This window comes from Carettochelys insculpta, chromosome 4, assembly GCF_033958435.1.
Source record: "Carettochelys insculpta isolate YL-2023 chromosome 4, ASM3395843v1, whole genome shotgun sequence".
Classification (NCBI taxonomy): Eukaryota; Metazoa; Chordata; order Testudines; family Carettochelyidae; genus Carettochelys; species Carettochelys insculpta.
The window spans coordinates 126,597,886-126,719,781 of record NC_134140.1 but is presented as its reverse complement, the minus strand read 5'-3'; the positions used below and the strand labels follow the sequence as shown (position 1 = coordinate 126,719,781).

Sequence of the window (121,896 nt, the reverse complement as noted above, 5' to 3'; positions counted from 1 at the left end):
CTGCAATATCAAGTATTGCGGAAATTACTGAAGTAGTCAAGCTTTACTTTTGTGACTGAACTTGCATAGACGTACTAAGCATATTTGGCGATACTTCAATTCATTCTATTACCCTCTCACTCCCATGGCTACTACACTCATACGGCAACATGAAAAATTTACACAGAACATAACATTATCCTTAACTGAAGGACATTAATGTCCTTGGACCTGTGTGTTACAGAGAAAAAGACCAGCAGATCCTCAGCAGCTGTAAAATTGTCATAGTCACAGGGACTTCATCTTGAAGGTTAAGTATTGAAATCAACAGAGCTATGACAGCTTACACTGAATGAGGCTCCTGCATCTGTGGTGTTTATATTTCAAATTAGAGCAGGAATCTCAAACACTTTCCACGAATAGACTGGACAGCAATTTTCTTAAGAATGCCTCACTTCTGTTCGTGATCATGAAAATCACCTTCACTCCCATTCCTAACTATGCAGACCACTCACCTGCCATTCCTTCTCTGAACCGTGGCAAACAGCAACCAGTGACCTAAAAGTATAATAGAAAAATATTCAATGTATTTCAGTTTTCTTGTAAAGGAATTTCATGGGTGGAAGTAAAGGGAGTTAGCATTTTATGTCCAGTCAGCTTTACAACTACAGCTTTACTTTACTTTACAGCTACAACTATTTGGGCATATTTGCAGAATGAACGATGAACAAAAAGCAAGACCCTGGTATATGGCATGATGGACAGCACGAATAGGAGAGGCAGACCCCACAGAGAATGGATAGACGTTATAGTAGACTGGTGCGGAGCTACTCTATGGAAACTAAGCCACTCTGCACTGGACAGGGGAAGATGGAAGGAAATAGTGAGAGAGGCATCAGACACCAATGGGCACTGAGCCCATGGCTGATGATGATGAGCTTTACAGAGACCACCAGAAGGTATTCCACACACCATGGACCACAGTTTGATGAGGGCAAGCATTATAGTTCACTGTTTTGCTAATTGAAAATGTACAGTTTCAAAAGATTATAGATTTGCTTTTGTTTTTATTAGGCTGTTTGGCTTGATGCATTTGCTTTGAAAGACTCCATCGAAGAAGAGTGTTTTAAGGACATAATCAAGATTGTGTTATGTACCTTTTAAGAAGACATTTTTTTGTACGAAAAAAATCCTTCCTGTTAGGATGAGGTTATTGGAGAGAATGCGGTGATTAAATCAGGTAGTGTGTGGGGGCCAGGACTGAGCATAATAATTACGGTCAAGGCTGAAAAACCTGGAATCCAAAGGGAGGAGAATATGAAATCAAAAGTTCAACTGAGGAACTAGAAAATATGTAATTAATGTACATAAATCCTGAGTAACTGAATGAAGAAAATGTCTGTGTTTTATTATGTATGTCAACAGAATTCCTGATTTTTAATTGCACGTGATGTTTCACCAGAACTGAGAACTCTCAGAAGGTGAGAAACATTTGGTCCCTTGTAACCAAATAAGTGTGAACTAGTATCACAATCACTTCTGACAGATATATCAGAGGTTTTTTTTTGTTTAACATTTACAATTGAAACAAACTATCACATGCACCTAAACTAGACATTTTAAACTTCTGCCTGTTATAAGTGAATAGTTCTTGGAATCCTAGTCTAGTCCAGTAGTTTTCAAAGTAGGATCATGACCTAGTAGTGGGTCACAGCATGTCAGAAACTGGGTCACCTTGCTGTAGCGTAACCAGATGTCTGGGAGGGTGCAGAGGCAGACCTGATGCCTGTCTTGGCACCACAGACTGTACTGTGCCCCAGAAGTGGCCAACAGCAGGTCTGGCTCCTAGGCAGAGGGGAGAAAAAGGGTAGCGCTGCCTGCAGGCGAGAGTAGCACATGAACCTGCTCATGTGCCTCTGCCTATAAGCCAGAGCTGCTGCTTGCTGCTTCAGGGATGCAATGAAGTTTGAGGCCAAGCAGGAAGCCTGCCTTAGCATCACTGCTGCACTGCTGACTGGGAGCCACTGGAGGGAAATCAGTGCCCCAACCCTGCCCCACCCCTGAGCCCTTTCTGCACCCCAGAGGATGTTGGGTTGCAGGCAAAACATTTTTTTCAAGTAGTTTGTGAGAAGTTTGAAAACCACTATTCTAGTCTAAATTTAATCACATATAACATGATCACTACAGTGGTGTTTTAAAATGAGTAAAAATACCAATATTTTGCATTTCTGTAGTGTCGTTTTAGTATCTCAAAGAATTGGGGGTCTGACTGCCCTCCCTTGTCTGAGTAATGGTTCTGCAAGTGGCTTCACTTTTTTTTTTTTTTTTTTAAATCCCCTAACTTACTTGCCCAAGAACATAGACGAGGCCTGTGCCAGAGTCAGGAATAAAACATGTCGTCTTATTTCTGCCTTAACATTTACAGTACAGTTAGAGTACTACAATATTGTGGTATGCTTTATTCTGAAACCTCAGCAAACACACAATCACTTTGTGCCTGAGCCATTTATCAACATAGCATTTGACATTAACTGAATATTTGCATATCTGAAAAAGCTAGATTAAACTGAGGAAGTAAAAAGAAGTGTGTGCATTCCATTTCACTAGCACAGGAAATAAAGTTGAGGGGTGATTTTATAAGATTATTTATCACACTTCCTCACACTGTCCAACTCTAGATGTGGGTTTGATCACTCTATCCTCCAACCAGCCATACAATTAAGCAAATGCTTAACTGTCAGCAAGGTCGGGGAAGGGACAGGCATAACACACTTGTGCTTAGGGCCCCAGCTCCTGGATTCATGTGGTCAAAGCTCACCTTGCCAACCCTGCCTCTCCTAGTGGTCAGTGAAGGAAGAAACCCTATGGCCACTTTTGAGGTTACAAGAGGTTCTGTGCGTCTGATCCTGCATTGCTGCAAGAGGAGGGACAGGGAGCACGGGTGGGGCAATAGGGGCAGAGAAACAACTTCTTAGGGTCTCAGATTCCCTTAATAATGGGGCCTGGACTTTCAGCGTGTGGATAGTGCTACTGAGGTGAAACTTACAGTTAAAACATAAGTGTTTTCCTAGATTTAGTTCAAAGTGCTTGAAGCCATGTAGGATCCTCCCATATAGCTTCAAACAGAAAACTGATACTCAGTTCTATGCTTGATCTTGCTTATTTAATTTTCAAATGTCCAGCTTTCCCAATAGAACTATAAAAGGATTTGGGATGGCATGCAGGGTTCCAGTTCTGCAAACTACTCCAGCTAGGTCACAGGCTCTGCCCATGTGAAACAGCTTGCAGATTCAGCACCAAAGTAGTTCTTAGCCCACATCCTCCATCATGTTTCTTATTTCACTGCAAAGAGAAGCATGAATCAGCATTCATGTCACATTCCCTATCAGCGCTGTAGGTCACGGAAGCTAATGATCCAACCAGCAAGTGAAATTTGGTGATGAATCCTGCTCACATGCCACCTGAGGCAAATAACACAGACTAAGAAGATTCTTGCAAAAATATTATCCGTGGTTATTGTTGCTATGGCTCTACAACCACATCAATTTCCCTGCTTTCCCTTTTTGTCCTTACCTGGGGTAGGCCTGTCATCTCCATAAGAAATTTTACTCACATATGAATAAGCAGATCTCTCTCTGAAGTCAATGGTTCCTGACTTCAGTCAATCAAACTTGCACCTGACTACATCAAGGCTGAATTCAGCCATTTATGCCTTCAAGGTCCATTTTCTAGATTTTCTACATCCTACTATTAAGAATCAGTAATGTAACAATTTCCTTTTGTCTCACTTTATTTCATGTTTAGAACAGATGACCAACTGACAGGAGTTGAAATTCACCTGTTTGTAAGGCTAGCATGAGACTTATACACAACTGAAACTATCAAAAAAGTGTTCAGGAGATTTGGAAGGTTTAGATTTTTGTTGGTAAATGTCACTAAATATTGATTTCATGATACACAAACCAACGAAAAAATATTTCCACTGATAACATGTGATGTCGACAATTTTTGTTGTAATGATTCTAAAGATTTAACGTTTTCATTTGTCTACTGTCAAATAAATACTGTCTGACAGCCCCATAATTTTCTACAAAAATGCTTAAAAATAAACTGACATTTGTCCAAACTATATATATATATATATAAAAAAATCAAACTCCGCCAAGTCTAGTATTCAGTAAGACTTTATGGAGTTCAAAAGGCATGAATTTCATCTACACTGTCTTTTTCAAAGTAGCCTCTCATATAAGAGAATTCACTTTTTTGTATCCATTTAAAAATAGGAAAAACAAAATAATTTTCCTTTTAGCTACTGAGTGTTGAAATTGATGTTTTTACCTGATATTAGAAAACCCCACTTGTCTTTTGGGTTTTTCCTCACTTCCTTCATCAGGAAATATTTGGACTGGAGTTAATATTGTATCTTATACAGACTAAATCAAGGTCAGCAGTAAAGAAGTGAAAAACAGTAATTAGTAGGGTGGGGAACTTGTGTAGCTGCTGCTTTGGGTACATGATGGTTCCCAAGGTTCACACGAGGCTAGAAAAAGGAAAGATAAAACAAATAAAAATAGAAAAGTGGAAATAATAGTTATGATGAGACTTTTCTCTTCAAACTTTCTTGTCCAGGCTGCCCAAACTATTAAAAGATGAATAACTTTCAGTTACTATAAATGAACAGTCATCATAGTACACAGATATTGCTGCTTTGGCCTTCAGGCACCAACTATACTACGAAAGGCAAATCCTATATTCTGAGTAAGAGATGAGGTATAAGTTAAGAACTAGCTTTCACAAAGAGAGAGATTTAGTAAAGTTAAAAACAGATTTCTTAAGAGGCATTTTCTTTTCATTTTTTTCCAATAAGCAGACTGGAAATTTAGTATGAGGGAAAGATTGTCCAGGAAGAAGACAGCAGCAGGCAGACATTCTTAAGAACTAATATCAACACAAAGAACAGTTTACAGGACTACCTCTGAGCATTCTTGTTTTATTTTCCTTCAAGAGTATTAAAACAGTTGTGGGTAAAAGTTTGGTGTTTTGGGGCCTGAGTTTAAACGATTTTATGAACCATATGAGGGAAAGAATTTACCATTGGGAGAGAAAGCTGCTTAGAAAACAGAAAAACAAAACTGAGGAGGTTTGGAATGTTCAACAATACGCAGAGATGACATCAGCATTTTCATAACTCTAAGCCTGACATCTGCATATGGAAAACATCTGACATTACAGCAGCTTTCAGATGTTCTTGCATGGTAAAACAATATCAATCCCTAGACCCTACCTAGTGTTTTTTATCAGTAGAACCGAGAGCACTTTAAAAAAAAGGAGTTACTATCATCTGTATTTTGCAGAGAGGAAATAAGGTACAAAGAGATGAAGTAATTTGCCCCAACTCACCCAGCAGGAAAGTGGAACAGCCAGTTTCCAGTATCCTAGTCCAGTGCTCTTATCAATTGCATTGCTGGTACATTCCCCAGTATAATCCATATAAATTATTAGGAAATCATGAATCTAAAATCACAGCTTCTGCGGAATACCCTTTAAAAATTAGAGATTTGTATTGGCAGATCCAACTGTAGCAGAGGTTTCCAAATCTACATAATTATGAAGTAAGGACATAAAGGGAAGTAACTCACATTCAGTATGTGTCTTCAGTTCACATTCTTGTTAAAAAAAAAAGACAATTTTCTGCAGTTCAGGGTATTGCTGAGCTCAACCTTTAAAAAAATCATGAATCAAAACCTCATGACTCTGGGAGCAGCTTGGAAATCATAAGATTTAAAAATGGTTAAACTTGCATTCTTTTTATTTGTTTTTAAGTTTCTAAGCCTTCGGGGTATACATTTTCAAGAATTATCTTGCAAATCTGAAGGCTAGAAATGTTACTTTTAAATGGTCATCACAAAAAACAAGCAGTACTGTACCAGCTTAAAAAGACTAATAAATTTATTGGGTTTACCTTCTTCAGATTTGATTTTAAAGGAAACCTTCACTTTTCCCACCATCCCATGATTTCAGAAGTTGGAGCTTAAGAAAACACAAATACTGCAAACTCCGGATAAAATGTTTACAGTTGGCAGCACTGCTTTGATCCATTCTTCTGCTCTGTTCCCCGACCTATTTCCTTTACATCTGGTCACTCATCCAGTCTCTCTTTTATAGTCCATCCTCCCCATCATCTTATTTTGCTCTTTCCAGTTGCTGGGTTATTCTTCAGCCCACTTGTTCATCTATATTGCTCATCCTACCCATCATCACATCCTCTTTGTGATGTGCCTCATTTTGCTCTGTCCCCTGCACTGGCTCCTCTTCTTTCCCAGTGGGCAACAGAAATCTAAGGAAGACTCAGGGTGCTTCTCTGCTATTTATCAGAACATTGAGAAGAAAGACCTTCTAAAAGATATCAAGCTTCTGGTCTCTCAAAAGATTCTTTAGCCACCTGGCCACTAATATTGCTGTCCTATCTAGCCAAGCATCAAGGGCTACATGCTACAATCCGATTCACACCAGAGTTCCAAAATGTGGATGTATTAAAGTGCCCTGACGGTGGCTCCCACAACATTTTTTTGGGTACACCATCCTCTAAAAAAAGCAACTGCAAATTACAGGAATTCCCAGAGAAACCTGTCTGCTGACTTATCACCTGGTGGCAGGAGCATGTAAACTCCTCAGCCTAAGCATGAGGCTGACTCAGTACAGGGATCATCTAGCTACTGCAGGAAATGCTGGAGATACAAAGTAGGTAAGCATCGCCATACTGAGTCACATCAACTGTTCATCCAGCCACATCCTTTCACAGTTGCTAGCACCAGAAATTCAGAGTTTAGGATTGCACAAAGCATAAGGTTGCATGCCTGATCAGCTTGGCTAATAGCCATTGATAGACCTATGTTCCATAAACTTATTCACGTCTTTTATGAAGCTGGTATACTTTTGGCCCTTACAACATTTCCTGGCACTGAGGTCTACAGGCTAGATTATATATTGTGCAAAAAAAACTTCCTCACTTTAGATTTATATCAGTTGCCTATTAATTTCACTGGGTGAATGCTCTGGGTTTCTGCATTTTGTGAAAGGGTCAACAACATTTTCTTGTTTGCACCATTCAAAATTTTATAGACCTCTAGCTGTGATGGCATTTTCCTTTGACTCAGCCAATTCTAGTCTAGCTAGGTTCTTACATTACCTTCACTGTAGCAGGTAAGCTTTTCCCCACCTTAGCTAATTTTTTCCTTCCATTTCATTTCAGGTTGAAAATTTCACAACTTCTTCTTCCCCTTCCTGCAAACAATTATGAAAAACTCATCCAAGTTGGGACCCGATCCACCAAGGAGTCAAAGAAAGATGGCTCACAGAGTCCACCTCAGGCAGCTGGATGTGTCAGCTATGGAGATTCTTACCATGGAAGATAACTGCCTGCAGAACCTGCCCTGGGCTTTGGCTGAGACCGTGCTTAATTTGTGCTAGGGATGATCCCTGGCACTTCTTCTGGTCTTGGGTTTAAGATTGCACAAAGCACAGGGCTGCAACGCCTCCTTAGTTCTGGCACCTCTGGACCTGCTGCGCGAATGTAGAGAAGAAAGGCCCCAGCCCAGGCACCCTATTAGATAACAAATGAAGCACTGGCTGGAGAAGAGCCGAGCCGCGCCCCCTTTTTGTAGATGACCCTAGCTGACCTGCGGGGCTGCTGCCCCGCGCCAGCTTCCCTCGGAGTTCGACCCCGTAAGCACCCAACGTTCGAAACAGCCGTTGCTCTCTAACTGCAACCCAGGTCCAGCGCCAACGTTCGAAGGGCGGCGCCAGCGACTCCTCTTTCCCTCCCCGCCCCGCTCGCGCCCCCCACGTGCTGCCAAGCCCTGGCGATCTCACTTCCGGCCGCGGGGCGGGGCGGAAGAGTGCGCACGCGCCGCCTACCGCACAGACAGCAGTCCAGGCGAGGCGGCTGGTTCGTAGCAAAGCCCTGGGCGCTCGGGTGCGCAAAGTGCGCGCCGCCCCGGAAGCGGCAGGCGCAGAGTGGAGCAGCAGGGGCCGGCGCTGCTGCGTTGCGTTGCGGGGCGGGGGCAGCAGCGGGAGGAGCCCAGCGGGGGCAGCTCCCCGCGGGCGGAATGTGAGGCTCGCAGCCCGGCTCCTGGCAGCGGCGAGTGGGTCCCCGAGCAGCGGCCCTGCCCGCGCTTCTCCGCCTCTGGCCGCAACCCGCCCCTCACCATGAAGAAGTTCTCTCGCATGCCCAAGTCCGAAGGCTGCGGCGGCGGTGGCGGCGGCGGGACAACGTGCCCTGGCCCCGGCGGCGCGGGCGGAGGGGGCGGCGGCTCCGCCGTGGGCCGGGTGCTGGTCGTGGGAAGGTACCAGGTCACCCTGGAGGAGCTGCTGGCGGAAGGTAAGGGGCGCAGGCCCCGGGCGGTCGGGGTAGTGCCAGGGCCAGGCCCCGCCATTGGTGCGGCCGGTGGAGATGCTCCGGGGTGAGACGCTGTCCGGACACTGTCCGAGGATCGGTGGGGCAGGAGGGCTCAGCTTCCACACCCGTTCCCTGGGCCGTAAATGCCAGCCCGGAGCCCAGCTGGAGGGCAGGAGACCTGCAGCAGAGCCCACGAAGGGGTTAAGAAGTGAGGGCAGAGTGAGACCCCTCTGCCTTTGCGTCCCCAGCCTGGGCCAGAAGGCTGAGACTTCTGCATCGCCCTTTTTCTGCTCCTGGCGCTCTGTCCCCGACTCTAAATAGCTGCTTACACGTTATAAGCCGGTTAGTGGATTTTTTTAAAGCTCTTGGCTGGTGGATTGGCCTCATTATGGGGTTTACATAGTTTCTTGGCATATTGTAACCAGTAAACCAGGGTAAAATAGCATAACGTGTGGCATGTTCTCGTTGGATTTGATGATTCATTGGATCAAATCAAATGCTGTGGTAGTGTGTAGTAACCAGTGCCAGAGACTGGGTTTGTGTAAGTATTGCTTGAATAAGAGTTGTGTCCTGCTTGCTAAGTAACTTTAGTGGAGCTGATATTAAGACTGAACTTCTGGATCGGCAAGAAGTTTGTGGTGGTCACAGCTTTGTGAGCAGTAGGACTTCTGTCTTTCCTCTTGCAATGATACTTGATTAATTGTTGCACCATCAGCATTGGCATTGCAGTGAAGTGGTGTTGGCATTGCAGTAAAGTTATATTAGACAACAGAAGCTCTAACTGGGCAGTATTTTGTCATTTATTATATGAATTTTAGTAAATAACAAGTAATCTTCATTGGTATCAGATTTGGGTCCTTATTCGGAGAGTTGCCATTATAGTACGTACTTCTTTGCTAAATGTTTGCATACACTATGAAGAACACTGCATAATCCCCTTCTGAGGTGGTTGGGCACAAGGCTAGGTTTTTATTTATAATACACCTTTCCTATGTGGTATTGTTGCACAATTTTAAAACAGTAATGTGAGTACAATAATGCTGAAGTTCCTTTTTTGCAAAGTAGATTTATGTGCATGTTCTGGCACATTTTCATGGTTGATATACATGTAACTTGACAAAAGTTTTGTGTGCAGTTGTGTAGTTTGGCATGCTCTCTGTCATTTGCATATATTTATTAAAATTGCTGTTAATGCCACACAAAGTATATTTATAGGCTCTAAATTGATTTCTTCTTTCCAAGTGACAGACTTGGTGAGTGAAGTGGAGGACACTTCTAGATGACACATGCTCCACACAGAGGACAAGGGTGAAGAAGAAGTAGTAGTAGTACACTATTGCAGATACATAGATCTGAGTATTCTATGTTCTGTGTTCTATGTTCAGTTCATATTATTGAAAAATATTATTGCAATGACAGTGTTATTGTACAGCTTTCATTTTTTCAAAAATATGGGGGGAGGGTTTCTGGCAATCATCTTTACAGCTTAGGTTTCATATTTTTCAATAGACCTTTCAAAGCAGCAAGAACTTGCTTACCCAGATTTTAGTGCCCTCTGAAAGGGACATTGTCACTGTGAGACTTTTTTTTGATTATCAAAATAGAAATGAATGGCAGGTTACTGCATCTGTCTTTAGGTATTTTACAAACTTTTTGCAATCCTTTCCTGATACAAATATTTGAATTGCAAACCTTTTATAAATATCCACACAAAGGAATATTGACATCTAGTGCTGTAAAGTGCAAAAAGTCTAATGTATTTTTCCCTGAATCTTTCAATTAATAATTTAACCTATTGCAATAGATTAAAAATCCTTTCACACGGAAGTATTTTGCAAGTTGATAGTAACTGTTAGTTAAATTATTGTTCCATATTCAGAAGATTTTTTGCATTACTTATGCATTAGTCTTTGGCCACCAATTCCACATCTAAGGCTAGGTCTACACTAGAGCATCCAGATTCCAAAGGTGTTCTGTCAACAGTAAATTGACAGAATACAGCACTTTTGCTGGCAGTCATATCCCGCTCCCCATGAGGGATAATGCCTCTTTAAGCAGAGATCTGGTGACAGGAAGCTGGTCTGGGAATTCTGGGGGGGGGCCCTCTTTCAATATACAGGGCTTCCGGGATGCTGGGCACCCCATCTGCTGTGCTTCCAGTTGGCTGTTTTGTTGAGAGAGCATCAGGGCAATCCAGCCACGCTCTTGTCGATAGAGCAGGTCACTCTTGCAATCTGCTTGGCAATTTGGCCGTGATCTGTAAACAGAAGTTTTGTCAGAAGATATCTTCCAACAAAAACTTCTGTCAATGAATAGCTGAAATCTAGACATAGCCTAGGTATGTAGGTAGACCTTTTTATGGAGCCTTATCAAAGTCAGTGTGGCTTAATACAGGGACTTGGCTTGTTGCAGGGTGCAGTCATCTTGAAATTGTGCAGAGGTATACTGAAGACCTGACTTAAAATAGGCCTATGGTAGAAAAGAGGGAAGTTGTATAGTGCTTTGCTTGGGCTTACATGCTTAAGAGGACTCTCGTGATCTCATTTGTAAATTCAGTGAAGAAAAGTATCTAACATCATCGACCTTAAATACATCAGCCCAAAGGCTGCAGAAGAGTAGTATATGTAACTTGCCCCTTTTGTTGTCTATGTGAGCAAGTAGCTTTGCTTTAGCCATAAAATATAATGTTTATAACTTCATCTTCTAATGTGTTTGCTTTTGTTCTGTGATTATATTGGAACACATTCAAGTCTAACTTACAGTCCAAGTTAATAGATCATATTGAATGTTGATAGTCAGCTCTGGTAGTTAATAGAATTCTGAAGACACCTGTGTCTGTAATCCTTATATTTTTTTACATGAAAGCCAAAAGAAATGACAGTGAAAATGTGGAAAGACACAGATGAGTTAACATTGGTAGGGCTCAAACAATCTACTTGTGCAAGAGCCTGTAGGAAACATCTGTGGTGTTTATGTACTGCTGCAAACTGTTTTGTTTATCCTGTTTTGTGTGAAAAAAGCAAGTTTCTAGCCCTTGTGGTTGCGAAGAAAACCCTGCACCATCCCATCCCCGCCACTCTTCTTGTCAGTTTTTGGTGTAATGTAAATGCTGATGAAACAGATAAATATTGGACTGATTTAAATTGAGTGCTTCATTGGAAGTTGTGAAGCACTGGACCTGTCAACAGGAAAGATTCAAGAGAGATTTGAGGAGCTCTAAAGTAGTAGAACATAAAGAAGCCCTAAGGCCTCTGTAATATCAGAGTTGAGGGAACACTAAGAAACAGCCAGATGAGAGGAACAGCAGGCAGAGGAGCTTTTGAAGTGCAGAGTATTACACTGATCAGACTGGTACTGATTGGCGGCAGATATGAAAGGTGGAGGCCCTGGAGATGGTTCAAGATAGCAAATATGTGGGACTCCGTATAGCTTCATTTTTATCAGTAGCTGGAGGTGGGTGCTGGCTCAGCTGCGTGTTACTTTTTGACAGTAGCAAAGCTAGCCCTGTTTGTGGCCTCATTGTATTATGAGGCTGTACCTAGACTTAAGAACTGCTATCTGTTTGATTAATACGGCAAATATTTTTTTAAATTCAGCTATGTCTACAGCTGATCAAATACTGTTCAGCAAACATTATTTGTGTTAGGGGTTCAAGTCAGGATAGGAGGGCGTCATTGTGTTGGATCATCTATAAAACCACAAGAAAATATATGGCCCATATATGGCTTTTAAGACCTATAAGTCAAGAACAACTGTAATAAAATAAATAGAAATAGAAATTTAATTAAAATAACTTATTACAATTTGAATACACAACTATGAGGTCTTCAGATTGAAATAGTGTGGAATGGCAGTATTTAGTTGCTGACCTGGCAGGTGTAGTTGGTGGATAAGCAGGTGATGGATGAACTTCTCAGACTCTGAAAATTAGTATTTCAGGTTGAGTGTTTGAAGGCTCTTACAAAGGCAGTCCCTTGGCTAAAGTTAGGCTCCATGTGAATGGAACGTTGGTGCCCTGGAGATGGGAGACTCGCTGTATTTTAGAAGTTTACTTAATACAGAAATTGTTAGCATACAAAAACTAATCTTCACTTGATTTGTGGCTATAATATACACATCCTCGTGATGAGGTCCAATGCCAAGGAGAGCACTGCAGTCTATCAGTGACTTTAAATGGTTAGACTTCATAGCATTGCAAGTTATATGTAGAGTTATATGAATAAGTATTACAGCTTTCAGAAGAACAAGCCTACGATGATTAAAACCAATGGTGTTTAGGTTGTATTAGCTTGTGAGTACACTTTTCTGAAGAATGATCAAAACTATTTTTTATCTTAAAGGAAAAGTCTGTAATGTGTATATATAGTTTCTGATACTTTTTTAATCTCAACTAAATCCTTCTTTACTTCTAGGTTAGAAGAACCAAGTGTCAATATTAAGACCTGTTGGACTGAAGTGTTTTTTTTTTTTTCTTTTAAAAAAGCTGGTTACAAAACCGAAGACAACTCAGGATTTCCATTAAATTATTTGAATGGATACCTCAGTAGCATGAATTTGTACAGGTTTGTAAAAAGTGAGACATTTGGTGAAGAATTCTTTCAAACATCGAAACATCAGGGATATATTTGTAACCATTATGTATGGGCATTTTGAAAATTACTGACAAGGTACTGAAATACGTATTCAGCGCCTCATTAACATGCCACTGGCCGCAGCACTTCGAAATTGCCGCTATTCGCTACTGTGCCCTTCATCCGGATAGGGCTCCTTTTCGAAAGGACCCTGGGAATTTTGAAATCCCCCTATTCCTGTCTGCTGATTAACATGGCCATTTTGCAGGTTTGGGCTAGTGTAGACATAGCCTAAATCTAGAAAACGTGACCTATGAGGGACTATTGAAAGAACTGGGTTTGTTTAGTCTGGAAAAGAGAAGACTGAGAGGAGACACAGCAGTTTTCAAATATCTAAAAGGTTGTTAGGAGGAGGAGGGAAAATATTCTTTTTAACTCCTGCTGATAAGACAAGAAGCAATGAGCTTAAATTTCAGCAAGGGAGGTTTAGGTTGGACATTAGGAAAAACTTGCTAACTTTCAGGGTGTTTAAGCACAGGAATAAAGTGCCTTGGGAGGCTGTGGAATCTCTATCATTGGAGATTTATAAGAACAGTTTAGAGAAACATTTACCAGTCACATTCATCAGCAATGAGCAGCCAGGGCTACTGGATGTCCGTCCAGCTCAGTGGGCCTCAGGATGAGACTGGACATATGCCTTAACCAAGAACCCAGGAATAAGATTAGACGTTTCACTTGACTCTCCTTTGTATCATGTCTTTTCAATGTAAACGGATCCATTACTAGAGGCAAATTATTTTCCAGCAAAAGTAACATGAAAGAAGCAGAGGGAGCACATGGCTCCCAATTTAGTGTGCGGTTAGCATGTATTTCACACATGCTCTTGCTTTAAATGTATGTCACTTCTCATTTTGTCAGTGGCTGCTCAGCCCCACCCACTGCTTCAGGCCTTGCCCCCATTCCACCAGTTCCCTCAACCCCTCTTCAGCCTTTTCCCCCCAAGTGTGTTCTATCCCTTCTCCTCCTGTTCCCTCCTAGCATTTCTGGAATGCCACAAATTGGCTAATTTGTGCCCCATCCCTGCTCCTTCCCCTCCCTCCCAGAGCTTGAATGCTGTGAAATAGCTGATTCCTGGCATTCACGCTCTGGGAGGGAGGGGAAGGAATAGTAAGTGCAGACCCACAGTGTGTGAGAAGTGTGGGGGGGGAGGGGTGTACAAGCTTCACATAGAACCCAGATGGGCTGCTGATTGCCCGCCACTGGTCTAGGTAAGTGCTTGGTCCTGCCATGAGTGCATGGGTCTGGACTTCAAACCTCAAGAGATCATTCAGTTCTGTTGTTTTATTTTCTTGTAGACGTTTAAAGCTACCTGTAGTATTTTTGGTGACTTTGAGCTTTTTTTCTAAAAATAAGTTTAATAAGTCATGCTTAATTGCCTTTTGTTGTGGAAGAGCTAGTGCTGTGCAGTTGTAGTGATGTGGGGGAAAGTTAGAGTAATTTTTGTAGTCAAGTGTTTTGTAGGTTTATAGTCTGTCTACTGTTGGAAGGTCAGCCCTCTTGATTCATTCCTTTAGTTAAGCACTTCTGTGAGTCTACATTACAAGTTTTCAAATTAAACTACTGTTTTTATGGATCATGGAATATTATTAGCTTGTAAAGTTCTCTTCTTTTTTTTTTTTTCTAAATTCTGACAGTAGATAGCTGCTTCATCATGCAAAGGTGCTTGAATTCACTACAGTGGGGTGAATCAGCTTGCTTCTAGTTTGAGGGAGCATCTGACCTCTTTCTCCCTGGCTGTAGAGGTGTGCTTTGCCTCTTGTAGTTCCCTCTGGGTTATCTGTCTCCACTACAGCAAGCAGGTTCAGTCAGACTTCTCATCAGAAAGACAACAGGTCTTGGATGGGTAGCTGTGTTAGTCTGTTTCAGCAACAAGGGGTCTGGTGGCACTTTAAAGAGTAACAGATGTGTTAGGGCAGGAGTCTGCAAACTGCAGCTCTTTAGGGACACCTTTATGACTCCTGGCACTATAATTGCAAGTTTAAAAAAAAAAAAACAAAAAACCTCCTGATTATTTCCAATAAACTGTGAAGTCTAAAAGCCCCCAGATGAACATCTTGTATCTAAATAGCAAACAATATGTGATCTTGAAACAGTGGATAACTTCCCTCAGCGTCCTCCAGTGAGAGAGAAGGTTTAGAAGTGAAAGTCAAGAAGATACTGGTACAAACAAAGTGTGAGGAAATAGAATATGTAAAAAGTTTGTGAACATCCTGCAGTAAACATGTATCACATTATAAATCATTGTTTGTGGTGTTCTTAAAATAGGGGTTACAAAAAGTATGGTTTTACATGATTTATTAAGGACCCATCTCGTATATTCACATGCACTGCAGCTCTTGAACTATTGATTTTTTTTTTTTTTTTTAAAACCAAATTGGAAAAAATGAATAGTCTTGCTATTTTGGTTGCTGACCTCTGAATTAGGGTTTTGAGGCATATGCTTTTGTGAGATACAACTTGATTCCTCAGATGCTGAAGAAAAAATGGATAAAGAGATAAGAAAAATGCTGCTGATGTCAGGGTGTGGTCAGGAACCTTTGGGGTAGACTCCCTCTTGACAAATCTCTCAGGAGTTCCCTACTAACTGCTAATATTTAGGGTTCTAGGGAGAACATGGTCATGTGATGCCCATATGGTAAAAAGGGGTTGTTTTTTCTTGTGTGTGTCCTGGACACAGGCTGTTACCTTCGTTTAGAGACCCGTGTAGCAGACAGAAGAAAATAAATTTGTTAAAGTGCAGAGGGAATATTAAATAGTTTTGGGGCAAGTATCTGCACTCAGTTTTACTCTTCCCTTTGAAGTGAGATCACAGGGACAAACTCATAAGGGGGAAATAAATAAAATTGGTTTCTGATGCTCACCCTCCTGGAGTGCATCATGACAGATAATTCTCTGTACCGAATTCCCCTGTGCAGTTTCAGGAAGTGCAGTGCGGCACATCAGGCTAAAGACACACTGATTTCTCTGGGTCTATATGCATGCACTCTCGCAAAGGGAATTCTTCCTTGATGAGAGAGGGAGGCCAACTGTTTGAATCAGACATTAGATAATGTTTAACCTTTTAGCCGTTCATATGCGTTAAATCCGACAAAACAATACCTCCTTAGCCAAAGTACTATGAATGATTAAGAGGTCTTCAGGTGCTCTGGGCACACTATAGCTGTATATCCATCTTTTTGCTCCCTGTGAAGATGTAATAGAGGAATGGGTATTTTCTGCGAGGTCTAGACCACTGGACAAGTATCAGGCTGTCGTCACTAGCTGCACATGTGAGTCACTGTGCCCTAGCTATTGGGCTGTTCCCCCAGCTGCTGCTGTGGATCACCGTGCCCGTGTTATTCATGTTATTGTTCCCAACTTCTGATGCAGGCTGCCTTGCCTCATCGCTCCTTCAACTTCTTCCCTGCATCAGCTGGCCACAGAATGATGAACTGGGCAGAAATCAAGTAGTGGAACCCTAAACAGACAGCAAGGGATATATTGGCCCACCATTTATTTCATTTTAGACCTCATGGCCACCTTTTCAGGGGGGACAGAATGTTCCTTATTGTCTGCCAGTTCAAATTCAGTTGTGGCACCTGACTGAAGGTAAACACAGCAAGCTTCCATAGTTGTCTGGGATTCAGTGTGTCTAAATGGGGGAGATTTTTACTTGAAAGAGTGGCCTCCTCAGTGGACAGGCCTTTCATAGGCAGGCATCATCTCATCACCCCTTTTGGGCCAGAAAACTGACGAGGCACCAGACAATTTAAAAAAAAAATGGTATTTGGCATCCTGAGTGCTGCCTCATGTTATTGTTGGTAGCTTTTTCTTTCTTTGGTCATATCATTTGATCTAATGGCTTTGAGGGCCTCCTGCAGGATCATAGTATTATTGATAATGGTTTTATTTAAGGAAGACAGATATTTATTTTTTGAACACAGGACAGGGCTGTATTGACAGAGACACCTGCAACACACACAGGTGTGCCATTTCTGAAGTATTTTTGACTTCATGAGCAGTGGAAATTAGATGCCAGGTCATTAATTGTAGGCCTACAGTGAGGAAACATATTACCAGCTTCAGGGTTTCACCTAAGAAAAATGTTGAGAAGATGATGATAAAAAATAGCCCCACAAAAAATAAATGTGGTATCACAGAAACAAACCCAGTTCTCAGTGGAGCCTGTTGGATTTGCTGACTTCAGCCACAAAGGTGATTCATTAAATTTGACTTAATGAATTAATTCCTATCACTGATGTGCATTTCAGCTTATCACATCTGTTGGTGGAGATCAAGGTCTGCTTGTATATTATCTGGTCTGGTCTACTGGTAAATGCAGAGAATTGGTTTGGTCAGTGAAGTGCGTTGGTCCTTGTGTCAGATAACAGATGGGGATAATGGAGGTGGGTTCATTAAGTTCACGTAATGGGTACTGGGAAAAGAAAACCGCTTCCATTTGCTGGAACGCAATGGTTCTTGAGGTCCAAAAGTACTGTTCCTTCCAGGGAAGTAGTGGTCCTGTCACTTCATGTTTTGGTGTGGTTTTCATATATAAACTAGCAAGAATATGATCATCTTCGTGCCGGAGGGAGAAAGAAACATCTCTCCTGGGTGGAGCAGAATATATTTCCATGCACACCGCCTACTGAGTAGAGATGGAATTCTGGGACATACATGGTAAAAATAGGTTTAAGCGGATGGGAACCTGCATTTGGAAATACCTTCATAAATCAACGTGGTGGGCTGTATGTGGCTTTTTGTTTATATATATATATAATAAAGTGCTCTGTGATTGTCTCCATCTATCTGGACCCAGGATATGTGGTGGTGAATGACTTCTCAAAGTGCTGGACGGTATCTGTGATTCATGCTTTCCCACTGCTCTCCAGGGCCATGTAAATGATGTGAGAGAGCAGCAGTGATGCTGGGTTTTTTTGTTTTGTTGTGTTTTTGCTGACAAGGCTATGACTGTGAAGACCAATTAACTTAGTGCTCCTCCAGTGCCTGCTCCGTAGAGGGGAGGTCTTTTATTGTAAAAACAATCCTCTAGGACTAGACACTACAAAATACAAAACTTTAGGGGATCATTTCTCTCACGAATGCCAAAAAGAAGTCAACAGATAACTTATTCAACAGGGCAGTGCACAGTCCATAGTTTAATTACTGTGTTAAAGAGCAAAATCATCTTTTGTTTCTTCCAGGAGGACTGTAATGTGGTTGTATATGAGTCCAACCAAAAGGTCAGATCTCTCAAGTATAATGTTACTGCTTAAGAAAGAGAAGTTTTACACAAACACCAATGTTAAATGTTTCCTGTGGTGGTCAGTCTTTTTTTTTTTTTTCCAGCTGCCAGCGTTATGAAGCACTACCTTAAAACCTCAGTCTGCTTCTTTTAGCAGTACCCAGGTCAAACTGCTGCAAAAGGTATCATTATCCACTTTCCCACTAAAATGGAGCTACCTCCTTTCAGACAGATGTTTGAAGTTGTGAGCTTCCTGTGATGAGACCTAGTCATTTTAAAATTCAACAAGTAGTCCTTACAGTGGACATAGCATTCTTTCTCCAAGTAAGTTCCAGAAATATTCTTTGGTAGGTATCAAAGCTTAATCCTTAAAGGTGCTGAAAATCTCATTGGCAAGAGCCTGAAACTGAATTGAGCTCTTCGGGGCAATCACTTAACTTCAGTACGTAAATGCAATGTGTTCCAGATATTGGCCATCCAAACTTTATTCAGTGCCTTTTTTCAGATTTTCACTCTGCCTTAGTCCACAGGGGAAGGTGGAAGGGGATTATGGTAGAGCGGCAACTCTTTTGGAGTTAAGGATGGGAGTCGTTTCCTGTTCTAAGAGCTCTAAAAGTTATGTGCTGATTTGTATGCAGTGTCTCATGGGGGTGCAAGGGTAGGCTTAGGTGTCTGAAATCTAATTCTTTAACAGGTGGCCTAGTAGTGATTCATCTGTGCTCAAATCTGTGAAACCAGTAACGGAAGTTAAGGCACACTGGACAACCTTAATTCTGAGTTAACCAAGTTTTGACAGAGTTAATGTATAACATATCTGGTTTTGAATGTCTGCCTTTAAAAGATAATCTTGCCTCCCGCTCTGGAGGCATACTACTGTGAAAATCCCATTGTAATCAGTCTGTGGACTATAGCATGCTGAAGAATAGGAAAAGTTACCAGTTCTTTCCTGTTTTCTTTTCCCCCTTTCATTGTAATAAATTGTTTCAGAAAGCAGAGCTGAATTAATCTGAGCAAGGAAATTCTCAATTAGAGGGTGTGACAGGTTCCTCCTGGAGTGCCACCTGAATCTGAGCACTCTGAATTACCAGCCAGCCTGGGCTCCCTATCACAATGTTGCTAATCTTATGTCGCTACCATGATTTTTGCAGGCAGAGACACACCCAGCTTCAATAACATGCAGGCTTTGACATGCCAATGAATGAATCAACAATAAAAAGTCTACAGCCAAGATAACTCCTGATTTACTCTTCCCTCCCCCCACTAGAGTATAAATCCAAAATTATACTATCTTTGCTGCACGGGGAATTGTACAGCCAAGGCTCATAGAGTTCACCCATCCCTCAATGTGGAGAGGACTTGTAATAGATCTTGTCCCTTGAGCTGAGATTCCTAAGCACTTCACTCGAAACTTACTGGTTTATGTTAAAACATAACATAAGTTTAATTTAAAAAAAGTTTCAGGTGGTTATAACTGGTGGCAAAGAGATCCAAACAGATTGCGTTTTTGTTTATTTGCCATGTAAACTAAGTCTGCAACACTAAAAGGTAAGAGATGAATTAGTGAATTCTCATCCTGGCTGGTAATACAATCAGGCTTGCAGATTTTTAAGGGACAAGCTACCTTTGATTTTCAGCTTAGGATCCCCATTCCAAATCCTTTTCCTTAGGAGCTTCTCTTAAGTGCCTTCATTGGAAATACTCAATTTTGGGAGCACTAATATTGATATTAGCGTAGTGGACAGGGAGCTGCTGACAGGGGAGTTTAAGAGGCAGGACAGCAAGTGAGCCTGCCGCTGAAGAAGCTACCAGGTGACAGTGCTGATCTCTGAGTGAGTGAGCGTGTGCTTTAACTGCTGGCAATTGAACTGCCATTTTGATTCCAGGTAGAGGGAGTTTCAGTTTCAGTTGGGACTGCCTGCCTGACCTTCCTTTTCCTTGATCAGCCATCCTTCCTGCCTGCCTGACCTTCTGCTTCCTTGATCAGCCTTCCTACCTGCCTGCCTGACCTTTTGCTTCCTTGATCAGCCTTCCTCTGTGTGACTCATTGGGGGAGGGCCTGAGAGAGACCAGCAGGCTTTAAAAGCCAGAGGCAGGAGCAACCAGGGAGCATAGCAGACAGGGGAGTTTGAGAGAGGGAGTTTGGCAGAAGGGAGGCCTACGATGGTCAGGAAGACCCGCAACACCTGTGCCGCCACTACTGCTGTCTCCTCCACCTGTGCCTGTAGCCAGACAGACTGCCTGACCATGGATGCCTCTACCCAGACGCTGGTGTGGCCTCGCAAGGACTGTGCCTTGCAAGTTCCAGTTACAGATATCCAGGCTGGGGGGACCGTTCAGTGTGATAGGTGCCTGCTGGTGGAATCTCTCAGGCAGCAGGTGGGAGAGTTACAGGAGAAGGTGTCCAGGTTGAGGAGTATCCGAATCCATGAGCAGTTCCTAGATAGTATTCATCTGGAGTCTGCTGAGGTGACTGTCCCAGTGTACAGGAAGGCTGATAAACCACTGGTGGAGAAAGAGGTAGACCAGGGTGGGCACTGGCAGCTGGTTACTTCTGGCAGCAGGCAGTGTTCCACCCCTGCACAGAACCCTCCCACTGTGGTACTGGAAAACCGTTATGCTGTACTTGCTACAGGAGATGAGTCGCCCAGTACAGAAGAGAAGCCTCGTACCCCCGAGGCTGAGAAGTCTCCTGCCGCCACTGCAAGAAGGAAACGCAGAGTAGTGGTGGTTGGAGACTCTCTTTTGAGGGGGACGGAGGCACCCATCTGTTGCCCTGACATTTCGTCTCGGGAGGTATGCTGCCTGCCTGGGGCCCGTATCCGAGATGTTACAGAGGCATTGTCGAGGATTGTCCGGCCCTCAGACTACTATCCCATGCTTCTCATCCATGTGGGCACTAATGATACTGTGAGGTGTAATGCTGAGCAGGTCAAGAGTGACTACAGGGCTCTGGGGGCACGGGTGAAGGGGTTTGGGGCGCAGGTGGTATTCTCTTCAATCCTTCCTGTTGCGGGTAGGGGCCCAGGCAGAGACAGGTGCATCCTAGGGGTGAATGCCTGGCTGCGTGGATGGTGTTGCCGGGAGGGCTTCGCTTTCTTCGACCACGGGATGCTATTTCAGGAAGGACTGCTAGGCAGAGATGGCGTTCACCTTTCGAGGAGGGGAAGGACCATATTCGGACACAGACTTGCTAACCTGGTGAGGAGGGCTTTAAACTAGGTTTGCCAGGGACAGGGGAGCAAAGCCCGCAGGTAAGTGGAGAACATGGAAACCTGGGAGATGGGTCGGAAGTAGGAGGGAGCATGGGCAACAATGTCAGCGTAAAAAGAGGGCCAGGAAAAAACTGTGGGGAAAAGTTCAAATCAATATCTAAGATGCCTATATACCAATGCAAGAAGTATGGGTGATAAGCAGGAAGAACTGGAAGTGCTAATAAATAAATACAACTATGATATCATTGGCATCACAGAAACTTGGTGGGATAATACACATGATTGGAATGTTGGTATTGAAGGCTACAGCCTGGTTAGGAAAGATAGACAGGGGAAAAAAGGGGGGAGGTGTTGCCTTATATATAAAAAATGTACACACTTGGACTGAGGTGGAGATGGACATAGGAGATGAATGTGTTGAGAGTCTGTGGGTTGGTTTAAGAGGGGTAAAAAACAAGGGTGATGTCCTGTTAGGAGTCTACTACAGGCCACCTAACCAGGTGGAAGAGGTGGATGATGCTTTTTTTAAACAACTAACAAAATCATCCAGAGCCCAGGATTTGGTGGTGATGGGGGACTTTAACGATCCAGATATATGCTGGGACACTAATACAGCGGGGCACAGACTATCCAATAAGTTCTTAGACTGCATTGGAGACAATTTTTTATTCCAAAAAGTTGAAAAAGCCACCAGGGGAGAAACTGTTCTGGATTTGATTTTAACAAATAAGGAGGACTTGGTCGAGAATTTGAATGTGGGAGGCTGCTTGGGTGAAAGTGATCATGAAATCATAGAATTCACAATTCTAAGGACTGGTAGGAGGGAAAATAGCAAACTAGAGATGATGGATTTCAGGAAGGCAGATTTTGGTAAACTCAGAGAGCTGGTAGGTAAGATCCCATGGGAGGAAAAACTGAGGGGAAAAACAACTGAGGAGAGTTGGCAGTTTTTCAAAGAGACATTATTAAGGGCCCAAAAACAATCTATTCCCCTATGTAGGAAAGATAGTAAATATGGGCAAAGACTGCCTTGGCTTAACAAGGAGATCCTGCATGACCTCAAACTAAAAAAGGAATCCTATAAAAATGGAAACTAGGACAAATTACAAGGAATGAACATAAGCAAATAACACAGGAATGCAGGAGTAACATTAGAAAGGCTAAGGCACAAAATGAGCTCCAACTAGCTACAGGCATAAAGGGTAACAAGAAGGCCTTTTACAAATATATTAGAAACAAGAGGAAGACCAAGGACAGGGTAGGGCCATTGCTCAGTGAGGATGGAGAAACAGTAACGGGGAACTTGGAAATGGCAGAGATGCTTAATGACTTCTTTGTTTCGGTCTTCACAGAGAAGTCTGAAGGAATGCCTGACATAGTGAATGCTGGTGGAAAAGGGGTAGAGTTAGTTTTTTAAATAAAAAAAGAACAAGTTAAAAACCATTTGGAAAAATTAGATGTCTGCAAGTCACCAGGGCATGATGAAATGCATCCTAGAATCCTCAAGGAGCTGATAGAAGAGGTAGCTGAGCCGTTTGCTCTCATTTTTGGAAAGTCATGGGAGACAGGAGAGATTCCAGAAGACTGGAAGAGGGCAAATATAGTGCCCATCTACAAAAAGGGGAATAAGAACAACCCAGGAAATTACAGGCCAGTCAGCTTAACTTCTGTGCCAGGAAAGGTAATGGAGCAGGTAGTTAAGGAAGTCATCTGCAAGCACTTGGAAGGTAGTAAAGTGATAGGGAACAGCCAGCATGGTTTTGTAAAAAAACAAATCATGTCAAACCAATCTGATAGCTTTTTTTGACACGATAACGAGACTCGTAGATAAGGGAGAAGCAGTGGATGTGGTATACCTAGACTTTAGTAAAGCGTTTGATACGGTCTCGCATAATATTCTTATTGACAAACTAGGCAAGTCCAACTTAAATGGGGCTGCAATAATGTGGGTGCATAACTGGCTGGCTAATCGTACCCAGAGAGTAGTTAATGGTGCTCAATCCTGCTGGAAAAGCATAACAAGTGGGGTTCCGCAGGGGTCTGTTTTGGGACCAGTTCTGTTCAATATCTTCATTAATGATTTGGATATTGGCATAGAAAGTACGCTTATTAAGTTTGCAGATGATACCAAGCTGGGAAGGGTTGCAACTACCTTGGAGGATAGGGTCATAATTCAGAATGATCTAGATAAATTGGAGAAATGGTCTGAAGTAAACAGGATGAAGTTTAATAAAGATAAATGTAAGGTGCTGCACTTAAGAAGGAATAATCTGTTTCACACATACAGAATGGGAAAAGACTGTCTAGGAAGAAGTACAGCAGAAAGGGATCTAGGGGTTCTAGTAGATCACAAGTTAAATATGAGTCAACAGTGTGATGCTGTTGCAAAAAAAGCAAACATGATTCTAGGATGCATTAGCAGGTGTGTTGTGAACAAGACACGAGAAATCATTCTACCGTTCTACTCTGCACTGGTTAGGCCTCAGCTGGAATATTGTGTCCAGTTCTGGGCACCCCAATTCAAGAAAGATGTGGAGAAATTAGAGAAGGTCCAGAGAAGGGCAAGTAGAATGATAAAAGGTCTGGAGAACATGACTTATGAAGAAAGGCTGAAAGAATTGGGCTTGTTTAACTTGGAAGAAAGAAGATTGAGGGGGGACATGATAGCGGTTTTCAGATATCTTAAAGGGTGTCATAAGGAGGAGGGAGAAAACTTGTTCTTCTTGGCCTCTGAGGAGAGAACAAGAGGCAATGGACTTAAGCTGCAGCAAGGGAAGTTTAGGTTGGACATTAGGAAAAAAGTTCCTAACTGTCAGGGTGGTCAAGTACTGGAATAAGTTGCCAAGGGAGGTTGTGGAATCTCCCTCGCTGGAGATATTTAAGAACAGATTAGATAGATGTCTATCAGGGATGGTGTAGATAGTGGTCGGTCCTGCCGTTGGGGCAGGGGACTGGACTCGATGGCCTCTCGAGGCCCCTTCCGGTCCTAGTGTTCTATGATTCTAAGTGTTCAGTTGTGTGGGATGATGCCCTTCCCTGCCTTTTATAGCTTTAGAATATGATGGTAACCCTTTATTTCAATCCCCGTTCCCAGAACTGCTTGTGGTAAAACAGGTACCCCAAAATGGAATCCTGAGTCATGTGACCTTTTCACATGCCCTTGCACACATTTCTGGGTCAGAGCAGCTATTACTTACAGGGTGTCATAAGTATTCTTAGGAAAGGCTTATCAGGTAGGGAATAAGCTTCCCTGTGGCCTGTTGTTTTTCCTAATTGTCTATTACCTTTCATAGGCCCTTCAAAGCCAGCTATCTAGAATGGAAGCATTTTGCCTAGTGAGTGCCACCCATGTGAAATACAGATACATAGTCAGTATTCATAATTTTGGATACAAAATGATACAAATTTTGGATACAAAATGATTCCTAGTAGTAGTAGTAGGCATCCTTCAGTCTGCATAGACTATGGATCGCGCCCTTTATAGTTTCAATTGAGGACTTCATTTACAGCATCTACTGTGACTATGAAGACCCACCTATTCAGCATTCTATCACCCAGCACTCTCAAATAAGCAGCATTTTAACCATAAGTAAATTTTAATTGTTTTCCGTAACAAGTACAGTATAGTGAAAATAAATACAAATAAATACAGCCAATACAGTGTAACTTCACAGTGTACAGTGCTACTGTTGGTGGTAAATAAAGTACTCTGCATGCATTTTTGTTTGCTTTTCTTTACTGTTATGCATTGGTAGGTGTACCTCTCTGTTATGCAAAATATTTGAATATCTGGCAATCTCCCAATCCCTGGGCTGCCAGATATGAAAGAATTTGCTGTACATGCCTGCAGATGGTATAGACGATTTAGCAAATCAAAACTTTTCCGGTGACACACTGCATGACCAGTGTTGTTCAAAATGCATCATAGTTACGCCATAATCATGTTGTAATAATATTACTGTGACAAACATGAGATGTAGTATCACACTGATGAGTAGGTCTGTGCTTGCCTCCAAGCTGCAAGCCTGGTGAAATGTCCATTGTGATGAATCTGTAAGCTTTGTTACCTGAAAAGAAATTTTTAAGTATGATCCAATAAATGTTTGTTTTCTCTAGTTTCCTTTTTGAATCAAAATCTCAGTACCTGACCATCCTTGTTCCTATAAGCTAGCTCAATTTTCCACATTAATTAGGTTACTGTATTGACCAGAAACTAAGGCCTGCTCTATATACCACACAGTTAAGGCAATGTAAGGTGGCTTACATTGACCTAATTATGTCAGTGTGCACTCTGTGGCCTTGTCTAACCAATATAAGTGCCATAATGTGTGGACATAACTCCACCTACACGAGAGTCATAAGGCTTACGTTGGTGTAGTTACGGTAATGCATTACCAGTTTAGACACTATTACTTATCTCAGCTGTTGGCTATCTTGTCAGTTTCATGGCTGCATTTGACAAAACTGGGCGGCTAGTCTGGCTGCCTGTTTCCCCTTTCAGAGAAGCAAGAGGTTCAGGCAACTATTCTCCCCTACCTAAGCTCCTGGTAGAGTGCTGGTTCTCAGCCCCACCCCCTCAATTGCCTTTCTTCTGTTGGTGGAAGCACTCCTGGTGAGGACTTGCACCACTGACAGAAGGCAGGTAGTGTGGATATCAGTCATTGCTGCAATGGCATAAGTCATCCTAACAAAGATCCATTTAAGTTTGTGGTCAGGTACGCCCTTAGTAGCTCTTTGCAAGCATACACTTCATTACACAAGTTTCTTCAGCAGTTAGGTCACAGGTATTATGCTGCTCTTTGTATCTTCAACTAAAAATAGTTAGCGTGTTGGGAATCTAGAAAGTTTCAGGTAGTCAAACACTTACGGTCTATGCTGTTTGCTCAGGAAAAAGTGGTTCAGATAATCAAGAGCTCTTCTAAGTTTACAGACATGTCAGTTTCCCAAAATGCTGGTTTATTTTCTTTAAGTTTCAAAGGGGCTGCCATGGGAGTCTGTACACGTGTGCCCCCCCACCCCCAAACAAAAAAAAAAAGAGGCCTGTGGTATTTTAAAAGACTAATAATAGATTTATTTGGGCATAAGCTTTTGAGGGTAAAACCCACTTCATCAAATGCATTGGTGTGGAAACAGACACACACACGTATATCAAGAGAAGTGTCCTATACTTGATATGTTATCTCTGTTCTTTCAATATGTACTACTATATATCTATTTTATCCAACCTCAGTTGCCTTAGCAATTGAATAAACAGCATAAAAAGTGAAAAGGAAATATATTTATAAACATTACAGACTTAAAGGTGATTATATAAACTTTTCTATACTTTGTCTGAGAACTTCAGGTATTTGATATGATTATTATTTGAAGTCACTGCTTTGGAATAAATATTTCAAATGGAGGACTGAAGAAACTATACAACTTAAATGACATTTCATATTTCTCTTCTTTCCTTTGTGACCGTCCCACATGAACAAACTAAGTTTCTGAATGAAATGTAGTGAGAGTTGTCAGTATTGTTGAGGTCTAGGGAAATGAAGGGTTGAAGGAACTCTTCTCTTGGAGTAATGCAGGAAAATAGGCTGTGTAGTACTAAAAAGTATTCTAGGGTTTTACCTTTGATCAACGCTTCTGGATAGTCTAGTTCTGGTAATAACCATATGAAGTGAGATTAAAATTTTGCATTCTACAGGATGCAGCTGTTGTCAAATGTTCTTTAAAAACAGGAAGTGCCTATGGGTTGATGTGTGTAATTCTTGACTTGCCTTTCCTATATGTGAATGATGTGTAGCTGCAAGTGTATTGAGTAGAGGAATGCTTCATTTTAACTCATAGTGGTACTAGATGCAAAATAAGGAAAAATTGTGGCTCCTCCTTGAGGTTTCATTTTTCACAGAAAGTTTGATTTTGGTGGAGAATAATAGATTTTGTAACTAGTGTAATTTGTTTTATTAGCCCAAATTTAGAATAAGCCTTTAACATGTTTTATCTTAAAATCACACCACAGTACTCTCTCCTTTACAGGGCTATTTTATTCATCTCTTATATTGACAGGAAAATTGAGGAAGAAGATGGAAAAATTCCGTGGGGCTGCACAGGCATGTCTTCCTTAGATCAAGCAGAAAAATGGAGGACACCTGGATTTATAGTCAAGTTCCTCCCTTGCTTGTCACATTATATTAGTGGATAATCATTTCCTAAACACAAGTATTTTCACTTTAGTGTGTACTTCCACTTAATTTTTGCATTTTCTACTTTGTGTATACTCAGTTTGATTTTTAAAAAACCCTAAGTGTATTTTCTCTGTATATGTAGCTGTAGTTGGATACTGCTTTAAGTTAGCAGAAGGAGAAACCCACATACATGATAGTTTAGCTCTGACTGTTTTTTTTGATAAAAGAAGAGCCAAGAATAAGACTGTCATTAACAATTTTTTTCTTTTGGGTATGTTTTACGCCTATTTTGTACATTTTTCATATTTTTTCCTTCAGTCAAATCTTGACAAATTTCATTTGCAAGACACTTTGCTGTGTATCTGTTCATAAATGTTACTTAAGATACTGACAAATTTCAACAGTTATAGCATCTAGGAACTCTAATCAGTGCTAAGGGCTTCTTTGTGCTTGGCCATGCACAAATGTGTAACAAAAAAGACTTTTCTTTTTCTAGAGAACTTAGTTTAGGGATAAAATTTTCAAAAGGTACCTAAGCGCTTGGATCTGTCTTTAAAAATTTACCCTGACAGAAAGCAACAGGTTACAAAATAAACAGAATGGGTTGGGCATGGATGAGAAAATGAGGATCAATTAAAAAGATCAGTTTTGAAAAAACATCTTGTATTGTGGTTAATCACAAACACAACCAGATCAACATTAGAAGGTTTATTTGAATGTGTAAGGTTAAGTTGATAAAGTGTTGTGTATTTGAGTATGCAGATTGGCTAAACTAGAACTCTTTTTTTTCACTCCCATCATACTTATTGCATAAAAATTGGCTAAACAGATTTTTTGCTGCAAATCCCACTGTTGTCCTGTGACTGAGGCCTCTACACCCAAATCCATCTGCATTCATTTCCATTGGGATGGAAAAGCAAGTATTACTAGGCTGAGACTACTACTCCTCAGTTTTCAGGTGTGAACTTTATGCAGTCTAGTTTGAGAAGTTGTCTTGGGAACACTGTCTTGTGTTAGTTGTGAATATAGTGTCGTCTGGGCACTCTGGGCCCTGCTGTGGCTGCCCCATCCATCCTATGGATGGAATGGTCCCCCATATTGAGTTTAATGTCTGAAATATTCTGATAGATCCTGCATAATTTCCTTATGCTTTCATTGTCTGCAGATCTTTGGAAATTTGTTTTTCTTCAAAATTGTTGTATGTTTTGCATAAAAACACTGAGGTAGGATATTATGGGAAGCTTTGGAATTTCACATGCTTCATGCAAACTTACTTTTGCATGCAGGCCACTGTCCAGGTTGTACCTGTATAGACAGGACTTACGTAGTCCAGTAACACCTGTGGTCAGGCTTCCCTGGGGTGCTCCTGAACTGGAACACTCACAGGGAAAAGCCAGCCCCACACTCAGCAACTCCTCCTTCACCCTGTAGAGCTTTCTGAGTGCTGCAAATAAGCTGTTTACATTTATATGGTTACATTAGGAGGAATGTCATTGTCTGAATATTTTATTCATCTCCTTCCTTGCTACACCAATGCACTTCAATCTGCAGTGTCTCCCTTACTTTCAAAAATCTTGATTTAAATATTTATTCAAATAAAATGCAACAGTGCCTTCATTGTGGGTATAAACAGGCTTCATATTGTGACAAACACTGTAACAGTCTAGTTTTGTCAGTCTCATGATATAAATATCATAAAATTTTGTGGCTTAGATTTAGTGTGTAAATGACAAAACAGTGTTTGCACAGCATTTCCTCTAAAAAAGCAAAAAGCAAACTGTTAATGGCTCTCTAAAGAGTCAGTAGCAGCAGTTCCTAACCTTTTCCAGACGGACCCATTTTGACAATTCAGGAAGTCTTGGTGACCCATGACAATTCAAAAGTGGGGAGGGGGTGGGTGAAACCCTAACTAGCTAATTTTGTGCCAGGGAAAGAATATAAAATAACTAAGAATACATAAACATGAGCAACAGCAACAAACATGTTGCTCATGTTTATAAATCCTTACGAGTTATTTCATAGAAAAAGGGAAAGTACATCAGTAACAATAAAATACCACTGCATTTATTACAGTTTATTATTTTATTATTATAGTTGATCTGAGTTGGGGGCGGGGAAGACCCTTATCTCCAAACCACTCCCCTCCCCACTCACCCAGCTTAAACCCCACACTCAGAGGCTGGAGGGGCTGTGGGGAGTCACACTCCGGGCAGGGGAGATTGGGAAGCTGGGAGGCCATGCATGGGCTGGGAGGAGTCTCACACAGGTGTGGGGGGGGCTGAAGGAGTCACACTTGGGGCTGGGGGGCATCACATCAGAGGCTGGGGGCAGACATACTTGGGCTGGAGGCTGGGAGGATCACACTGAGGCTGGAGGGGCTGGGTGAGTAACACTTGGAGACTGGTGGGGAGATACACACACAAACATGAAAACTGACAAATCAGTTATGAAGAACAGAAGGAGGCAAAACGGGGGAAGGGGGCAAACATTACTTAACTGTAAGAGTCTATTAAGTGGCTTGCCTGGGATGGCTATGAATATCAGAGGGGAAGAAGCTTGTCTTTGTAATGCATAATTGTTTCTCTATGGATAGAGAGAGCAGCTGGTGGATGTGGCAGTATTAAGGAGCTGCAAATGACTTCTTTAAGAGCCACATGCTGCTCCAAGCTGCTGGCAACCCTTAACAAATCTAATTGCAACCAATGTTTAGGTCCCGACCCATAGGTTGGGAATCCATGGTCTGTAGTTAAGCTCACCTTGTTCACAGTTTTGTGTGTGTGGCAACTGTTGCAACTTTATAGATCTAGTAAAATACAAGTTAATAAAACCTACTAAAATATTTGATTTCGTTTTCTTGTGGGTGTGTATTTTACTGTCATTGTTGTGCTCGCTCTTGATAGCCAGGTGGGATTTGGTGGTTCTGAGCTCTACATCAGCTAGCTATTAGATTTCAGAACTAACACCATGAAACTAGTAATATACTCATAATACATACAAATCTATTTATGCCCTAAAAATAAGTCTAGAAAAGGAAGGTACTTGCTTTGTCTTTATGCATGCTACCTCAAAACTTCCTACCAGTGGTATTTGTTGGCCTTCCTGTCTTGAAATAGGCTCACTATACATGGTTAGTTTCATTGGGGGTAGATGAGGTGGTTGGATAAGGGGGTTTTACACATCTACAGTGAATAAAACCAACTTTTGACTTTTTAAAATTTCAGTGGAATAGATTCACTGAAACACTGCAGTATATTTGGATTTAGCCAATAGCAGTGAGCTAATTCACTGAAAGTGAAAGACTGGTAAATGTCCTTTCCCTTTTTGGTCATTCTTTTACATGCTTTCTCTTTCTTACCTTGAACAGTGAGAGAACTTGTTGAGCACACATGCTAATCAGCCCATAGCTCTTGTAATGTCTTATCCTAGCTGACGTAGTTGTTGATGCTGTTTATGAAGTATTTCTGATAGCTTATAAAGCAGCAAGGATCCACTGTTGTTACCTAGTCTGGCAGCTGCATAACATGGAACTTCCTTAAAATTCCTGTATCACCTAGTCTTTGGATTTTTAAAGAAAAAAAAGAAGATTTCAAAGTTGCCAGTGTTTGGAGATTTCACCACAGCCCTTAGTAAATTTATTCCAATGGTTAATTACCTGTTAAAATTTGCGTCTGTTTACAGTCTGACTTTTCTCTATCTTCCACCCTTGATATCTTGTTATACCTTTGTTTGCAAAATTGAAGAGCTCATTACAGATACCCACAGGGAAAACAGAAATTTGTTAATTTAAGGCTGAAATCACTCCATAACAATTCTGCTTGTTATGCTTCATAGAATAATCTTAACAATAATCTTATTAAACAAGGAAATATTGTCTGTAGTTGATTGGGGGGCGGGTGGGCGAAGGGAACCCTGTTTTGTAGCCCAGCCTCTCCCATAATTCTTGATGTCTGGGCTGTTCTCCCATTTCTGAAGCATGGGCGTGGATGAAAAGTTTGCAGCCCCATGGTCTAGCCACTTGCTCTCAGCTCCTGCTTGCTTCCCGTTTCTCTGTTTCCATGGCAGTGTACAGATGGGGTTTTTACAGCAACTGAGTTCTCTTGTGCTTAAGGGAAGGGAGGCGTTCTTGTCAAATTTAGGACGGTGATCTCCCAGGCCAGTTTTTAGCTTAGTGCTGGAACATCCCAGATGCCTCAGCTGCAGTGCCTCCCTCCTGGCTCCTGTGCACCCTCTAAAGTATGGGAGAGCCACCTAAAACACACTGAAATCCAGATGGTGCTTTGACTGTCAGACTGCTCTCCCGTACGTTCCAAAGAGGCAATTGTGCCCAACCTGCACTCAGGCTCCTCTCCTTAACAGTCTTCCCCCACCCAAATTCTAATATAAGCACCTTATTCATAACCAGTTTGGCTAGAAGGGCTCTGGAAGCTTTTACCTTGTCCTTTCCCTTGGATGCATCCTAGCAGACACACAGAGATCTAACAAGAGCACTTAAGGCTCTCAGTAGGGATGCTAAGGGTTAACCAATTAACCAGTAAGCCTCACCCTAAATGGATGAGGCTTTCTAGTTATGGTGAACTAGTGGGGGCTGGAACAGCTCCCTGTCCCTCATGGGCATGAAGGTGAACTCTTCTTGCTTCTGAAGAAGTGGTTCAATCTTCTCTCCAAGGCCACAACGTCTCACTGAGAAGTGCCATGTTATAGGCATCAATATGAGAATTGTAGGAGAAGGTCAGAAAAAGAAAAACAATATTTCTCCCCAACTATAGTATTTATTGAAAGGGCAAAATCATTTCCAGCTGTCATCCTGTAGCACTTTCTCCTGCAGAGGCTTCCTTTGGCCAGCACAGGAAGTCTACCTCAGTGCTTGATAGAAGTGGTAGCATTTGACCAGGGAGCTGCCTTACAAATTTCTGCTATGTCATTAGCTCATTTGGTCCACGAGGTCACCAGGGATCATGCATAGTGTGCCCTGCTTGCTTCAGGACCCAGAATTTTCAATATATTGTGTTTGCACAATACATAGTCTAACACACATAACTACTGAGGACTCACCTGAGTCCTGGGCATTTCAGATGGAACAACACTAACCGGTCATCTTAACTCCTTGTGGACTCCTGTTTGAGATAAGTCGAGGGAGAATAATAGGGTTGACTATAATGGAGGGCCCTCTGTAGACACACTCCTGGAATAGGTGTGTGTGTGTTTGAGGCATTCCTCGGAAGAGTTCATCTCTGAGAATCATGCCCACTTCGTTCCTACAATAACTGGAATGGATCAAGTATATCTAGATTAGAGAACCTGGCAATTGAAAGGCTGTGAGAAGCGTAGCTGCTGTGAACTGTACAGGCCATGAGGGGACCTTTTGATTTCCTACTGCATGTTGGGTACCAGACTAGTGGGAAGAGGTTCTATGTTGCCTTCTTCATAGGAGGGGAAGAAAATAGAAGCCCCCTGGAGCTTTTTGGTCTATTCTCAATCAGAAGCCTTGAGACTTTGAGGTGCACATGATACCACAAGGTATGGAGTTTTGAGGCTCCACTTTCTCTGCTTCTGCTTTTGCAAGCAGTCTACAAATTAATACTTGTAGATGCAATTCCTCCTTTTTTTTTTCCCCTAACATACTTTGATCAATACAAAGGTAGTTAATGAAGTAAGCATTTAAATTATTGGGCATCTGAGCTAAATCCCAACAGAAATCAATGTTCAGAGCTGCTACTGCAGGCTGCTTCAAGTTCCCTAAAAGGCTAAATAAATTTTCACCATAGGAGTCTGGTCAGGGCCACTGCTGCCACCAAAATTGTCAAAAGTAAACTGTTAATGCTCATATGTAACATGTGAAGCCCCTAAGAGTCGTTAGGCTCGCAATGAGACCAAGCGTGATTGGTTGATGGTGACCCCACAACTTAGCTGTCCTCAGTCTCTCTTCTCCTGGTTTCAGCATTGAGTGTGTGTCTGAAAAGGTTTCAGATGTATTGGGAGGCACAAGGACTTGTGGGGCTACAGTCTCTTCCTTCTGCTGCCATTTTACTGGTGCGCAACCGCAACCTAAACTTTGATAATGACCTCACTTTCAGAATTAGACCAGTAGTAGTGCTCAGAGATGATTTGCTCAAGAGTCTTACTGAAACATCGAAACTCCTTAACTTGGTACTTCCTGAAGATGCGTCCCTTTGAGCATTAAAGAGCAAATGTCTCGTTTTTCTTCAAAGTAACTTTCTCCCTTTTTCTAAATGTAGGGAGGAGATTCTTTGTTCCACTACCTAAAGAAGGCTTTCTGTTTCATTTTTTTTTTTCATATAGCTGTAAAAGTCTGGGTGGTCTCTAGTTCAGTAAAATGGTGTTGATGGGTTCCTTCCTTTGTTGGAATTTGGTTGAAATGAGGGACAGAATTTTATCTTGCTTTCTAGTTAATATCTAATCAGTATTGTGGAAGTCCACTTCACATATTTAGTGAAAATATTTTAGCTATTTCCTAGTTTTCTTTGCGGGTAATAATTTCCTTGTGCTTTTCATCAGAGCCTCTAAATATGCTTAATATTGGAGGGTATTCTACAGATGGGAGAACCAAGGCATAAGCGTGACTTGTGTAAGGCCATACAGCAACTCAGTGACTAAGTTAAGACTAGAAGTACAGGTTGCACCTCTCTAATCCAGTACCTTTGGGACCCAAGAGGTTTCAAATGAGGGATTTCGCTGGGACAGGGGAGATTAATGCTGCCCAGCCCCTGCTCTTCAGCTTCTACTCCGTGCAGCCAGTTTTCCAGCTTTGGCTTGCTGCCACTGGCAGCTCTCCCATATGGCTGCGGGGGGGTGCTGGTCGGCAGCGCTCTGGCCCTAGCTCCCCTGTGTGGCTGCTGGGGGACACTGGTGACCCAGTACCATGCAGTTGTCTCTCGGGGGGCGCCCAGGATGCTGGCTTTGAGTTGCTCTCCAGTACCAGCTCTCTGATCCAAGCATCCCTGGTCATGCTGGCCCAAGCATGTTGCTGGACCAGAGAGTGCCTGTTTTAGGAGGTGCAACCTGTAACTCTCCTGACTAAGTTCCGTGCATTAAATACTAGATTGTTACTAATCAGTGTCAAAAGGAATAAGTAACTGAATCGTGCTAGTTTACATCTGATCCAGATGGCTAAAATTCATGACTGAAAATTTTTGTTTTATTGAAAATGTTATTTGTGTTGCTAATTCTTGAGAAATTCAAGACAGTATAATCAAATGAACATGAAGTGTTTTTATTCCCTCATAGTAGCATTTCCTTTCAGAGCATTTTTTCCTGCTAAAATGTTGCACTTAAAATACTAAGATGGACTAAAGAAGAAGTCGAAGGCCTCTTTAACGTCTTTTCAGTAAGAACACCACGCACTCAGAAACATCACTGACAAACAAATATCCTATGCAGTTGGCTAATATTTGATCAATATTGTATTAATATTGTACTTCCCCAAGTTAAAGTTGACACATTTAGGTAGACTGTCTATCACATCAGTGCTTGCATTGTAAGTAACATGGACTTGTGCTCTTTAAAGTCACATAAATGCTCTGGAAAAATTCTGCCTTTAGGAGCTGAACCAGTGTGCTGGTTTTGTAGCCTGTGTTAACACCCCCCCACCCCCACCCCAAAAAAAAAACCAAACCAAAAACAACAACAACAACAACAAAAAAACCCACACAGCTTTAGTGTATATAACTTAACAGGAAAAATTTGTTTTGAAATGAAGGATATTATGCCTCTGTATGAAAATTTCTTAATAAAATTTTCAATTCCTATTCTACTCAGTGATTCTGTTTGTGACAAATTACTTCTCTGCCTAAGTACTTGCAGGTTCAAAGCTTAAACTTTTTTTTATTTGTAGCTGTTTTTAAAAATCAAGTAAGATACCCTTAGGCATTTAAAAACCCACTGTGTATTTTATTATAGCACACATTTTTCAAATACATTTTACAAATTCTCAGATGGATTAAAATCACTATTTTAATAAACAAAGCCAAAACACCACACTCAAAAAACTTTAATTTTAAATTGCCTTGGCCTGAATTTGATTTATTTTTTTAAGGCAAAATAGTAAAATCTTCAATGTCACATTATGTACATTTACAATGACCATTTCAGTATCTCAGAATATCTTTTCTTGTTTTTTTTTGGAGGCTGTATTTGTAAGAGAACATCTGAAAACTATTTGCCAGAATGTTTTTAAGGATGTCTTCACATATGATCACATTCTCCCTTTTCCAGTGCAAATTGTCAATGATGAATTATCTTCCAGATTAATTACCATAATTATTCAAATATATGCCTTTGTGAATAAGAGAAGAGGTTCTCGTAATAGTTAAGCACTTCATTTTTTTTAGTTGTGCATTTGAATCCTTGTTTATAACCTTTCATTTTTTTGCAATGCTGAGGGTGAGGAATAGCTCGGTGGTTTGAGCATTGACCTGCTAAACACAGGGTTGTGAGTTCAATCGTAAAGGGGGCCATTTAGGGATCTGGAGCAAAATAGTGACCGGAAAAAAAAAAAAGATGGTGCTTGGTCCTGCTAAGAGGGCAGGGGGTTGGATTCAGCAACCTCCTGAGGTCCCTTCCAGTTCTATGACATGTGTATCTGTAGTTATTGTCAGTGGGGTGGGGTAACTCCATGGCTTGGACATCGGCTTGATAAACCTGGGGTTGTGAGTTCAGTCCTTGAGGGGGCCATTTAGGGATCAGGGCAAATAGATTTAAAAAAAAGAAAAAGAGGGGGGTGGTGCTTGGCCCTGCCAAGAGGACAGGGGACTGGATTCAATGAATTCCCTGGGTCTATGAGATGTGTATGTACATGATGTACTTCCGAGGTGAGTACTCAAACTCATGATTGTATTGCAGTGAGTTACTGAGCATCTTGATTTACATGACTTTTGTTGAGTTGAAATTTGGAAAAGATGTGGACTTTAAGACACTACCAACTTGAAAATTGCACTTTTGAAGATTTTTTTCCTATCGGTGTTATAAATAGTGCTAATGAAGATTAGAGAACCAGAAGAGTTTTTTTGTTGGTTTAGTGCATTTTAAAGCATTTTGGGCATATGCAGTTTGTTTTCCCTACAAAGTTTTCTTTTTCTATTGTTCATGTGGTTCTGATAATAAGGCAAGGAGAAAAACTAAAACCAAAATGCATAAAAGTTGACAGAATGACTTATGGGGTGTGTGTAGTACCTGAAATTGAAATACTATTTCTTATCAATGGGGCTATTTTTAGATAGCAACTGATTTGCCTGCTTGAAGGGAGAGTTTAGTTTCATTCTCAGATATTGTATTGCCAAGAGGATCAAATGAATAAAATCAGATTAAGTTTAAATTGTCACTCCCTTTAGTGAACATTTCTATTAGTAAGTGTCTTATTTATTTATTTTTTGTTAAGTTTGACCTTTTTAAAGGCTTTATCTTTACAGTTCTCCAGTTACTTTGCTTTCCCAGTCTCTTTGAGTGCCAAAAGGCTTTCTTAAACTTGAGTGTATGTTGTGTACTTAATGAAGGATGATGTGAATTTGCCATGTAAAGCTTAAAGATGGTGAATAAGTGTACAGTTAACAATATAAAATAGTTGTTTGTCCTGGATTAAATCTCTCAGAATAGTTTCATTGCTGGCATCTGCAAATAGCAACATTTATGATTTGCAAGAGTTGGCACACTAACATTAATGTAAAATAAACAGTTTTGCAGGCAATATCACTGTATTGTGGGGCCCTTAACCCGTTAACCAACAATTAAGTGCAGTTAGTAGAATTCTAAAGTCAGTCAGTCCTGCTTGATTAAAAAATGTGTCCTAAACGTAATTTTTATAATGGTTTGATACATTTTAAAGAAATAATGGAAGCTCAAGTCTGAATGTTTTGTATCCCCCCCCCCCCCCCCAGGTGGCTTTTCTACTGTTTTCCTGGTGCGAACCCATAGTGGAGTACGCTGCGCTTTGAAGCGAATGTATGTTAATAACATGCCTGATCTCAACATCTGCAAAAGAGAAATAACAATTATGGTAAGAAAAGCAGTTATTTACTGGTATGAAATTGGTATGTATTTGAATGGGAATGTGGCAGTTTTGCTTCTCTAGAGGTGTGAAATTAGGATTGTGGATATTGTCTACTTCTGGAAGATGGAATTTGAATTGTCACATACTCTTGTCAGAGGGCAGAATTGGAGAGAAACCTGTTGAGTGTTTTTTCAAAGATGATTGTTGCATTTGTGTCTGCTGCTGAGATACTGAAAAGATAAATATATAATAAATGCTGAATGAAGGGATAAATATAAGTCTTGATCTCTGATTCAGAATAATATTTGGAGTGACTGATTTGTAATGGTGAAGTGCAGATGCTTTTGATTGTGTTAATGGAACAAGTAAAGTCCATTGTGCAAATAACTTAGAGCCCACCTCTGCAGTATTACAATTCATTTTTTTTAGCAGTCTCAGTATTGCTATCTCTATTTGTACTCAAAATAGTCTATGGTAGCATTCATTGAACATTGCTTCCTGAAAGCTATTGCAAATGTGTTTTTTACTTTTCCATCTTCTGACGCCTAGTTCAAAGGTCTCTGACCATAACTTGCCAATTCACTGCACTTGTCTTATAAGACAAACTCTCTTCCATGTACAAAAGAGAATATACTCACGACCCAAAAAAAGGAATCAAAGGATACTGATAAAGTCTGTGAGGAAGGTTTTTAGTGAAGAGGGCAAAATGTGTTTGGGAATGACTGTTCTAGCTTTTCATTTAATAATTACGTTTGCAGAAAGACATCGTGTTTTAATGCCCAGGAGATAATGTAGAAGCACATTCAGCACTCTGTCATGCAAAGGAGGCAGAAGGCAATTAAACTGAAGTAAGGGATTTGGAGGGTACCGGACTCAATGATCTCTTGAAGTCCCTTCCAGTTCTAGTATTCTGTGATTAATCTGTGATCCTTAATTTTGTTCCCCTTGTGAATTATGTAAAAGAGATCCTCTCAGGGACGTTCACAACTTCAAAATTACAAGTGCCAGTATCAAATAAAGAATTACACGTAACCTTAAAGCTGTTCTGAAGAATGATTCTGTAAAAGTGAAGGTAAAAATGGCATTGGAATTTTCTATAGTTTTGTTTTTAGTTTGTGTCAAATGAGTTTCATTTACAAATTTAAAAAAAAATCTGCCAAACGTGAATTGTAAGGTTTGAAATTAATGTATGTGACAATCAAGAGTTTACTGGCTCAATGATGCTTGTAGCAATCTTGTCTGTGGTATGGTTGTTCACATATAACTAATTGGAACCTGATACACCATTCTGATGTGCAACCCCCTACACCCTCTCCAGCCCCCACCAACCAGGTTTAACTTGCTAGATTTTAAAGCTGTACATGAGAAGAAAGCAGTAAGAACTTTATCTTTGAAACAATATGCAGTGAGTTGATGTCTTAAATAAGGTATACTTTTTATGCCAACCCACTCTCTAGGTATGACAGAAAAATAACCGGAAGGGTGCAGTTGCTGATTTATTTTCCCTCACTTTAGTATCTATGCAATTTATTTCCATTTTATGGACAGCTTTTTAATACAAAAGTTCTGGGTTTTGTATTGCATGTGGAGCTTGTGTAGTGGGTAGGAGTCTTGATTGATATATGTAGAGAGAGTGGAGTCAGTGCCAGAAAAAGATTTAATTGGTCTATGCGTATTTATCTGGGGAACAAATATATAAGATTTGGCTTATGGTTGAATTTAAACTGAAGAAATAAGGAAAATAGATGTGAAGCAAACATGGAGGATGTAGAGGTTCTTTATTTTTCTTAAACACGCAGAAAATTCTTTAGAACCTCTAACAGTCTTGCACTGGGCTACACTAACCTGGGCAGCCTTTCTGCAGTATCAGTAGCATCCTTCAGTCTACGTAGACTATGGAACACGCCCTTCGTAGTTCCGTTTGGCATCCTCATTTGCAGTGTCCGGCTGTGACTGTGAAGACCCACACGAGAGTGACAGTCCTTGCTGCATCTGTTGCATATGTAATGGGTGTCTGGCAGGTCCTTGCTGTGCTTTCTGTGGGCTCGCTTCTCCTTTGCTAGCTGCTTGATCCTGAACTCACCCTTCTGAAGGCCCTTGTATAGTTCCTGCCTCCATCTGCTGCGATTGTCTGCCAGCTCCTCCCAGCTGTCTGGCTTGATGTCTACTTCCCTGAGGTCTCTCTTGCAAACATCTTTGTAGCGCAGCTGGGGGCATCCGAGAGGTCTTTTGCCAGAGGCTAGCTTGCCATACAGGATGTCTTTTGGGATCCTTCCATCATTCATCCTGTGGATGTGGCCAAGCCAGTGGAGCCGCTGCTGCCTGAGGAGGGTGTGCATAATTGGGATTCCAGCTTGCTCAAGGACGGTAGTGTTGGACACTCTGTCCTTCCACGATATTCCAAGGATGCGCCTGAGGCAGCGCAAGTGGAAGACGTTCAGCCTCTTTTCCTGGCGGGCGTACAGGGTCCAAGTCTTGCTGCCGTAAAGGAGGGTGCTGAGGATGCAGGCTCCGTAGACCTGCATTTTGGTGTGAGTGTACAGCTTGTTGTTGTTCCACACTCTCTCGCTGAGTCTGGACAGAGTTGTGGCTGCTTTACTGATCCTCCTATTTAGCTCAGTCTCCAAGGACAGGGTGTCAGTGATGGTGGACCTGAGGTAAACGAACTCGTGGACGACTTCTAACGTACAGTTGTCAGTACTGATTGATGGAGAAACAGCAACGTCCTGAGCAAGTACATTTGTCTTCTTTAGGCTGATGGAGAGCCCAAAGTCCTTGCATGCTTTGGAGAACCGATCCAGCAGCTTCTGAAGCTGGTCTTCTGTGTGTGACACGACAGCAGCATCATCTGCGAACAGCATATCTCTGATGAGGACTTCCCGCACCTTAGATTTAGCTTTCAGCCTTGCAAGAATAAACAGTTTCCCGTCAGATCTTGTGTGCAAAAAGATGCCCTCTGTTGAAGACCCAAAGGCGTGTTTGAGTAGTGCGAAGAAGATCCCGAACAATGTTGGAGCAAGGACGCATCCTTGTTTGATGCTGTTCCTGATGCTGAAAGCATCCGATAAAGTGCCATCATATTGGACGGTTCCTCTCATGTCTTCATGGAAAGGCTGGATCATCTTGAGTAACCGTGGTGGACATCCTATCTCGTGGAGCAGTTTGAACAGTCCATCCCTGCTGACCAAGTCAAAGGCCTTGGTTAGGTCGATGAAGGCAATATAGAGTGGTTTCCTCTGCTCCCTGCATTTCTCCTGCAGCTGCCTCAGAGAGAAGACCATGTCGACGGTAGATCTCTTGGCGCAGAATCCGCACTGATTCAGGATACGCCCTCTCGGCAATCTTCTGGAGTCTGCCGAGGATGACGCGAGCGAACAGTTTACCAGTGATGCTTAGGAGGGAGATTCCACGGTAATTGTTGCAGTGGCTTCTGTCTACTTTGTTCTTATACAAGGTTATGATGTTAGCGTCGCGCATGTCCTGTGGAACCTCTCCCTCTGTCCAGCACAGTGACAGTAGCTCATGTAGGGGTTCCAGGAGAGTGTCTGTGGCGCACTTGATTACCTCTGGTGGTATACCATCCTGGCCCGGGGACTTTCTTATTGCACTGTTGTTGATGGCTTTCTTCAGTTCATCCACAGTTGGTTCCTGGTCCAGTTCGTCCATTACTGGTAGGAGTTCAACGGCATCGAGGGATGAGTCAACCACAATGCTCTCACATGAGTACAGCTTGGAGTAGTGCTTGACCCAGTGCTCCATCTGTTTGGCTTTGTCAGTGATGACTTCACCAGATTTGGATTTCAGCAGTGCCATCTTGTTCTGGGTGGGTCCTAATGTCGTCTTGAAGCTCTCGTACATTTCCCTGAGGTTACCAAAGTCAGCACTGGTCTGGATGCTGCTGCATAGCTTGAGCCAGTAGGCACAGCACCTGGCAGTCTGCTGTACTGTGTTTCTGGCCGCTCTGAGCGCTTGCAGGGTATTCTGGCTCGGCGAACGTTTGTACTCCAGGAGCGCAGTGCGCTTTTTTCGATGGTTGGAATCATCTCATCGGAGTTAACTTCGAACCAGTCATTTGTGTTTCTAGCTCTTTTTCCAAACACTGACAAGGCCATGTTGTACATTGTATCCCTCAGATGCTGCTATCTGGATGTCACATCGGCGCCCCCAGGGTTGCTGCGCAGATTCTCCTTGAGGGTGGCTCTGAACTTTTCAGCTCTCTCTGAGTTAGCCGTCTTTCTGGCATCGATGCGGGGCGTTCCAGTTGGTTTAGAGCGGTGCGGCTTCTTGGGAATCACCTTGAGTTTGGAGCAAACTAACAAGTGATCTGTATCGCAGTCAGCACTATGATAGCTGCGTGTCAGAAGGACGTTTTTGAGGTTATCACGTCTAGCAATGAGCAGGTCTAGTTGATGCCAGTGTTTTGAGCGTGGGTGTCTCCATGACACTCTGTGCTGTGGCTTTGTTTGGAAAAATGTGTTTGTGATGCACAGCTTGTGGTACGTGCAAAGTTCAAGAAGACGCTGACCATTTTCATTCATTTTTGCCACACCAAAGTGGCCTAAGCAGGAAGGCCACGAGTCACGATCAGCTCCAACTCTCGCATTGAAGTCACCCAGAATGTACAGTTGTTCGCGAGCAGGTATTTGCGCTATGGCAACACTAAGCACGTCATAAAACTTGTCTTTTACTTCCAGTGCAGCGTACAGAGTTGGGGCATAAGCGCTGATCAGGTGGGCAGGACCGGCGCGAGTTTGAAGTATGACCTGAAGGAGTCTTTGTGATCCACCCATGACTAATTCCACCATTTGTAGAAGGGTGTTTCTGATGGCGAAGCCAACACCATGCTCCTTGGGTTCTTCTTGGGCTTTACCCTGCCAGAAAAAGGTGAAGTCCTTTTCCTTTAGAGATCCTAAATCTGCGAGACGTGTCTCTTGTAGAGCAGCAATGTCAACTTGGAGACTCTTCAGTTCCTCATCGATGACAGTGGTCTTCTGGGTGTCGCTGATGTCCTGAAGATCTTCAGTCAGACCTGTCAGCGTGGTCCATACATTCCAGCAAGCAAGCTTAAAACTTTGATGGTTTACTTTTCTTGTTGATTTTCTTATTGGTTTGCCTGATGCTCAGCTTTCAGGTCACTTGTCAAGTTTGGGAACCTTAAGCCTCACGCACCCAGTGAGGCAGGTGAACTGTGGTGGGACAGTACCCTATTGGCTGGGGTCTGCCCAGCTTGAGGCGGGCGGTGACTGTCCAGTGAGATGCGATGATCTCTCCCACCGTCGGAGGCAACCCCTGGCGCTCGTTCTCTACGCCAATCGAGCAAGAGCTTATAACCAGTATCTTTTACCTCCTGTGTTGGTTCAACAGTGTTAGTGATGCTGGAGTACCTCTCCAGGCGTGAGCTTGGGCGATTATTGGGACCCTGGGCTGCCCAGACGCCAGTGTTCCCCTCTCAGCTTTACTGATATAGTCCAAAGGAGAGGATAACCTCTACGTCTGGTACCAGCTCAGCTGCAGGAGTTGCCAGGTCAGTGCCAGAAGTTGGCACAGAACCGCCTTAGGACTCCCCTCTGGATTTTCTGTCAGGGTTTACTCTCTTAGCCTTGCTCCTTTCCAGGATCACCCACAAGGCAGTGGGGCATGGAGAACGTGGGTACGGTCCCACTACCTCTTGCATCTCCCTGGCGCCACATGTCCTCCAAAGCTCCCCGTGACGACCTCCTCGCCTCCCTAGGACCCTCCTCCCCACCCCTCTGCCTCTCATCGGCTACCATCACCCCCCAGATCCTCCCTCCCTGTCCCCTTTTCCCCCATCCACTCCCATGTCTCCCGACTGCACCACTCTGCCCCCTATCAGTTCTTGTTGCCCCCAGGTCCCCCTTCCCCTGGCCTCTCCGCACCTGGCCACACGCTGCTGCAGCCCCACGTCCTCCAGGAAGGCGCCGATCTCGCAGCCCAGCCACACACCCTGGGTCCCAGCCAAAGCTACCAACTCTTCATCTGGCTACTGCTGTCCCTGGAGCCCCACAGATCTGGTGCGGCGCGTGCATGCAGGGAGTGCAGGACTGGGCCTGGTAGCCATGCAATCTGGCCCAGCACGCCGCAAGCAGCCTCCATGGGTGCTGTCATCCTCACAGCCGTACCAGACCCCCCAAACCACTTGCCCACCACTGACATCCCTCGATCTTGCCCCCCCTCCCCCGGCTCCTCATGCTGCAGCGGGTCCCTCAGCTCCAGCCAGCAGTTGAGGATGATGCTGCCTCTTACACCTGAAGAAGTAACTAGCTCCCTCTAAGCTCCCCCTCTAGACTCCCCTCTCAAAACTCCCTCCTGTTAGCAACCACCCTGTTGGCATGCTTCCTGGTCGCTTGCCAGCAGGGCTTTAGAGCTCTCGCCTACCTGAGAGAGCCCCTCCTTCTGACTACCGATCAGCCAGTCGGCATGCAGCCTGAGCACATGGCCAGCCTGAGCACGTGGCCTTTCAAACAGACAGACAGCTCAGTACTCCAAACGCCAGACAGACAAACCCAGGCCCAGAACCCCCAAACCTAGGCACCCACACACTCCAGAGAGCCACTTACCCAAAAGTGCTGTAGTTTGCCCCCTCCTTCCCCAGGAGAGCCCCTCTCAAAACTCTCTCCTCTTAGCAACCACTCTGTTGGCATGTTGTTTCTGCAAAGAGGCACAATATCCACGTGTTCTGCCCTTAATATAACTTTATCAAATCCGTTCTGAGCAGCATCTAATACACAAAGCATGATGAATATGACTGCATATCCATGTCTTTTACCTGATGTTTCTTCCTGGTGAGCAAGAGTTCTCTCTCTCTCAAATGTACAGTACAACTCTTTTAAAGATACTTGGCATATTGAAAGTGGTCCTAATAAAGACCCAGTATCTAATGAACTTCTCTTGATTCTCATATTGCTGTCATGTTTTCTGTAAATCTATGGGGAAGAAAGGGTCTTAATTCTTTTATATAGGAAAAACTGTTAAAGAACAGTTTGTTAGTCCAAAAGCCACAATCAAGGAAGAAGGCAGTATCGGTTAGACAGCTGACCTGGTTTAGAGGGGTAGTGAAGGCAACTATAAACAATAATTTTAAAAAATTTAAGAAGAGAGATACTGGTAGCAAGAAATATAAACTAGAAACTAATATTTGTAGAAAACATACCAGGAAGGCAAAGGAAACCCAGGAGACTTCTATGGCCAGCAGAGTTAAGGACAGTAAGAAGTTATTAAAAGTATAGCTATAAAAAGAATCCTGAGATTGGCATTGCTCCGTTATTAGATGCAAATGGTAGAATTATTAATAATGCAAAAAAGGAAAAAGTCTTCAGTAGAGGTTTGTGTTCTGCATTTGAGGAAAAGCATATGATGTAGTCTCATGAAAACACTCTTTCCAGTCTACTGGGATCTTGGGAGCATACTGAGTAATAGCTGTTCGAGTTCTAAATCAGCACGTCCAGATAACTTGCACTAGAGTTTCAATAGCTGACTGAGGAGCTTACTGGAATTAATATTGATTTTTTTCAATAACTCTTGGACCACTGGGGAAGTTCCAGAAGAGTGGAAGGAGACTAATGATATACCAATATTTAAAATAGGTAAATGGGATCAAGTTGCTTGAATTTTGACTTATTTTCCATTGGTTCTTTTTAATACAGGTTGCAATTTTTAAATCTGTTACTCTTCTGTCTGGCAGCATTCATGGTCCAGAATGACTATGGATGTTCCAGGACCAGAGAGTCTAGGGGCTGGGGCTGGGCTGGAGAGGCAGCTGGTAGCCTGGCAGGGCTGGAGACAGAGCCACTGCCTGCTCCACGGGGGCTGGGGACCAGAGATATCCTGCCTACCCTCGAACATCTGGGCAAGAGCCAGAGTCCTGGGGGAACGGGAGGCTGGGCTGCCTGGGGCAGAGGTCCTGGGCCTCCTTAGGCCAGCCAATTCTCTTGTTGAGGACCTGTCAGGTCCTTCCCATGCCAAACCAGAGAGGTGCAACCGGTAGTAACAGTCCATTAATGTATTTTGATTGTAGTTGCTAAATCTTAACATTTTGGAGTATGTCTTAAGAATGTTCTTTATTACTTTCATCATTCTTTTGAAATAAAGCTGGTGTTAGTGAAAGTTGCTAAACTGACAATGAACCTGACTACCTACATGGGTGCAGCATAAATTGTCAGTACAACCATATTCACGTTGTCCTGCCCATGGTGTCTGAGTCATCTTTTGGAGGAATTACTTTTGTACTGTATCTGATTCTTGGTGCCTGTGTGGGTCAAAGATGGAGTTGACTGCTAACATTTCTTTTGTGTGGGCACCTATCCCCAGGTATATAGCTGAGACCTACTCACTTGACACAAATTCCTAAGTAGTTGTTACAATGCGTTATCAAAAGTTAGCTGGGGTGATTCAAGCATGGTGTTGAGATGAAACACTCCATGTTGTAAGAATTCTCCAGTCCTCTATGCAGACTTCATACTTTAGAGCTTACTTTCACATGATTCAAAATGTTTCTCTCTTTGGTTTCAGAAAGAACTGTCTGGGCACAAGAATATTGTGGGCTATTTGGATTGTGCTGTTAATTCTGTTAGTGACAATGTGTGGGAGGTGCTCATTTTAATGGAATATTGTCGAGGTAAGTAAGCTAGACTAGGATTTTTTTTTTTTTTTTTTTTGTGAACATAAAATACAGCATGCTTCAAGCTTGGTAGAATGCCAGAATCTGACCTTTTCACCTCTATGTATGGTTGGAATGCCAGTGATTACTTTTTAAAATCACTAATAGTCCTACTTACAATTGATAGAGTAGCCTTCTTGTGACTCTAGCATTGTTTTTATCAAGGATTAATTTCTTCTGGGATCTGAAATGGTTTTTTGCTCACAATTACACAAAAGTGCCGGCTCCAGCAGGGGCTCCGTGCGCTGGCTGTGCACTCTGGTGGGGGCTTCAGCCGCAACCCCACACCGCAGCAGGAGGCTTGCTCTTCCTCCTTTCCCCCTGCGGCAGGGGCTCCGGCTCTGGCCTTGTCCAGGCTGCTGGCTGCATGGGGTGAGGAGGGGCAGGGCTGAGCTCCCACCCTTTGCCTACCAATGATAATTGGCTCGTATTCCATGTGTTCTGGGGATTTCCAACCCCCACATCATTCATTCTCCTCATCCCTCACTCTGTAGTGTCTCCCTGCCTGCTCCCTCTCTTCCTCTGTCAAACTACCGCAAACGCCCTCTGGCCAGTTCCATTGCTTGCCATGCAGGCTTTTGGAAATACAGTCTCTGAGGCTGTTCTGGGGTACTACAGCAGGAGGAGGATTAATTGGTGGGCCAAACTGTGCAGATAAAATCAGTCAGTGCCCACCGCATATATTATTTGTAGGTACGCTTTGTGCAAGGCAAGTACTCTGGCTCCCAGCAGTGACAGCATGGTAACAGTTCCCACTCTTTCTTGCCATCAACAGCAGTGAGACTCATGGTGCCAAAAATTCACCTACAGAGGTCATGTTTGATTCTTTGGTTTTCCTGGGGAGAATAGGTAGGTAAATCCCTGCCGAGACAACTGAACACCTATAGGTGAGACTTAGGTAATGACACAAGCAAATTGGCATTTCTGAATCCTTCAGAGCTCTCTTCAAACTCAAATTTCTGCCCAGTTTTTGCATTTCCAAAAGCAGCTGTTAAGCCAGTCCCACTGAATAATTCATCTTTCTTGGTTGTCTTTCTAAATAATAGCTGAATGACCAGCCATAGATCTCCCCTCCCCCCCCACCCCCCTTTGAGCCAGTCCTTTATATTCTGCTGGAAGAGAAGGCAATTCTTTCCTATAGGGCCCAGCTAAGGAAAATGCGAAAGCTCAGCAAATGTCTCTAAAACGGCAGTGAAAATAACACTTGAATTGTATTGAATTAAATAAGCATTATATTTTGTCAACTAGGCTCATATTAAGAATGAGCAACTGATAAAATAAGACCATACCTAAATCTCAAGGGAGACACCCTCCGCCCCAAGCCATGGTCACTGGAGGGTCCTGTGCTCTGGTGGGGGCTCTACCCCTCCTTCTTTGGATCAAAATTTATTCTAATAGTTTATCTGAAAAACTGAAGTGTTAGGATCCATTTATGATGAATCCAGAGAAATGCCTGGGCTTTAATTTTTCCGTGTCTTCTCCATGTGAAAACAAAATATTCTATATAAGCCAGTGCATTAGGTGTTTAAAATGTGTCAGGTGCCTTCCCTTTGTGGGTGTTTGGCCTTTGTCTTCATTTCCAGTAGAAGCAGTTAGTGAAAATAAGGTGCTTTTAGTTTTTTGGGGATTGACGGGCTGATTTGAGTTTTGATATGTTGGGGTTGTCAGTACAGTATTTGCAATTTGGTAGTGTGTTTAGGAGTCCAGACAGAAACCAGGATGCCACAAAAGACCTGAATCTGAGTCCTCACCCTGATGTCTCCATATCTTTGCACTTGGATGCTTCTCCCCCATTAACATCTGCACCCTCACACTGGGATCCCTTGCCCATGGCCAGGATAACTGAAAGTGAAATCTATCTTCCCCACCCCACTGACTGCAGAGGCACGTCAGCCTTGGGTGGCTCCTTGGCCAGCATGGTTCGTGTCATGTCAGAGGCAGCCAGCGTGGTTTCCTGGACTGAGTAACACCCTCTTGCAGGCAGGATGGTGGGCACTGTTGAAAATCCATGAAAGATCTTGCAACAGTTGCACATGATGATGTTTTGTGGTTTTTAAAAGATGAAAACCAAGGAAATGACATGGAAAAAATGTTAAGGATATTCAGGTTGCAAAGTCAAGCTCTCTGTGTACGCAAACAGTAGAAATGAGGTCACTAGTTGTGCAAAATGCACCAAGAAAGAGCTGCCCTTTAATTATGTGATTGCATATTTCCCTTTCTCTTGCTCAGGCTCTAGTAGTCTCTGCTTCATTCAGTGCATAAGTAGGGCTTCTGAATGCTTGACTTTGCATTTCTAATTGTGTGGGAATAATGTCTCTTATTGAACCAACTTCAGTTTAGTGAAAGAATCAAACTCCACACAGCTAATTCCACATTTATTTCTCCCATATCCTGGGACAAACACAGCTGCAACACTGTAAACAGTTAATTGTGTCTTTAGACTATATAAAAATATGTTAAAAAGTATAGTGTACTGCTGTTAATCCTAAAAAAGTCAATTTTGATTTATTTTACCAGTTGAGTTCAAAATTTTGAGTAGTATTGTGATTTTTGTGGAGCTTTTCTTGTTAAATGAGAGGAGATGAGAGAATTTGTACAGCACACACTAAACACCACCACTATCCTAACTTCTGTCTGCAGTTATATTACAAGTAAAAGATAACTTGTGAATCACAGTGGAACTCTTCAAGAGCCTCTTTCCCCTGGGTCCAGACGATGAAGATGTCATCATTGTAGCGCAAGTAGAGGAGGGGTACTAAGGGATGAGAGCTGAGGAAGCGTTGTGATGAGACTGAGGCACAAATGATGGCAGAGCTTTGTGACTTTGTCCTCATCCTCAACTACTTCAGATTTGAGGACAATTTATACCTTCAAATCAGTGGCACTGCTATGGACACCCGCAAGGCACCACTGTATACCAACACTTTCATGGCTAGCCTAAAAGAACGCTTCCTCAGCTCTCGTCCCTCAATGCCCCTCCTCTGCTTGTGCTACGCTGATGACAGCTTCTTCATCTGGACCCATGGGAAAGAGGCTCTTGAAGAGTTCCACCGTGATTTCAACAGTTTCCACCTCACTATCAACCTCAGCCTGGACCAGTCCACACTAGAGATCCACTTCCTCGACACTACTCTGCAAATAGGTGATGCTCACATAAATACCACCCTATACCAAAAACCCATGTGCTGCTATGCTTACCTACACACCTCCAGCTTCCATCCAGGCACACTACATGATCCACTGTATACAGCCATGCACTAAGGTACAACCACATCTGCTCCAATCACTCAGACAGACAAACATCTACAAGACCTTTACCAAGCTTTCCTGAAACTACAGTACCCACCTAAGGAAGTGAGGAAACACATTGACAGAGCCAGATGTGTACCCAGAAGCCATGTGCTACAAGACAGGCCCAACAAGGAAAACAAAGAACACCACTGGCCTTTACATACAGCCCCCAGCTAAAGCCTGTCCAGCGCATCAGTGATCTACAACCATGCTAGACAATGCTCCTTCACTCTGACAGACTTTGGGAGGCAGGCCTGTCCTCAGCTACAGACAGCCTGCCAACCTTAAACAAATTCTCACCAGCAACTATAGACCATGCCACAGTAAGTCTAAACCTGGAACCAATCCCTGCAACAACCCTCACTGACAGCTCTGCTCACATATCTATGCCAACGATATCACCACAGGGCCTAACGTTAACCACACCATCAGGGGCTCTTTCACCTATACATCTACTGATATATTATATGCCATCATGTGCCGGCAATGCCCTACTGCAATTTACATTGGCCAAACTGGACAGTCTCTACATAAAAGAATAAATGGACATAAATCAGACATCAGGAATGGTAACAAACAAAAACCTGTAGAAGAACACTTCAGTCTGCCTGGACACTGAATAACAGATTTAAAAGTAGCACTTCTGCAACAAAAAAATTTCAAAAATAAAACGGAGAGAGAAATTTCTGAGCTGTAGTTCATTTGCAAATTTGATTCCATCAACAACAGTTTGAACAGAGACTGGGAATGGTTGGCCCATTACAAAAGCAGTTTCTCTGCTCTTGATGTTCACACCTCCACATTAGCAGCTGACAATGAGCCACATCCCCCCCGACTGAACTGACTTGATTTCTCCTCTCTTGACTTTCACAACTCCACATTAACTGCCGATAATGCGCCACGTCCTCCCTGACAGAATAGACCGTGTAAGCTCTGGCCCTCCCCTTTACTGAGATTCCCTCTTTAAATCCTCCTTTGAAATCCCTCCATTAATGCATCTGGTGAAGCGGGTCTTTGCGCACAAAAGCTTATGCTCCAAAATATCTGTTAGTCTGTAAGGTGCCACAGGACTTCTTGTTTTTGAAATTAGGTGTTTATATCAACAGTTGGTTTACTGGGGTGCTAAAAATAGTTCTCATTTTGATTAACTGCAGTCTTCCCTTTCACCATGCACACATTTCTTCTGAGATTTGAACTTCTAAATTTCAGTATGTAAAATGTAGTAGTACAAAAAAAGGTGGCTTGTCCATTTGTTGGTTTAAAGTGTGGTTTTGAAGCTAGTGGGAGCAAAACTTGCTCAGCCTCTGAAAAGAAGGCTTGTAATCTCTATTTCTATGTATAGTACAACTAAATCCATCCATTTTCAGTTTAATCTGATTTTTTTGCCAAAAGAAGAAAAAACCCAAATTTTACAAGAAGCATTATTTGCAAAATTCAGTACATTGCAGGAGATAGATGTATTAAGATAATACATTAGTCTGTGTATATATGCAAGCTGCCTGTTCAAATAAGGCTATGTATTGGTCTGGAAGATGCACGCAATAAACAGGAATGTATGCAATCTCCTCCTGAAGTGTGTGCAGATTTCAAGCTGTTAAATAACAACTTCTGTTTGTAAATGTACTTTTACCTTGATTGCAGTATAAATGAGGTAAAAAAATAAGTTGCTAATACTGGAGAGTGTTAATGCATTTCTCTTGTTTGATCCACTGCTTTTGAAGCCATAATTCATAGCTTTTGGTTTCTGAATCGAACTAATGGGGGACAGTCTTTTATTTTTGGAACCTCTACCTTCTGAACTAACTTCACCTTCCTTCCAGCACAGGTTGCACCTCTTAAAACTAGCACTCTCTGGTCCAGCAATATTCCTCATCCACCAGCTCTGGGTGGTGTCGTGGAGCTGCATCTGGAGGCAGCGTCCCCCTGCAGGGTCCGGGCTCAGGGCGCCTGCTGTGGTGGCCATCTGCAGCGCCAGGGACCTGCGGCCAGATGGCCAGCGGGTCAGCATTAGCTTCCTCTGGTCCAGCAAAATCCCTTGTTTGGAACCACTGAGGTTCCCGGAGTGCTGGACCCAGAGAGGTGCAATCTGTATGTCTTGGTGACTCGGTCAATATATTCTTTCTGAAGCAGAGGAATTGAATGGATTTCTTCAGATAGCTGTTCTTGGGCATCAAACTGATCTGCTGTCAAGGCTTTTCAGGATAAAGATGTGTATTTAAAAATTGTATTGGAGAGAAAATATATTCCTCTGCATAAGAAATCCCTGAGTTCAAAGGCTGTTGAACAGTTGTCATTGTGACAAGTTTCAGAGGGGTAGCCACTTTATTTTGTTTCAGCAAGGAAGAGGAGGAGTCCTGTGGCACCTTTAAAGATGAACAAATTTATTTGGGAGTAAACTTCTGTGTGCTGGAACTCACTTTGCCAGATGCGTGAAGTGGAAACTTTAGTTTGGCAGGTATATATGCACATGTAGGTATATACATTTGCTCCAGTCCCTCAGACAGAGAGAAACACCTACAGCATCACTATCAAACATTCTTAAAACTACTGTACTCACGTGGGGAAGTGAAGCAACAGATTGACAGAGCCAGCCAGGTAACCAGGAGTCACCTGCTACAAAGTTAACAGAATGCCGCTGGCCATCACTCCCAGCCCAGTGCAACATCAAGATTGTACAACGTATTCCAGAAGATGATCCTTAACTCTGGTAGACCTTGGGAGGCACACAACTCTCCCTTGGGTACCCAGTAACAGACGTGAAAGGTTCAGTAAAACAAATCTTCCAAAATAGACTTCAGTGTGAAATTGCAGAATTGGAATTCATATGCAAACTTGTCACTATTAGACTGGGTCTGAATAGAGACTTATAGTGGCTAGCTCACTACAAAAAGTAACTTTTCCTCTGGTATTCGCACCTTCCCATCAACTGTTGGGAACAGCCCACATCTAATTTCTGCATGCCAAACTGAAGTTCCCACTCCATACGTCTGTTGAAGTAGGTTCCAGCTGGTGAGTTTATGCCCAAATAAATTGATTAGTTTTCATTGTATCTTACTAATCTAATTGTTGACAGTTACTCCCTGTTGCTTTTGTCACTGAGACGTAGACGTTAAGAACAGAAGAAAGCAGCATGATCATCTTGAATGACCTGTACAAAAAAACCAAAAAAATTACACCACAAAATTTTCACGCCTTGTTTCCTACATTCAGCTCCATAACTTTAAGATGAGCTAGAGCATGTCCACCAGCCTATGTCATTGTGATACTCTTTGTACTGGTACTCTCTCTTATTACTTTCCCTATATGGTGCCTGAGTGTTGAGCAATGTTTATTACTTTGAGACAGAAGTCCTAATTCATGCGGCCAGTGAATCTGCTAAAGGAGAAACAAAACAGGTATTTTTACCTGTAATTTTGCCTACCTTATTATGACTTTAATTCTTTGGATGTATTTACCTTATTATTTATTAAGGTTTTTTATTGTTTAGGCAGGCAAAGAAGTGATGTCAACGGACAGATATTGCAGCAATGGCACCTGCATAATGGGGGCTTATTTTCTACACTTCAAAATTGTAATTTTGTTTGTCAGGTTTGCAAGGATTTGGGAAAGGGCAGCAAGTCCGTTAGTGTGGGCGGGTTTCAGATTTCAATTCTAAAAATACCTTTTGTTGCTATTCGGTGGGATTAGGCACTGATTTATCTTCTGTTTAGCGTAGTGGAGTCTTATTAGGAGTTAATAACATTGAGTAACTAACTCTGCCTGTTCTGTAGATGTCTGCAAGGTTTGCATTAGCCCCAAGGGAAAAATGACAAGAGTGGTTGTTTAAAAATGTGTGTTAATTTTTTTTGACACAAGGGTGAAAAATTTTGATTGGCTGCATGCATGTAGGTAATATTTTAAACAGAAACACATGATTTGTTTGATTAAATGCCACATAGTGTTTTAAAAGACAGTTAAAAAATTGTTACTTTTACTAAGTTTTATGTTTCTGTTGTAGCGGGGCAGGTTGTGAATCAGATGAATCAGAGACTTCAGACAGGCTTTACTGAGCCGGAAGTACTGAGGATATTTTGTGATACCTGTGAAGCTGTTGCCAGGTTGCATCACTGCAAAACCCCAATAGTTCACCGGGACCTAAAGGTAAGAGTTCCAATAAAAATTAATGAGCTGAAATCTTTGCCGCTATTAAGCAGCGATCAAAAGATGACATGGCATGTGGAGAATGTCTCAGTGTTCACATGATGCCCTCTTTAATACCAGGAGGGGAGAATCTGCAGACTTTTACCCAGAAGATAAAATGAGAAATATTCGGCATCACATTAAGAACATAAGAACGGCCATACTGGGCCAGACCAAAGGTCCATCCAGCCCAGTATCCTGTCTGCTGACAGTGGCCAGTGCCAGGTGCCCCAGAGTAGGAGAACAGAAGACAACAATCAAGCAATTTTATCTCCTGCCATCCATCTCCTGCCCTTGTACTGAAGGCTGGGGGCACCATACTTTACTCTTGGCTAATAGCCATTTATGGACCTAACCTCCAAACATTTATCAAGCTCTATTTTAAACTCTGTTAGAGTGCTGGCCTTCACAGCGTCCTCCGGCAAGGAGTTCTACAGGTTGACTGTGCGCTGTGTGAAGAAAAATTTTCCTTTTATTAGTTTTGAACCGACTACCCATTAATTTCATTTGGTGTCCTCTAGTTCTTATATTATGGGAACAAGTAAATAACTTTTCAATATTCACTTTCTCCACACCATTCATGATTTTATATACCTCTGTCATATCGCCCCTCAATCTCCTCTTTTCTAGTCTGAAAAGTCCCAGTCTCTCTAGCCTCTCCTCATATGGGACCCTTTCCAAACCCTTAATCCTTTTAATTGCCCTTTTCTGAACTTTTTCTAATGCTAGTATATCTCTCTTTGAGGTGAGGAGACCACATCTGCACGCAGTACTCAAGATGTGGGCGTACCATAGTTTTATATAGGGGAAGTATGATATTCTTCGTCTTTATTTTCTATCCCTTTTTTAATAATTCCTAACATCCTATTTGCTTTACTGACTGCCACTGCACACTGCGTGGATGTTTTCAGAGAACTATCCACTATAATTCCAAGATCCCTTTCCTGATCTGTTGTATCTAAATTTGCCCCCATCACATTGTATGTGTAATTGGGGTTATTTTTCCCAATGTGCATTACCTTACACTTACCCACATTGAATTTCACTTGCCATTTTGCTGCCCAATCACTCAGTTTGCTGAGATCTTTTTGAAGTTTTTCACAATCTACTTTGGTTTTGACTATCCTGAGCAGCTTGGTATCATCTGCAAACTTTGCCACCTCACTGCTTACCCCTTTCTCTAGATCATTGAACAAGTTGAACAGGATTGGTCCCAGGACTGACCCTTGGGGAACACCACTAGTTACCCCCCTCCATTGTGAAAATTTACCATTTATTCCTACCCTTTGTTTCCTGTCTTTTTAACCAGTTTCCAATCCATGAAAGGATCTTTCCTCCTATCCCACGACCACCTAATTTACGTAAAAGCCTTTGGTGAGGGACCTTGTCAAAGGCTTTCTGGAAATCTAAGTATATTATGTCCACTGGATCCCCCCTGTCTGCACGTTTGTTAACCCCTTCAAAGAACTCTAGTAAGACACGACTTCCCTCTGCAGAAACCATGCTGACTTTTGCCCAACAAATCATGTTCTTCTACGTGTCTGACAATTTTATTCTTTACTATTGTTTCTACTAATTTACTAGGTACTGACGTTAAACTTTCCGGTCTGTAATTGCCAAGGTCTCCTCTAGAGCCCTTTTTAAATATTGGTGTTATATTAGCTGTCTTCCAGTCATTGGATACCGAAGCTGATTTAAAGGATAGGTTACAAACCACCATTAATAGCTCTGCAGTTTCGCATTTGAGTTCTTTCAGAACCCTTGGGTGAATGCCATCTGGTCCTGGAGACTTGTTACTGTTTAGTTCATCAATTAGTTCCAAAACCTCTTCTACTGACACTTCAGTCTGGGACAGTTCTTCAGATTTGTCACCTACAAAGGATGGCTCAGATTTGGGAACCTCTGTAATATCCTCAGCCGTGAAGACCGAAGCAAAGAAATCATTTAGTTTCTCTGCAATGACATTATCTTCCTTGATTGCTCCTTTTATATCTCTGTCGTCCAGGGGGCCCACTGCTTTTTTAGCGGGCTTCCTGCTTCTAATGTACTTAGAAAACATTTTACTATTGTTTTTCGAATTTATGGCTAACTGTTCCTCCAATCTTTTTTGGCTTTTCTAATTACATTTTTACACTTAATTTGGCAGTGTTTATGTTCCTTTCTATTTTCCTCACTAGGATTTGACTTCCACTTTTTAAAGGATGCCTTTTTATCTCTCACTGCCTCTTTTACATGGTTGTTAAGCCACGGTAGCTCTTTTTTAGGTCTCTTACTGTGTTTTTTAATTTGGGGTATACATTTAAGTTGGGCTTCTAATATGGTGTCCTTGAAAAGTTTCCATGCAGCCTGCAGGGATTTTACTTTATTTACTCTACCTTTTTAATTTCTGTTTAACTAACCTCCTCATTTTTGTATAATTCCCCTTTTTGAAATTAAATGCCAGAGTGCTAGACTGCTGTGGTGTTCTTCCAACACAGCAATATTAAATATTATTATATTATGGTCACTATTTCCAAGCGGTCCTGTAATAGTTACTACTTGGACCAGATCCTGCATTCCAGTCAGTACTAGATCGAGAATTGACTCTCCCCTTGTGGGTTCCTGTACCAGCTGCTCCAAGAAGCAGTCATTTAAGGCATCGAAATTTAATCTCTGAATCCCGTCCTGAGGAGACATGTACCCAGTCAATATGGGGATAATTGAAATCCCCTATTACTGAATTTTTTATTTTGATAGCCTCTCTAATCTCCCTTAACATCTCAGCATCACTATCACTGTCCTGGTTAGGTGGTCGATAATATATTCCTAGTGCCATAGTCCTATTCAAGGAAGGAATTGCTATCCATAGTGATTCTGTGGAACAATTTGATTCATTTAGGATTTTTACTTCATTTGAGTCTATATTATCTTTCACATATAGTACCACTCCACCACCTGCATGACCTGTTCTGGCTTTCCAATATATTTTATATCCCGGTATGATTGTGTCCCACTGATTTGTCCTCATTCCACCAGGTTTCTGTGATGCCTATTATGTCAATCTCCTCCTTTGATAAGAGTCAAGGAGTGGATACCGGTACTAATGGTGACTGATGTATTGATGGAGTTATTGTTTTATTTTTATGCTACATTTCTTTGGAATTTTCATAATAGGAGTTAGCACATTTGTCATCTGTAAGAAAGTTAGAAGGAAGACTTAGCTCCTTTCTGTGAAATTGGATGCCACACTGCTTTTCACTTCTCAGTTTGTCAATTTACCTGATTGTTTCATTTTTCCTTTTAAGGTAGAGAATATATTGTTGAATGACAGTGGAAACTATGTCCTTTGTGACTTTGGCAGTGCCACTAATAAATTCCTTAATCCTCAGAAAGATGGTGTTAATGTAGTTGAAGAGGAAATTAAAAAGTAAGTTCACTTAAATGGCTATACATAAGCGCTAATTTTTTTTAGCAGCACAGAACTTGTTATATACATTAATGAAAACTTAAGGGCCTAATTAAGAAAAAAATAATATTCATGCTGATAGAAGTTGGGCACTTAAATCAATTAGCAGGAGTGGTTTTTTCCAATTCCTTAGTAATGATTAGGACTGTGCTAATACCTAAAATAGACATAGCAAGGTGCTAGAGATACTTGGTAATGTGATGGTACTTCCGTTAACTTACAGGCAATTCCTGCAAAATTTAAAGTTAATGTGTTAACAGCAGAGTGTCAATGTCAGTTACAAAAAGTTTGAAACCTCCAGGTAGTACATTGTATTTAGAATGTATGCAACTTTGTGTTGCTTTTAGTGTCTCATCTCTTTCTCCCTAATATCTTGCTGTTTTCTAAGCCTTGCTTTGTTCATGTTTAGGTCCCCAACTTGCAATTTACAGCATACAAGTGAACTATTGTACCAGTGTATATTGTTAATTATGGAAGTGCCAGACCTTAAATTCAGAGTTACTTGAAGTGCAAATCTGTTAGCACAGTGAAGTCCTGATCCTGTGTTGGGACAGCTGGGTGCTATTGAAAAAACTACTAATAAGAACAGGCTCCATCAGTCTGCATGATTGCTGGCACTGAAAAAGGGCTTTGTACTGTTTAAGGTCTAGATCTGTCTTAATGATGAATCCAGTAACACACATGCCCTTTTTTCATTTGGTTTAATCAGAGAACTTATGTATTTGTTCAAGTTTAAAATGGTTTATTTTCTTGTCTGCTAAAAATAATTAGTGCTGAAGAGTGTGTGTTATTCAGTTAGTACTTCCATACTTTAAGATGTATATTTATTTTCCATTTATGAAACTACCACTTACGGTAGATACATTTGGGAATACACGTGGTTGTTAATTAGCAAGAATCAGTCCTAAGATGTAATTTCAGCATCTGTGTTTGGCTTTGAATGCAATATTTATCAAGAAAAATTACCAAGAAATAGAAGCAGGCGTTCTGCTTTGAAATCTCTCTCTTGACTTTTCTAGCTCCATCATTCTCTTTCTGTGTGTTGCTTTTCCAGCATTATCTTCATGTTAAGAACTACACCAGGAGACTAATCTGTTAATGTGTAATACCTATAGACTAGTATGAACACAAATGAGAAGTTAAAATTCCACAATCTAAAATGTAATTTTGAATTAGTTTTTCTTGGCTGCTTCTGAAAATAATGTATGACAAGAATAAAATGTTTCTTTCCCTGATCTGGTTAAAACAGGGTGTTACAGCTGATACCATAAACTTTTTTGTGTTCCTAAACTTGGTGTGTTTGATTTGCAATACTTGTGTCTTTGTGTAATTCTTCTAAAATTATAGAAAAGAACAAAAGATTTTTTCCACAAAAGAAAAGTTTCATCTGATTTAGGAGCTGCATGTCTGCTTGTGTGTCCTCATTGGATGGTCAGTGGTTAATCCACATGGTATCATTTGTTGACAGGAGTGCCACAAATGGCTTACATAGTGTGTAAGTAATCTGTAGTGGGCAGTTATCCATATTAAAAAAGATTAGTTTATGAATGATAGGTAGTAGAGGTATACTGCAATTCTAAGAAAATCTTCTATTTAATCTTGGTTATAATTTACTTATTTTCTGGTAGGTATACAACACTGTCATACAGAGCTCCTGAAATGATCAATCTTTATGGAGGAAAGCCAGTTACTACCAAGGCAGATATCTGGGTAAGAAATATAAAAGGTAGTCTGATTCTTGTACAGTTGTTCTGCTTTATTAAGAGGAAAAACTGATAGCTTCTCAGAAAATACAAAGAAAGGCTTTACAGTGAGTTTGAAATGTGGTTTCTTGCAGCATAAGTAGTGTGTGAGAAATGGTGATAAAGAGAAATATCTTTAGAGAATTGTTTCTCCTTTTCTATGGGAAACTATTGGCATATGTGATAAATTGTAAAAGGGGGAATCATCATTGAGATTTTTTTTCTTTAGTCCGCGAGTGCAAAATATAGGTAGCATTAACCCTTGCTCTGACTTCTGTTCAGATGTTGACAATGACTTCAATAGAAACCTCCTTATAGTATGCTGAAATAAGATTGATTAGGCAACCAGCTCTTATGCATTCAGCCGTGCCAGGAATGCTGGGTACAGTGTGGTAGTTAAGATTTCATTATCACTTATGATTGCTATTTAATGAATATTTGAAGAGTGCATTAAAGATGAGAAAAGTGCTATATTTGCTGATTATTACATTATATGTAAGCAGAATGTGAAGTTCAGTAATAACCAGCTAAACATAATTTGAGTGCAAGCAGAAGAGTAACATTGAGAAAATAAGGTATGTAATAGAAACATATTTGTAATGAATGGCTGGTACTATTTGTTAAACATCTTTTAATTGCTAAAGAACCAAAGTGCCTAAAATATTTCCTTAATTATATCAGCCTCTGGTGAAAGAGACAAGCTTTCAAACTATGGAGAGCTCTTAAGTCTGGAAAAGAGATGCAGAGGCCACATCTAGACCAAATCAGATGAGTTGGGCTGAAAGGTTTTAAAATTTGCAGTGTTGATATTTGGGATCAGGCTAAAATCTGGGCCTTGAGACCCTGTGACAGGGATGACTGCAAAAGCATTCATATATAGGTCACTTTTACCTTGAATGATCTTTTACAATATGTGTTATGGTCATGCTAAACAGTCTTTTCCACCTAGCTGTGGTGCTCAGAGTAACTGCTAGGCTGGAAGAAGTGCTGTGTGTAGTTTGAAAGCCTGTCTTTTTCACCAACAGAGGTTGATCGAGTAAAAGAGATTACCTCACCCACCTTTGTGTCTCAAATATCCTGGGACCAGCTGCTACAACAACACTTTTTTTAATTAGGAAAAGCACTAAGGAAATGAAGCAAGGGTAAAACTGATTACTGTATGAAATAAAACACTTTCATTGTCAACCATTGCAATACCTAATGAGGAATTAAGAATTTTTTCAGATTTCTGAAGTGGGAATAAAACTTCATTACTTTTAAATAGTAACAGAGAGAGAAAGCCATGCTAGTCTATATACTATCAAAACAAAAAAGCAGGCAGTCTATATACTATCAAAACAACAAAGCAGTAGAAAATTTTCAGGAAGAAGGGGCTTCCGGAAGAAGGACTTCCTTCCAGAAGACACACACACACACACACCCCCACCGGGGGCAGCGCTTCTACATGCTGTTTTGGAGTCTGGAAGAGTGTCTTCTGGACTCCAAGTCATGTGACCTTATGCTAATGAGGTGCCAGGAATTTACATGTGTGCCTCATTAGCGTATTTCGGGCTGTTTGTGCAGAAAGAGCCCATCAGTTTATGGGAAAGTAACATGAGTTCAAGGATTCTTATTTGTCAGAATGGATGGTGGTTCTATACATCATATTTCTCTGTATAAAGACATTGGATCTATTCTCCTGAATTAAAAAAATTAATTAAAAAACAAATGTAAGTATCCTCTCTGAATTTCTCCGAGTAAGTGGTTTTGTTGCTCTCTGGCATCTTGTTGATGGGACAAAAAAGCACTTGTAGTACTGCTTAATGTCACTTCCTTTTTACATCCTTTCAAGTTGTGTCAATGGAGCATTAGCACAAAATTTTACTATGTTCAGTGTCTGTGCAGGCATCACTAGTGATCAGCATTTATTTAATCTATCTTCTCTTTTCACACTTATTACCATATAGTCTCATGCAATGACTATATATACTTATTTTTTTTTTTTTTTCAAACAGGCCCTTGGCTGCTTGTTGTATAAGCTTTGTTTCTTCACGCTTCCCTTTGGGGAGAGCCAGGTTGCTATTTGTGATGGAAGTTTTACCATTCCAGACAATTCCCGATATACCCATAATGTACATTGTTTGATAAGTAAGTACCTGGCCAGCATTTCAAAATATTTTGTATGTGCTGATGAGAGGTCATTCGTATTAAGATCTAGTTCTAAGATCTATCTGAAACATGCTTTTATAGTTAGCTAGAAGATTTACCCCATGTTGCTCAAGACTTTAACTCAATTATATTTTGTTTGGAAAATAAAATGAAAATGTCCATGCTTCATTTGAATCACTGTTCTGGGATAGGGGTGGGGATGAGAGACTCAACTACCCCAGCCCTCTCCCGCTGCGGCATAGTGGGGCCAGGTAAGAAGCACTTCTCCATGGCTGCTGCAGCTCCGGTGGGCACAGCTGGGTGAGGGGCATAGATCCAGCACCTGTGGCAAGGCCAGATTCACTGTCCTCTGTGTTCCCCAGCCAGAGTGAGAAATATAACAAACTGTGCGCTTTCCCCTTTGCCCCTTGACAAAGTGGAACATCCAGCATTGGGCCTGTATGAATGAGAGTGGGGAGCTTCAGCCCCTCTAACCCTCCCTAAAGGGTGTCTGGAAGGTAGGAGGTTCAGGGATGGGGTCTCGATGCCTAGCCAGCCTCTTTCACCTTCCTGGTGATTCTCTTTTCTGTGTGGTTTTTGTGAGATGCAATCCCATTCCAGGCACATCCCATGTCCTTGGCACAGCCAAACCATAACCTTGCTTTAAGTTTTGATAAGAGGAAGCTGCATGCTGAATTTGGGAGGAACTCTTAAACAGACTCTCAGACAAACTCTCTAAAAATGCATTAGGTTGTATACAATAGTGGACCACAAGCTAAATATGAGTCAACAGTGTGATGCTGTTGCAGAAAAAGCAAACGTGATTCTGGGATGCATTAACAGGTGTGTTGTGAACAAGACACAAGAAGTCATCATTCTCTACTCTGCGCTGGTTAGGCCTCAGCTGGAGTATTGTCTAGTTCTGGGCACCACAGTTAAAGAAAGATGTGGAGAAATTAGAGAGGGTCCGGAAAAGAGCGACAAGAATGATTAAAGGTCTAGAGAATGTGACCTGTGAAAAAAGGCTGAAAGAATTGGGCTTGTTTAGTTTTGGAAAGGAGAAGATTGAAGGGAGACATGATAGCGGTTTTCATGTATCTAAAAGGGCGTCATAAGGCGGGGGGAGAAAACTTGTTCGTCTTGGCCTCTCAGGATAGAACAAGAGGCAATGGACTTAAACTGCAGCAAGGGAGGTTTAGGATGGACATTAGGGAAAACTTCCTAACTGTCAGGGTGGTCAAACAGTGGAATAAATTGCCAAGGGAGGTTGTGGAATCTCCGTCGCTGAAGATATTTAAGAACAGGTTAGATAGATGTATATCAGGGATGGTTTAGACAGTACTTGGTCCTGCCATTGGGGCAGGGGGCTGGACTCGATGGCCTCTCGAGGTCCGTTCCAGTCCTAGTATTCTATGATTTTAATGAGTGAATTTGAAGATTTGGTTGAACACAATCTTACCTTGCCCTGACAGCACTTTTAGGCCTTTGTTATGTTTTCTGCAGAATCCTTATCACCATTGTCTGAGAAATAAAAGTAAATGTGTGGTTTTGCTGAGGAGGAAAGGGGAATCATTGCACTGAGGAAATATTTTGAAAAGGAAAATTGTCTGCTGTGATAAAGAATAAAAATAAGTTTCCTTGTAGTTCTTTGAGTTCTTGCTCATATTTATTACCTTTTTAGGTATGTACATTCATCGCCTGCACTGTTGCCACAAGTCCCGTCCTTCCCCCCTCCCCACAGTGATATCAGCAGGAGCTGGCTTGGGCACCCCCTGGAGCTGCACAAATGTGCTAGTATAAACGCCCTTCCTTCAGTGTCGTCTTACCACGAGTGGCGTGGTGGAATGGTTCTTGCCAATCATTCCTTTAGTATTTGTTGTATATGCTTGTAGACAATAGTAATATAAAATAGTTTTTTTAAAGAAAAGGCATCCCTATCTCATCTTTCACCTACCTCAAGACCTTCTCTACAAGTCTCCTCACTTGTTAATAGCTTTTCCTTTCCTCAACTTATGTTGAGGACCAAAAGAAATAAGATATTTGATAGGATTTTTGACTGTCAGAGAAATAACCAGCTTCCTTCCCTGATGGTCTATCTCTTTTTTTGGAGAGCCACCAGACACCGACAGAGAGACTCGCTTTACTTATGTGCTTTCCTGCCACTGATTCTCACACTGGGTGGCGTCCCCAGAAACCTCTTGTTTGCTGACACTTCAAAAAAAAATCACCCACCTTAATCTGGGACAGTGCCAGTTATATATTCTATGTATCTCATGAACTGGTTAAACAAATACTTGTAACTTCCCATAACCCAAGCTTGCCCCTGGATATACAGTGCCTTCCTTTTTAACTTGGAAACTTACTTGAAACATTAGCTTTAAGTTTTCTCTGTGTAACTCTTTTAGTACTGTTAATTGTGTAAGAATCTAAGGAACGGTTAATTGTGCCCATCTTTTTAAAATAATTTTGTTTTGAGCTACCACTAGTTTTATGAGGAATTGTGAGCTTACTCCTGAGATATTTTAAAAGGAAAAAATGCAGATAGGGTGGAAAAAAAATCTTATGTTTTGAACGGGTACTTATGCAGTAGCTACAAGGATATCTTTGCAGCAAGGAAGGAGTGTCATTTATTAAGTTACAGAACATACTAGCAATACCAAAGTTTTGCAGATGTGCGTAAAATCAGGCTGAAAGAGCAAAGAATTTCTCCTGGACATTTTTTCCCGTGTCCCAATATAGTCCTATATTGTTTGTATTAATTTTGTGAAGAAGCTACAATGGACAGAAAAACAAACAGCAAAATATTAAAATTCTGGAGAGAAATCTTTGTTCAATCATAGACAAAATCTCGGAGTAATGTTTAAGTACTTGTACCTCTGCACACAAACATACTTTCTTTATAGAAGAAAAACAATGCTGCCTTCTTCGTAGGTAAAACAAGAGCTCTTCTAGAAATCATCCATCTAGACCAGTCTCAAATTTCCATTGTTTTGTTTTCTTTTGGGAGAAAATAACACCCTCAGGGGAGAGGGGAGGAGGAGGACAGGAACCAAACTTTCATCAAAATTAACTCCAGAAACATGGGTATGCATACCAGAGAGAAGGGAGATTCTCATGCTTGAAAGTTGCATTTAATTGAATGCAGTCACTCTTTCAAATCAGATCTATTAAATTCTTTATTTTTATGACCTTCCTTGATTCCCAGTCAGTGTTCACATATTGGAGGCCAACAGTGAGCACCTAGTTGTGTCCAACCTTTGGCTTACCTTAGCATCTTACAAATATCACTATATACACATAACTGGGTTATAAATTTGTCTGGTTATTCTTTGATACTTCAATTTACCATTGAAAATGATGATAATTTAAAAATAAAAGATGCAGTGTGTAGGATTTCAGGCATGGCTAGACTTACAAAATTAAATTTAAGAAGCCCCTTACTGTTTAGTATGAGCCATACTTTTAAACATAACTCTTTGGTTTTCAAGCTGCATTTCTTTGTAATGTATAAAAGGTAAGCGTTTGTGCAATTAAGGAAAGGTTTGCTTGCACATGTTTTTCTCATTAAATCAAATAAGTGACTATAAAATATGAAATCTCAAAACACTTAAGTGTATTTTATAATAAAAATACTTCTTGCTCTACGCAAGAACACTTTGTAAGACTGAAATTGAACTTTTAGTTGATGTTTTTCTTGTGTGAATTTTTGCTTGCCTAAAAGTAGCAAGAATGGATGCTTAATTCTCTAGTGCATTAGATATTTGTATATGTATATTTAGCATATATCATTGCTATCTGTAGCGAGCATAACTTCATGGTGGTTTTCTGATTAGATTGAGTGTACTTCTAAATGAATATGAACACTAAGTTTATCCTTTTTAATAATGTTGTTTCTATAACTTTCATGGGTTGGTGCTGGTCTAAAAACTGTTTTTTCCTAATGCATCTAAGTAATTATCTTAACATTTAATATAGAATAATGTACTCATGAAATGACCAGCTGTGACTCAATTCAGAAAATGTTACTTGTGTTCAGAGGTGGAACTTGGTTATGTTTTGAGTGGCGTGTGAGTGGTGTTTTTGCGTGGTTCCTCTAACTCTTTATTTAAAAAAAAAAAAAAAAAAAAAGGGTAGATGATTCCAGATGCAGTGACATTTACCCATCAACCCAGCTATGATGCCTGTAGTTGGCACACTGTTTTACATTACCGTGTCTCAGAAAATACTTTTCAAGAAGGCTGGTATTCTTGAATTGTTTTCGTTGTAATAATGTTTAGAGATTTTGAAGACACAACTCTGATCTAGCTGGCGGAAAGACTGTTTTCCAAAAATATTTTAAATACTTTATGGGTGTAGCACTTTGCAGTTTGTTTTATAGCATTCCTAGTTGTCCTTATAAATTTGCTGTCTAACTGATTCTGGTGAGATTCAGGATTGGTGATGCAAATTTTCTACTTTTCCACACATGGAAAAGAGTGAAAATATACAGTATAAACTGCATATCTTTGGTGATAGAAACTATTCTAACTTAGTGCTTGTCTGAAAGAAATTAAACTACTTTTTGAAGTGAGGTAAATTCTAAATCAACTGGTACTTTCATTTGTAGTATGTCTTGGGCAAAATTTCTTTAATTGCTATTAGAGAAATTTAATCTATTTTACAGGGTACATGCTTGAACCAGATCAAGAACGGAGACCTGATATCTTTCAAGTGTCATATTTTGCCTTTAAACTTGCTAGAAAGGAATGTCCATTGTCCAATATTAATGTAAGTAGTCTTGTATTTTTCACAACTTGATACATTTAGCAATGTCTCATTATAAAGGCTTATCACCTTTATATCAAATCAAGTGAAAACACATCTGTGTTAACTTTTTTCTTTATAAAAATCTGTACAGGTGCTGAAAATTATGCTTGTGGTAAATTTCAAATAGATTCTGTGTTGATCAAATCCTTAGCTTGTTAAACAGAAAGGAAAACTGCCTTAGAACTTTCTGGATAACACTAATAAAAGACGGAATGGAAAATAGGATTGACACATTTTGGTAAACTATATAAAACTATAATGGTCCTTTCTGTGAACTGTACTTTCCACACTTATTTGGCTAGGTCTCTGAGTTAATAAAAAATACATTTTAAACAGTTCCCGCACTGTCAATTTTTCTCACAAAATTCAAATTTGAGAGTTAGTACATGAAGTAATGAGGACAAAAGGGACTTATAATTTTGAATAGTCCTTTCTGATTTAAATTTGTCTTGTTAACTACCTTTACCCATTTAATACACTAATTCCTTGGCAGGATTTTACCTATCTGTAAGTGAAAATGGAATGAAGAACTTTTCTCTTCAGCCTCTTTCACTTTATTTCTGTATTTCTCTAATATTTGAGAGAAGAAAATCTCCAATGTCAAGACACAAAGTACATTTAAGGTGGAGTTACGATTGAGAGGACATAACTAGCAATGTTTTAAGGATGGACTAAACTTATTTTAAAACCAAGTATTCTTCAAGTAGTGTCCATATGGTTGATTTGCTTCAGTTTCCCATATACTTGGTGAGTCTTGATCAGAGATTTTTCCACTAGCTGTGCCTGTTTGGCCTGCATATTTGCCTCTACATCAGTGGTTCCCAAACTTTTCAGCATCAAGCCCCACTTTTGATTTTTGAGAGACCCTCATGCCCCGCCACCTCTTTTTTTTACCACAGGCCAGCCACCCCAGCTGCCTGCCTGAGCCTCTCCCCTCCTGCAAAACCAGGCACCGCCAGCCCCTCATCTAACTCCATCCTCCTCCCCGCCGCCAACCCACACTTGCTCACCTTTGCAGGAGGCAGCTAGCTCCACGTGGGTCTTCACCAGCTGCCCGCTTTTTGTAGCGGCTATGCTGGGTCGCCCATCTGAAATGGCAGGGGCTGAGAGCCAGAAGCAAGGGCCAGTTTTTTCTTTGGGTGTGGGGAATGACTGGGGGTGAGGTGGGACTGGATTGCCTTATGCTCCCCTGGAATTTCTTCATATCCCCCAGTTTGGGAAGCCATTGTCTACATCCTCATGCAAGACACCAGGGCTACAGAGGGCTTGAGTAAATCACCATTATTTCCTTTTCTACTGCCTTGGCTGGAGAGGTATCTCTGGCAGGCCTACCTGGACCATGCCTTGGCTATGTGGTATATTCTTAGAGTTGCTTGTTAAGGTTGGTTAACTAGCCATTAGTGCCTGACTACTCAGGCCTATTCTTAAGAATCTGTGCAGTCTTCAACCCTGATGGCTCTTGCTCTGTTCCAAGAGTTGAATGTTCAGCTAAGTGAGGAAATTCATATTAACCTTCATAAAGAAGATACAGTTTATAGGGGCTTCTTTGAACTCGTTGACTTACTAGATTAGTATAGATAATTCAGGGAAGTCCTTGGACTTCTATAAGGACACATCACAGGTTGCAGTTTTGTGACCAAATACACGTAGCTACATCTGCACTGCTTTTTTAAAGCCTGGCTTAGAATTACTTGTTTTCTAGGCAGACACACCTTGGACAGACAGGTGATTTATTCCTCTGCAACTGAAAAACTTCCTGGATTGGTGGGAAGATCTGCTCAACATCCGGATGGTCATTCTTCTTTGTGTTCCCCACCTCCATCACTAACTTTAACAGATGCTTAACAGTTGGAGTAGGGAGTTCATCTCAATGCTCTCATGACTCTGATTCCCTGAGTTGTCCATCTGCTCATCTCCACATCAATCTGTTGCAGCTCAGCGCTTTCAGGAATTCCTGCCTCCATTTTTTTACTTCATTGGGGCAAATCAGTCAGGTCACGATGGATCGTGTGTCCTACATATTCTGTGTTGACAAGCCATGAAAATGATGCATAGCTCATCAGATCTAAATTTGGGTGGTCTATGTCACAGATATTCAGTACACCATAACCAATATTCTCAGCAGATACTTGGCACAGGACTATGAACAAGCACTAGATGCTCAAGTCCTCCAAAACATAACCCAAACATGTGATCTGCAAAAGCTGGATCTCTTCACCACCTTCAGGAACAAGAAGTGCCCTGTTTTCTGCTCATGAGAGGGGGCCTGAGCCACCATTTTTTGAGGGGACATCTTTCTTGCTTTTTGGAAGAAGGGTGTGCTCTGTACGTTTTCCCTCAACTTCACTACTCTTCAGTGATGAACAGAATCACAGGACAGGACCAAGTCTATGATGATAGTGTGAATTTGGCTCAGACAAACCTGTTACTTTTATCTGCTTTACCTACGTGTCCATTCACTGTTCAAGTTCTCGACTGCTCCTTTTCTCATCTCTCAGGTCTTGTGGGTTTTCTATTTCACTCCAAGCTACGGGTTAACTTCCTCTCGTCTTGCTGCTTGGGATTAGAATCCTTCTGATCTGAAAGTGCAGTAGGTGTTACTAAATAGTAGGAAGACTCAGTCAGTACTTTGTACCTGGAGAAATGGAATAGATACTGGTGTCACTTCTTGCCTAAATGTACACCTCTTAGTAATCCAGGACTTGCAGCTGCATCTGAAGAAAGTGTAATAAGTTAGCTCAGATAAGAACCATTTGACTGCAATATAAACCTTTCATCCCAATGAAGAGGAGGGTTTCCATGTTTTGCTCATCCAGTATCAAAGCTTATTAAGGAATATCAGTCCCTAAACTAGAGACCTTGCCTTGTCCTGGTTCTCAGTTGCCTTATGAAACCTCCATTTAAACCAGTGGCAACTTGTTCTCTGCTCCATATACCTATGAAGATAGGCTTTTTAGTAGCCATCATATAGATTGGTGCCTTGATGTTAGGTTTCCCTTGCATCTCTTTACTGTAAACTTCAATAGCCTTGGTATCCAACACGAAGAGGTATGGGGCAATTTGGGCTGAAGGGTCGCAGCTAGCAGAAAAATTGATCAAATGTGCAAGAGAGATACGTGCACCCAAAGTGGAGCACCAGAAAGTGGAGGCAGTTCAAAGAATGGTAGTTACTGCACAAGATGTGTATAACTTTTTTTCTTAAATCTAGGAAATTCAGTTAGGGTTAAATTTGGAAACTGTCTGAGCAGGTTGCCAGTCTCAGTTGTCTGTGAGATACAGGAATGGCCCCTATGATGGGAATGCCAGGCAGGCTTTTTATCCAGTCTCTCTTCTGCACAGACTTCTTTAGGATTGTGGTGCCACAGGCAGAGGGTTCATCTGGAGGTGATTAGGTGCCCCTTCGCTGGAATGAGACAAAGGGAATTTTTATCAAACATGAGGGAATAAGCATGGTAAACTTAGTAACCATGTTATTTCTACTACATTTATGGTAACTGCTCGCAGGCTTGTGATTAAAGAAATGTGACAAATCTGTTTATAATATATGATTTTAGCATAGATTGTTTCTGAAATTCCTGAGACATACATACAATTGTCTGAGGGGTTTCTTTGCATTTTTTGTTCACATGCAAACCTTTTAAAAACAACAAAAAGCAAGAGAACATTCTGACCTCTCATTTGACGATATGAAGTATCTATCTTAGTTACATTTTTAGGACAAAATTGACTAGTACGCTTTGGCTGCCTTTTGCTGCTCTGTAGCAGCGCAAACCACCCCGCAGCGAGTAATAGCCATGGAAACTGGGTTAATAGCTGTTTTGCATCTCCAGAGCAGAGCAGCTGGTTTCCACACCTTCTATACTTCTCTTTGCCTCCTACACCTTATGATACTGTGTACACTTCCTGGTCCTTCCTGAGCTCCCTGTTGAGTAAGTCTGGAGCAAGGGGGAGTTGTTGAAGAGAGAGTGATTTGGTTTAATATCCATTTTTGCCACTTTTGTCTTAACGTATCAGTAGAGGCTGAGGGGAAAATATTCGGCTGCACAGAGTTCCACAAAGAATTACCCTATTTCAAAATGGCTTTTTCGTGTTCTAATGGTCTTTGAGGCTAAATGTGCATTAAGCACGGAGCCTGGTTTTTAAAATGGCTGTCCCTTCCCTTTGAGGATAACAGGAATTACATTGTGCTGCCCAGAGGAAAGGTGGTGGGCCCCCTGTGCTGTCAGAAGATAGAAGGGAGTACTTTGAGATGGGTGAGAAGATATGATAGCTGCCTTACCAAAGGGTAAACTGGCCTTAAGCACACCGAGAAAAAGAGAGTGGCCATTTTGAAAGTATTCAATAAAAATGGTTACGGACTAAAAATGAAAAACACACAAAGTGTAAACAGTTTGTTAAACTTTTGGGCAGTAAAGTTTTTATGCCAACATCCCTGACTGGAGTCTGAAGGGAACTGCAAAGGAGAAGAACAAAAACAAACAGAAAAAAGGTTTTGGTGTGTTGCTGCTTTATAACATGTAAAGGTTGAAAGATTTTTGAAAGAGTGTTGTTCTTCAGCATGTTTTCTGCAGTGTTGTTCACCCAGCCTCTCCCTGTCCTCACCAGAAGAACTTTTTAGTTATGTAGGAAGTGGACAAGGAGAAGAGAAAAAAGGACACTTAAATTTAACTCCCATGAACCAATTTATTTATTTGTAAATTGTCGCATTCTTTCACTACTCAAGTGATTTTTGGATAGGATATGTCATTTTTCATTTAAAAAAAAAAAGGTTGATTCACTGCTTTAAGTGAGAAATAACTTTATTTATGGAGCTATGTGACTGGTTCCTATATTATGAAGATAGCAGAAAAATAATACATCCCACAGCTGAAATTAATTCAAACTTCTGTGGAGCTATAACCTTCCTCGGCAGTACCCGTCTCTCTGTCTCTCCTGTCTCCATTGCCACTCATATTGTAGCATCTCTGGCCTTGGCTCCAACAATTGCTACATAGCCAAAATCCTAAGATTTTGGAACTGGGCCTGAGAGATTCCTGAAAGCTCTGAGCATACACACACATGTGGGTAGGATGTAAATTAGAGCAGTGGTTCTCAAACTTTTCTTTTCCCATGGATCACTTGAAAATTTCTCTGAATCTCAGTGGATCACTTCCTGCTCTTTCCAAATGTTGTTTGTGCTGTTAGCTCACTGTTGTAAAGCCCCTTGGATGAAAACACTATATAAAAGCCTTAATTAACATTTTATTGTTCTATACATAAAAGCACACAACTCAGATTTTAATATCAGTCTCTCCCTGGCCATAGTAGAGATGAGGCTGAGGAGGGCTCTGTCTCTCTGGCAGCCACAGTCCTGGAGCTGGGGAAAATTCTTTCTTTTGTTGCTGCAGCCCTGCACATCCAAAATCCCCACCATCTCTTCCTATTCCACTGCCCTCCTCATTCCTTCAACTTTTCCTTCCACTCCAAAGTCACCACCTTGCCTTACATGTGCATCTTCTCTGGGGTCCAGGCTCCTACTTGGTGCCATGCTTGCATGGCTCTGCTGATTAGGTGGGTGGCACTTGATTTTCTTTGTGCAGCTGGTCAGGCGCTTACCTTAGCAGGAACTATTGGCAAACCCTCTGAACGGAATTTGTGGACTACCATAGTCCACAGATTGAGTATCTCTGCATTACAGTACAGGTTGAACCTCTCTGTTCCGGCACTCTTGGGACCTGACTGGCGCTGAACGAGACAATTTGCTGAACCACAGGCAGTGAATATTGTCTCACACATCACCAACACCTCCATTGCTTACTGGGCTCTTAGCATTTAAGGAGAGATAACAGTGCAGAACACTGAGAGCTGGTTCAGTGACTGTAAACAAACTTTATGGGACCATGGGAAACTTGGCCACGCCCATGATAAGTGGTCGTCTGGCTAACTAAGATCATGTCAGACCACTGATGTTGCCAGATGGGAGAGGTTCAATCTGTTTTCTTATTTTGAAAACACACATTTATCTAAACACTGCAACTTCTCCTTTGGAAATATATTTTCAACTAGTAGAACAGATGGTCTCCAAACACGGTGTCCGTGCCGGGGAAAACGCCTCTTCCGGCTCTGAAAGTGATTTTTTGTCACTCAGGTTCCTTTATTAGGCACAGACCATTGTAATGCTGAATTGATCAAGCTCTGACAGAGAGAGATGGATGTAGGATATATCAAGCACTTAAGTTACACAGAAACTTTCTCCCTCTACATACATTTACTGTATTGTGCAGATTTTTGGATGCACTTGGTTACTTTGCAGGAACCAGTCCCAGTGCAACATGCTGTTTGCATGAATTGTCCATGCTTCACTTGCTCCTTATCTCCTATCTATATTCCTAGTAAATAGTTCCCTGGTTATTTTCTGTTTCTTCTTAACTGGCTCAGGCATTATCTTTTTGAACCTGATGATCCCTTTACCTTCCTAATTCTATCTTCCAAGTAATGAAGCCTTGCTCCAGGTGCCACATGTCAGATATATCAGGTAGTATTTGTCTCAATGCTGAATGTGTTAAAAACTATCCTTTGGAGTTTTCAAAATCAAATATTCTCTGTACTCTTTGCAACTTGTATATCTCAGCATTGTGCTGGTACATAAGAGACTGAAAGTTAATCCAACTTTGAGATGAGACAGCAAAAAACAGTCTATATAATGGCCAGTTTTTAAATGCTAATTTATGATCTCTTTAACATATGTAAGAAGATGTTTTTAATAAATTTACTCTGACAGTATGCATTTAACCCCGGTACAGCAGCCAAAGCACTATTTGATACTTTATGAATTAAGGGCCACCCGCAGCCCTTGAGGAAGTTGCACTGTTTTTCTTTGTAACAACTTTCAGGATATTACATTTTAATTCATGTGTATTTTTTTTCCTAAGAATTCTCCTATCCCCTCAACTCTTCCTGAGCCCATGACAGCTAGTGAGGCAGCTGCTAGGAAAAGCCAAATAAAAGCGAGGTGAGCAAAATAATGTAGACCTTCATGGATTCTGATGGGGCTCTATTATAGCAATTTTATGTACCTTCAGTTTCTTGTGCTTTGGTTAATATGCTAAAACTCACCTTGCTATCCAGAGCCGTGTCTACATGTGCACGCTACTTCGAAGTAATGGCACTAACTTCGAAATAGCGCCCGTCATGGCTACACGTGTTGGGTGCTATTTCGATGTTAACATCGACGTTAGGCGGCGAGACGTCGAAGCCGCTAACCCCATGAGGGGATGGGAATAGCGCCCTACTTCGAAGTTGAATGTCGAAGTAGGGACCGTGTAGTCGTTGCGCGTCCCGCACCATCGAAATAGCGGGGTCCGCCATGGCGGCCATCAGCTGAGGGGTTGAGAGACGCTCTCTCTCCAGCCCCTGCGGGGCTCTATGGTCACCGTGTGCAGCAGCCCTTAGCCCAGGGCTTCTGGCTGCTGCTGCTGCAGCTGGGGATCCATGCTGCATGCACAGGGTCTGCAACCAGTTGTCGGCTCTGTGGATCTTGTGTTGTTTAGTGCAACTGTGTCTGGGAGGGACCCTTTAAGGGAGCGGCTTGCTGTTGAGTCCGCCCTGTGACCCTGTCTGCAGCTGTGCCTGGCACCCTTATTTCGATGTGTGCTACTTTGGCGTGTAGACGTTCCCTCGCAGCGCCTATTTCGATGTGGTGCTGCACAACGTCTACGTTGCCAGCCCTGGAGGACGTGTAGACGTTATTCATCGAAATAGCCTATTTCGATGTCGCCCCATCGAAATAGGCTACTTCGATGTAGGCTTCACGTGTAGACGTAGCCCAGGACTTTTTAAAAGATTAATGGCTTTAGCAGTCTGGGATGATGATTTTAATAGGTAAGCCCCAAGTAAACTTTTACTGCCAGCTCAGTATTTTATTTTAAATCTGAATTTAGCTAACAATTGTAATTTCAATGGTAACAGTTGCTTCTAATTATGCAATAAATCATTAAAAGACAATTAGCTGATATTTTCTTCATCGGGTAGGATCTCTGGCTTTTGATACATGTGCTCTTGTCTTCATTTACTTGCATTCATTTTTTCTTGATCCAATACCAACGTGAATAAAATATTCAATAAAAATAGTTATTGACTGAAAATGGAAAGCGTATAAGGTGTAAACAATGTTAAAACTTTTGGGCAAGTTTAATTTTTATGCCAACATCCCTGACTTGAGTCTGAAGGGGATTGCGAAGGAGGGGGAAAAACTAAAAACAAGTTAAAAAAAAAAAAAAACAAAAACCAAAAATAAACCTGGTTTCAGTGTCTTGCTGCTTTGTAACAACATGTAAAGGTTGAAAGATTTTGTTTTTATCCCTTAAAACAAGGTCCAATTCTTGCCTTCCCCCCCACCTTCCCCAGAGGCATTCTTAGTGGGATCTTTCTCATTCCTTTAGTTGAAGGGATGGAGATCCAAATCTTTGACAGAGAAATTCTTCCAACAGATTTGAACAGGAACCAAATTAAGAGTTTAATTAAAAATCTTCCTGTCCTAAATTGCTCAGATTCACTTCTTTGGTATTTGTGGTGACGTACCAATCATAAAGGCTGGATTTATACTTGCCCCCAACTTCAAAGGGGGCATGCTAATCAGGGCGATGGGAGATTGCTAATGAAGTGCTGTGGTGCATATGCAGCACTTCATCAGTCTAATTCACCCCTGTGGCAACTTTGAAGTGCCAGCATGCCGTGTGGCCATGGGCACTTAGAAGTGTCCATGCTATTTCAAAGTGCCTTTATTTCTCAAAATTTTGGGGAGCAAAGGCACTTCAAAGTAGCACAGGCATTTCAAAGTAGCTACATGCATACCGGCACTTGGAAGTTGTCACGGGGGAAAATTAGCTTAATAAAGTGCTGCGTATTCACCGCAGCACTTTATTAGTAATCTCCCATCTCCCTGATTAACATGCCGCCTTCAAGTTGGGAGTAAGTGTAGATAGGTCCAAAGTGTCTTTAACAGGGAAGCACGTTAAAGAAGCCCTGAATTTGCAACACCTTTACAAAACACATTTACATCATCAAGAAAGAAAGGTCTCAAAATCAATTGTTTTGTGTAGGTCACCTGTAAGTATGTTGTTGAAGTATTATCTTCTTAAGGTCGCATTTTTCACTTGTCTTCCTGCTTCCAGACTAAAGTTCAATCCTCTCATTAGGGACCAGATTTTGAGAATATTTTGTTATGAATAAATGTCTTTTTAGCTTTGATTTCTCTTGACTAATTAGTGAGAAGGGCACACATTGGTTGGATAACTTTTAAAAGCTCCTGATGGACTTGAGTTCTCCTTCTATGTGCCTGAGAAACTTTTAAAATGAGGTTAAACACTGCTATGTTAGTTTGGCACTTTTGGAAAATTTTACTCATGCTCTAGCAGAATATTGCATTGCTATAGGTGCTTTAATATTCCCTAGCAAAAAAGTAGAACTAGGCATGACTGAAATTCTAGCGTCTGTAGGTTTTTGACTAACATGAAAAGAGAAGACTGGGTTCTTGCTGTTTAAAAAAATCTCTATCATTCATTCTTGCTTCTTCTATAACTGTATTCAGTTTGTGGAATACACTATAATCATCTTGATGCAATCACAGTAATTTTCTCAGACTCTTAAACACTTAATATTCTATCATTAAGCTGTGCTCAAAATGTGATCAAATAAAACACTTGCACGTAGAATGAATATTAATGATGTTTAGTTACCTTCATGTCCTTGGAAGTATTGCGTGGGCCCCCTCTTGTGGTACATATGGACACTTAAGAATTTGTGTGAATTTAGTAGGCAGGGTATTTGTTCTGCAAAAGTAAAATCAGAGGTTTCCAATGTCATCAGTATTTTTAGAAAAATTAAAATATAAAGGTGTGCTAAATGAGGCTAAGATATTACCCTTAAGCCTGTCTTCTGATTGTGTCGTGTCTTGAATAAAACTGAAGAGCAGTTGTACATTAAAATGTCTTCTCTGGACAATTTTTCATTTATAGAATAACAGATGCTGTTGGACCAACGGAAACCTCAATTGTGCCACGACAAAGACCAAAGGCCAATTCAAGCACTGCCACTTCTAATGTGCTGACTATCCAGAGCTCAGCGACACCAGTAAAAGTATCGGTGCCTGGTGAATTCGGGAACTGTGTGCAAAAAGGTAATTCACTTAAGCTGAAGGATTTAAATGTAACCCCCTATCCCAAAATAAATGGGGATGATGGAGAATGTTTGTTCTGTCGTTCCATTGTTTTTAATGTGTGACATCCAGCTCCTGTGATCGCCTCCACCCCCTCTGGAAAATTGTATATGTACATTCTGCTAATAGGACGACTGGATGGAGCAGAATAAGGACGTTCACCCTGCAGTTCTGTGCTCCTCCCCTGGGAGTCTACTAGCAAAAATTGAGGAAATTCTTGATGCTTTTTGGGTAAAGCAGAATGGCCTTTATTTTTCAACATAAAACAGGAGTTTGAGGCCTTCATAAATCAAAGAAGCCAAATTGGACACACACAATGTTGTGGTGTGTTTTTTCAGGCAACTATTAATTTGAAAGAATCACTTGTCTTATCTGATAGCCTGACACAGATTTATTGGTATGTTCTCAATGGTCTAGGAAGAGCCAAATCATGGTTAGTTATTGAGTAACATGCATTTTTGGTTCTGAGTTTTCCTTTGTAAATTAAGACCGAGTATGTTTTGTTTCTGGCTATTTAAACACAAGGCTTTGTTCTGTAATGCTTTTTCTAGAGTTAGCAGTCTCTAGCAGTCTAAGTATGTCATTCTGGATCGCATTGGTAGACACGATTCATGCCCAGGAGATCGAATTTTATTATAAGAGCTGTTCTTGTAAGGGCAGCGTGTACACCCTGGCTACATCTACAGAAGCCCAAATCTTGGAAATGGCCATGCATTACTAATGAGGAGCTGAAATACATCTGCTGATAGGAATAAGAGGATTTTGAAGTTGACGGGGTCCTTTCGAAAAGGACCCCTGTTTGGACGAGCTGAGAGGCAGCAAGATGCAGCAATTTAGAAGAGCTGTGGCTGCTGGCACGCTAATGAGGCCCTGAATATGTATTTCAGTGCCTCATTAGTAATCTTTGATATGGCCATTTGCATGACCATTTTGAAAATTTGGGCTAGTGTAGACATGGCCCCTATGTCCCTCTCTGTTGCTATGTGTGGGCATAAAGGATGGAATGGGTGCAACCCCAATCAGTTCCTTCTTATTGCCTCTGACAGCAATATGAAACCCAGGAAGAGACTGATCCTCTATTCAGAGACTGTAGACAGGTTATTTTCAACGTATCCGAAGCAATCTTATCCCCATTCTGCTTTCATCAGAAGGATGTTTTTAAAAGAGACCTCTCCACATCTTCCCTCCCTTGACCACTCTTATGTACAGGAGCATCAGATTCATCCTGCACACCTCCTTGCCTCGTGCAGAATCCAAACCCTGAGAGATCTGCCTGTCCTAGGATTTAATGAAACAAGAAAGCACTCCTGTAGCAAGATAAAGACTAACAATATAATTTATTAGATGATGAAACTTTTCGTGGGACTGAAAAGACTAACACAGCTACCTCTCTGAGACTAGGATTTAATGATCATCATCAAGGGCAAATGAAAACAAATTATGTCTTTGTAACAGAGACAGAATCACATACTAGACAGGGGATTTGTGTGCAAGTCCTCTGGCAAGACAGCAATTCCAGGAACGCTCATCAACTGAAACTACCTCTGTTTCCATAGTGTTTGAGGGTCACTTTGGACCCAGAGGTAACTTATGATCAGTGTGCTAGAGCTCTGAGCCATCAGACTACCTTTCATGGCTTTCCTACCTCTTCCTCAAAACTCCACAGTACATATCCTGACATACAGCACTTCACCAACATAAATAATAAAGCACATGGAAATGATCAAGCTCTAGAGACATTGGTGACCCAATGTAGGATAACTTGAATGGTAGAAACAACCCAACATATATCCTGAGCAGCCATTTGGTTGCCACATGTCGGTGATTTTTTTTGAGCATAGATCCATTATAGAAATGAGCACTGGGGACAATGGTATAGGCTTGTTTGCCTCTTTATAACATGAAGTGCCAGAACTTGGGTTGTTGAACACAGTCCTTCTGCACTGGTACCAATGTCTTATAATCTTTCTTTCTTGAATCATTCTTTTAGCTCTGTACCATTTTTGAGGTCATTTTGCCCTAAAGATCATTTACAAGTGTCCATTCAGCCTGTGATCCAATTCCCAGATTGCTTGGAGCAATCTGCAGCCTCACAACCAGATACTGCACCCAATGCAGAAGTCGTCATAGTATTCCAAAGACCTCTCTTAGCTGGTTGAGGACCATGGACGGACACTGCTCCCTTCAGGTCCAGGAAATCCTGATACAGAGCAGCAAAGCAGTTACCAGAAAAACACATCAATTTAAATGGAAGACATTCTTCTTATGGGCAAGCCAGCATAGTCTGCACCTCCTCCAGGCCTCTGTAATCAAGGGTCCTCAGCTATTTATTGCATGTAAAACAGTCTGGCCTTTGATCATCTCACATACCAGCAATCCAAGCCTGTCATCTGCCTATATGGTATTCTTAATCTTACCACTCCACAGGGATATCTCACACTCAGTCCCTCTGGTCAGTGAACCTCCCGCTTCCTGGAACTTCAGTTTACTCTTCCTAAGTCTCATGGAGCCTGCATTCAAACCTCTCCTTATACCCACCTTGCTCTGAAAACTGTTTCCCTGATGCCTGTCATTTCAGGAGCTTCTGTCCAACAAACTTTTCCTAAACCAGTTAACTTGCTTGTCATCCATGCCTTACACTGTGAGAAAAGAGGTTGCATGCACCTCATTTATCTGCTTGAGAAGACCAAATCATTCAGGACAGTTGTTTCATCTATTTCTAGCCATTGCCAGGCATTTTAAAGATCAAACCACCTCTTCACAAAATAGGTAACACAGCACATCTTGACATGTTATCAGCTAGCTGTTACACCTCTACTGTTAAACATCAGAGCTCACTCCATCAGTGTACAAGCAACATCTTCCACCTCCCTCAGGAATGAGCCGATATCACAGCAGTGTTGAGTAACCCACTAACCTCTTTCAAACATTATGCCTTGGAGTTAGCAGCAAGGTGAGATGCCAAATTTGGGAGAGTACTATTAAAACCACTAGAGAAGCCCTCCAACCTACCTGTGGGGGCTAAGGTCCATATAATCTGGATGTTTCAGAGTGCTGAGTAAAGTAGTAATATCACAGTAACTGCACAGTATAGACCCAGTCTTAGAAAACTGTTTGCAGTAAGCGTTAAAGAAAAATGTGAAAGTTACTGACAGTTCTGCCGATGGATTTCAGAAGTATATGAATTAATAAAATGATTTTAAAACATTATAGGAGTCGTTAGACCAGGAAACGGACAAGAAATGTTGTCTCAAGGAACCAATCAGCAACCGCCACAACAAAATAGAGTACTGCAGCAACTGCAGCAAGGAGACTGGAGATTACAGCAATTGCACCACTTGCATCACCAGCAGCAACAGCAACAATTACTTCAGGATGCTTACATGCAACAGGTACAGGTTTATTTTACTAAAGGAAAATGCCATGTTTAAATATAAATGTGACTACACCCACTTTTTAAAGTCTGTATTTCAACTGCACATGAAAATCTAAACTTTTCTCCTCCTATGGTGGTTCTGACTTTGCTAGCTGTCATCTTTCCTGGCAGAGGGCAAAGTTGTTGTTTTTTTTTCCTCTTCATCTTACATCTTGCATGACACTCTTTATAATTACATTCTGCATGCTAATCAGCTGCTATTGCCTTTGGCTGCTTGAACTTGGATTCCATTTGGATTTGACTTTGCACTAGTGAGGCACACTTGCTTTCTGACAGTCTAGGAAAACAAGACTGTCTTGTTCTCTCAAGATGACATCAGTCTAGATGTCTCATTATCTGGTTTTGCCTAGTCAGTGTAAAATCACCGTAGCTGTTGAGTTTTTTCTGAATTCAGCAGCAGTGAGAGCAGAAGCTAGAACCTTTCTAGTTGGAACTTCTTGCCAGGTGTAAATACCACCTTGCAAATGTCCCTATTTTGACTATCAGTAAATATGCTCCCATTTTAGAGATTGTGATTTAGTACTGCTCCAGCTCTCTTCTGTGTTCTTTTGAATATGGCTGCCTCTATTCCCTGAGGATCACATCGTTTTACCTGTACTGCGTGATGCCTAAAACATGCTTTAGAGTGTAGTGAAACAATGAATAACCATCTGAGAGGGAATCTAAAAGAGCAACCAGGTTTGACAGATCCTGGGGTCCCTGATACATCAATTGTCTCACCCATCTCCCTCAGGACTCTGGATTTTTTTAAGATAGATCAATGAGTTTGTTTGTTCACTTATAAAATCAGCTAAATATTGTCCCAGTTTTTATATCTTTTAGTAGAATGTGTTTTTACAATGCACCAATTGTTGATAGTGTGTTTACTCTTATTTAACTACAGTTCCTTTATTGAAAATGCTGCTGATGCATATAAATGCATTTTTAAAGCAAACTATTTAAAATCATTACTCATTGAGTTGTTTTGGTTAATTTTTTCAGAAATATCTCTTTCTTTCTAAATGTAGTATCAACAAGCAATGCACCAGCAAATGGTCCAACAGCAACTTTTGATGCAATCTATGTACCAACAGCAGCCTTCCCCATCCCAGTATCCTGCCATGGTATGTTGCCCATGGATACTATTATTCTTTCTTTGTTTAGGTTGTACACTATAAAGGTTAATTGCAACATATTAGCCGTGTCTACACGTGCACGCTACTTCGAAGTAATGGCACTAACTTCAAAATAGCGCCTGTCATGGCTACACATGTTGGGCGCTATTTCGATGTTAACATCGACGTTAGGCGGCGAGACGTCGAAGCCGCTAACCCCATGAGGGGATGGGAATAGCGCCCTACTTCGAAATTGAACGTCGAAGTAGGGACCGTGTAGTCGTTGCGTGTCCCGCACCATCGAAATAGTGGGGTCCGCCATGGTGGCCATCAGCTGAGGGGTTGAGAGACGCGCTCTCTCCAGCCGCTGCGGGGCTCTATGGTCACCGTGTGCAGCAGCCCTTAGCCCAGGGCTTCTGGCTGCTGCTGCTGCAGCTGGGGATCCATGCTGCATGCACCGGGTCTGCAACCAGTTGTCGGCTCTGTGGATCTTGTGGTGTTTAGTGCAACTGTGTCTGGGAGGGACCCTTTAAGGGAGCAGCTTGCTGTTGAGTCCGCCCTGTGACCCTGTCTGCAGCTGTGCCTGGCACCCTTATTTCGATGTGTGCTACTTTGGCGTGTAGACGTTCCCTTGCAGCGCCTATTTCGATGTGGTGCTGCACAACGTCGATGTTGAACATCGACATTGCCAGCCCTGGAGGACGTGTAGATGTTATTCATCGAAATAGCCTATTTCGATGTTGCCACATCGAAATAGGCTACTTCGATGTAGGCTTCACGTGTAGATGTAGCCATTGAGTCTTAATGGATATCTGAGCTGCCGTAGACGTTAAATTTTGCACCTGCCCTGCCTTAAATTTTGGGCAGCAAATGGTTAAATTCGATTCCCAACATGCTACAGCTTTCGGTGCTAACAAACTAGTGCATGCTGACATGTTTTTCTGTTAACTGACTTTATAATGAGCACAATTTACAGAATGTATAGATTTGTTTTAATACTGAATTACAATTAATCCATGGTGCCAGAAACTGAGTATTTATTTATTTATTAGCCTCAGAGATAATTGGTTATTACAAGGATGTTGGCAGAAAATTACAACCCTATCAAATTTAATACTGGAAATAAATTTTTCAGGGCAAGACTCTCAAAAGTGGTTGCTTAAAACAGGTTTTTTAAGTGGCGTGAGTATTTCAAGCACTGAACCTCCAGTAGTCAATTGTGTATACAGCTGTGAAAACAGTACATGTGGCTTCTGCAGTTGCATGCAATCATATTAACTTGAACACTCATTTTGAACACAATTTTGGGAGTCTGGTCCTTAAAGATGAAAACAGAAAACAAAGTCAGCATTTAAAACATTTTGTAATTGAGCTTTGCATAGATACGGAAATATATCATAATTTAATTTTGCTTACTTTTGCTAGTAAATATTTTAGTGGTGACAGTTGTATGCACAAATAATAACCTAATACAGCCTTAACTTTCTCAGAGTAATGCTAACTTGGCTGCTCCATACATACCATTATGTAACATCTCATTATCCTATTTTTATTTTTGAAACTAAATTGTCTCAGTGCTGTAAAATATAGGATGGGTACCATAGGAGAGCCATAGGTTTTTCACTTAATTATGGTAAAGCATTTGGAATCAAGTATATAGTACAATGACTGAAGTTTGTTCATGTGAAATATATTTTAAAAACAGCATTCAAAAATACCAAAAATCTTGGATTAATTTTACTATTTCTCGATATGTTTAAGTTAAAACCTTTTCCTTACTTAACGTTTGTATCATGGTGTTACTAAAGAGTAAATGTTCTTACATAGCACATGTACTGCAGTATGTAAATAAATTTTGGTGGAAACTACTAAGCTCAGAATTTAATTTTTAGACACATCTTTTGTTAGGTGACGTGATCTTGTCTTAACAAGAGGGGATATTTTCCTGTTCTGGCACATGCAATCATTTTGAGTTTAAAGTCATCTCCATAGTTGGGTTTTGTTTCATTAGGCCTACAGTTAAACTAACTTTAAATGTTGTAGCATTTTTATTAACAGAATATTGTCAGTGTACTCCAGCTTTGCAGTGTAATCATTAAAGTAATTAATGAAGCCAATAAATAAATAAAAGTACACTTACGGTCTCTAACATAATCAGAGATTTTACATCCTCATCAACATAAATTTACAACTGTTGGACAACTGTTATTTTTGCAAAGATATTTTATACTAAGATTACTAAAATAAACATAGCATTTCAATCTTTTACAGAATTCATAAAAATAACTTGTTGACAGATGGTAAAGTATAGTATTGTAAGGACTACAATCTTTTGGATGTGTTATTTTAAAAAAAGTATAAATGGAAATATTTAGCCTGATTTTTTTTCTTTTCCTCTTAGCCAACTCATGTTTCAACAAGTGATTTATTAAACCAGCAGTTTTATTAATAGTGTAAATGCTCTAATATTGCTTTCCTGCATTTTCAGCAGGAATATAAAACTTTGAGATTGTCATAGCCTGGAGTCTTCCTCCTCATATATTAATTTCAGCAAAAATCGAGGTGGGCGAAGTAGTACCCTTTATTGGACGAGCTTCTGTTGGTGAAGGATATAAGCTCTGATACTTCAGAGCTCTTCCTTGAGTCTGGCAAAGGCAAAGAATTTGGTGAAGTTCAAAATCTTGTCCCCTCCACAAACAGAAGTTGATTCAGTAAAAGATACTACCTCACCCACCATGTGTGTCATCTTTCCGGACCAAACAGCAACATTGGGCGCTATGACAACAGTCATGTTGCAAGTTCAAATGTTTACCAACATGAACTGGCTGTTGAATAGCCACATGAGTTTTGGTTACTTTATAATGGTGAGTGTCTTCCTCAGTTGCAGCAGTACCAGCAAGCTCTCTTACAACAGCAGATCCTTGCACAGCAACATCAACAGCAGCCTCAACAGCCACAGTCTCCAGAGTATCTTACTTCTCCTCAAGAGTTCTCACCAGCCTTAATCTCCTATTCTACATCACTTCCAGCTCATGTTGGAGCAGTGGTGGAGTCTCCTTATACTGCCAGTAGGCAAGTATGCGTGTTGGTACAGTAGTGCTGGAGGCCCTCATTGGCTCAGTCCCTTGTGATGGGCACTGTACAAATGCTTGGATGGTCTTTTCTCAAAGAGCCTATGCTTCCTTCACCACTCTGACATTTATTTAAAATGTGGCCTGCAATCTGCATTTTTATTAGAAGTAGTGTTGGATATACTTCTCTGGTTACTTTGACTTTTTAAAATCAGTTCTGATTCTGCTATGGAGAGAGCCCACTTGTCATACCTGCTTGCTTCTGAGCTAACCATACGTCTGACCTCTGGTGGTCATGGGCTGAGTTGCTCAGGTATTGAATTCGACGCCCCCTTGCCATTTTACCATTCTGCTACCCCTGAACAAGATAGGTACCTTTTCAAACGCTGCTTCAAGGCGTGAATGTGTCATGATTTTGTAACCAAGTGTTACTTATGCACCTCACAACACAAGCTGTGGCTTAATTTCTGACAGTTTTCAGGCTTCAACATTAGGTTCACGTAGTGTAAACTTTTCTACTTTATTCACTGTGTATTAGAAGAAAAAGATATTTCACAGAATTGCCTTTGTTTGTGAAGTTTATGATGTAAATATGAATGAGTGCAGCTAAAATATTTTCGGCTGACTTCCAAAACTGATTTCGTGTAATTAGTTTCTTGGAACAAAGATCTAGATTAAAGGGTGAGAACCACCGTGGTCATACATGAGTGGGGTTTGTGTTTAAATAAAGCTGAATTTGTACTGTATAGGTTACATGTGTGCAGAGGTTTGATCACACTTGAAGCACAGTAGGTGAAGGCAACATTCAGATGATAGGCAGAATTTTTATTCTCACAAGAGCAGACATCCACAGAGACTGTCTGTCTCAGATAAACAGGCACTGTCTGCGTCCAGGACAGCTAGGGTCTGCGTTAAACCTTAGGAGTCACCATGTCCTGAGGTTGGATGGACTTTTGTAAACCAGATGCTTCACACAAGCCCCAGGGTGATGACTATAAGGTGTCATGGTCCTCCGGGTAAGTCCCAAATCACACAGCCCTAATTATATCACCCGGGCATTGGCTGATGTGCAAAGATGACCTGACAGCCACAGATAGGGTTGAGGGAGCAAAGACACCAGTGAGCATGTGGGTGAACTTAAGAGATATATCAGTATTTAGTTTGTCACCTACAGCTGAAGTCTACATAGTTCTCTGACCTGTCACAAGGTCCCAGTTTCCTAGTGATGCAGTTACCAGTTTGTGCCCTATCCATCCCAACCTCATTACCTCTTTCCTCCCTCCCCCAGGGAACCTCCACCAGTCCCTTCTGGAACAATTTTTCCTCTTGAAACTTCTTCAGCTTTAGTGTTCTTGGGTGCTGCTGTTGGTGCTCTTCCTTCTCTTCTGTAATGTGTTGGATCTTACTGATGTAAACTCTAGCTTACTCCCACTCCAGCAGGCTCTAAAACTAGTTGCTAATTGGAGTCAGCTTCCTGAGTCCTTTTTTTCTCCCCCATGTGAGAGTTTACTTTGTCACAACTTCACAGCCCCTAAACCTCTTCAGCTTACAACACAAAATAAAAGGAAAATACAAGACGACAAAATATGAAAAAATGGACTACAAGCCTTTTAAGTTTGGGGGGGTTTTATAATTGGTATCAACAGTAGTTTGTGGTGCAAGTTAGCAACATTTGAAAGACTTCAAGTGGATTTTCCCTATTGTTTAGTGCGGAGGTCAGCAAAAACGTTTTTGGGAGTAAGAGAACTTTGAAGCGCCCACAGCTACACTGCTTGCCGGCGCTTCGAAGTTAGCAGCTTTGAAATTTACATTGCAAGAATTATGCTAACGAGGTGCTGCATATGCAGTGCAATACTCCTTGCTGTTCACCGATGGGGCTCATTTACATGCCCCTTCAGAGGAGGGGACTAGTGTAGATGAGCCCTATTTGCTTCGTTTTCATTGTCTGACTATATTTAACTTGTATCTGTAAATAAACATCCCCAGGGAAAGGTTTCTCTGTGTATTAATTTCTCTCACTTGTGCATACTTTGTGGCAAGTACCTGCCACAATCCTACTCATGCATAAGAGGGCAAATAGGATGTACTGTAGCTCACCAAGTGGAATAAAACTTTACCCATCCCAGCCCTAATTCCTGTTGGTGGGTGCAGCCCATGAAAGGAGCTGTTGTATTCAATCTAGACCTTCTCCAGTGGACAAGGGATGGGAAGAGTTACTTACCGCCTTCTCTTCCGTTATGGTCAAATAGCAGGCCTTCATGGTGAAATACAGTTTACCACATACTCAGAATTTATGCAGTTTATTGGACACCTGTCAGAAGAGCAGATAAATCCTTTTTCAGGCAGTCTTGGAAGGCTATTTATTCTCAAAAGATTGAGTACAGGTTAGCCTAGATGCCACTGAGAGCTCCAGGTCTGTAGCCATGACTGTGGTTTTGAGAAGATCATCATGGCTCTAGGCCTCAGATCATCTGAGAGAAGCGCAAAACACCCTGGGGAATGACCCTTTAAAGGACCCATACTCTTCAATGAGCATATGGACTCCTCTTTTTCATACTCAAGGATTCCAGGACAGTTTTACAGTCACTGGGGGCTTAGGCTTCTAAATGAGGAAGAGTGTTCAGTAGATCCCAAACTGCTCAAAGATGCAGTTTGTTCTAGTGCCGTCAGTGCACTTTCTCTAAGAAGAATGTGCAGCTCTGTGCAGGCAAGGGCCTGCAGACACAAGCTGTCACTGAATGTGTGAGAGGCTAGGCCAGTGACTAGGATGGAAGCCCAGTGACCAGGAAGCTGTTGGCAGCTGCCCTCCCCTCATCACGGCTCCCGGGGAACTCTGAGAAGCTGGCAGCAGAGGAGCCAATGTCAACCTCCCTTGGGCTTGTAAGCTTCACCCAGGGAGGTCTAACCTGTGTTTATCTCTTTAGACTTGGTCTAACCTGTAAAGTGGTCTGCTTTCAGTGTGTCGCTCGGGGCTTTGAAAAATACCATGCTGTGATGTAGTTAAGGCAACCTAAGCCCCAGTGTAGACACCATCAACATAGCTGTGGGTTTAAGAACCTCTTCCGTTACAGTAATATCTATGCTACACGGCTATGATGTATACTGGTGTGATGTAGATGTATTCCTGTGTAGTGTTTCTAGTGTAGCTATAGCCTCAGATCTTCTTATGCTAATCCATTCTTCATTGTTCCATGAAAGTAATCTTCAAAGGAAAGAATTCATGCCTTTTTTTACTGCTGTGAAAAAATAAAAGCCCCTGAAGAGTTGTAAGAAACCAAATTCATTAGAATTTGACATATTGTATATTCCTCCTTTCTTCTATTTTTAATGAAAAGCAGAAGAACTGATAAGATTGAAATTCCAAGAATGGAAAAAATCTGATTAAGGAGAGAATGATTTTATTTGGTTTAAAGTTCATTTTTTTTCTTAACATCTGTTTAACTTGGTTCCCATATAAACAATTAGGTACCTTTGTTAGTCAGTAGTCCCACCCCTTCAGTTAAGAGACAGCTGCTCCCAAAGTACAGGTATGTTTTATCAAAAAACAAACAACAAAATAGGGAAAAGAGATTTTGACATTCCCGGTATCTTCCCCACTACCCTCTTGGATCACATTTGCATTAGAAAATGTTACCGATTTGACAACACTTTGAATGAATGGAGGAAAAAAACTTCTAAAGTAAAATGCATATTTGATATGAGTTATGTACAGTAACAGATTAAAATGGAACAGAACTCTAAATTATTGTTAAACTGTCTCAGTTGGCAGCTGTCACACTCTGTAAGAACAAGTATTCATAGAGATCTGAAATGATGAAATTCTGATGTTTAATTTTACATTGCTACGCTGTAATGTTTCTTTATCTGTTCCCAAATTTGACTTCATAGGTCAGCCACTCCTGATGCAGAGGCTGTGTCCAGTTACCCAAAGCAGAACATCAGTAACCCACCAGATATGTCAGGCTGGAACCCATTTGGAGAGGACAATTTCTCCAAGCTAACAGAGGAGGAGCTACTGGACAGAGAATTTGACCTTCTGAGATCAAGTAAGGGACGCTTGAAGGCTTATTTCGCTTCACAGTAAATAAGGGCTCTTTAGGTACATGCAACAGTGCCAAAGACTGTCCTGTTTAAGGGCCACACAGTCTGTTGTACAGAACATTCTTTCTGAGCATTTGAGGGCAGAACTAGACCTACCTTGTCACTTTTCTTTCCATTTGGAAAACATTGCTTGCAGTGAAAATTCACAGTCCAGCATTAGCAGCTGTCACTGTTAACTCTTAAATATTCGTCATGTCGTCTTGCTTATCAGGAATTCTAAATATCAGTAGTATGGTGTTCATGTAAATGAGACCATTTAGCTGCTTTTGCATTACTTCATCTGCAGCTTTATTTTCTTTCACAACAAAACAGAAGTTTCTGTGGTCTGAAATGCCCTTTGAAAATGCCTGAAAGAAAAATTGGTCTATTACATTATGTTAATGTTTTGTAATGTCCTTTTGATGAGTGGCTATATGTAAGGGCTGCTTTATTGTTCTGACATGGCAATAGTTGAATAAACTTTTTTCCTCTTCAAGTCAGATATCTCAATGTTTTTACTTGAAATCACTTTTAGTCAACTTGTCTGTGCTCCTCAGGATACAGTTCTCAAATGTAATTCTGTTAAAGATGACTAGATACGCTTTTAAAAAGCCCCATAGCATGTTGCAAAACATAGTGTTGACTTCCACCTTATAGATATGGCCCTCTGGCACTTAGGATCAGATTTCTCACTGGTGAAAATACAACAAAATGGCTATGGGGGAATTAATGGGAAAAGAGTAACTACTTTTCACAGAGCAAACTTACGTTGCATTTCTGGTAGCTTAATTTTTCAGAGATTTTTCTTGTGAGCTTCCTGTGAGAATGTGGAAGGACAAGAAGCATAGTGAACATACATAAAGTAGTTTTTCTGCAAGTTAGGTTAAAGAAGACAGCCCAAAATAAATAGTGCAAAACCGAAAAATTACCCTGACACTGCACAAATGTGGTTTACTTGTACTACTTTGCTAAGAAGCCTAAGGGGCATTGCAAAAGTGAATTATTTCCAGTAAAACAGAAACATTGTTAATGTTTGGGAAATGATGATCGTCCCAGTTGAGAGAATCACTTTTTTTTTTAAAACTGAACTTGAAATTGTTGTCTTTCCAGTAATTGTATTTAAAATCGTAAGTATGCTTCCTTCAAAGGGGAGCCTTGGAAGATTTAGAAATCAAAATAATCCTTTTACAGGAGACTGTTAGTTTAAAAGCGAAAGATCGTCATACTGCTGTCCAGTCTCATAACTCCCAACCACATTGCTGGCCATAATTATCCTAAATGTGCAGAGGATGCCCTGCATCTGGTTTCACTGGGTATTCTTGAGCCACATTTTCCCAACAGATGTAAAGAAAACAAAATACACTGACAAGAAAAATATTTGAAGTGGCTTAATGACTAGTGTACTAACCACCATCCAGCAAATATGCTGACTGTTAATGACTAGCTATACTTAGCAAAATTCTATTAATTTGGCAAAAGAGACATAGAAAAATCGGTCACTTAAACAGATTCTATGAAGGGAACATAAGATAGAGATTAAGATTCTAAAGTTTTTCTTCATATATTGTAATCGTATTCTAAAATTCCAGCAAGATAGAACTCATAAAATAATGCAATTTTTATTCAAAGCTGCTTTCCTGGAAAGTTCCAGGAGATTGATTTCTTCCTGTAAATGCCAGTGAAAACTGTTAAGTTCACTCCTCAGGAAATTTGCTTCCCATTGTCTCAGAGGTCCTGGAAGTTATGTAATGCCTTTATATACATGTGATAGCTTATGACACAATGTAGCATGATGACTGGTGGTATTATCAGTGCAAGATCAAAGAGTATACAAAACAAAATAGTTAGCTTAAGATTACTGTGCAGTATGCAGACTATGGTAAATGTCTACAGTAGCACTTCTGTCGGTATACCGTAGGATGCTCAGGGTGCAAAAAAACACCCTTCTGAATGACCCAAGTTGCACACACAGAAGCGCTGGCATGGAAGGCAATATGTTGATGGGGGGGTGCTTTCCTGTCAGCATATATGCCACCAATGGAGGTATTTCAGGTATGTTGGCAGGAGAGCTCTCTTGTTGGCATAGGGAAACTTCACAACTAATCTTACAGTGGCACAGCTCCGTTGATAGCATTGTGCTGCTATAAGCTTGCTCGTGTAGTCATCATCATCAATTGCTTTATTCCAGCATCCCATTCAACAAGATGGGACTGTAAAGCAAAGACATTAAAAGGAAGAATTATTGTAAACAACGACAAGGCTTGTAACAACTTTTACATGGTTGGTAGCTCCTGTTAGTGTTGAATTCATGATATATAACATTTACCATTGAATTACTGTAGCAGCCTCAGTATGTTACTTCTTGGAATGCAGTCCTTGTAAAAATGGAAGTATTTGAAAGCACACAGTTTTCTCTCCTTTTTTTTTTTCCTTACTGTTAACCCTGGGGAAGAGGGGTAATGTGTAGTAGAGGTTTAGAGCATAGTAGACATTGGACTTCATGTTACCCTGAATGCAGACATTTGTTTTAGTTGTTCCTTATTTTTCAAGTATACTGGGCTTCTCCAAGAGAGAATTATATAAAGAAAATAAACTAATGTCTTGTACTCTGCAATCTCTTGTATGTTCTCTGCTGATTCTCCTTTTAACAGTTACTGGTTACTTCCATTATACAATGCTTGTATTGTATCCTGCCAGTATAACTGACTAACCAAACAGTGAGTGCTGGCATATCTTGCTTTTCTCCTACCCTTGTCTGTAAAATGACTGTTGTTGTACATGAGGCTCATGATATGACCAGTAACTCAGCAGCACTTCACATATATGTAAAATTAAGTACCTCAGCATTGTTCCATTAATAATTCAGTATTGAGTACTAACCTGGAATGTAACACTGTATATTGAAAACACTTTTCAAATATCAACTAACATCACATTACATATCTGAACTAAGTAATAACTCCATTTATAGATGTGGTCAAGTGATTTCTCCTAGGTTATGTAATGAGGTGTTTGAGCCAAGGCTAGAATTCAGTGGGGTTTTTGGTTTTGTTTTTTTTTTGTTTGTTTTTAAACCACAAGGCAGCACTGCATAGGAAAATGTTGAAACATAGCTTGCTGTGTTTTTGCAACTGATACAGTAGGTGGCAGGCTGGCTTAGTATACTGTGGGAGGTGCAATAGTTTCTCGTACCACATATAGCTTAAGTCCACTTTAAAAACCTCAGTGGAATGCCCTGTGATAGATCACAAGTTTCCAGTCTTCACCTGACCATGGTCACTTCCTTAATGAATTTCTCATTGTAATTATTGACTTCCTGTCGCTAAATAGAACCCTGATATTAAGGTAATAGTAGATAGAGTACTTCAGTTAAATTTTAATCTGTGGATTTTGAGTGTTGAGACGGTTAGCAATCTAGTTCTAAATGTATGTTCTGTAATACCTATAGTAATTTTCTAAAATCAGATCACCAGTGTTTACCACTGAAAAGTAAAAGTGGTAAATGCACAGGGTTACACCTCAACAGAAATAACGAAAAACAATTATGTAAATTGTCATTGCACGTGAATGAGGTTATATTTGCTTAAATGTTTTTTTGGCATTGTGCAGATGTATTTAAATATATATATTGGTGGTCATTTCATAAAATGACCAAATTCCTTTCAACAGGCAAGGACATCATTTTCACAAGAAAAGCCACTCTTTATCACAGAATGTGTAAATTTTCTAGGTTTGTTTCTTTGCTTTTTCAGTCTAAGGGAATAAGGATGAAGAATGAGAATCAAGAGAAGAAATTTTTGTTGCTGTACTACTTAGCCCAATAACTGGCACATGTTATAACCTATGAAATAGTATTTTGTAATAAACTTTTCCGTTTGTTTGCAGTTTCGCTGAGTAGCATTTCGCAAAATGTTGATCTTTGTTTTTACTTTCAAAAAACTTTATTTTATGTCGTGTCACAGTTTACACATATACATTAAAAACATTTGAAGTTTTCTTCACCATTATACATGGTTAATTAAACAAGTTTCCTAGGTTCTCTCTCGAATCTCAAAAGTCAAGGTTTTTTGGCTGTATGATTTATCTGCAGCTAGCAGCATCTCCATTTGAACGTGGACACATTCTGCTATATGATCATACAGGGTGGGCAAGGGCCATGCTTTTCTATGGTGGTGTTGGAACGGGTGCAGGATCTGAGGTGGAATTTGGGTGCAGAAAGAAGCTCGGGGTATGAGATTGGGGTCAAAAACTGGTGCAAGGGTTTTGGGCGTGGGTTTTGGGCGTGGGAGTAGGGTTTTGGGCGTGGGAGTAGATTCTGATGGGGAGGGGTGCAGGGTGGGGAACAGGGTCTGGAGAGAGTTATTACTGGGGGCAGAGAGCTGGGGTGCAGAGGGCTTAGGTTGTGACCTGTGGCAGAGAGTTGGGGTCCAGGAGGGAGGTAGAGTGCCAGGTGTAGGCTCTGGCCGGGAGGTGGTTACCTTAGGAATGGCTTCCAGCCAGCCATCCAGTGGGGGCTTCAGGCAGAATCCCTGATCCTGTCCCCCCACATGCTGCTCAAAGCAGCCTGGTGCTGGGAATAGTGTGTGCCTCTGTACAGTGCATGCCCCGGCAGCTCCCACTGGTTGGTTTCTGGCCAATGGGAGCTGCAAGGATTGTGCTGGGGGTGGGGCAGCACATGGAGGACCCCACCCTGCAAGGGTCAGGCACCAGGCAGAGACTTGCACTCTGGTCCCAGCAGCTTGACCGCTTTGTGCAGCATGTGGGGGCATGGGAAACAGGGAGTCTAATGGAACATCCACTGGGCTGCAGAACACTGGTGGCCCAGAGGATCAAGGCAGGACAGAGCTGAATGTTTTTGGGCCAGCTGTATTCTGCCTGCCCATGTCATACATAAACTCGTTACCCTATAACGTACACAGACATAGTGTATGTTCAGAGAATGAAAGTTCTTGATGCTATGATGGTTCCCTGCAGGAGAAATAAAATACCAAGTTTCTTAATATATGCTATGGAAAGATCTTTTAGAGGCAAAGTCAGTTGACAATTAACCAGCAGATGAAGCTGAGTGCAAACTCTTTTTGAGTGGGAACATGTTTTGCAAAATTGGCTCTTGGGGTTCCCCTCCCTCTGCCACATGGGTTTCTTTTTCATGGTCATGGTTTTAAAGATGTCATTTGAAGCTGGGAAGGCCAAACGCGAGTGATTGTCATGGGTTTCTGAAAATTACCGAATTGCATTGTGACTACATGGTGTCTTTACTGACTAAACGCTAAGTTGTAGTATTACATTTTGGAGCCAAAGGAAAGCACTCGTGGAATATGGGTAACAGTGGTAAATGTGTCATCTTGGCTCACAGTGATTTCGTGTTATCCAGGCTCCTGAAGTCTCTGCTGAAGATCATTTGTTCCTAGTGTAAATAAAACCATACTTCCCCAAACTGGAAAATTTCACCACCGCTGAGTTACTGCTTTCTAAGCCCCACTACTCTTAAACTAGAAGCTGTGGGTCAAGAACAGAAAACTACCCATTCTCCTGCATACAATTCCTTTGCAGATCTGCTCTGTATCACTTTCTGAGACCCCCAAAATCACATCAGACCAGTGTGCTTGTAGACCTGTGGTTGCAAGCCTTCTAGAGAATGTGTAGAAGGCCTAAGGGCCCAGCTGACCTCACATTATTTTATTTTCAGCAGTGTTAAAGAACCACCCTGTTCCTCTCATATGCAAATAACCAATTTTTTAAAGAGGTTTTTCTGTATAGTCGTTTTTCAGTTTTATTTTGTTCTGTTGTCGTATGGGTCCGAGGTAAAAGAACTGGAGAGAGCTGTGTATTAAAGAAGTGTGCGTCTTTTGACAAAATGCAAGCCTTGTTTGTATTGTACCACTTGTGTGGAATCTGTTGCATTGCCCATTGGTATTGAAGAAACTGATAATTTTCTCTAACACCTAATCATCTATGCTGAAGGACAAACAAGTCTTCATATCAGTATGCTAACAGTCTGGATTGACTTAATCATTGACCTTCAAGGAAAGCTCACACAAATTTTCTTATTCTTTAGATCCCGACTGTCACATGCAAATTCATTTTGCCCCATCTGTTGAGAGTCCTTTTTGAGCTTGGCAGAACCTCCTGAATCAGTGCTGATGTTCCCAGGGGGCTCGGCATCCCAACTCTTTTTATTAGGTATCTAGCTGTCTGAAAACCTTCACTGTGCTCCTTCCCATCCATAGTCTGAGTTTTTTCTGTGAGAAATGGAGAGGGAAAATGAGTACTTCCCAGATTCTCCCACAGGGAGAAAAGCATTCTGGTAGAAGATGAGCTCTAAATACAAAGATCTTCATGAGTGGTCAGTTCAGTTGAGGTTTTTCTTTAAGTGGGTGAAGTTTGAATGTGTTTTTCTGAGAGACTACCTGGAGTTATACATATCTTATGGAACTGGAAGGGACTTTCGGTTTACAAAGCCAATGCTCAAAATACTGAGCTGTCAACCCTATCATTTCCCTGTGGTTTAAAATGTATGTCTTTCTCTAGGGCCTTGTCTATAACCAACCTTATAGTGATACAGTGAAAATTAACCAACACTTAAGTGCTATATAATCACACTTACTGGAATGCATGCATAAACCTCTTGTGGCTGTGGACCTTGCCAAACCTGGAAATGTTTTTTTGGAAAATTATCCTTGGAAAAGTTAATGATCAGGTGCACTCTCCAGGACAAACAGTGGGTCTCCCTTTTGCCTACAGCAGGAGACAAAGGATGATGGGATGTAAAGCCTATTTTGAGCACATTTTATATATTATGGTGTTGACCGCAGTGCAGTAAGCTGTGTTCTAATATATGAGGGTAAGAGATTTCCTTTTTCCTGATAACCTCACAAGGTAAAAGAAGCTACAAACAAAGGGTAGAAGACGATAATACTCCCCTGTCCCCATCAGTTATCACCAGCTGATCCTCAAGCTCTGTGTAAATAGTTAGTTCATTTAATTGGAGCTTTGTAAGAGAGATAAGTAAGGAGGGCCCTTAGAGGCCAGATCAGAGATGTTATCTACATATATGGGTCATCTCGGAACAAAGGTGAAGGTGGCTATGGGAGAAATGGAAGAACTGGAAGTAGTGTGCTCATTGTGGCCTGGGAGACAAAGTGCAAGAGTTAAACAGTAATTTAAGGTCATAGAAGTTGAGCTTGAGAAAAGAACTAATAATTCTCAGATTGGCCCTGTGCATACGAGTGTGATGCTGAGAGGAAAGGGAAGTTACCAGTATCCAGAGTTAGTACAATTGCCCTTGTGTTACTCCATTGTAGGATAACAAGTAGTTGCAGTTCCCAGGTGGATGACTAATAGTGTTCAATTGGTAAAAGACTGGATAAATGCTTTGAGAGAATGAGCATAGTTCAGCATTTGAGAGCATAGTACCAAACAAGATAAAAATATAAAGCACTGTTACTCTGAGAAGTTCTAATGGAGATGATATAAAGAGGTGACCACAGCTCTTCTAGAATGGGTCATAAGTCCTTCTGGAAAATTCCCACATAACACTTGCAGAAAGTTCGTTGCAGAGTTGTCGTTTATACCAGTCCCCAATCTTAAGACTTCACGTGGCTCTCTGTGGGGTACAATGCAGGTGGTGTCAGGGCAGGGGAATTTTTGAGTCATATGTACACTCAGCTCACAGTTGCTCCAGCTCATCTTTGGACTAGGTCTTGCAAGCTGCCCAACAGCTCAATGTTTGTGATGGGGGAGGTTGATCTATCAGATTGGAATATTAAAAACCTTTCCGATAGTTTGTACTCTGATATGGCAAACCCTGAGCATCTGAGTTGTGGAAGACCTCACATAGATCCTTGGTCAGTTTGAGTTTCAAAAACCGGCAGAGGCCGTAATAATAAAACACTGTCAAATTAAAGCACGGTATCAGGCTGGTGTGTGGGCAGTTAATAAAGGGTTGTCTCTGCAGATCTTGCCTTTCTTCCCTCTTTCCTCGGAATCTGAAATTGGAGCTCAGCCAGATGGGGAGGCATTGAGGGCAATTGAAGAGGTGGGCCTTTTATATCCACAAAATGGTCGGCTACAACTGTCCGGTTTTGTACTGTTGCTTTAAAATGGTCTTATTAGGATTCTTGAATGGTGGTGCAACACATATAGGGTAAATCTTCTGAGAGAGCTCCAGTTGCTTGGGTTACGTTCATGTCTTATCCCAAAGGTCGTCAATGACACTAGGCTGTACTACTTTTGGAAGGTTGAAAACTGTTTGTATCCAATGCTAAAACACATTGAAAGGACCAGAATACCAGAGAATGAAGAGCATATGAAAACTAACTGCACTTGTTCGGCTTTGGTGCATCTCTCCAATTAATATTGCAAGCACTAGTATAATCCCATAAGTTTAGTGGGATGTTGGTGTGATTAGTAATTTGTTCATTGGGATTCTAGCAGAAAATTGTTCCCTTTATGAAAGTTCGTGAATTTTTAAAACCAATTTTTACAACAAAAATAAAAAGGTAAAACACCGGTCTCTGACTTAGGTCGTTAAATACTCTGGTGACTGTTGCGATATTAGAAATTAAACAGAGCAGAATGAAAATTAGTCTCTCTCACAAAGTACATGCGCTGCTTGAAGTAAGTTTGTGGAGACTTTTAGTTTTTGTTTTCCGTGCATTTTTATCATCTCCCAAACTCTACTTTTGGGATGCGAACGGAAAAGTAAAACAAAAATGAACTCTTGCAGATGAAGGGCTTCGAAAATGGGATAATTGTCAGCGTACAAGGAGAAGATATCTCCTTCCAAAACAAACAAAAACTATTAAAATATCATTAATTTGGCATAAGAACTGCCATTTTTATTTTATTTTATTTTTTGTTCTGTTTCATTTATTTTTACAGACAGGCTCGTGGAGAGGAGGGCATCCTCAGATAAGAATGTGGAGTCACATTCTGCTCCACAGTACCATCCTTCAGAAGATCCCTTTGGTTCTGTACCTTTCATTTCTCACCCAGGCAAGTTACATATGTAACATCAGTTCCTCTTACTTAAATCTCTCTCTTTCAAAGGAAGCTTGTTTCAGTTATGTGACGAAACCAGTGCAAATTGGAATCATCAGTCTTGTGGTTGAAGATTGAATAGAAGACAGTTTTTCTAATGTTGTGAATGTTCTGAATTGTAAATCTAATCTAGTAGCCAAATGCATTCATACATTTCCAAAATTGCAAAATGCATAATGTAAATAGAGTGGATTAATACCAGCAGTCAGTTAAGAAAAAATCTTCTATTAAGTACGTTAGTAATTTAGGTCATACAAGCAAATTGCTATTTTACCCTGTTTTCAGCCACCAGTTTTAATGTTCTTTATTTTTATTCCTGGTTCTTCTGTCTTATTAGAACTTTACAGGTGCAACAACAGAGGGATAAAGATCTTAGATCTGTCTGGTTACAGAGAGTTGTTACGCTGAGTGTGTACAATTTTTTCTTTATAGAGGACTAGACTATACTGTGACCTTGGGATCTAGAAACAAAGTGGTGCTGTGTTGCTTACTGACTTGCTAGTTATTTTAAGAGTCTGCAACAAGTACTTCATTGACACTTTTAATGCATGGGGTAGAACAAAATCAGGGGGGACTCCACTGTAACAGAAAAAAAAAGTTTGTTACTTTGTACTACTGTGGAGCCAGCAATGAGTAAAATAAGTATAATTGAAGGGTGCGCTGTCGTGTGGGTATGTTGGTAAACAGTTGCAGGTATGCTGAGTTAAAAATGCCACCTTCTGTGTGATTTTTTTTCTAACTGTCCATATCCATACTTCTCATGTGCTTGAATTTCACTGTCTTCAATCTTGTGTGCTTATTTTGCAGCCACATTCCCTCTTTTTTGTTAATTTTGCATTTCTGTGAATCTCCTTGCATGGTCTAACACTTAGACCCTTTCTGACTATGCATAACCAGGTGTGAACTGGATAATATTTGGCATTCTGTTCTCTGCTGAGGTACTCATTAAGCACTCAGCTAGCTTCTATTCTCATTCTCGATCAACTTACTCCTTGTCAATATGACTTAATCTGATTCTGCTTATGTTAGTACATTCTGAGTTTGCTTCAGTTATATTTCCTCAACATGTACTATATTAGCCACCTTCAGTCACCCTGCTCTAAAGAGGTTTAGCATGTCTCAACTCTCTTAAACCTGTCCTAAAACCTTAGAACATGAGACTCTGCAGGATTTGCATTATGCAATATCTGCAGACTCTTCTTCGTCTTATAGCGAAAGCTGAATTAATGTGAAAAATAAGCAGTTTCCTTTTGAGTACCCATCACTGGGTTGAAACACTCACAAGCAAAGGTATCCTGCACTGAGAGACATTTTAGGGCTGGAAGCATGCAACATTTGTAAGCTGCATTGTCCTGATTTAGAGATTGCACTACAATACTTGTTTAAGGTGAATAGATAAATACTTTTACAGTGCAGATATTTTAATAAAAATATTAAGTGAGCAGTGTACGCTTGTTTCTATGTTGCAATTAAAATAAATATATTTGAAAAGGTAGAAAATCATCCAAAATATTTGTAATATTCGGCTGTGGCTATGCTGCCCCTCCCTTTTGGAAGGGACATGCAAATGCAGCTGATCAGAAATGCAAATGAGGTGTGGATTTAAATATCTTCCAGCTTGTTTGCATACTTGCACTGGATCCTGATTCCAGAAGAGCTGATTTCACAAGCCAAAGCAGCCATGTAGATCGGGTTCATTCGAAAGGAAACCCCGCTTTCAAAAGCACCCTTCTTCCTAGTTTTTTTTCAGGAAGAATGGTGCTTTCAAAAATGGGGTTTTCTTTTGAATGAACTTCTACGTGGCTGTTTTGACTTTTGAAATTACCTCTTCCAAAATCAAGATCCTGTGCAAGTATGCACATGAGGCATGAGATTTAAATCCATGCCTCATTTGCATTTCCTATGGGCATGCAAATGCAGCCACTTCCAAAAGGAAGTGGCAGTGTAGTCACAGCCTTTGAGTTACGATTGTGGTTTTTAATGGTGCAGTTAAAAAAGACACCCGAGCTGATTGGCAATAGAACAGTTAGTCAGATGTTGACTGTTTGCAGAATGTTCTGAATATGAAAACTAAATATTTTAGGTCAGCTGTTCCCCCATCTTTCAAAGCTCTATTACCTGTGTTACTATTCAGTAATAGTAGTTTGACAGGTCTACTTAGTTTTTCCTGAAAATTCAGTTTTGAGCAAATACATTGTAGTGGTAGTGTCCCAGTCTTGAGACTGTGGTTAACAAGAATAATGGCTGATGCATGGTTTTAAATCAACAGGCAAAGATTCTAGACCATGGCAACTTTTCATTGTAAGTTTCTTTTCCTGTGGCATTTCTACTAGCATAAACATTACTATAGATTTTAATTTGTAAATGTGAGGCACAATCCATGTAAATTTGTGCAGAAGAAATGTGAAGTATAGTTCAATTTGTGGGGCATATTTGCCTAAAACACCATATTCCCCATATAAATATAAAATATAGTTGCAGAGCTCTCCAACTGCATGCCAAACATGCTTATTTTGGTACTCTTGAGTTGCATGGTGGATAAAGCAGCTACCTCACACCAGCATCTCCAGGTAAAAGATCCAGTACTAAGGAGCAGTCCACGACACAGTAATGATTTCAGTGAGATCAAGGAGCAAATTCACTTCAGCAGAAGAAAATCTTAAAAACCCCTCACTCTTCATGTTGCTGACTTCAGTACTAAATAATGAACTAGTTTTTATTTAAATTCCTTTCACTAAAATAGATCAGGACATCAGTCTCATTCATTACATAAGTCCATTCATGCTGCATAGCACAAGAGAGTCCGTATGTAAACAGCACTGTCCTAACAGGTTTGAAATTTGTTGTTCACAGAAGTGCTTTGAAAGGGGAAAAACACGCTCTAAGAAATGTTGGAAAGAAATGTTTCAATTTCCAGTTCTTGTCTTGAAAACGAGAGCAGCAAGCAGCATAAATCCATTACAATATTCAGCAGCTGCTGCTTTGCCCGTTGTCAAGAAAATAGTGCAGCTTTAGTTGAAATGTCCCCATAATCCTGAGGACTGACATGTGGCAAATTGCTGAGAAATGATGGCGGCAGTATGTTACCAATTCAAAGAAAGCTTTAATGCCCCACTCTACTCTTTCCTCCCCACCTCAAAATGGTGAACCAACAGAAGGCATGTAATTACAGCAGTTGTCACAAGCCAGTCATCCTCTTATAATCGGATGTCTGGAAAAAGAACATCAGAACAGAAAAATTTCTTGAAGATTAGGATCTTCTTACATGATTAAAGATGTTCCACCTGCCTTGCATTGGAGTGAAGAGCAATTGTTTCCTGCAAGATGCAAACCTGATTAGAAGGCTAGCAATCTGAGCAGTACATTGCAAACAGATGTTACCACGTATTTCTTTGGCTTTTATAATTATATATTTGAACATTTCATTGCAACAATTTTACAGGTCAAGAAGATTAGATCTAAAAAAGGAAAAGTTCTACCAGGGCGATTTTAAAGCACAGTCTGACAACATTAAAATGTCATTAAATTAAAAAGGAGCTCATATTTTTCCCAGTGGGCATTTATTTTGATACATTTAAAATTTTTGGTAAATTGAAGTATAGTTTGACAACTTCTACTTTTGGGGTTGAACATAGATTTACTCAGTGCTTTTTTTTGGGTCGGCCAGCACCTCAGCACCCCCAGCTTACAGGATCCCTGGCCAGGTGGCAGGGGGACCCCACCTACCCTACTGCCGGGAGCCAGCTTAGGACACAAAGCTGACCCAGCAGCCCCAGCTGCAGGAACTCTGCCCGGGGGCGGAAGGGGGCCCGAGCAGCCCCATGGCAAAGAGATGGTTTTTTTTTTTTTTAATTTACTCCCCCCCCCAAAAAAAAAAAAAGCCTGGATTATTTACTGTTTTTCATGAAGAAAAATTCTATGTAATATTTAAACTTAGGAATTATCTACAGTGCAGGGGCTTTGTATTTCAGATATTTGTTTTTAGATGTTTCAGGTTGAATTTAGTGCACATTAATTTAACCAGCTATGACTCTGACCATAAAGTTGCCAGGAAGTGTTATTGTTGACTTCCAGTGGAAGTAAGATTATTCCCATAAAGGCAAGTTTGAGCTGGGCATAACGTGTGCAGGTATGTAGTGGGCGCTGCATCAAGCAATTATGAATCAAGGTAAATCTAACACTACCAGATACACTTAGTATATTGTAGATTAGGGTTTTTTGACCAGAGACCGTTAAAGTTTTTAATATGCTGCGACCTTGTAGTTTAAACAAGTAAGCAGCAAAGGAAGTATGACCAATAATGTCTCAACTTTATAACATAAAGCAGTGATGGATTCCTCAGAGAATGAAGAAGGGGAAACATCTGATCATTGCTATTTTTAAGTGGCCTATTTTCTAAAAATACTGAACCCTCGGTAGCTCTTACAGCAGTCCTCAGCATCTCCTTACACATGGATGTAGGACTTCACAGTTGTGCTCATGTTTTTTAAAACCTTGGATAGCTGATAGTCTTCGTTAAGCTACACCAGCATTAACTAGGTGGATCACGAAAGTAATGATCTATAAATTTATTGAGTCCATTAGCTTTTCATCATATCCCTTAGCTTGTATATTGTAGTAAGTACAGGAATTTTAACCAGCTGGACTATCTGTTAATAGATATTTTTAGTAAAAGTCATGGACAAGTCACAGGCAATAACTATTCATGGTCTGTGACCTATCCATGATTTGTACTATATCTTGGGTGCTTTGGGGAAGGTCTAGGAGCACCATGAGTGCTTGGGGGCTTGAGATGCCATGTGCGCTCTGGGATAGGGGGAAGCATGGGGGCGAATGGCCCAAGACCCCTGCAGCTGCTGGGGAGAGGGAGTGGCAGGCTCGCTACCAGGTAGTGAAGATATGTTCCTTGGATGCTAGGCAGAGGCATGGCCGGGATGCTCTGCACACTGTCTCTGCCCCAAGCGCTGGCTCTGCAGCTCCCATTGGCTGGGAACCACATCTAGGGACAGCATCTCCATGCAGAGGGCGGTGCAGAAAGCCATCTGGCTGTTTCTCCACCTAGGAGCTGAGACATGTTGCCACTTCTTGGAAGCCCCCCTGAGGTAAGTTCCCCAAAGCTCTCACTCCCTTCTAGTCCCCAGCCCTTTGCCCCAGTGCTGAGGTCCATCCCATACAAATTCCTGCTGGTGGGGGTTGTGTATGTGGGGCCTGAGACAGCTGAGCAGCAGTCAGTGCTGCTGACCTAGAGTCTGCCCCGGCTCCTCAAGCAGTCCTGCGCCAGCTACACCAGCCGTTGCAGAAGTTACGGCGGTCCAGAGAAGTCACAGAATCTGTGACTTCCATGACATACTTTCAGCCATAAGCACAATCTTTTATTCTGAAAAGATCTCATCTCATTGGCCGTGTCTACACTAGCCAAAAACTTTGAAATTGCCATGCAAATGGCCATTTCAGAGTTTACTAATGAAGCGCTGAAATGCATATTCAGCGCCTCATTAGCATGCGGGCGGCCGCGGCACTTCGAAATTGACGCGGCTCGTCCAGATGGGGCCCCTTTTCGAAAGGACCCCGGCTACTTCGAAGTCCCCTTATTCCTATAATCAGGTAGGAATAAGGGGACTTGGAAGTAGCCGGGGTCCTTTCGAAAAGGAGCCCCGTCAGGACAAGCTGCGCGGCGGTCAGCCATGTCAATTTTGAAGTGCTGCGGCTGCCCGCATGCTAATGAGGCGCTGAATACGCATTTCAGCGCTTCATTAGTAAACTTCGAAATGGCCATTTGCATGGCTATTTCAAAGTTTTTGGCTAGTGTAGATGTAGCCATTATGCGTAAGATCTCTGCTCAATATATGGAGAGGTAGGAACAGTAAAAGATTGCCCTGGTAATTCAGCAGACACTTAGAATGAAAAAAGAAAGCACTCAGGTAACACTAGTTCTAGCAATTGATTCTTCATGTTCCAATCTCAGCCCCGATCCTTATTGTGCTTCTATACAGCTCTTTAGAGCTGTTTCTTCAGTATTATCAATGGTGACGTAAGGGTGCTAATAGTGTCTAATAGAACTCCACAGAACAGTCTCAGACAGACAACCGTTTTTTTGACCTGATCCTGCAAATATGCCTGTGTATAACGCTGCCCTTGTGGCTAGTGCTGTAAGCCTCAATAGGACTTCTTGTTTCTACGCCATTACGAGAAATGGAGGCCCCAAAGTGGATTGGCGGTAGAATGGTTAGTGACATATCGACTGTTTGGAGAGTTCTCGTTTTTTATCAGGTGATCCCAACTCTTACAAATCTCTATTAGCTTTGTTTATTGATGTTATGGGTAACATCAGTAAAGGCTGTGATGACAATAAGAGGTGATCACGCTCAAATGCTCATCCCAGTAAACAAACACGCACCACCTAACCCCATCAGGCATAATTAAAACCTCTTTGCAGTAGACCTAGCAAGCCAATGCAAATAAAAATATTTCCCTGTCAATTTCTTCTCCCTTTCCTCCCTCCTCAAGCCCATTCCTCTACAGAGATCATTGCTCGCTTACTGGAAAATTGGGCTTCAGGCTGTTAATGTGGGTCAACAAAAGTGAACTGGACCAAGTGTGCTAGAACTCAAGACTTCGGAAGTCAGACCCAGAACTATTGACTATATTGGGCACAGGCTCAAGCTCCAGCACTGAAAAGTAATGCTACATCAGAATGTGGGTTAAATCTTGCCACCATATCTACTCTGTGGGTCAAATACTGTCCTCATGATTTCTTTGTCTTGCTAATGCAGTTGCAGATGGTTAGTCTCCCAGCATGCTCTGGATGAGAGCATGAGAATAAAGATTAGTATGTAATATTTAGATATTTTCAGTACGACATTTTCAGTTAATCAGATAGAAATTGCATAATTTACATACTGTGTTCCTCTCCTGAGGCAGACATAGGTGTGTGTGTGTAAGTATATACAAAAGCAGAGTATATGAGCTTACATGGGCACTTACTTTTTTCAAACAGGTTTGTCTTTCTGAACCTAATGTTGCTAATGTCTACCCTAAATCAGATAGCTTTAGGTTGTTTTCATTTTGTAAACTAATCGCATTCATGCTAACAATTACAGTGTCTCAACAAATACTGAAAATGTCAGGATTTGGAAGACATGGGGTTATCAAGAACAACATGAAGGATGTACCTTTGGGAAATCTAAAATATGCAGTCAAATAATCCAGATTTTAATTTAACTGTAAACCACATGTGTACTGGTTAAACTAAGAACAGATAAGAAGCAGTGTAACACCAGAAGCGAACAAACAGTTGAAAGCTATAATCACCTGATGTTTCTGGTCATTTTAGTCTTAAATCCATACAAAAACACACATTATTTTCAATTCTCATTATAACTCTGGGCATATTTTAGAAGTGAAAAAATGATTACCAAAGATGTTCAGTTTTTCATGGACTATAACAAAATAGTCCAATAGACTTATTTCCTCCCTGAAATAGACCATTACCTATCAAAAGATGGTGTTGGCTGCGCTTGGATTGATAAACGGTGAACCAACAGCAAAAGCTTTACTGGTTAAAAAGCAAAAATATTTTGAAACGACGAGCGCATTACAAAGATGTGGGCCATCTTTTTTGGGATGGTGCAGTATCCCAAAGTAGCTCCTGCCCTGTAGACATAGACTGCCAACACTTACCAACAGAGCACTGCTTTGTAATCATCAGGAAGGAACAGGGATAGGTGGTGTAGGGAAAAGATGGTTTATTGGGGAGTGGGGGAGGTGAAAAGTGAAGAGCTAACTCTCTCTCTTCACCACCTCCACTCCCTCCACGTGTTCTCTTACAGCATTTCGTATATTTTAAAATGCATGTTTTTACTTTAAAATTGAAATATATTTTGAATTTATACAGACTTCTTACAACTGCATCCAGTCACCTGCTTCAGAGATGGGCCAAAGCTGTGATTCCCAGGTTAAGGCATTGTTCCTAGAATTGTAGCACCGTAGGGGACAATCAGCCTTGAGGCAAAAGTAAGATCTTTTCCAGCTCTTCAGTGTCAGAAATGACAAAGGCAGGATTTTGGATCTTACCTGAACGGTGTCTGGATGAGCATGCTCGCCAGTAGGACAAGGACAAGGGCTATGACAGTAAGCACGTGTTCCCAGAAGCAGCAATGTGTAATCTACCATATATCCCCTTTGTGCCTTCTTCTAAATCACACAAGACAGAATCTCTCTGCTTCCTGCCACTGCACCTGACAAGAAACATGTAGCTCCGTCTGGGGCTGAGGTGGGTTAATCCTGGGGATGAGGCATGATTTTGGGGCTGAGAGGGGTTAAGCCTAGGGATGGGGGTGGGTTCTGCAAAATTCTTCCAAATTTAAAAAGGGTTCCATGGCCAAATATAATTGGGAAGCGCTGGTTTGATTAATCTAACCATCCCCTCTTTCCTAGTCCTTCTATTGGTCTCCAACAGAAGCTTCTCATCACCTACCTTCAAAGCTCTGTACAGTTTTGGTCCTCCCTAATAATTTTCCCTTGTCAAGTTTATATTGGCTGTTATCCCTCGTGTGCTGTCTATGCTTTTACTTTTCCCCACTTGTTGGTCAGCTTTTTGTGTGAATAACTCTGTGCTGTCTCCCATCCACTTCTCTGTGCCAGATATGAGCTCCCTGAGCTGAGCTGACCCTGTCGACACTGGTCACCCTCGAAAGCTTGTTCGCCTTGTGTGGCTTATCTAGTTAATTTGTATATAAGCTGCCTATTGGTGACTTTTTCCTTAATTTCTATTTACTTGTCTCTCCTTAGATTCAAGGTCCTAGATTGGGGACCATCCTGTTTCAATGTTTGGAAGGCACCATAATAGGCAGCACTGCAAACAATAAATAAAGCCAAAAGTAATGGCCACTATAAGGTCTTAGCTTCATATTTTCCCCTATGTGTCAGCAAAACGCAGTAATAAAACAGTTGCTGAGGAGATTTAGTCCTTTTATGTAGTTAAAAATGGGACTCAAAGATTAATCACTGGTATATTCCAAGAAGAACCAGGATCTGAGAAATCAGGAAAGGAAGTATAGCATTTTCAGTAAACACATTCTTACATTGGTGTGATACATATGAACTAGGGCTGTTTATTTAATTTCCATTAACTCACATGATTAATTTTTTCATTTTTTTGAGTTAATCACACTGTTTAATAGAATACCAATTGAAATTATATTACATATTTTAAAACACTGATTTGTTGTGAAAAAGTATACAATGTGTAGAGTGCTCGCTTAATATATTTGTAATAAAAAATATGCATTATAAAATGATTAAAAATATTTTGAGTTCACCTCCTACAAGTATTGTAATTCAGTCTCTTTATTGGGAAAGTGCAACTTACAAATGTAGATTTTTTTTTTTTTTTGTAACATAACTGCACTCAAAAAAAAAATTGTAAAACTGTAGAGCCTACAAGTCTACTCAGTCCTACTTTTTGTTCAGCCAATTGCTACATTTATGGGAGATAATGCTTCCTGCTTCTTATTTACAATGTTACCTGAGAAGTAGAACAGGCATTCATTTCTGTAACCAGCATTGCAAGGCATTTACCTGCCAGACATGCTAAACATTCATATGCCCTTTCATGCTTCAGCCACCATTCCAGAAGACATAGTTCCATGTTGATACTTTTTTGTTTTTAAAAAAAAAAAAAAAAAAAAAAAGCATTAATTGTGACTGAACTCCTTGGAGGGGAGAATTGCACATCCCCTGCTCTGTTCACCTGCATTCTGCAGTGTTTCATGTTCTTGCTATCTCAGATGATGATCTGGTAGCTCATTTTAAGAACACTTTTTCAACAGATCAGACAAACACATAGAAGGTACCAATGTGAGATTTCTAAAAATAGCTTCAGCACTAGACCCAATTTGAAGTGCAGTACAAAACCTGAGAAGGAGAGCTGTGGACTGTGCTGTCAGGGGTCTTAAAGGAGCAATACTCTGATGCAGAAGCTACAGACTCTGAAGCAACCAAAAGGAAAATCAGCCTGCTGCTGCTGATGAAAATGAACAAGCATTGGTCCACTCTGCTGTGGATCATTATTGAACAGAACCAAACAGCATGGATCCATCTCCACTGGAATGGTGGTTGAAGCATGAAGAGGTGGATGGATCTTCAGAGCCTCAGGCACATAAATATCTTGTCACATCAGCTACAGCAGTGCCTCTTGAAAGTCTGTTCTCACTTTCAGGTGACAATGTAAATAAGAATATGCCTATACTTACAGGAGGACAGTGCGCCTTGATTGATCTCTCTGGGCTCCGCAGTCAGCTCTGGTACTCCACTCTGGCACATGGAGTATGGGATATCAGTGCGAGCCTGAAGAGCTGTGATCTACACCAGGGAACAAAGTTGATCCTGATGTGTCTATTCTAGCTATGCTAATAGCATGGCCGGAATGGCATATCTGGGATTGACTTTAATCCCTAATGTGGACGAGGCCTAAGAGCAGGCAGGATTATCTCCTGCAAACTTGTTTGCCAGAGTAACCGGTTGACTAAGTAGGAAGACTGAATAGATTTGGAGGCTCTTAAGTTTTACGCTTTATTTTTGAAATTAGTATTGTTTAGTGTTTCTACAATTATTATTTATACATAAGTCTACATTTGTAAATTCAACCTCCATGATAGAGATTGCATTACAGTACTTGTGTTAAGTGAATGGAAAAGTACTATTTGGTTTTGCAGTGCAAGTATAGTAATAAAGCCATAAAGTGAGCACTATACACTTTATACTCTGTGTTGATTGACTTCAAATATACCTGAAACCATCAAAAACATCCAAAACTACTTAAATAATTGGTATTATTAAACAATGGAATTAGTCAATTTTTAACTTGTGAAATTGATTAATTTTTAAATTGCTCGACAACTCTACTGTAAACATGTTTATATTTATTAAGCAATCTTCTGTAGGTGAAATGAAATCTGTGCAAAGGTATAAATATTCTCCACAGTGGGTGTGAGAGAACTGTTCTGATGTTCTTTGGCATAAAAGGTACCATATAAGACACCTGTAAGATATTCAAATATTACTAGTGCAATTGAACTCTGGATTTTACACAGGTCTCAAGGGACTCATGATACCTATGTAAAATCAGGGGTTCAGGTGTCTTGTGTTCCCTCAGTTACAGGCTGGCTGAGCCAACAGGAAAGGGTGCCGAAGCACCACTAGACAGATGCTGAACTCCAATGGCACTCCTAATTTCTGCAGCAATGGGGTTCTGAAGTTTTGCTGGAGCAAAGCTGAACCCCCATGAGAGTGGAGCAATTGTAGAGCTCTGGTCTATGGTGATAGAGTTCTGCTTAGGGTTAACTGCACTCAGGACCACATGAGAGGGCTTAATAAATTGCTTTAGAATATCTAGCTCTTGAATAGCACATGTCATCTCACAAGGCTTTACAAAGTACAGACCAAAGAGGTAATATTGTTCCCATTTTACAGAGAGGCAAACTGAGGCAGGGGGGATGACGTGACTTTTCCAAGGTCCCCAGGCAGTCTACTGACAGAAATAGAAGCCAAGGAAATGCTGTCTCAGACAGAAAACTGGGGTTTCAGTGGAGAAAACATTTAATGAGGTCATTTTGTGCCAATGAAATGAGACCTAAAAAAAGATGACGTGCCTGTTTTATTCCCCCCCCCCTTTTATTTATGATCTCTACAGACACTATTTTGGCTTCATAATTAAGTGTTCCAGATAATGAGACTTGAACCTCTACTACCCCGACAAAAACTTTTTCTGAAATGGGGGGATTGTTCTCTGAGATGTCTCCGCAAACATGTTACCTTCTACAACAGAAACAGGACTCCACAGGTGGAAATTAAGGAGAAATCCTTTAATATATCCCCTTTTTGCTATTTGATAAAACTTGATTTTGTATTTGTAGTTTTTCTAGTACATCAGTCATCATGTAGCACTTTAAAGACTAACAAAATAATTTATTAGGTGATACAACCTTATCTATTGTCACCTAATAAATTATTTTGTTAGTCTTTAAAGTGCTACATGACTGCTGGGTGTTTTGGTAGAATACAGACTAACACGGCTACCTCTCTGTTACTAGTACATCAGTGATTGACCAAGAAGAGGTACAGGCTGTAGGCAGCAAGACTGTTACTCAGAAAAGCACTTCCGCATCATTCAGGGCCTAAGTAAAATAGTAGGTGGGAAATTGGAACATAGATTTTAAATATGCATTTGGGGAAGAGGGAAAACGTGGTCTCTCAAAGCAACAAAATACATTAAAAGACACAGCTGTTATGTTAAGTGTTACTGCTCAAGGACTTGCTTTTGCTGGCTCTTTCATTTGCATATACATAGACATATATTCTGATCCAGAGACACCACTGGGTTGGCACAGTCCATGAATATTTCACTGTACATGTGGTGCTGTAAGAATAATGCTTCTCGTGCCAGCAGTAGGACTGTGTTGTACCCATGTGGCTTGCTGATGTGCTGAATCCCTCTCACCCTCTCTTCCATAGTGCACGTCACCACACAAAGCTTTCTTACTCAGACTACATGCAGACAAATGTGAATTTCATTCTCTGAGTGCTAATGCAACTACACTAATCAGCATTACTACTATTACCATTCTGTTCTGATCTCTCAAGTGATGCAGCTGCAATGTGATCTGTGTTCTAGGGAGAAGAATAGGACATTTGATAAGTACAGGTATATTCTATTCATGCAAAAAGCCTTTCTAGTTGATTGTAACAGTTTCCGTTCCCCTAAATATGTTACTGAAACTCAAAATTTGAAAAGTACAAAGCAAGAGACAAATCTTCATAACATACGTGATCCATCAGATCTATAAAGTTTGAAAGTAATTACCCTAATGTGACTCTTGATGTGTAAAAATATCAACTTAGAGTCTCTCTCTCTCTCTCTCTGGCCATGTCTACACTAGCCCTAAACTTCGAAATGGCCATTTACATGGCCATTTCGAAGTTTACTAATGAAGCGCTGAAATACGTATTCAGCACCTCATTAGCATGCGGGCGGCCGTGGCACTTCAAAGTAGGTGGGGTCCTTTCGAAAAGGAGCCCCGTCAGGACGAGCCACATCAATTTCGAAGTCCCCTTATTCCTCTGAGCAGATGGGAATAAGGGGACTTTGAAGTAGCCGGGGTCCTTTCGAAAAGGAGCCCCGTCAGGACAAGCCGTGTGGCGGCGAGCTGCGTCAATTTCGAAGTGCCCCAGCTGCCCTCATGGTAATGAGGTGCTGAATATATATTTCAGCGTTTCATTAGTAAACTTCAAAATGGCCATTTACATGGCCATTTCAAAGTTTGGGGCTAGTGTAGACATAGCCTCTGAGTGTAGAAATCATGCCTGCTTACTTTACTGATAAGAAACTGTCCCGTCAGGAATGGTCTAAGTGATACAGGTTGAACTTCTCTAATCCGGCACCTTTGGGACCTGACCAGTGCTGAACAAGAGAATTTGCTGGACCACAGGAGGTTAATATTGTCTAGCAGCATTGTCAACACTTCTACTGCTTACTGGGCCCTCAGAAGACATTTAGGGGTAAAGCACAGCTAAATAAAAGCACGGAACATGGACAGCCAGAACTGGTGACTGTAAAGAAAAAATTTATGGGATCATGAGGAACTTGGCCACACACACAAGTGGTTGTCCGGCCAACTAAAATCTTGCCGGATTACAGTTGTTAGCAGACAAGAGAGTGTCAAAGTAGAGAGGTTCAGCCTGTCCTTAGCCCTGCCATGAGTGCAAGGGACTGAACTAAATGACCTCTTGAGGTCCCTTCCAGTGCTGTGAGTCTACAAACAAGTTTTTACTACTGCTAACATTGCCAAGCCAAGCCATGAAAGAGTAGGTCATATGCAGTTCTGGCTGTCCATGTTCTGTGCCTTTATTTACCCCTAAATGTCTTCTGAGGGCCCAGTAAGCAGTAGAAGTCTTGGTAATGCTGCTAGACAATATTAACCTCCTGTGGTCCAGCAAATTCTCTTGTTCAGCACTGGTCAGGTCCCAAAGGTGCCAGACTAGAGAAGTTCAACCTGTATGTCATCTAGACCATTCCTGACAGGTGTTTCAGGACAGTTTCTTATCAGAGTAGGTCATATCCCTCTAGAATTCTCAGCTGCATTCAAATTGCAGAGTCTCAGTTGGGTGGGATGATGACGTCACAGCAAGAACAGACAGATTTTTGCGCTGCACAATTGAGGTGGCTTGTTTTTTTCTTTTTTAAAAAGTCCTTTCTTGATTTGTAACTGTCTAATGAGAGAAAATGAACATGGGGCCTGAGAATGGCTCCATGACAGTTAAATGCCATTTTCACCTTTTAAAATTCTCCTCCTATGTTAGTGGAGCCTCCTTTGAGCCAGGCTGGGTAAACACTTGCACTCAAAATATTGGTAGCAGTTGGTGTACTCAGCTGCAGTGTGAAGTCCAATACCATGGGCATGGGGCCCTGCTAACATCATGTCTGTACGGTATTCCGTACCCCGTGTAAATAAATGCTAATGCAGGCCCCTTGCCATCCTTTTCAAAACTGTGCTGTAAAACCTCGGTATAGCAGGGTTTCTAATACCTCACTGATATTACCTGTGCCCGGGCAGTGCTTGTACTGCTGTTCCAGTGTTAGAACTTGGCACAAAAATGCGTAGTATAGACAAGGTCAAAAGAAGTCAAGTATCGGAGGGGTAGCCGTGTTAGTCTGGATCTGTAACAGCAACGAAGGGTCCTGTGGCACCTTACAGACTAACAGAAAAGTTTTGAGCATGAGCTTTCGTGAGCACAGACTCACTTCATCAGATGCTGGTCTTCCTAAGGTCAAAGGAAGGTGACTTTTTTGGAGAAATTTAAACCAGTCTCATTTAATTCTCCCCACTCTCCTGCGGACAGCCTTTTTGATCCAGTTATTTATGAACTAAGCAATCTTTATTCCCAGAGTTCCCTTTTTTTAAGCTTTGTTTTCAGTCAAAGCATAACTAAGTTGTTGTACAGATGTGAGACAGGCGATAATGAAAGGTTTGAAAAGAAGAATGTTGGCATTCGAAAGGAGTTGTTTTAGAAAGATTCTGAGAGTAGGATGGATGCAGAAGGTCACCAATGAGGAATTACATAGGAAGGTACAGCCAAAAGAGAAGCTGCTGGAGAAGCTACAACTATTTGGACGTATTTGCAGAATGAACGACGAACAAAAAATCAAGACCCTAGTATTCGGCATAATGGATGGTTCAAATAGGAGAGGCAAACCCCACAGAGAATGGACAGATGATATAGTAGACTGGTGCGGAGCTAGTCTACAGAAACTAAGCCACTCTGCACTGGATAGGGAAAGATGGAAGGAAATAGTGAGAGAAGCATCAGATACCAACAGGCGCTGAGCCCACGGTTATTGATGATGATGATGATGATGATAACTAAGTTGGCCATGGATATAGGGCACTGCAGCAGTTTCCAGCTTGTACTGCAGTATTGTATGGATCTGGAAAAAATCAAGAATGCAGTTGTGCAGTCCATGCCTCCTGTAGGATGGTGTCGACGTTTGTCTTCTGAAAGAGAAGAAGCATATTCAAATGCTGTCCTACAGTGACGCTGCTTTCTGATTTGTGATTGGTCGTAAGGCATGTTTGTTACATGATGTACAGAAACTTGACAAATTAGATAAAATGTGACGAGCTCACACTGGTAGTTTTTTCATTAATTGAGGCGTGCGCTTTTCCGACTCTTGTTTCTGAATATCAAGACCCTAAGGTCACCCAATCAGGAACTTAAAGAAACTGAAAGATTTTTTTTTAAGAGCTCAGCACCCAGCAGTTCCTATCACATTCTGCAGGACCTATATTGCACACACCAAAGAGCTGGCCCTGCTTGTTTATATTTTAACCTTATATTTTAAAGATTGATAACGATGGCTATCAAAGAGAAAAAACAGAGTGTTTTGGCCACAGGCCAGGTGTAGTAGAAGTCACCTAAGGGCATAGATGACTGACGGTTAACCTGTTTCATTGACATCAGATCAAAAGTTGAAACCCTGTATGGACTCTTCAGTCTCTTTTCTGTGAATAACTAGAAAAGAGGCACATTTGAATGCACTTGCACCTTTTTACATGGCTGTGTGGTATATGTGAAATGAGAGTTGTTTGTTGTAAAAGTTAATTTAAAATTGCTTTGTTTTCTTTGGTCCTGCAGGATCTCCAGGAAAGGCCATTGACAACTCAGCCAGCAGTCAAGAAAATAGTTTAGGGAGCCCAACCAAGGTGGAAAGACCAAGTCAAGCCTCCAGAGACCACCATCCGGGAAGAGAAACTGCAGAGGGACAAGTGCAGAAAGGAAGTGATGAGTCAGAGAGTGACTTTGAATCTGATCCTCCTTCTCCCAAGAGCAGTGAGGAAGATGAGGAGCAGGAGGATGAAGATGTCTTACAGGGGGAGCATGGCGACTTTAATGATGACAATGATACGGAACCGGAGACCTTTGGCCATCGGCCTCTCCTTATGGACTCAGAAGATGATGAGGAGGAAGAAAAGCAGAGTTCTGATTCCGATTCAGATCGCACTAAGGGAAAGCCCATGGATGGGATACCTTGCAGTAGATACAGAGAAGTGGTTGGCTTAGGTGAAGACAAAAAACCCAATGCAGCACTCACTTCCTTGTCAGAGTTACCAAGTGTTGTGGCCAAGGTGAGCCCTGACCAAGAATTTGATGCGTTTGGAGCTGTCCCCTTCTTTGCTGTTCAAACTCAGTCAAGAGAAAAGAATGACAAAGCTTTCTCTCCTCCGCCCGCTTTTCTCAGCCTGAGGCAAGACCAGGATGACTTTGATGTCTTCACCAAGGCCCCATTCAGCAAGAGGGTGGCTCAGCCTGATAGTCAATTTGTAGGAGCTGAGACCCAAACCTCCCCAATGTCTCCCCAAAGTGTAGATATTTTTGGCTGCACGCCTTTCCAGCCTCTTCCCACCCCAAAGAGCAGTGAAAGCAGAGAGGACCTCTTTGGGCTTGTGCCCTTTGAGGAGATCACAGGGAGCCTGCAGCAACAGAAGGTGAAGCAGCAGCGGAATCTACAGAAACTTTCCTCCCGGCAAAGGCGGATGAAACAGGAGGTGCCCAAAAGCAATGGGAAGCGCCACCACGGCACTCCGACCAGCTCGAAGAAGGCTTCCAAACCCAGCTACCGCACCCCAGAGAGAGCCCGGAGGCATAAAAAAACTGGCCGCAGGGACTCCCAGAGCAGCAACGAATTCTTAACTATCTCGGACTCCAAGGAAAACATCAGCATTGCATTGACTGACAATAAAGACCGAGGCAACCCTTTGCAAGCTGATGAGAATCTGCTGGACCCCTTTGGTGCCAAACCCTTCCACCCGCCAGACTTAATGCGGCACCCACAACATCAAGGACTGGGGGACAACCGAGGGGACCATAATATAGTAGGGCCTGGGAGACCTAGACAGAGCTCCCTGCATGGGGCCGTTCACAGTGGTGATGGGCTAAAAACAGATGACTTTGGTGCAGTACCCTTCACAGAACTGGTTGTGCAGAGTGTAACAATGCAGCAGGCCCAGCAACAACAGCCATTAGAGTTAGACCCATTTGGTGCTGCCCCATTTCCTTCCAAACAGTAAATGCTTCCACTCGATTCTCTCTCGCTCTCTGCACTATTTAACTTTGTTTTTAAATAGTGTAATTCAGCTGGCTGAAGTGACAGGAAACTGAGTTTTCATACAGTTTATTCAGCCTCGGCACTGCATGCCCAGCTCCCTCCAAAAATTTAAGATCACATGGGTTTATATCAGACACACAGCAAAGGAGGAAGCAGTTCAATAGGACAGCACATTTCCAGAGCAGAAGAGGAACCAGATGTGAGCTATTGTTTTAACCACTGACTGTGTAGCCTTGAACTGTACCGTTCACACTTTTGCAAGGCCTTTTCCACTCATAGACAGTGCTGGGGGAAAAACTATGGAAAAGCTCTGCCCCAACGCAGCCAGTTAGTCTGATGGAATGGAACCCTTCTATGATACGAACCTTGGACTGTTGCTGAATCCGAACTAGACCTGAGTTAACGTACACATGCTGGTAACTGTGATCTGCTGGAAATTTTTCAGCCTCCGCATTCTAAATGAAAATAGTCATTTCTAATCCTAAGAAAGAAGCCTACTCCTCAAAGGATTGTCTGTCTCAAGATTTTAATGTGTGGCAGCGGCTTGAGACCTGGTGCACGAGTCAAGCTGAAAGGCCGTTTTTATGTGCCTGAACGTAATTTTTTTTCAATAAGTGCCATTAATGGAAAAGAGCAAAACAAAAATCAACAGTTGAAAAACTAAAAACACAAAGAACCTATTGTTTTGCTAGATAAAAGCATGGGTAACCGAGTAGCAGGGATACAGCCAGCATTTGCAGCACTTTGAGGACTACACAGAACACTTGACAAGAGGGGCTGGTTGACCTGGATGACATGTCTAGCACAGCAGCAATGTATCTTGTCAGTAGAATGGGCAGCAAGTGCAAACACCTCACTCACACCTGTTGCAAAGTGAGAGCATAAAGATTACAAATCAGTTTTATTCGCTTATTAATGAGGCTTTGCATCTGCAAATACTGCTTCTTTCTCTTGGAGATTTTCTCCAAACAGAATCCGTGGTGTACCTTAGAAAGGGTTTTTAAACCAACTATGAAATTGTCACGCAATAGTCTTTAAGTTCTGACAAATCTGTTATTGTACTTAGTGTGTTTTCTGTGGTTCTTCGAAATGCACTGAGGTATGAAGAAGCTATACCGTCAAACTGCAGAATTTCAGAAGAGAAGTAGTAAGCCACAGGTAGCTTGTAGATGCTGATTACCATTCTGTCGGTAAACTGCATTTCACACCATATGGCCTTATAGACAGGACCCACTTCTGACTACAAAGTACCTCTAAGCCAACAGGTGCACAGGAGATTGCTAAAGACTCAGTACGCAGTGTCTCATGGTGGGCTGGTGGTGCTATTCCACTTGGTGAATACTTGATTTAGTTTCAGGTTGTAAAACATACTACCTGATTCTCCACTGTCTTGCACCTTGTGTCTAGTCACCTGTTGCAAAGTGAGCACAAGTCAGAACGGTTGGTCTGTGACATCAGTTTTGCATTCATTTTTCCCAAGTTTAAATGGCTTAGACACAAGATGGAAGGAATTGGGTCTTCTGGGTTCGTTTTAGCATGGCATAGCTTGCTCTGAATATGGACATTTTTGCACACACCCAAAAAAGCCAAATTTTAATTGAGACAACAGTCCAATGATGGATGAATGAATTGTATATACAGATGCAGTGAGTGACTCCTGCTCCCCCACCCGTGTGTGCACAGATACGCACCTGCATACTGTGGATTAACTAAGTACCTAGATAAACACACTTCTTCTGAAAGTCTTAGTAAGAAAAGTTCTGTTAAGTGAAGCCTCCTCCCTAGATTTTTTTTCAGAGGCGCCTGGATCCTTTCAAGCACAAAAAGAAAAAGGGAGACTTCTTAAACTGCTGCTCTGCTTTGATGGCTTTATTCAGTTTTCTTTGACTAGATACAATCTGTAGCTAAAGCATTCATGTCTCTGATCCTAGACATGAAAAATAAGATATACGTACGTGTGTCCTTATCGCCTTCTCTTCCTCTCTTTTTCCTTTGTTCCGGGGAAAAAAAAATGAAATACCAAATCTTGCTAACTTAGATGTCTTCCTCATGCTAAAAGGTTTACTTTGAAAAAGACAGCTAAAAATGGGTGACCTCTCTCTGCATCTGAATATGCCAGTTCTTTTTGGCTCTATTATTCTTTCCCATTCTTCTGCCAAATTCATGTGGCAAGAAGCAAATGTGTTTGTTTTTTTTTGCTCTCAGGATAACACGGACTTACAACTGCCCACCAAATTGATGTTAGGTAGCTTTTTAATGAAATTTTGCATACCTGCCCAATTGGTTGTTGGAAAATCTTAATTCTAAAAGTGAACAGAAGATGAAATTACTCATGAGGGTGAATCCGCGGTAATATGGAGTGGGAAATTATAGTAAATTAGATCTAGAACACAATGGTCATTGCTTTCATTTATGTAGAATGTCTTAACTGCCTGCCAAACGTTTGTCTGAAATGGGAGAATTCATTTTTTTGTCTTAGATCTCTCTCTCTCTTTCTCACACACAGGAATTACACCTCTGAATTTAACATGTCTGAACAAAGGGATTCTCAGCTCTGCACTTTGAAGTGAAAGGGAGTTTTCCCTCAACTTCAGTTGGGAGAACACTGGGCTCAGAAAGTGGGGATGGGGTTATGTACTAAGAATGTCTGCCCTCCGTAATCTGTGAAAGTGAGCATAGAAGGTGTATCACTGTCATCTCAATTGGATTCCTTTGCTAAGATGTTTATCCTAAAACACATTTAAATTGGAGAATATATTAAATGTTGTCTTTTTCCTTTTCCTTCTCACAGCAGAAGGAAGGGACAAGTTAGATGAAATGACACTCAAGAATGAATAACCCAGAAGACAAAAATACTGTAAAAACCAAGTAATTCCAAAATTGACACATTTCTCTGGCTTTTGGTTATTATGGTGAACAGTGTTTCCTTCCTAATGGCCTTGATATATACACTGCTTTATGTATTCTGTTCATGCACCAGATCTGTTGCAGAAATGACTTCCTTTTAATATGTTTCTGTAGTTAGAACAATTGGGTGGGATGGGCAATGATGAAGAGGGACTATATCAACGTACTTACAAACCTCATTTTGCCTGGTTAGTTGGGCAATAGACTTGGCCTGTGGAGATACTGACCTTGACTTTAATTTAGAAACAAAGTACCTGGTGTCACTGGGGAAAATAACATACCTTTGCCTGTACTCTGCGTGTCTGTATGCGTGCATGGATAGATACAATGATGCAAGGTTGGGAATTGTCACTTTTATTTTGTTGGTTACCCAGTAGGGAGCATCATTTTAGGATTTGAGCCTTCCCTCTCAACTATAAAAGACAGCATGGGAGATCTTCACAAATCGGCTACTTTCCAACAGCATTAGGTCAAAGCACGTTAGGGAATATGTAGGTCCACAGTAGCAGCCCATCAGTGGACAGCAGGCTAGCGTGAGGTGGATTAAACTGCAGCTTGCAGAGCACTAGCTGTAGTCTAACAAGCATTGAATGGATTTGGCCAAGATGGCACATTTTGCCGGAAGGTACTAATAAGTCTTCATGGCAAAGGGCAAGAGCAGTTGACAATAAGTCTAGCTTCACTGCACACCCCAAAGCATCGTATCTGGGAGCTTTGCATTGCTTTCTACTGGCCTGCTCAAGACAAGAGCTGGGACCTACTTTAATGTGTCCCACGCTGACGGAAACACATGTCCATTGTTAACATGTTCCAGATAGATGAGATTCCCACTGTGAAAATGAATTAATTGTATTTACTACTGTGAGAATAACAAATAAGAGTTTATCTGGAGATTTTTATACTATATGGTGTATTTTTATATAATACACGTGCACTCACACATTACGTATGTCTCAAAGTTAATGTGATTTTTTTTTCTTTAAATATAATTGCAACTACAATCATTTTCGTGGGACTGAAAAAGAGAATATGAACAAAAGCCACTAAAAATGCCAGGGAGACGTGAGAAAAATGCCAGAGGGCAGATGCTCAGTTATTTTTCTACAATGCTTCTTTCTAAAGGAGAGTCAAATAATTGTGTGTATATCAAGTTTGTTTGTGTGACTAAGTAGTCACTTAACAGTAAACCGCATACAAGCTATTTTTAAATTGCTGGCAGACAGCTTTAAGTGCACTTTCCTGAATTACACTTCCATTTCTTGTTAGACTTGAAGTTTCTAAAGCTTTTTGTGTGTACCACTAAACAGAGAACTTCAATTTTTCTGTGAAATTGATGTACAGCATAAAATACTTGCAATCGTTATTAAAAATAATCAAATGTGATAGTGACTTTGCAGACCTCTTTAAACAAGTAATTGTGTAATATCGTATTCCTAATGAGCTGCAGTTAACATTCCCCACTTAATCACTAATTGAGTTTTATCGCATGTTACCTTTTCACTGCTACAGACTTGATTTTGGTCCCTCGTTCATTTTATCTGAAATTTTTCTTATTGTTTATCATATCTGCTGCCTGATAATCTGCTTTCTTTTTAAACAATAAATCCCAGTGGATTACACATTCTTTTATAATTCCATGAATGCAATGTATTTACTTGACTCCTTCCTGTAGAAGATTTTCGGATATGAACATTCAGATTCTTAAGAGGGAAGCCAGATGTTGCCCATTTTCATTACTGGCTAAAATTCTTAATACAGTCTATATGCTCTCACTACAAATTCTTCCCTGCAATTGATTTCCTGCCCATTTCTTAAGCTAAAACTCTCCTGGGCCGATCTGCTAAAACCCCAGAGCAGACAGCAATGAGAATGCAGCTTTATTGTAGCCTGGAAACAGTGTTACCCGTGTTGAAACCACATGCAAAAATAAATTGAAAAGGGAAGAAACCAATTAGTAGTTGATGATGAGTATCCTGTATTTGTGTTGATTTGGCTAGGTGTTCTCTTCAGGCAGCATCATAGAATCATAGAACACTAGGACTGGAAGGGACCTCGAGAGGCCATCGAGTCCAGCCCCCTGCCCCAATGGCAGGACCAAGTACTATCTAAACCATCCCTGATAGACATCTATCTAACCTGTTCTTAAATATCTCCAGGGATGGAGACTCCGCAAGCTCCCTTGGCAATTTATTCCACTGTTTGACCACCCTGACAGTTAGGCACTTTTTCCTAATTTCCAACCTAAACCTCCCTTGCTGCAGTTTAAGCCCGTTGCTTCTTGTTCTATCCTCAGAGGCCAAGAAGAACAAGTTGTCTCCTTCCTCCTTATGACTCCCTTTTAGATACCTGAAAACCGCTATCATGTCCCCCCTCAATCTTCTCTTTTCCAAAACTAAACAAGCCCAATTCTTTCAACCTTTTTTCGTAGGTCACATTCTCTAGACGTTTAATCATTCTTGTCGCTCTTTTCTGGACCCTCTCTAGTTACTCCATCTTTTTTGAACTGTGGTGCCCAGAACTGGACACAGTACTCCAGCTGAGGCCTAACCAGCGCAGAGTAGAGCGGGAGAATGACTTCTCGTGTCTTGTTGACAACACACCTGTTAATGTATCCCAAAATCATGTTTGTTTGTTTTTTTTGCAACAGCATCACACTGTTGACTCGTCTTTAGCTTGTGGTCCACTATAAGCCCTAGATCCCTTTCTGCTGTAGTTGTTCCTAGATAGTCTGTCCCCATTCTGTATGTGTGACACTGATTGCTCCTTCCCAAGTGGAGCACTTTGCATTTGTCCTTATTAAACTTCATCCTGTTTACCTCAGACCATTTCTCCAATTTATCCAGATCACTTTGAATTATGACCCTATCCTCCAAAGCAGTTGCAACCCCTCCCAACTTGATATTATCTGCCAACTTAATAAGCGTACTTTCTATGCCAATATCTAAATCATTGATGAAGACACTGAACAGGACCAGTCCTAACACAGACCCCTGCAGAACCCCACGTGTTATACTTTTCCAGCAGGATTGAGAACCATTAAGAACTACTCTCTGGGTACGGTTATCCAGCCAGTTATGCACCCACCTTATAGTAGTCTCATCTAAATTGTATTTGCCTAGTTTTTTGATAAGAATATCATGAGACACCATATCGAATGCTTTACTAAAGTCTAGGTATACCACATCTACCACTTCTTCCCTATCCACAAGGCTCCTTATCCTATCAAAGAAAGCGATCAGATTAGTTTGACAAGATTTATTCTTTACAAACCCATGCTGGCTGTTTCCTATTACCTTACCACCTTCAAAGTGCTTGCAGATGATTTCTTTAATTACCTGCTCTATTATCTTTCCTGGCACTGCAGTTAAGCTGACTGGCCTGTAGTTTCCTGGGTTATTCTTATTCCCCTTTTTATAGATGGGCACTATATTTGCCCTTTTCCAGTCTTCTGGAATCTCTCCTGTCTCCCATGATTTTGCAAAGATGATAGATAAAGGCTCAGATACCTTCTCTATCAGCTCCTTGAGTATTTTAGGGTGCATTTCATCAGGCCCTGATGACTTTCAGCCATCTAATTTTCCTAAGTGATTTTTAACTTGTTCTTTTTTTATTTCAACTTCTTACCCTGCCCCTTTCCCACTAGCATTCATATGTTGGCCATTCCTTCATCAGACTTCTCAGTGAAAACCGAAACAAAGAAGTCATTAAGCATCTCTGCCATTTCCAAGTTCCCTGTTACTGTTTCTCCCTCCTCACTGAGCAATGGCCCTACCCTGTCCCTGGTCTTCCTCTTGTTTCTAATATATTTATAAAAAGCTTTCTTGTTTCCCTTTATACCTGTAGCTAGTTTAAGCTCATTTTGTGCCTTAGCCTTTCTAATCTTTCTCCTGCATTCTTGTGGTGTTTGCCTATATTCATCCTTTGTAATTTTTCCTTGTTTCCATTTTTTATACAATGCCTTTTTTATTTTGAGATTGTGCAAGATCTCCTGGTTAAGCCAAGGTGGTCTTTTTCCATATTTTCTTTCTTTCCTACACAGCGGCATAGCTTGCTTTTGGGCCCTTAATAATGTCCCCTTGAAAAACTGCCAACTCTCTTCAGCTGTTTTTCCCCTCAGTTTTGCTTCCCATGGGACCTTACCTACCAGCTCTCTGAGTTTACCAAAATCTGCCCTCCTGAAATCCATTATCTCTGTTTTGCTGTTTTCTGTTCCACCCCTCCTCAGGATTGTGAACGCTATGATTTCATGATCACTTTCACCCAAGCTGCCTTCCACATTCAAGTTCTCTACCAATTCCTCCCTGTTTGTTAAAATCAAATCTAAAACAGCTTGCCCCGCGGTAGCTTTTTGAACCTTTTGGAATAAAAAATTGTCTCCAATACAATCCAAGAACTTACTGGATAGTCGTGCCCCACTGTATTAGTTTCCCAACATATATCTGGATAATTGAAGTCCCCCATCACCACCAAATCTGGGGCCCTGCTTGACTTTAAGTTGTTTAAAAAAAGCCTCATCCACCTC

General features: G+C 41.2%; 1 protein-coding gene across 5 annotated transcripts; it reads left to right on the top strand.

Moving 5' to 3' along the window:
• Positions 1-8,181: 8,181 nt before the first annotated feature.
• BMP2K (BMP2 inducible kinase) lies at positions 8,182-118,995 on the top strand. Of its 5 annotated transcripts, XR_012645484.1 has the most exons (17): positions 8,182-8,359; positions 37,508-37,626; positions 46,150-46,255; positions 53,586-53,728; positions 57,052-57,173; positions 58,841-58,922; positions 60,949-61,081; positions 65,745-65,848; positions 72,799-72,878; positions 75,883-76,043; positions 79,296-79,474; positions 80,526-80,621; positions 83,494-83,684; positions 87,572-87,729; positions 96,647-96,760; positions 112,997-115,340; positions 116,974-118,995. XR_012645484.1 is itself a non-coding variant. In XM_074993751.1 (16 exons), the coding sequence occupies exons 1-16, from the start codon at positions 8,188-8,190 to the stop codon at positions 114,427-114,429; spliced, it is 3,393 nt and encodes a 1,130-aa protein (XP_074849852.1). In that variant the 5' UTR covers positions 8,182-8,187; the 3' UTR covers positions 114,430-118,995. The 5 variants fall into 5 exon arrangements, 4 of the variants coding, with proteins under 4 accessions (XP_074849852.1, XP_074849853.1, XP_074849854.1 ...); XM_074993751.1 differs by having other exon boundaries at positions 112,997-118,995; XM_074993752.1 differs by lacking the exon at positions 80,526-80,621 and having other exon boundaries at positions 112,997-118,995.
• The last annotated feature ends 2,901 nt before the right edge of the window (positions 118,996-121,896 follow it).

Coding starts and splice junctions, on each gene's coding strand:
- BMP2K (XM_074993751.1), top strand. CDS start 8,188: ATGAAGAAGTTCTCTCGCATGCCCAAGTCCGAAGGCTGCGGCGGCGGT. Junction 37,627..46,149: donor AAAGAGAAATAACAATTATG/GTAAGAAAAGCA, acceptor CTTTGGTTTCAG/AAAGAACTGTCTGGGCACAA. Junction 53,729..57,051: donor TAGTTCACCGGGACCTAAAG/GTAAGAGTTCCA, acceptor TTTCCTTTTAAG/GTAGAGAATATATTGTTGAA.